This window comes from Camelus dromedarius, chromosome 11 (assembly GCF_036321535.1).
Source record: "Camelus dromedarius isolate mCamDro1 chromosome 11, mCamDro1.pat, whole genome shotgun sequence".
Lineage (NCBI taxonomy): Eukaryota > Metazoa > Chordata > Mammalia > Artiodactyla > Camelidae > Camelus > Camelus dromedarius.
Window position 1 is genome coordinate 4,014,048 of NC_087446.1, and position 118,830 is coordinate 4,132,877.

Genomic DNA, 118,830 nt, shown 5'->3' on the forward strand with positions numbered 1-118,830 from the left:
CGTAACTGTTATTTGAAAACCAATTTCATTTCTTTTTAAACGTGGCAAAGTCACTGGTCTTAATTCAATGACTCCAGCATCTGAGGTTCGACGTGGCCGGTGGGTGTCAGGGAGAGGAAGGAAAGATAACGTGCCCTGTGCACGTGCTGAGACCACAGGGAGACACCTGGAGGGGAGAAGCTCCGGGGGGTTTGAGGTTTACTTTCAGGTTAAGGAGACGTTTCCGACGTTACCCTTTGAGCAAAACTCCCCAGTGACCAGAGCAGCCTCGTGGTCTAAGCAGTGTTTGGAGCTCAGTTCCCTGGATTTGCTCTGAAGCCCTCCAACACCCTCAGCCCAGTAAATGCTCCCCAGTCTCTCCGAGTGCTACCTGGGGGCCCCCAGGATGGAGTCCGGGTCCCAGCCAGGTGTGTAAAGCCATCTGGACCTGTAAAATCCAGACGCAGAAGAAGTGAGGAGTTGGGGATGTCTGTGCTCAGTGGGAGGGGGCAGAGAGGAGGGAGGGGAGATAGCCAGCTGGAAAGAGGCTAGGCCTAGGCGAGCCAGAGGCCTACGTGCTGGGGGTGGCCAGGAATGTGCCTGGAAGGGGACAGGCTGCTGTCCGGTGGTCTGGGAGGTCCTGAGAGAAGATGCAGGACCCGCTGACATGTGGTGAGGAGCCTGCAGCAGGGATGGGTGCCGTAGACTGGAGATGGCACCAGCTGGAATACACTCGGTTGGGAGCCACCTGAGGTTGGATCTACTCCAAGAAATACATATGTTGTCGGCTCAGAAGAGCAAGGGGGATGTGCGCTCAGAACCTACAGATAGGGAGGGAAGGCCCCCAAACCCACTAGGAAATGGGCAGGAGGGATGGCCTGGGGCTGGGGGCGGGTTCAACAGGAGGGTCTCTCTGGCCTGCCTGCGCTCAGGTTCACACCCTCTCTGCTCCAGCGAAAGACCATGGAGCTCCTCTGGTGTGCAAGGTCCACTGCCAAGGACCAGAGGGAACTGGGCCTAGACCCTTGCGCTCTGCGGGAGCCCTCTGGATGGTGGGCAAAACAGGTGTGCCAGCCAACAGGTACAGGTGAGGAAGTGAATGTGGCAAGACAGGCGTGCAGGGTTCTGAGGTGGGCCGTGGAGGGGTGGCCAGCACCACACCAGGGGAGGTGACATTAATGCTGGGCTCTGGAGGATCAATTAAGATTCATCACAAAATCATCTCCAATGACTTGGGGTCCACTCGGATCCCTCTCTCATCTCCATGCCAATGGCCTTCATCATCATCACAGTCTAGTGTTGAGAGCCACAGAACAGTTCCCTGCAGGGAGCGTCCCAGCCAAGCCAGGACTCCCTCCCGTGGGGCCCAGAAGAAGGCTTGCCAAAATCTCTTCCTTTCCTGGTCAATTGTCCGCCTCGTGGCTGTGTACCCTGGGCAGTTGCACAGGGTCCGGCGCTCAGAAGGGGCCCAGGCTTGACTGAATGCTCTGCTGTTGCCGCCTCGAAGTTCTTTATCATTTCTGAACACGGGGCTTGCTTTTCATTTTGTACCGAGCCCTGTAAGTATGCAGCTTGTTCTGGCCCAGCCCTAACCCCTTTGCTCCAGCAAAGACCCCCAGAAATAAACTTCAGAGTTTCTTGGACACTTGACATAATTTGACTTAGTATTTTCTGCGCTAACCACTCGTAGGCATTATTATCGCCCCTGGGAGTAAAGTTTCTGGCCACAAAGAATGTCCTTGTAAGACGTTCTTTTTATTAAGAGAGGCAATATTGTCAATGAAGATTCAAACACAGGCACCATTTGAATTAGAGAGTGATTATTCCCATTAAGAAGAGTTTCTCATTTTTAGAAAATGATTCCCCATGGAATTCCTTTAAATAGCCAGCTTTCTTAATGCATTTTTAATGTGTTTCAACATATTAAAAATTATTTACACACAGTCTTCACAGGTCTGTTCATTTAACCAGCGCACCCTGGGCTCCCGATCTGTGCCGGCTGGAAGCATCCCAGAAGGACTGCAGCTGGTGGGGCGGGAAGGTGGTCCCCCCCGGTGGCGCTCTGCCTGGTGAGGGGTCGCCCGCCCTGCAGGGAGCAAGGGGACAGTGGACAGCGAGGATGCCACCCCAGGGAAGGAGCAACTGCCCAGGGAGCCCAGGACGCTTGCTAGCCAGGCAGAAGCGGCCACAGTGGGAATTCCAGGGACAGAGAGGCTTGTCAACGAGGTTTGAAAGTGGGCGGGGACTCTGGGAAGACCCCGGCATCGTGTTGGGGGAGGGGAGCGTGGGGGCGAGGCTTGGTTGGCAGCAGAACAAGGGTCTTTGTGCTCATCTGAGGAGTGAGGCGTGGGCAGTGGGGAGAGGGTAGTGTCACCCTCAGAGCCGTGTTCTAGGAAGGTAACTTCCCTTAGGAAGGCAGATCAGAGCCTCACAATCGGGTGAGAGGTGGGAAGCAGTGGGACCCGGGCGAGGCTGAGGCCTGGGGTCGGGGTGGGAGGATTCACGAGTCATCACCTCCACCCTGAGGTCCCAGAGAGGGGACGGAGGCCTGGAGCTAGGGAGAGCCGGAGGGAGGGGTGCATCTCTGCAGGCACGCTGGTCATCCGGGCCAGGAGGGGACACACGGGTCCAGGAGAGAAGGCCTGGCCTGGTACAGGGTCACTCTCATCTCAGAGTTCATTCTGCTAGAAGTTTCTCATGTTGGGGCGGGAGAAGCTACGAGAAGAAAAGGAAAGACTGAAAAGTTCAATGTGGCACCAGGTAAGCCTGGCTGCAGGAGGGGGAGGCAGGCGGGCTGCGGGGGGTGGGGCAGTGGGGCCCATGTGAGGGCACAGAGGCCACTCAGACCCGGAGAGCAGGAGCAGAGCCCCGGAGGGAGACAGGGTTGCGGTGACCGATGCTCTTCTGGAAGAGGAGGAATGAGGTGGGGGAGGGGCCAGGGCTGGCACAGACCCCCGCCCGCAGTCACAGCCAGCAAGAAGCTAGTGGTGGGGACAAAGAGGAGAGCTTAAAGGACGAGGCTCTGGCGGGGCAGGGCTGCTCCACGTTCCTTCGCAGGTGCACGTCTGATGGCCCCTCTGTGACCCTCCTGTGTCCCTGTCAGCCCATCTGGCTGCAGGAATTTCTTCTCTCGGCCCTGCTGACCCTCCTTTTCTGAGGCAGCATCGCCACCCAGCTCGTCATCACCCTGTGAGGTGGCATCACCATCCTCTTACTGCAGGCCAGAGAGCCGGGTCCCTTGTCTGTGGTCACGTCGGGCAAGCGGGTCTGGAGGCCGAGCCTGCCCGATTCAAGGCCAGGACCCTTCCCACCACTCAGCACTTCCGCCAGCACCAGTGGAACCTGCCACCTGCTAAAGGAACGCTGTCACGGTAGACCGCCATCACCCACCAGCGGACCGGTACCACCCACCAATGAAGCGTTCATGGAACCCTGTCACAGTGGAACTAGCACGAAGAGGGAAGGAGGCTGTTTTGGACTGGTTGGCCTTGGAGCTCCTGTAGGACTTTCAAACAGACATGAAGTTGGCAGCGGGATGCCTGGTGACTGGGAGGATGTTGGCACGTGGCTGACAACAGAAGCCGTGGTTAGACGTAGGCTCCCAAGGAGAGTTTCAGGGTCAGGAGAGAAAGGGGTCCAGGTCCAGGGGAGCTCCATGGTTTAGGAGCCTGAGAAAGAGCAAGGAGTGTGTCAGGGAGGGCGTGGTTCCCTGGGGTCCCAAGCTGCTGAGAGCCCAGGCCTGGAGGCTGGCCAGCCGAAGGGGCCCAGCCTGGAGACTCCATTAGAGGAAGTCAGGGGTCGGGGGGGGGGGGAGGAGGCGAAAGGCCAGGTACTGATGGAGGTGAATGGAGCGAACGAAAGTACAATGGACCCGAGAGAACTGTCTGGCTAATGACTTTTGCAAAACCCACCGGCAAGGGCAGACCAGGTTGGGCCTGACGTGTGCACGTGCTGATCTTTAACCTGACCGCGCTCACTGTGAGTCACCAGGTCTGTTAGAGCCCCGATTCGGGGGGTCAAAAACCCAAATCATCCTCCCCAGACCTCCTTTATTGTGATCTGCCCACAGGGGAGGCCCTGATCAAGGAGCAAAGCGCCTGGAGGGGCCGCCCCCACCAGTGGGGAGGGCGCACACGGAACACACGGGGAGAGGGCACAGCTCACGTGGGAGAGCGCATGCTTAGCATTGCACGAGGGCCTCGGTTCAATCCCCGGTACCTCCTCCAAATAGAAACAAATAAATAAACCTAATTACCTCCCCCTCATAAAAAACAAACAAACCAAACGTAACACCGAACCCCAACAAGGCCACTTGCCCCCAGATTCGGGAAGGCTGTGTTTGAATCTAGGCTGCTATTTCCCAACTATTTGACTTTGCGTCAGTCTCTTGCCCTCTGGGCCTCAGTTTTCCCATCTACAGTCCCGCCCAGCCTGCCTCTCGGATGGCTCTGAGGACGTGATGTCTGGAGGCGCGCAGAGGAAGTGCCTCGGATACGGCGCTGTGTTTGTCCAGTTGCATTGCCCTCTGGGGGGTGCACCGGGCTCCCGCAGCGTGGGTGTCTTGCCCTTGCGGGGGGTGGATGAGACGCCTAGGTCTGCCAGAACAAATGACCGCATGCTGCGGGGTGGGAGGGGGCCTTAAAGCGACAGAAATGTATCCTCTTGCAGATCTGGCGGCTAAAAGCCCCAAACCAAAGTGTCAGCAGGGCCCCGCTTCCCCCGAAGTCTCTAGAGAGAAGTCCTCCGGCGCCTCTTCCGGCTTCTGATGGCTGTTGCAGCCTTGGTGCTCCTTGGCTTGTGGCTGCATCCCTCTGGTCTCTGCCTCCATTGTCACATAGCCACTCTGTGTGTGTCTGTGTCCGAATTTCTTCTCCAAAGGACACCAGTCAATGGATGATGGCCCAGCCTCATCCAGGATGACCTCATCTTAACACGATTCCCTCTGCAGAGACGCAATTTCCAAATAAGGTCACAGTCACAGGTTTCTGGGTGGACATGAATTTCAGAGGGACACTAGTCAGCCCAGTACAGGGGTTAAGCCCCCCAGGCAGGGAACTGGGTTTCTCCTTCTACAGGGCTGGCACATAGGAGGCTTGGAAACAAGACTTGCTGATGACTGACCCACAGAGGGTCCAGAGGGTAGAGCGCGGCGGACGGGGTAAGTTCCATCAAATCTCAGGGTCGGGGCAGAAGGGAGAGGTGTCAAGGGAAAAAGGATCCAATGGGCCCAGTCAAAATCAGGTCTTGGGGGGAGAAATTGTGTCCCCAGTGTCACAGAGAACCTTGTTGAGGACCCCAAGCCAGGAAGAACTGTTCAGCGGGTCAGGACGGGTGTACACTTTATTTCCCGCAGGCGATGCTGTCCCCTCCGGCCAGAGTTCTGTGTGGCCAGAGCCTTTTGCAGACCATATGGGGTGGGACCCCCAGATGCCATGGGACAAGCAGAGCCATCGCTTCACCTAGGTGGGCAGGACCACACCTGGCCACGGCCAGCTCATCATCAGAGACACAGAAGGCCTGGAGCATCAATCACCTCCTTGGTCCTGGGAACAGCCTGGTGGGTGACATTTCTTCTCTTTTCTTTTTCATTCAAAAGTAGTTACTGTGTGTCCACACTAGGTCAGCGCAGCATGTCCCTTGACTGCTCCCAAACTCCATTTCCCTGTCATTAGCCAGGCAGTGAGAGAAATAAGGGGTTGAGGAGGGGGCAGCCAGTGGTTAGGGGTGAGCAGGTGGGTTTGGGGGAGCAGCTTGGGTTGGGAAAGTGAGGCAGGTGTGGCCGTGGCCAAGGGGAGGGGTGATGTACTTCCCTGGTGGTGGCCAAGACCCCCCCCCCCCGACTTTACAGTTCGGAGCATAGTGGAGTGTTTCTGAAGTCACCCAGCAGGGAGGGTGCAGGAATAGGAAGGGAGCACCCAAGCTCGGGGTCAGCCCCTTTTGTCCCCAGCCACGTCCCACGGTAGGAAGTACGTGTGGCCTTGAGTTGGCAGAAGTTGGACATGGTTCCACCCTGCACCTCTTACCTGCAGGGACCTTGGCCAATGCCTTCTCCTCTTGAACCTCAGTCTTCTCACCTGGAGGGAGGGTCGTAGGCCCCTCCAGCTCTGCCCCACGAAGGCCTCCCCACAACAGGCCGGCCTGTGCACTGGCCCACCTGGACAGAGCGTGGGGCCTGGCTGCTTCCTCCGTGAGAAGAAACCAAATGAGAAAGGACAGCAAAGGCCAGATGCAAACGTTTGTTCCCAAGGGAAACGGGTGTCCCTGGCAAACTGGAGCGTTTTCTTCTGCTTTCAAACTGCACCAGGTCAAGGAGACCCAGGATGAGCCGCCAAGCGAGTTTCTGGTGTGACAAGCATCTGTGGCCAATGAGGAAAACAGCATCTAAATATCGCCCGAGATCAAGGCCACTCACTGGAGGGCTGGGAGCGGCAGTCGGTGTGCACCTGCTGAGAACCGTGCTTCCAAGCAGCCTCCGACTCGCTGATGGCTTTGCACCGTGACTGGAGAGGGACGAGGTGTGGTGCAAATGTTTGGTGTCCTTTGCGGAAATTTGCAGGACATGGACAGAACTGACTTTCCTTCTATGGGCCAAGCAGAAGAAACACTGGGTTGGGAGCCTGACCGAAGAGGCTCCTGCCCCAGTTCCCACAGCATCCTGGGCTGGTGGGAGACTCGGCACCCCCGGTGACACCCCACCAGGAGTGGGTAAGCCAAGTCCTTACAAATGCAGTGAACACAGATGCCTGGCCCACTGCTGCCCTAAGCTGGCCTGACTCTGGCTCACCGCTCGCCTTCCCCCCTTACTGGGCGTCAGGAAGTGACTTCAGTGTCTACCCCAGACCCGTGGCAGCTGTGGGGTTGAGCAGCCCATCCCTCCCCCAGAAGGAGACGGAGCTAATGTTGTGATGGGTCCCCCTTCTGTAGCCGAGCCGCCACCCGTTGGTGCTGGAAGGTTAAGCGGCTCGCCAGGCTCACCCCCTCATCAGGGAAGGCTGGTGTGTGGGCCCAGGTCCATGTGAGTCCAGGGGTCTGGGGCCCGGGGGTCAGACCCCGGCCCCAGCTGCACCGTCAGCTCACTTTAAGGAAGTGCTGTCATCGCAGGGTCTCAGTGCACTTGGGGGGTGGGAGTGGCAGGAAAAAAATGACCATTCCAGACTCCCCACTGCACAGAAGCAGCGAGAGCTTCCCGCGAAAATGAAGCCCCAGCTGCCTCTGGACGTCCTGGTTCCCAAAGCCGGTTTCCTTTCAGCCCTGGCTGTAGTCTGCGGGTGGGAGGGGCGGAGTTCTCATCTCCCTTCCAAGGCGGGGGCGGTCAGGGCACAGGGAACCAGTCAGCTAACCGCGTCCAGAGGTCATCCAGCTCCTCCAGTCCCGAGCCTGGGCCCGTGGTTGGGGCCGCGTGGCCCCCGGGGACCTCCCTGCACCGGGTCCTTACCCTCTGCACAGCTGAGCTTCTGAAGGCAGCGATTTCTCTGCAACCCCGGGCTGCCGTCCTGACTCCACCACATGTAAACAAATCTAGCAGCATCACTACAATGTGGGGGAGAAAGGAGAAGCCAGACATCCCTGGCAGAGGGTCGGTGCGCGCCGCCGCCTTCAAGCACCTGGTGAGACGTAGCGTCCACCCCTTTGCACTTAAAGTCTTTGAATGCGGGGCCCTGCCGCCTGCGTCTCCCACGTGTAGCACCAGGGTTCCCAGCGCGAGTCCGCTGAGGTGCCTCCCCGGGTGCGGTTCTCAGTCCCTCAGGTCACCCTGTCACCTTCTGTGACAGGCAGTCTGAACCACCAGATGCTTTGGCTGTACCCGCCTGAAACATGAAGAGAGCGGGGTTTCCTGTGTGACGTGGCGGCTCTGGGACATCTGCTTTGGTGAGAATTCAGGTCTTAAGGTCTAGAGGCCATGACGTCCAGTCGCAGTTAGCGGGGACTTGGCCGCTCTCCGGGCTGGGCTTCACGTCTGATCCACAGTCCGCTTCCCACCTCATCCATTTAGAATCAGACTTTGGGGAAAATCACACTTAACTCGCGTCTTGGTGGGGTTTTTTTTCTTCTTGTAAAATAGAAATAATCCTTCCCCTCTCTGCTCACGGGACCTTTTGTGAATGAAAGGAGAAGGGCGTTGAAGTATTTCTTAAAGCCCAAAAGTGCCGCCGAGGGTGGGGCTTCACCAGACTCGCTGGCCTTGGTCCAGGCGTCCCTGCCCTGTCCATCGGCCCATCGGCCCATCGGTCGTGGTTGAGAAGACCCGGAAGAGCTGGCTCCACTTTGCACCCTCTGGCCGGGATCCGTGTGCGGCCCTCCCACCCCAGCTTCCTCCAGGACTTCCTCATGACATGCCTGTGCCCGGTGGCCTGGCGACACGTCACGCCCTTTATAAACTCGTCCGCACTGGCGGTTTAACTTGGATATGTGTAAATGGCCTGACTTCTACATCATGGTCCCTCTCTCTCTGGATGTATGTTGTCACACATCCAATACCATACAGAGAACGTCAAGCAGAGGAAAAGACTTTAAATCACTTAAGAACTACCAAATTCTCACTTCTTTCAATGAACTAAATTTCCTCCCTCTGTGCTAAATGTAGGTCAGACTGTATCTGCTCCTGTTCATCCTGAGCAAAGGGAAACAAACCCTGCGGTAGGCTTCTCTTGCTAAAATTCCATCTTGTACTTTGGGGCTACTCCCCAGATTCTGAGCTCAAATCTCAGAGTCTGGCTCTGTTGGGTGTAGCTGCCCACGAGGCAGGAACCAAGCATCAGAAGACCCCTCCCCCGGAAAAAGGCCTGCCCCGTCCCCGGCCTGTCTCGGAGAGGAGGTGGCTGGAAGGGAGTAGCCCCAGCTGCACACGCTCTGCCTGTTGGCCCTGGGCGAGGGGTTCACGCTTTGTGAGCTTCGGGGTGACGGCTGTCCCTGCCTGGCCCACTCGGTGCCACCATCGGGATATGCATGTAAACCCCTTGGTGTGGCGCCCGCACTCGACAGGAGCTCGGTAAAAGGGGTTCCCAGCGTGACACTCGGATTCCGTGGTAACCCCTGAATTCCCACTCTGGGTGTGTGCTGGTTTCCCAGGACTGCCTTGAGCAAATTTGGGAGAAGACTCTTCTCCCAAATGAGATCATATTCACAGGTTCCAGGAGTCACGATGGTTGTACATTTTTGAAGGGCCACCATTCTACCCACTACAGGTACTATGTCCATGTCTCCTCCTATTGGCTGTGTGGTATTAGGTGGCCACCAAAATGGGGGACACAGTCCCCAAGAGCCTTGAGTCTCTAACGCTATAATTTTGAGTCATCCTAGCCCGGCCTCTGGATCCCTGGGATCATTGGCCAATGGCTGTTCCTCTATGCGTCTGTTTCCCCATTTTTTAAATTAAGAAACTTGATGGGGTTGACTGGATGATTCTCAGTTAGAATTTGAGGGTAAGAGTCACTTGGGACACTTTCAAAGTCTAAATGGCTAGGCCCTGCCAGTCAGCTATTCACTGGTTAATTTGATTAATTCTGTGCTGCCCATGGTCATATCACTGAAGGTAGAGCTTTGGGGGAAATGGAGGAGTTTGATGGAAAGAGAAATTGAAATCTCTGGAACGTGGAGACGCTAAAGATGTGAGAACAGTTTAGAGCTGTGGTTTCTCACGTCGCAGGTGTGGGGCATGAAATCAACTTAGTGGTTGAGGATAACATGAAGAACAGAATAGACACGATTAAGCTGCATAGCTGTCTTTCCAATGAAACTCTGACTCCGTTGCATGTATGTACATACATGACTGTGGGTCCTGGATTTCTCTGTGCAGTTTGTTTCTTACTGTGGGTCAAGGTCAAAACAGCATGGAAGCCACTGCTCTGGGGGAACCCTTAAACAGAGGTGGTGGGGTCACAGAACCAGCCTTCTAACCCCTGAAGTCCCTGTTGCCTTGTGGAGACCCACAGCCTCTCTGGCTGTGGCTGGCGTTGCTGACACCCAGCTCCTAAGGGGGCAGTACATGCTCGTGGGGACAGCTGGGAAGGTGAGTAGGACCAGTGCAAGTTGACCAGTTAGGAGTCACTGCCTGGAAACTGTGTTGAGAAGGATTTGCAGACCAAGCTCAGGCTCAGCCAGGAAGAGAGCTGGGATTGATTACTCATGTCTGCCTCAGGAGCAGGGCCAGTGTGGCAGCATATGTTGCTGTCTCAAAGTTGCTCTGTCTGGGGTAAAAAAAGTGGGGTTGGGGCTAAAATCATCCTCCTGCCAATGACTTGAGACATAATCAAAGTTCTCTAAACCATCCTTTCTTTATAAAGTGAGAGAATGGGCAAGATGCGGTCTCCTCTGACTTTGAGAGTTTAATTGGATTAAGAGGGCAGGGTCTGTCTCCATTCAATATTGCCTGGAGTCAGGGTGGTGTGTGTGTTTGTGTGTGTGCGCTCTGGATGGGGGAATGGAGAGGAATCCATGCCCCTCGGGACACGTGGGTAGTTTCCTTTGGCTTGAAAGCGAGAAGGTCTATCCGAGTAGGGGGCTGGGGGACAGGCACAGGTGAGAGAAGGCTGGTGACTCAGCTGCCTCCTCCCTGCCTCTCCTAATAGGGCCCTGCACAGTCAACCCTGGACCGAAGGCAACTGCTTAGTTCACACCCCAAAACCAATTGACAGATCGCCCCAGGAGACCCACGGGGCACAGAAAGTCTGGATGGGGTGTGGGACACAGCTGGATCTGGGGCCTGAAGCCACTTGCTTCTGCAGACTTCGGCTCAGGGCTCCAGGTGACCGAGTGACACAGTTCAGGTCAGTCACCCTTAGTCACCCTGACGAGGGAAAATGAACTGTTTATACCATATCTGCCTCACGTCCTTCTCGCATATGTGTCTACCCCTCAGACTCTATTTATAAGCACCGGGTGCCAGTGCCCCTTGGTGCTGCAAATGTGCCCACACGTAGGACTCCTCCACCCCCTCGTGACCCAGGTGGTCCGTGTGCAGGGCCCTGGGCTGAGTTCCGTGGGACACATGTGGGCAGGATGCCGTGCTTGGCCTCAGGGAGCCCTCTGTGGTGACACAGAGAGACAGACAGACCTGCACCTGGATGCCCGTGGCACAAGGCAGGAAAGGAAACCCAGCTGCGTGGGGCCCACAGGAGGGAAGAGGGGAATTCACGACTCTGGGCAGCTTAGTTCAACAAGCGTGGAAAGTGGGGCCAAGGCTGCTGGGGAGAGCCCGGGGCGCGGCCAGGCAGCAGCACACAGCCCTGGAACCGGACCTGGCGCCGGGGGCTGGAGGGAGGGTGCGGAGGCTGCGTGGAACATCGGGGGTGGGGGGATGTTAGGAGGATTTCCTCGGTCATTTTTTCGAGCTAGAAGAGCGGGCAGGAGCTGGAGCCAGGCTGTCGGGTTTGCAGCCTGGTCCCATGAGCTACTGAGCACTCCTGGCGGAGTCAGCTGACGTCTCTGTGTCTCAGTTTCCTCATCCAAAACTGGGGTGGATTTGCTGGCTAAGGCCGCCATAACAAAATGCCGCAGACAGGGGGCCTAAACCACAGACAGTTATTTTCTCACAGTTCTGGAGGCTGGACGTCCAAGATCAAGGTGCCATCAGCACGGATTTCTGGTGAGGCCGCGCTTCCTGGCTGTGGACAGCCCGCTTCTCAATGTGTCTCACGTGGCCTCTCCCCGTGAGCGTGTGGAGCTGGAGCTGGAGCTGGAGATGATAGGTAGATGGGTGGATGGATGGATGGACAGGTGCAAAGGGGTCTCTGGTGTCTCTCCCTCTTCTCGTCAGGGCTCCAGTCCTACTGGATCAGGGTCCCACCCCTGTGACCTCATTTCACCTTAATTCTTATAGACCCCATCTCCAAATACCATCACATTGGGGGTTAGGGTTTCAACACATGATTTTTGGGGGGACAAAAACATTTAGTTCATGACACAGGGGTCACGGTGGTCCGTTGCTCACAGAATTACTGCCGCAATTAAATGCATCGCTTCAGCAAAATACTTTTCTCAACACAGGGACACAGAAGCACTCAACAAATAGCCATCATTACTACTATTGTTACTATTATTATAAAAAACTCCACATCACAGAAACCAACATGAAGTGAGCCATTGACAGCGGCAGCCTTGCAGCAGGTGGGTTGCGGATGGCGGGGCACTTGCAGGGGGCAGCTTGGAGGATGACTGGCTCCTTGCGAGGTGCAGAGGGGCCTACAAGCTGGGCTGTGTCAGAAAACAAGGACACACAGTGATAAATGAAGGAGAGACAGGAGCCAAGACCACGTCCCCTTGGGGGTTACCTTCAGCCATGTGGTTTTGGCCAAATCTCTTGGTCTTTCTGAACCCCCATTTCATACCCCACAACAGAATTATCGAGAGCTAATGTAAAACGTTTAAATTGTTTTTAAAAAAGAGCTAATGTAGTGAAAGAGCTCTGTAGATGGTAAAACATCAGGTAATAAAAAACAGCTTCTTAATCAAATGCAGAAATATATATTTTTTAATCAGGTGTAAACAAGGTATTAGGTAAGGAGGTAGGGGAATATATCAAAATAGGACATTTGCACAGACAGAATTGGAGGTTGGACGAATGAAAGCAGGATGTTCTCAAGGGAAGGGCCAGCAGGTGTCCACCTGGCTGCACCTGAGAACCAGCACAAACCCCAGGGCCCGGGGCAGCCCCCAGGGACTCGCTCTAACTGATCCGGTGGCGGACCGAGCATCCTGCCCACTCCCTCCCGCCACATCCTGGACTCCGCCACCTCCTGCCCCAGACAAGTGTCCTCCTCTCTTCCTAGACCAGGTGGCCGTCTGTCTGGGCTCCTTGCTTCCACTCCGCCCTCCACAGCCCGTGCTCCTCCCACAGCCTGGGCATGGCACCCCCCGCTCCGCCTTCCCTCACTTCTAGAACCAAATCTGAGGTCTTCCTCCAGGGCCTGCCCGGCCTGGTGCTCCTGGGGTCCAAGGTATCTCAGGGTTTTGTTTGTTTGTTATGCATTTTCAGGAGGTCTGACATATCAGCAGTTGTCCTGCGGGGGTACCCTTGGACATGCAACTGCTTTGAAATTCTTCTCTGGGCCCTGTCAGGCAAATATTATGAACTTCCAAATTCACATATTTTTCCACATACTTACATATCTCCTTCCTCCCTGATTTACAGGCCTGAAACCATCTTCTAATTCCCCAATAAATTAGTAATTATCGCAATTAACACTAGTCTGTGGCACTTGTCCTTGTTATAATAATGATCCTCGTTTCATCGTTATAAATGTTATTAATAACCCATAACTCCTTTAACTACTGTTCTTGCTAGTCACTGCCACGTGGCTGTTGAAACATTTTTACTCATGTCCTCACCAGAGGGTGACAAGCCTGGGACTAGAAGCCTGTCCTCCAGCCTCCCAGCGAACAGTGTCACCCACAGGCCACAGCCAGCCATCTGGCCAGTGTCTGTGAGCCCAACAGAGCTGCCTCGTGGGCAGTAGGACACCAGGCTGGGACCTCGGCTAGTTTCAGTTAGAAACAATTGCTTATGGGCTGTGCTTCCCTAGATAAGTCATTAGAGAAGTTAGCCTCAGTTTTCTCATCTATATAATGGGGCTGGTAACACCTACCTCAAAGGGTCTTTGTGAAGGATTAAAATGATTAAAATGAGATAACATGGAAAGCCTTTAACATAATGCTGGGCATTCAACACGCACTCACTCGATAAGCACATTATTATTATGATAACTTTAATTGCCTGTTGTGGTACCTGACACGTGGTGGGCGCCAACAAGCGCTCTTGCATTTGGAATCTGCACACTCAGATGCTGCAGGGAGGCTTGCTGGGTCACCCAGGAAGAAAGGCGCTGTTCTGTTCTGCTGCTTTGGCATAAAATGGGTAGAGAATAAAAGATTTTTTTTGGAAGTCTTTGAAAGCTTTCAATAAACTATAGGAAAACTATGTGCTGAATATATGAATGAATAATCGAACTCACTTTCTATGCCTACAAACACCAGCCACTGAAGGAAGAGGGAGCTGGATTTGCGGACAATGGGACATCGAGGTGAAGAAGGTATTTCCCCTCATCACGGCCAGATGGAGGTTGTTAAACCCAACCCGCTGGGGAGTAAGGGAAGTAGCATCTAACGAAGCCAGGCCAGGGGTGACACTATTGAGAAGAATCAGGTCCAGCCTCAACCCTCCAGCGGAAGGAGATCTAGGACTGATCGTGCTGGCTCCGAGGAGGCGGAATTCACAAATGAGGCCAGCTTTGGCCGAGTAAGTAAACGGAGTGTTCTAGCGTCCTGGGGCGGCGGTAACGCAGCTCCACGGTGCGCGGCTGTGAACAGCAGAAGTGCGTTCTCTCAAGGTTCTGGGGGCCAGAAGTTCGGAATCAAGGTGTTGGCAGGGCCGCGCTTGCCCTGAAGGCTCTAGGAAGGACCCTGCCCCAGGCCTCTCTCTTGGTCTCTGAGTTGCTGGCAGTCCTGGGTGCTCCGCGTCCGTGGTCCCGTGGCGTTCTCCTCCGTGTGTGTCTGTCTCTGTGTGCCTCCTCTTCTTATAAGGACACCAGTCATACTGGACTAAGGGGCCACCCCAGCCCACGGGGACCTCATCTTAACTCGATGAGATCTGCAAAGACCCTATGTCCACGTAAGGTCACCTTCTGAAGTTCTGGGAAGAATGTGAATTTGGGGGGCACGTGTCCAACCCCATCGGGAGGGAAACTGAAGGAGGGGCTGATGACAAGCCTTACCTCCCCCTGCCTGCCCCTGTACGGGACCCTGGCCCACAAAGTGTCCCCCAGACAAGCCTTGGGGAGGGCAGGACCTTAACACCCCAGCCCCCCAACCCCCCCTCCCTCGCTCACACAGTTCTGCTCAGAAACCGAGGCTGCCCTGGACGCCCTCACTCCCCCCACCTCGCCTGTCAACCTGAGCCACTTACACCCTTGTGCCCCATGGGGCCCCTGCTTTGCCCCATCCTGGACAATGGTCCCAGCCTCCCGGGTCGGGGGCCGAAACCCCTCCATCCAGTGGTAGCCGAGTGACTGCCAATGACCGGCAGGTCCTTGCCCCAAACCTTCAAGGCCCATCTTCTTGGCCTCTGATGCCACAGCCTCTTCCAGGTGGCTGCCTCGCGGGGGTGCCATCTGCACTCTGGGGACCCAGCTGAACCCAGCACTAGCGGTCCTGGGGGCCAGGTTCCCCCCACCCCACTGCACCCCCGGCCCTGGCCTATCCCAGCACCCACTGCGCAGCTCACTTAGCAGCGTTGCCAAGAGGGAGGCGCTCCATTCACTGGCTTTATGCTCCCACTGGTGTGTCTGCCAAGTGGATAATCCCCACTTTAGAGGTGGAGAGATGGAGACGCAGAGCAAATAGCTTATTTCATTTCATCACTTGGCCAATGGATGACAGCCAGGCTTCAAAACCCCCTGACATCAGCCAGCTGGGCTGCCTAGCTCCTTTTCCCACTGAGAACAGACGCACAGGACCCCAGAGGGACATCATGGAGCCCCATCACCAGCCCCCAAGGAGGCCAAAGTCCGGGGCAGAGGTGGGGCAGCACAGCAGGGACAGCGGAGAGTCACTGAGGTCTTCTCTTGCTGCTCAGAGCAAACCTGCAGCTGCCTGTCCCGGATCCAGCCAGACGCCCTCCCCTCAGCTGCAGCCGCTGCAGACCTGTCTCTCAGAGCGCGATCCCTGTCCACGTGGCTCGCGGGCCAGACACTCAGGGGTATTTTGAAGGCCCCGCCTGGCCTAGCAGTCCCACCTGGGTGGCCTCAGCTCTAACTCCCCTCCAGCTCCTCAACCCACCTGCCTCTCCACCCAGGGCAGCATCCTAACCCATCGCCCTGCCCCAGATCCCTCCGCATCTGGATTCTGCAGACACGGTCATGGCAGTTTAAGTGTCAATGGCCCCCCGTCACCTGCCGACCATCCCAACTGCTTTGGGAAGCGTCTGGCCTCTGCCTCTGTCCCTGGCATGTCTCCAGTCCTCTCCAGAGGGGACAGAAGCTGCCCTGCCCTGCCCCTCCCATGCACTCTGTAGCTCCTGTGAGCACCTGTGACGCTCCAGTCCCAGGAGAAGGCATGGCCTTGTGGGTTCGGAATTGGCCAGAGGGAATGACCCTGGAGGCCTTGTGGGTTCGGAATCGGCCAGAGGGAATGACCCTGGAGGCAGCCCTGACCAGTGGTGGGCAGGGAGCTGGGGGAGAAGTGCCCCAGCTCCCTCCCCTTGAGTACAGCAGCTGGGAGCCCTGTCGCCCAGTGCAGTAACCTGCTGCTTAAGTCACCTCGCTTGGACTCCCTCCCCACACCCCGCAGGCACTTCCTGGGGTCACACCCTGGGATCATCTCCCAGCTAAACTCCTTCACTTGAATCCTAGCTCAGGGCCAGCTTCTGGCTTAAATCCAAGCTAGGCCACCTCCCCTCTCCTCTCCCAGCACACCTGTGACCACACCCACCTGTGCACTCAGGCACCCACAGGGCCCCGTGCCCCGCAATACCCTGCCCCACAGCTGCAAGTTGAAAGCAGTGGAGCTCTCCAGGATCTCAGTCCTCACTGACACCCCCCATCTAGGTGATTTGCAAGTAACCTAACAGCCTTGAGCCTCAGTTTCCCAAGGCAGCTAGCCCCAGGTGCTGTAGGGATCAGTGAGATGATGGAGTATGAAGGCCACCAGCGGGGAACGGGGCTCCCTCCTCAGTGCGCCCTGCCCCCTTTATACCTCCTGCCGGCATCGGTCCTGATCCCTGTCAGGAGGTGGTGGGCTGAGACTTGCTGTCCCTGTAAGACTGGGACCCCTCGAAGGTACCAGTGTCCCACAGCCTCTAGCATGACACCTGACATGTGGAGCAAAAGAGCTTTCTCCCACTCTGTTCCCCAGTAACTACTCCCCTGGACACACTTCGGCCTTGTCCACGGAGAGAGGAACCGGGCTCGGGCTTAGACGAGTGAAAACTTCCATCCACTATTGCTCTGCAGGAAGGTTCCAGGGTCAGAGGCGCCGCTGGGTCAGAAGTCTGGAAGTAAAAACTTCACCAAACCTGAGAGGGAAAGCCAGAGCACTGATTCCACTCCCGGGCTCGCTGGGACTTCCAGGCGCAAAGGGGAGCGAGGACAAGGGCCTATCCCTGGCGTGTGCCCTTCCTCCTCGTAAGCGGCACCCTGCCTCGTGTGCTGCGTGCAGCACACTGACTCCTCCTGCACGGAGAGCTGAGCAGCTGACTTAGAGTCTCTGATGCTGTGGGTGTGAAGGTACTAATGAGGATGGGGCTTAGTAATAGAAGCTTTAGGACAAACACACCCTCAGGTGGGGCCGAGGCTCAGCTCCCGGTGGGGGCTGGATTCACCTTGGGTTGGTCTTTATCGAGGTTACCAGGTGAAAAGGGTGTCATCAGGGAGGGCCCTCATCCCACGTGACTGCGTGTCCTTACGCAGGGGAGATGTGGAGACAGGCGTGCAGGGAGAAGGCCTGTGAAGACGGAGGAATTGGGGTGGCGTGTCTACAAGTCAGTGAGCACCCAAGATCGCCAGCAAACCCCCAGAAGCCGGGGGAGAGTCCTGGAACAGTCTCTCCCAGAGCTCTCAGAAGGAACCAGCCCTACCATTTCCTTTCTTTTTTTTAAACAGCACTTTTAGGGGAAAAAAAATTATAAACATTTGTGCTCAGGGCAGAGGCCCTGGATGCTGCGTGGCAAGTGGGTTCTGCCTGGTGCCAGGAGGAGGGGTGGACGACCCTCCCTCTGGTGCATTAGGGAGGGTCCAAGGTGTGGGGACAGGGCTGTGATGGACGCAGGTCCTGAGCTCCTCTGTGCCTCAGTTTCCTCACTCGTTGCGAGATGATCATCATTCCTGCTCTCCCAGGCCTGAGGAGCCGCCGTGTAGACGGACTCAGCGGTGGGGCTGACAAGGGAAATCAGCGAGCTTCAGGCGTGCCTTCTGTGTGCGCGGTCCCGCAGGCGTGGTGCTAAGTCCCAAATGACCTGCGTTTCCTCCCTGGCAGGTTGATGCTCACACTTTCTTGGCAGCAACCCCCCCTCGACCTGACGGGACAGTTCGCTGCTCTCATCCCACTTCTGGTGGGGATTCATGCGCCTGGCCATGGAAATACCGAGGTGTCTGACCCCGCTGGAGATGTCAAGGGTGTTTGGTACACGTGTCACATGACTTTACTAGAACCCGAGATTCTGGTCTCTGCGGATCAGAAGACACCTGGCCCCGTGCCGGGCGCTCACCAGACTCCGTGTTCGCTTCTTAGGAGGGGACGCGGGAGCGAGGGTAACGTGCAGCGCTGCGGGGCCGTGGGAGCCCGTGCCTGGTCCCGGGAACAGAGGGCTGGAGCCGTGTGTGGGGTGTGGGTTTCCTGGGGCCGCCGTCACAAAGCACCACAGACTGGGGACGAGTTGCTTAAAACTACGGAAATGTTTTCCTCTTTTCACAGCCTGGAGGCCAGCGGCCCCACATCAAGGTGTCGGCAGGCTGCTCCCTCTGGGAGCGCATCTTTTCCGGGCCTCCTCCCAGTTTCTGGTGGTTCTGACATCCTTGGTGTCCCTTACAGCATCTGAAGTCCCCCTCTGTCATCACACGGCATTCTGTGTGTGCACGTGTGTGTGTGTGTGTGTGTGTGTGTGTATGTCCTCTCCCCTTCTTGTAAGGACACCAGTCATATTGGGTTTAGGGCCCGCCCTGACCCAGTGCGATTCTGTCCTCACTAATTACATGAAGTGCACGTGATGGGGGCCTGAGAGAGGAGAGAATGACTCCAGGAATGATGAATGGGCTGCTGCCCTCTGGGGCCAGGGAGCTCAGATTCAGGCATGCTGACAGAGTTGCCCATCCAAGGAGATGTGTGGGGGCAGCGGGGCTACGGGCCTGAGCCTGCCAGTGGCTGGCAGGTGTGTCCCAGGTATGCCATGCAGCCTCTGAGCTGGAGGGCAAGTGACTGGATGGGACCTAGCCACCCATTTTGCAGGAAGCAGAGTGACAGTCTGTGATGTTGGCCCTACTTGACCCTGGTGGAAGCCAAGTCTTCTGCACCAGCGTCCCAGGCTCTAGACGGCGCCATTCCCGACCTCCAGCCACTACTCTAGACTGAGGGGCACTGTGCCAGGTAAGACAAGGTGGGGTACTGGGAGGACAGCAGGCTCTGGAGTCGTGAAGCCTCGAGGGTGAGTTCTGTCTCCATCCCACAGCTGGCTCACCATGCAACTCACCATCCAGGCTGGGATGCATCTGAGAGTCAAACAGGGAACTATTAAATGTCACTCAGGGTGACAGGCATAAACGGGACGGTACCAGGCTCCGTCCCATGTGTGGATACACCACCTGCAGCCTGTGAAATTTTCTGAACCTCTTTGAGCCTCAGTGCTCTTATCTGTAAGATGGGGGTAATTTCAGGGGATCAAATGAAATAAAGGATGCCTTCTAGAGAGGATGGGAGGAAGGCTCTCAAATGGTGCCCCCAACAGTAACACTAATGGAAAGTCCAATTCCAGAGCAACAAGACTGAGGGAAAAGGAAGGAGAGCAAAACCAAGCGATGGATCACCCAGCTGTCTGCCACGCCCCATGGAAGGTGGCCGTTTGCTGGGGTATGTGGGATGTTTTATAGGCCGTCCAGTGGGCCCACTGGGCCCCAGAACATTCCAATCAATGGAGAACGGAGCCATGTTGATTTGCTGGCTCCTTCCTGAATCCTGTTTCTAGTTGGTCCAAGTTCATTTGATGAAGTAACTCACTCTCCCGGACTTCTGCGTTGTGTTACTCAACCCCTTGGTCAGCCACTGGGGAGGCTGGATCTGTGCTTGAGGTGCAAAGCTTCACTCAGAAGCCAGAAGAGGCAGGAGCACCTGGGACCCCCATGGGCCCAGAGGGTTGGACGTGCTCCTGGAGCCACCGCAGCCCCTGCCCTCCCTCCCCCCACCTCATGGCAGGCATGTGAAGGAGGCTGTGCTCTAGGCTGGCCCTCACTTCCAGGCCAGTTAAGCCGGGGGGGCCTGCAACTGGGCCTCTCCACTGAGCAAGTAGCCAAGGTCAGAGGAGCTGAGTGGCTCCAAGGGTAACCATGGTTGGCTGGATAATTTCCATTTTACATCCGAAGAAACAGAAGCTAGGAGGTGTTGAATAACTTTCCTAAGATTTGAGGCTGTTAAAGGGTGGATCCAAGTGTCAAACCCAGATATCCAAGCTCCAGTCCAGGCCCCCTGTCCACTTAACCACAGTGCAAGTAAAGAGAAATGTGGACGCTGGAATTAATTGCAGACACTGCTCTTTTCTGTGGCCATTATTAATAGCCTACCTTTTGGATAGTGGGTTGTTTCCCACTTTTAGCATTCATTCATTCATCCATCCCTTCACTCACTCATTCATTGCTAAGTACCTACTTGGCTCCAGGCACCCCATGCCTTCCTTCAACATCCATCTACTGTGCTCTGCCCACTAGCCAGACTCAGAGTCAGCTCAGGCTCCAACAGGGAAGCAAGCAAGTCCCTGTATTATGGGACAGAATGCCCCCCGTGCTAAGTAAGCTCTTCATGGTGAGTCTCCAGAGGGAGGAGTAAAGAATTGATGTGTAGACTGCTGGTGGGAATGTAAATTGGTGTGGCCACTATGGAAACCAGTATTCAGGTTCCTTAAACTGAGGTGAGAAGCCCCATAAAAAAACCCAGCAGTACCCCAAGGCAGGGCCACTGCTCTCCAGCCAGCACCATCCGGTTCCCTGGCCCAATGGCTTTATCTCACTTTTTGCCTCTGAAACGGCTAACTTCTAGGAAAATGGAGCTCACTCCCGATTGGTCCATTTCCCTCACTCCTGATTGGTTATTTCTCTCCCTCCTGATTGGTCTGTTTCCCTCACTCTTGATTGGTTATTTCTCTCACTCCTGATTGGGCCATTTCTACAAAGCTTGTTCCTAATTAGTCAACTTTTGTTATACCTTATTTGCATATGATGTTGCAAAATGTAAACTGGCAGCCTATAAAAGCCTGTGTAAACCTACAGAAGCGCTCCAGAGCTTGGAATGTTAACTCATCTAAGCTTGCTGGTGTAATAAACCTGAGTTCTCCAACTCTCCCAGCGCTGCTTGGTTTCTCGCCCAGATCCAGTTTGCTGTCACAACTGAGCTGTAACACATTTTTCTGCAACATAACAACTAACAATAGAGTATATGATTCAGCAATCCCACTCCTGGGCATATATCTTGAGAAAACTCTAATTTGAAAAGATACGTGCATCCCAATGTTCATAGCAGCACTATTTACAATAACCAAGACATGGAAGCAACCCAAATGTCCATCGACAGATGACTGGATAAAGAATACATGGTATATATATATACATACATACACACAATGAAATACTACTCAGCCATAAAAAAGAATGAAATAGTGCCATTTGCAGCAACATCGATGGACCTAGAGATTATCATAGTAAGTGAAGTCGGACAGAGACAAATATCATATGGTATCACTTAGATGTGGAATCTTAAAAAATGATACAAAGGAACTTATTTATGAAACAGGAACAGACTCAGACATAGAAAACAAACTTTTAGTAACCAAAGAGGAAAGGGAGGGTAGGGATAAAATAGAAGTTTGGGATTAACAGATACAAACTACTATATAAAAAATAGGTAAACAACAAGGTCTTATTGTATAGCACAGGGAACTGTATTCAATATCTTGTGATATAATGAAAAAGAATCTGAAAGAGAATATATATATGTACGTATATATGTGTATCACTTTGCTGTACACCTGAAACTAACACAACATTGTAAATCAACTATACTTCAATTTAAAAAAAAGAATTTATGTGTAGAAATTAGAGGAAGTTCCTAGAAAATGTGGCATTTGAAGTGAATCTTGGAGGATGAAGAGGGTTTTAAAAGGTGGGTTACGGGGGAAAGGGCATTCCAGACCGAGGGCCCGGCATGGGCAAAGGGAGGGTGGTCTGCTGTGCGGGACGCATTTAGGCAGCAGCACAGGACTCCTCGTAAGTTTTTTTCCTTCACATAACCAGTTTCCTCACTGTCAGAGAGCAGCCAGCCCCTGGCCTTCCTTGCTCGCTCAGGATTTAGGTAACTTTGAAAACGACAGAGGGGCATGTAAATGATCACCACTGTAACTTAATTAAATGACAGAAACTTGCAAAAGGTACTTAAACATCTCAACAGCTGCTATCCCCCAGTCAGCATCTGCCTGATTCTGCAGGTCACAGACAACCCGAATATCCTCTCCATTGATTAAATTACATACATGGACGATGAAATTATTATGAAATTTTACTAAGAGGCCAGTGAAATTTACAGAGATTACAAACAGGAACCCTCTCACTTGCATGCTCCCTCTGGCTCTGGGAACACTGATCCCTAGGCAGTCCACTTTACCTGCAGTCCACTTTACCTGGCTGGTGTCCAGGCCAGCAAAAGCACTAGGTAGTGGGGACACCATCCTAAACTGGGGCAAGCCTAGAGTGGAAGGAGCTAGAGTCAGCCTTTCGTTTTACATTTGGTGAGCCCTGCTTCTTTCTGGCTGGTGCTAGACAGGCATTTAGGGCATGTTAGTTTTGTGAGTTTTTAACAAAGCTCACACAGTAACCAGGGATTCCTCACTGAGTGTTTCCTACAGGCAAGGTGCTGGTGCCAGGGAGGAGAGGCCTCTAGGGTTTGGGGGGGCCAAAGAGACACACACATAAAGCCACTGGTGGCAAATGCTCTGATTCGGAGGCCAGAACAACATTGGGGCCCCAACCTGAAAAAAAAATTCCAACAACTTCTGCTGCCAGTAGAAGCAAAAGGCAGCATGTTGGCATATGCTGAAAGGGGCATTGGTTGCCTGTGTACCTGGCTATTTTTTGTGCTGCAGAGGAATATGAAGTTATAATGATTGATCAGTTTAAACGTTTAACGTGTACTTTGAGTAGATTGCACCATTTCTCCCCAGCATCCCTCAAACATACTAGGATGAGACCAATACCGCACAGAGCATTCCGACGTTAATGGATGAGGATGATAACTCCACGAGCGTAATATCGACTCCAGAACATTAACCTCCTGGCTGTGGGGCTGGGAGTTTTGAAATGCGATCTCCGCAGCTGTAGTTGTAATTGTTTTATGTCACATTGACCGGGCATGTTTACGATTTTTAACAACAGCCTTAAAAAGTCCAGTGACATCTGTTGAGAGTTTAATTGTGAGTGTAAAAAAAAAAAAACCATTAAAGGAACAGTCAGGAGATCAATTTTCATACTGTTTAAACAACACGGTGGCCATCAGGCGGTGGGGGAATCTGGCGACACGACTAATTTAATCTTCCAAGTCGCAGCGTTAGTGTACAGCGGGCAGGGGGTGGGGGGTGGAAGACAATTTAAATAAAGTAGGAGAGGAAGGCGGGCGGAGGCAGGAAAGAGGGAGCAGGGGCAAAGAGGGATCGACGAAAGCCAGAGAAAAGAAATGGAAAAGTGGACATTTCCCTTCCCACCGGAAAGTATCTACAAGCCCGGCCTTAGGCTGAGCGTCCCGTTTTCCTCGGGTTTGGTTGGGCGCCGGGGCGGAGAAGAGGAGAAGCGCCCGCCCGAGCGGCCCGGGGGCGGTGGCCCAAGACGCGGGCCGGCGAGTTTGCGCCCCTTCGCGCCACCACTTTTGTTCTGCGCTCGGGGCGCCGGGCCGCGGCGGGACGGCAGTGCGCACGCGCGGGCGGGGCGGGGGCGGGGCGGGCGGCGGGCTCGGGCACCGCCCCCCGCCGCCCCGGCCCGCTCCATCCGGGCACTGCCGAATTAGCATCGTGCCGAGGCACAACTTTGCCGAGGCCCAGCGAGATCCAGGCGCGCGCGCCGGAGGAAATATAGTCCCTGCCGGCGGGCGGCGGAGGAGCGGGAGCGCGCGGGGCTGCGCGGGGCTCCCGGCGCCGGGGGGCCGTGCGCCGGGCCGCGCCGGCAGCCCGGGGACCCGGCGCAACTTGCCGGGCAGCCTGAGGAGTTGGGGCGGCCGCGGGCTCGGCGCCGCGGAGCCCGGCTGCTTTTCTTACCTCCTCACCAGACCCTCCCTCCCTTTCGGCCTTGGGGGAGGGGGCTCGTGTCCCCCCCTCCCCCGAGACCTGGTCCGCCCCCGGCCGCCCCCGTCCCCGCGGAGCCGCGCAACTTCCCGGGAGCCTGGGCCAAAGTGAGCGCAAAGTGCTGCCCAAGTTGCAGGGATGGAGCTGCAGAGCCGGCCCGAGGCGCTCTCCGTGGAACTCGCGCGCCACCAGGTAGGAGGTCGGGGGCTGGGGGCCCGGGGTTGCGGTTCCAGGCACCGGAGCCCGGTGTCCTCCTCGTCGTCGCAGGGTCTGCAGGGCTGGAGGGCCCTTCCTTGAGCCTGCCTCAGAGGTGAGGGGAGTATGTACATGCACGGACCCCCCTCTGGGCGTCCCCTCTGTCGCCTTGTCCTGCAATCCTGCACAGTTTGGGGGGTTGGAGGCCCGTGGGACCCGAGCCCGGCATCTTCTCTTTCTCGAGCGGGGCCTGCAGGGCGAGGGTACCGGGAAGGGTCCCCTTCGTGAGCCTGCCCGGGGTGCGTGTGAGAGTGTGTGCGCCGACCCCCTCCAGCCCCCACCCTCCGTGCAATCCTGCACAGTTTGCAAAAGTAGTTTTGGCGATTGTTGCTCGGGCGAGCAGCGGCGTGGCGGCCGGAGCCCGAGCGGTATTGCGGCTTGTGCGTGTGTGTGTTGGGGAGATTAGGACGCGACTTGAATATTTATGAGCTTTGCTCGACACGGACTCGCCGTGTTTACTTGGCTCTTTGTTCCTCCCCCCTCCCCCGGCACACACTCACACTCACTCGCACACGCACCCCGGCCTGCAAACTTGCACTGCTCGGGGCGCGCCGCCGGGTGGCCTCGGCCCCCGCCCCGCCCCGCGAGCTGCCCCGATGAGGCGGCAGCCACAGGTAAGCGGCCCCGCGCGGCTCTGCCCGGCCGCCGCGCGTGCGGGACGCGGCCCAGGGAACTTGGGGCGCGCGGCCGGCGGCCCGGGCTGGGGGCTGCGGCCCGTGGGGCTCCGGGCGCACTTGACCCCCGCGGCGGCCGGCCTGAGCCCGCTACCCCGTGTTTCCGCAGAACGGCGACCTCAAGAAACAGCTCCACGAGAGGCAGACGCGGATCGCCGCGCTCAGCGACAAACAAGTAAGCGAGCTGGAGCCTGTCCCCCGCCCCCGGCCCGGGGTGGGGAGGAGGGGTCGTCGGGCACTTTGGCAGCACCCTAAAAAGTGCTGGCCTTGGCGCCGCGCGCCCAGACTCCCGAAAGAGTCTCTCCAGTCCTCAAAGTTACCTTTTCTGGAAAGAAAGAGCCGGGTTCTTGGAGGCCGAGGGGGTAGAGCGCGGTTCCCGCAGTGGCCGAAAGAGAGAAGCTGCACTTAAAAGGCGGCGAGCAGCCCGGCGTCCATTTTGAGTTGGTGGACATGTTTTTGGAATGTGGAAATTTCTCCCGGCTCAGTGTCCCCCGCTTCACACGGGTATGAGGGTGGGGGGAGAGGGAGTGGTAATTCGGGCCTGGACACCAAACTACTTGGAAGCGATTTCTGGGTTCCGTTGCAAATCTTATTTAAAGAATTGTTCCTCCGGGCCCCCCTCCCCTCCACTTCTCCAGCATCACTTTTATTCTTGGAACCTGACGCCAGCTCCCGGGGAACAAAAGAAAGGCGCCCCAAGGACCCCCCAGTTTTGCCCCAACTTTGGTCTCTGGGCGTCAGGTTTAGATTGGGACACGCGAGAAGCTTCTCGCGGTGGGGGGCTCTGCTGCAGACCCCCTCCCGGCCCCTTGGCGAGGAAAAGTTGTCCATTGTGACTTAGTTGCGCTGAGCTCAGCGGTAGGGGTTTCAGCACCACGAACAGATGCCGCCGCCGGAGCGCGGCCGGCCGCGCGCCCCCGCCCCCTCCCTCCCTGCCGCTCTCGCCCCTCCCCCTCCGCCCCTCCCCCCGCGCTCCTACCCCGCACACGCACTCCCGCCCCTTCCCCGAGCCGCCCGGAGCCGAGAACTTTGAGCGGCGCAGCCAATGGCGCTCTCGGGGCTCCGAGGCTGGCGGGGGCGGGGGCGCCGGCGCCCTCCCCGCTGCCCTCTCCCCTCCCTCCGCCAGCCCCGCGGGCCCGCCCCCGCCCCGCCGCGCCCCCAGGCCATCGATCGCGCTTCCTTCGGAATGCCGGCCGCCGCCGTCAGCACCAAACTTGGACAGCGCCCGCCCCCGCCCCCGCCCCCGACCGGGCGGCCGATCTGTCCCCTTCCTCCTCCAACTCCAGGCCGCCCCGGCCTGATCAGAAGCCCCCTACCCCGAGGGAATGTCGTTGCGAGGAGAGACGTGGACGAGACTGGAGGGGATGGCGGCGAACCTGGCGAGGGAGAACTCGGAGGCCGGGTGTTCATTTCGAGTCTTTAAAGTTGAAAAGTGGTGGGAGGGGGTGTGCGAAAGAGGAGGGGGCCGGGGGTTACGGAAAGAAAGATGGCTGTTCCCGCGGGTCTGCGCCTGGTCGGGGGCGCCCGGCTGGACGGGAGGGTTGGGACGAATGCTTATTAACCCCTTTCTGGCGGTGCCGCGGCCCCCTCCCCGGCCGCGCGCGCCCGCCCGGCCCGCGCCCCCGTCCAGGAGTGGAAGCTTCCATTCCCGCCGGAGGGGGGCCCGGCGCGCGGCCCCGGCGAAGTCGGGGAGTTCGCGGGGGGAGGGGACCCAGGCCCGGCATTACCATTTTGATTGCTTTGATGCCATTTTTGGAGGGGGAGGGGTTAGAAGACCCTTCTCCGCTGAGCACAAAGATGTTTAATCACTGTGTAGAATCGAATCAGATACTTTCTTTAAAAAGGAAAAAATCCATCACCAAATCTGGTACAGTGTTATAGCTGAGGGTTACTAAGCCCTTTTTTCATCGGGTAAAACGGCAAGTTGTTGACTCTTACGCTCCTAGTAGAAGATTTAAAAGAGAGAGCGAGAAAATCCAATAATCCAGCAGCTTTTATCGCAACAATGTCTCTTTATGTGTGATTCTTCGTGGCAATAGTTTTACTATTTGGAGTGGCTTTTCGGAGCTTAGGTTTGATCATTCCTGTATTTTAGCAACTATTTCAAGGCTGTTTAAATTTTTATGGTGATAGTAAATGAGTAGCTATTTATTACCTGTCATGCCTGAATTTAGATGAGGCTGAAGAGAGAATCGTTTGAAAATCGTGCTTGAAGGTTGTGGTGCCGCTTGGGGAAGGAACTACCCTACTCCCGACTGCCTTCGCCTTTAAATTTGAACTCGGGGAAGGATGCTTGTGAACGGAATGTACGTCCATCTTTTTGTGTGTGTGAGAGTGTATGTTTAAGAAGAAAGAAAGAAAACAACAAAAACTTTTGTTCTCTGGCCTTTAAAAATATTTCTCTTTTAAATGACTGAAAATAACATCTGGTAAGCAGCCAGGGTTTGTCCTGACTGTTGGAACTAGTGTTTGCCAGTGTAAGTGTGTTGTTTTTCCTTTTCCCTTTGTGGCATTTTATATAGCAAGGGCTCATAAAAGCGGGAGGGAGGGGCTGGGGCCGTGAGGCAGCATGCTAATAAAGCAGCCCTGTCTCTTCCAGGCTCTGCGGTGAAATCTTCCAGAGGTCACCTATAAAACGAGTTGGGTAGACTTAACATTTACTTGTCTCTCTCTCGTTGGGAGAGTTTGGTGGTGATTGGCAGCTTGGCTGGGGAAAGGTCACTGAGTAAGCTCTCTGAGGTGATGGGGGCTGCCCCCAGGGTCTTGAAGAGGAGTCGTGGGCTCTGCTCTGTCGCCCCAGCACCTGCCTATGAGGAGCTGAAATGTAGGGTCAGGAATGAAGGAGCCAGTATTTCAGAGTTTGTTTTTAACTCAATGTAAAAGTAAAGGTAGTGTCCCTTTGGAGACTTGCCTGGGGAGAAACACCATCTTCACCTCTGGAGATGTGTTTTTGTGCTGCTCCCACTTGGAATATGGGATGGAAAGGTCAAGTTTCAATTAAAAGTGCACATGTGGATGATGAGCTGGGTAGTAAAATGAACGGATGACCCCATCATCCACATTTGTTAGAAATACAATAGCAGTGAGTAATATCTTTTGCTGCCCTGCCATCAATCTCCCATATGTGCCCTTGGCACTGGAATTTTTTTAGTTACTTCTAGAAACATGGACAAGTGCTTAAAGACGCTTATCAAGGACTCTAGAAGTAGATAGGCTGTTTGTTGGTCAGACGCAGAAAGACACAAACTGTGTAACTGGCCGGAGTTTCTCCCACTGTTGGTGGCCTAGGGGATAAACTGGAAACCAGCTTCTATAGGACCTTGCTATGCAAAAACAGAGTTTATATTTTTTCCTTTAAAAAAAAAAAGGGAGATACGGGGCAGTTGGTCAGAGCTGCATTGTGGCCCAGCCCACTGTGGCCAGGCTGCATTCCCAGGTGTGACCGCACCTCACCACTGGGTTGTGATCTCAGTGGAGGATGGACCCCCTTGTCTTAAACAAGATATGATGTGTGAAGACTCCATTAGTTGCTCCAGTGGTTTTACGCCATGAATTTGCAGCACATGCAGAGAGGCAGTAACATTTTTATCTAAATTGTCAAGCAACAAGCACTTCCATGTAAATAACAGACCCATCATAAATACTGAAAGGTTTTTGCCTCCCTCTTTGGATTTCTCACGACAACATTTAGATGCCATGTGAAGCGGGCATCTTCAGACCTGAACTTCAGGCGAGTTCAGCTTCACCACAGAGTGAGAAGAGCCTTCTGTGAGAGCTGCAGGCCACGCTGGTGTGTGGAAGACACACACACACACACACACACACACACACACGCCCTAGAGTGAACTTGGGGCCTTGCGTGCTGCTCAATCTGTTGATTTGATGGACTCTGGATTCCGAAGGGCTGTCCTCAAGTGCAGCAATAAAAATATGTCATCTTGAAAGGTATTATGAATGTGACAGTCACCCAGGCGCTGAATCATGTCTTCACTGTGATTCACTAGCTACGTTGGCCACCAGAGGGATTCCACGGTGGAAGTATCCACCAAACAAAACCGCAGGGTGGATTTATCCTGGAAGCTCCCCAGTTGTCTCGGTCCTTCGGTTGAGAGGGTGTTCCATTTTCCAAGTTCTCCCCCCAAGCCTGCTCTCAATCAGGAGGGGAAATTTTAATCTTCCTGACCTGAAGTTCAAGTTCTCACTCTTAAAGCACCAGCATTACACGTGAAAGAGAAAGCAAGTGCTGCTTCTCAAAGCTCCATGGCTCATGTTCTGGAAAAGAGCTTGGGGTTGAGACAGCAGAGGCACAGTCCTGGCTGTGCCCGCTGTCACCTGCTCGGCCTTGACCCCTCACTCCCCGTCGTCCAGCCAGAGTCTCCCAGACCCACACTTTTACCTGAGCCGTGTTCCTGGGGCCCCTCTTCCCCTCCCTCTGTCTGCACCTCAGGTCCCTCCTACCATCGTCTCTTAGCTGAAAGATTACAGTAGCCTCCTCCCTGCAGCCACTTTAAAAAACAGCTTTATTGCAATATAATTCATATATCACATAATTCACCCATGTAAAGTGTACAGTTTAATATTTTTTGTATGTGCACCAATATTTGCAAGTGTCACCACCATCAATTTTAGAATATTTTCATCATCTCAGAAACCCTTTGGGTCTCATCCCCTACTCTCCCCAGGCCCTAAGCCACCACTAATCTACTTTCTGTCTCCATAAATCTACTTTCTGTCTCTGTAGAGTTACCATTCTGAACTTTCTCATGACTGGAATCATGTCATATGTGGTCTTGTATAACAGGCTTCTTCCACTTAGCGTAACGTTTCAAGGTTCCTCCAAGTTGTAGTGCAGGTCGGTACTTGATTGCTCATGTCTGAATGACCCTCCGCGGTGTGGGTGGACCACATTTGGTATCCCTTCACCAGCTGATGGACCCTTGGGTTGTTTCCACCGTTTGGCTCTTGTGAACAGTGAACTGCATCTCCTCTTGCCCCCTCTGGTACATTCCCCACCAGAGTAAGAGTCTGAACACTTGAATGAGGTCACGGCGCTCCCTTGCTTGAGACCTTCTGGTGGTTTTCCACCGCTCTCTGCAGGGGTGGCGCTGCCCCCGAAGTGCGCTCCTCGGCTGCTCTCCAGCAGGCCCTCCGGTGCCGCGAACATGCTCCTGCCCTGGAGACTGCTGACCACCAGCTGGCCTCACCTTTTCGTAGAAGTCCGCTGTCTCTGCTGGACTGCGCTCCTTGAAGGGCAGGGCCGCGCTGCTCTGCTCCCTTCCCCCGCCAGGTTCTGAGAGCCCTGCCCTGTCTGGGCTGAATGCATCCTTGCTGAGCAGCAGGTGACTGCAGCATGGTGAGTGTGCGGGTTAGCCGTGCTGTGCAGGATGGTCCTAGACGAGTCCCTGGTGTCGTCCTTTGCCACAGGCTTACAGTGAACAGATTTTTAAAATTATACATGTGAATTGAGCGGACACAGAGCTCCATTTCAAAAGCAGCTCCCTGTTCTTGGAATCCTCACAGGAGAGTGAGGTATAGATGGCCACATGTCAAGGAGATTCCAGGAAAGTTGTGTGACAGCTATGCTGTGTGGGCCCCTGGAGGTGGCAGACAGCTTCCTGGGGGAGACAGGACAGGGGTCCTCTAGGAGCCAGAGCAAGGAAGGGCCAGGTTTGTGCAGAGGGCTCAGAAACGGCCTGGGGCTTCTGGGGCTCTGGAGCTGAGGGCAGATGAGAAGGGAGGAGAGTGAGGGAGGCCTGAGCTCGCTGGCTGCTCGGCCTGGCCATGTGAGCTCCTCGATGCCCGTCACCTGCTGGGGGGGCTCTTGCAGGGATGAGGGCACCATGCATGACGTGGGAGAGGGGGCTGCTGGACCCAGGGCTCCGGGTGGCCGATACCTAACAGACCGGTGAGGGCAGGGGCTGTGTGTGACCCCCCACTCCTGCCTTCCCCAGAGCTTCTTGGGGCTGAGGAATTAGTGGGGGACACTTCTGGAAGCCCCAAAAGATGACTCAGTGGGCAACTTTGCTCCGTTGATTTAAAAAAAGTGTATGTGTACATATACACATATTTACATTTGTCATTTACATTTTTATAATTGATTTTATTTCAACTGTTTATGAACTGTATAATAACAAACGGTAAGTGCCCTTGACCCTTGAACCACGTGGGAGTTAGGGGAGGTGACCCTCCGTGCAGACGCCGTGTAACTCGTAGCTGGACCTCCATCCACGTAAGGCAGGTCCTCCGAATCCGCGGGTCTGGCCAGCCGCGGATCACGAGCTGCTCTTGTACTGACTACGGAAAACCTCTGTGTGGAAATGGGCCCGCGTGGAAGTGGACCTGTGCAGTTCAAACCCACGTTGTTCGAGGGTCAGTTGTGTATTGATGTATGCTGATAAATATGCATGAAGTCTACGCACTGTATATAAAGTCAGTTGATACCTTGTCCAGGATTATATTACTAAAATGAGAGGAAGGATTTGTTGAAGTAAGAAAAAGAATTACCATCCTCCTGCTAAAATGAAATCTTCCTGAGGAAGGCGGTGATTAATATTCTTCCTATTATTCCTGTAACACTGAGGAGATAAGGGAGAATTCCACCTGTAACAAAGTTTTTATTGTAAAAGCAGCGCATGCTTGTTGGAGAAAAAATTCCTAGCACAGCCGTGAAAGTCATGAAGCGTGAGCCCCTCTCACTGCTCATCCTGGCACGTGGTTCTGAGGTGTGTTCACAGGGTGTGTCCTGTGCACACGAGCATTTATAACATGGATAAGCATGCTTGGTGGATACACTAATAAGCATGCTTTTCCTAAACTGGACATTGTATTCTTGGAAGCAACTCAGTTTAATTCCACAAACATTTAATGAGCTCCTGCCTGGTGTGGGGCTGTGGAGGTGAAGGTGGCTGATGTGCTGCTCTTGGTAATAGCGACATCTCGTTTATAAGGCTTTACACTTACAAAATGGTTTCACTTGGTCTCTGCCTGCAGAAAGTTCCACATGTAGTTGGGGAGGGAGTTGTATCCACAGTTACCTAATCCAGTGAGGTGTCTGCGTGCGATGTTTCACTGGCAGGCTCACTTGGCAGGAGACGGGGTGATGTGCTGTGACGAGGTGCCTGGGGTCCTTCTGAGGAGTGACCTTTGCACCTGGAGAGAAGCAGAGAGACAGATCGCACACGCGACACGCTGGCTGTCTGCAGCACCGATGCCCTGTGTTGCAGCACGTCTCTGATGGGTGTCTTTTTATTTCATTGTCAGGGTAATCTCATGACTTGGGTCAGGCTGGGCAGGTGAATCTTCCCTGTGGGAAGAGAAAGGTCAGGGAAAGGCAGTTTCCCAAGGTCAGACAGCTCGGGACCACCGGGAGGGTGCTCTCGCCTCTAGCCCAGAGAGCAGGGGCCCTGAAGTCTTATCCCGGCTCGCTGCCTCCCACCAAGTAGCCTTGGGCAAGTTACTTTGCTTCCTTGAGCTCTGTTTCCTATCTGTAAAGCGGGTGCAATAGTGAAAACTACCTCATGGAGTTATAGAGGTGAAATCAGATAATAGATGAGAAAGTGCGTGTAAAGTACCAAGCAGAGCAAAGAGGCTGATTTGAAGAGGGTGTGTGCACTGCATGGTGACCCCGGGAGAGGCCCGCCCTGCACCGGGGGGGTGGGGTGGGGGGTGGGGGACGGTCTTGGAGCCTTTGCCCTGTGGCTTGTCTCCCTTTGGGTGGCGTTGCTTGTCACTCCTGGTTGTTGGGGACCGTGCTGCCTCCTCTCCTGGTCCACGGAGTTGGCTTTGATATGTTAGCCTCTTAAAACACCTGCTGTCACAACTGTACAACTGATTTCAATTAACTTTGAATTTTTTCAGTGAGACGACTCTGATAATAACTTTAGTAATCCCAGGACGCCTCATTAGAGCCGCTGGCTATGACGATTAGCCCCGTGATTTAGCAAGTTTTTCCTCCAGTGCCTTTGTCTGTTCAGGAACCGAGTCGTGGGCTCGCTGTGGTTTTTCATTCCACTTGTGGGCGGTGGTGCTGAACGTGGCCGCTGCCTGGTCCGCCCGCCGGAGCTGGAGCCCGTCTCGGGGCCTGAGCTAGTGGCGTTCCTGCCCGAGGAGCGGCGTCTCGGGAACCCCCGGTCACACACGGAGGGGCTGGAGGGAGCCCCTCTGGAGGTGTCTGTTGGCCTGTCCTCCAAGGTTCTTGCCTCAGACGCAGGAGGACTTTGGGGCACAGGCGGTTTTCTGGAGGAAGGGTGAAGCCCCTGCTGTCTTCCCCGCACTGTTGGGAATTTACGGCTTTCAAGGAGCTGGGACTCTGGGTGTGACTTTCCTTGCAGAAGAGGGCCCCTGAGAAGGCTTTTAACTCTTGTCTCCGAGAGGAACGTGAGAAAGAGGCTAAGCACAGGCTTTAAAACTGGACAGACTGGCGTGGTAAACCCGGCTCCCCGCTCCCCGGGCTGGGAGACGGGAGGAACAGGCATCAAACGTCAGACAGCAGAGCGCCGCGGGTGGGAGGCGCTCAGGAAACGGCGCCAGGAGGGTTAAGTGAGGTCCGTGGATCCCCGGGCCCTTGGTAGGTCCTCAGCAAGAGGGACCTGGGCATCACAGGTCACCGCTGTCCCCTCTACTGCCGACCAGGCCCCTTCTCATGCTCTCCGTGGACCAGCTCAGTCACTATGCACACTGCCCTTTGGGGAAGGTCTGCTCTTAGTTTCCATTTTAACTGAGAGGAGGCTGAAGCCCAGAGAGGCTGAGTGGCTTGCTGGCGGCACACAGCTGCCGATTGGAGGAGCTGCGGTCCAGTTCTGGGCCATAGTGGCTCCCAGATCTCAGCCCCTGTGCTGGCGCACGTGGGGGAGACGTGACAACACGCTGTGTCACATGTCTGCATAGTTGGGTGTGTCATCTAAGTCCAGGGCACGTGCTCCGATAGAAGGAAATGGAGTTAGCGCATCAGAACCACCAGCAAACGAGCAGCCGTTCATGATGAGTGGGAGTTCTTCGCTCAAGTAGAAGATGGCAGGATTTTGGAGGAGCCTGGGTCTGCACCCATCCTCTGCGTCTGTCACTGGGGTGGGGCCGGGGGAGGCTTGGACTGACCCCAAAGTGAATGCTCCTGCAGCCTCTGCTCCGTTGGGGCTGCCGCGGCCGGAGCTCCTCCCGGGCTTGGCCACCTCGGCTTGTCCTTTGATTATTACCACTGTAGTTGGTTTATACCTTAAGGTGGAGGCGTCTGCTCGTTTGGAGGCGGCCTCTGTTCTCCAGAGGAGCAAACGTGCTTCCTTAACTTATTTTTTTCCCTCTGGTCGTTAACTTACTGTTTGGTAGTAGTTTCCCGAGTGTGGTGAGACATAGCTTCGTTCTGGCGATGACCTCTGACCGCCACTGGTGGGCGTCCCCCATGGTCTCAGGTGGGCTGCACTTTGCTTTTGTATTTTTCCTTAATTCTTTCCTCCTTAGCACCTGTGTTGGGCTTGTTAAAGCGCAGCAGAAAGACGTCCATCTGTGAGGGCTTTTTTTCTGTTTTTGTTCAGAGGTGTGCAGCTCCCCAGCCCCCGAGTAAGATGGGAGGGCAGGTTGTCCGGGTCCTTGAGTCAGAGCGGGGCTAGTGCTGCTTCCCGGGCAGGGCTGTCCTGAGGCTCCGCGAGGATGCGTGTCGCACATGCTGGGTGGAATTCCCGGCGCAGCGCGGGGCAGCTGAGTTAGAGGGGGGCTGTTGTCAATGTAACGTTATCGCCAGTGATTCAGGAAGCAGGACGCAGGCGGCGCCCCAGGGGCACCGTTGCCGTGGAGAAGAAGACAGGCCGCGGTGGCTTTCTGTTGGGGTAGAAACCCCAGGTTGCTTTTTGTCTCCACGGACTGGTGTGTCCACAGCTAGAACGTGGACTTTGGTGGAAGTTGAGGGCACAAGTCCCCTAGACTTGGCCTGAGGGCGTAAAGCACAGGATGTGGAGGCCAGGGGTCCCTGTGGGGCGCCTGCCCAGGCCCCCTCCTCACAGCTGGAATTGCGTCCCTGAGTGGGGAGGGGTGGCCCTGGGCCCCGGGGCCCCAGTCTTCCCGACCCCCGCGCAGCTGTGCAGGATGCCTGTCGTTGTTTAAGCCATTCAGTCCCGTTCACTGTTCTCTTTTCTTTTCATCTCTTATTGAAGTGTAGTTGATTTACAGTGTTAGTTTCAGGTGTACAGCAAAGCGATTCAGTTATACACATACATACGTGTATATACACGTATTTTTTGATTCTTTTCCATTCTGTTCACTGGTGTTTTCTTTCAGGAGCTGCTTGCCCGCGGGGTGGCCCCTGTGCAAGATGTGCTGGGGTCCCGCACACCATGTCACGATGCCCTTGTGCTGACAGCAGCAGCTGGCGGCACCACCCCAGAGGTTTTCAGAATGTAGTCCGACTGTCAGAGTCATTGGCTTCCAATTCACAATGGCTGGGGAGGCAGCTCTGGCGGGACCAGTGAGTGTGTTCTGGAGCTGTCCGTTTTATGAAACTTACTGAATCAAATTGACTCGATCTCCAGGTGCAGGTAACTTTCTGAAAGATGAGTGTCTGGGGCCTGCTCACCACTGGGACCCTCTGCACATGTTTCTGCTTTGGAGTCTACACTGGGGGTGAAGGCGGGTGTGGGCGTGTATAGTCAGAGGCCATACCCTCCACCTTCACAAGCAGGAAAGCATCTGTCAGATCTGGCAAAGTCACCCTCCAAGTAGAAAAGGTGATGAAAGGTGGTAACAGGCGGGGTCACCTTTAGGGAGAATAGTGGCTGCCTTTGGGTCCCTGGAGCGGAGGCAGCAGAAAGGTACTTGAAATGGCAGATGGGGTTCTGCTGGGGCTTCCCTGGGGGGCCCCAGCAGGACATCCATGGGTGATGCTGTAATCAATTTGGGGAGAAGCTTTTTGCCCCAGGAAAGAGAACGAGGCAGGGATGGGGCAGGGGAGAGAGGAAGGGAGGGAGACGCATTTCTCTTTGATGTCACTCAGGCGGAAAGCCAATCTGCACATGTAAATGAACTTGAAAATGCAATTAAAATATATACACATTAGAGACTGTGATCCAGAATTTAATGTGAGATGCAAGTTACAAAGTGACAAGCAGCATCTCCTACAATCAGTGATACCCACTCTTCTCTGTGATTAATGCGTCTCGGCGGCGATAAATGCGTCCCAGGTGAACGCCGGGGTGTTTCTTAAGCTGCAGGGTGACAGCCCCACTTTGTGCAGAGTTTCTTTCTTTCTTTCTTCCTTCCTTCCTTCCTCCTTTCTTCCTCCTTTCTTTCTTTCTTCCTTCCTTTCCTCTCTCTCTCTCCCTCCCTCCCTCCCTTCCTTCCTTTTCTCTCTCCCTCCCTCCCTCTTTCTTTCTTTGTTTCTTTCTCTTTCTTTCCCTCTTTCCTTCTTTCCTCCCTTCCTTCCCAGGACCTCACGCCTTGCTCTCCACCACTGAGCTATTTCCCACACACCCCCCACCTTGTGCAGAGTTTTCTTTGCCTCTGTCACCAACATCCTTCTCCCAGGTGCTGCTGCCAAGGGGAAGTGTGCTCAAGAGGGTCCCTCCAAGGGCTTGTCCTGATTAACAGGAGAGGTGATAAAACAGTGTCATTGTGGCCGGGTCAGAGGGGAGCCACCTGGCTGGGGTCTTAAAGCAGGAGCTGGGGGTGGGGAGGAGGCAGGGAGTTTCGGTGCCAGGGGCTGGAAGGGAACAGGGTGGCAGAACGGGGTGGTGTCTCATGCTCTACTGCGTTTACTCCAGAGTCTGCTCACCAGTGGGTCTGGGAGAGAGCGCTCGGATGGGTGAGGGTGGCAGCCACCGCTCGGTGTCAAGTTGTGACATTCACTGCACACCTACCATGCGCTCACTCTGTGCTGGGCACCACACAGACAGCAGTGGATGGAATAGGCCCTTGAGACGCACTCACAGTCTCGGGGGAGCAGTAATAAGAGAGAAGCATCGTAAGTGGATTACGGAGCAGGTGGGAAGGGGATGGGTGCTCTGGCAGAGAGGAGAGCCAGGTAGCAGGATGGAGGTGGGGGCAGGTGGGTATTTTAAATGTGGTCAAGAGGGGCCTCTGCATTGGAGCCCAGGCCCGTAGAAGAAGCTGGGGGAGTGAAGCCTGTGGCTCTCTGCAGGGAGAGTGTCCTAGACAGATGGAACAGCCCGTGCAAAGGCCCTGAGGCGGGATGTACCTAGCCTGTCCAGTGGCGGCCAGTGTGACCGAGAGAGTGAGTGGTAGGAGAGTGTGAGGGAGGAGATCAGAGAGTTGATGGAACGGGGTGGGGACTGACCTCTCCAGCATGACTGACCCCTGCCTTTAAATCGCCATCTGGCCGTGATGTAGAAGCAGACCTTTCATGGGGCAGAATTTTGACTAGAAGCTGGAAGGTACCAGAAGGCCCATTTCAGCTCCAGTCTGGAGGAATTCCCTTCCAGAGGGATCTGCCCAGGGATAGAATTGGTCATTCTGAGACCTTCAACGGCCGAATCAGCACCTGCTCAGCAGAGGGGAAGCAGGAGCTGGATGGGAGACCAGGCCTGTGGTCCCTGTGCTGAGTGAGGTCTGTGGCTCATCCAGGATCCCACCCTTGCCCAGGTACCACCTGAGATGGTCCATTGCAGGACTGCAGGCTCTAACGCTGGGGGCTGGCGAGTGGTCCTGCCGTGTGGTCCTGCCAAGGCCAGGCCTGCTGGAGAGATGGTGCCTTGTGGGCAGTGTGGGGGCCAGGGAGGCCCAGCACCACCCGTTATCACGAGGCAGGGCCCCCAAGCAGCCTGCTTGTTTGATTTTTTTCAAGAGAAGCCAGAAACCCACGCTTACGTGGAATCTGCAGTTTGGACGTGGGCCGTGCATTAAGGCCTTTTCTAAACGCTGCTGGTCAAAGGACACTCCCGCAGGCCAGACCCAGATCTCCCCCTCTGGGGGCCCTCTGAGTCCCCTCCCCAAGCCCCGGACCCCTGGCTCCTCCTTCGTCATCCAGGCCTGGCTGAGGTGGGCATTTGTCCTGACTCCCTGACGGGATCCAGTGTCCCTGCAGCCGGCTCCATCACGCTGGGTTGCGATCTGGTAATCTCCCGCCTCCTTCACCCCCGTGTCCCCCATTCACCCTCCCGCATGGCGAGTCAGAGCCTGACTGAGCGCTCAGGCTGGATAACCTTCCGGTTCTGCAGTGACGGGAGTCTGATCATGAGCCCTGCGGCCTGGGATTCCACCACCCTAGAGACCCCAGCTCCGGGGGGAGCAGCCAGTGGTGCGGCTGGAGGGCCGCTGAGGTTCTTCAAAAGCCTTTGTCTCTTGTTTAGATAAGTAAGTGGAGCTCAAATATGTTTCTGTAAATAAAACAGCCCCCCCTCACCGCCCCGGCCGAAGGCGGTGGCTCGTTGGAAGTTAGTTTATTAATGAGTTCTGCTGAGTGGGCTTGAATGGGGCCCGAGCTCTCATATTGCAGATCTAATTATAAACACGAGGGCCGGTACCAAATAAGCAGCCTTTAAAGGGAGAAGCGCCTGGCAGCGTGGGTTAAAGTGTCCTTTGATGAACTTCTTTGGCGCTTGTGTCTTAGCGGCACATTTTATGACATCCTGGTGCAGCTGGACTCGGGCACAGTAATTTATCCCCCCTCCCCACCTCTGTTTGGTGACTGGAGGGAGGAATGTACTGACCCACTTTTCCAAGGCTGTGTTTGCTTCTCTTCGGCTTTGTTTCGTTGATGGAAAAGGCAAAGGGGGTGCCGGGAGCAGGGCACCTTGCTGGCCGGCAGGAGGGACGGCGCCCCCTGGCCTGGAAGGTAGGCGGCTGACCGGTTCGGAGGCTGCCTCGTGGATGTGCAGTCTCCCCCCAGCGCACTCTGGATTTGAGTATTTTTATCTGGACTTCGTTCCTGTAATGACACTCTTTTGGATATGGCGGAAGTGGGGACATTTGCAAATCTTTCCTCCTGATCAGCGAGCCTGTAAGCGGGGGATGGGAAGGGTTCTGGATGAAGTGGACATCGGGGAGGGTGGCACAGGGGCAGAAACAGGGCCAGGGGACCTTCTGGCCTGGCTTGGCTGCTCCTGAGCCCAGGGACCTGGGCCGGTTACTTCCCTTCCCTGAGTCTGAGCTTTCTGTCTGCTGTGTGAGCTTCCTGTAGCTGCTGTAACAAAGCGCCACAAACTGGGCAGCTTAAAGCAACAGAAGTTTACTCTCTCGGGATCTGGAGGCTAGAAGTCTGGAATCAAGGTGCTGGCAGGGCCACGCCCCCTCCAGAGTCCAGGGGAGGATCCCTCCTGCCTCCTCCAGCCTCTGGGGGCTCCAGGCGCTCCTTGGGCTGTGGCTGCATGACCGCAGTCTCTGGCTCTGTCTTCGCTGGACTGTCTTTCCTCTAAGTCCATGTCTTCTCTCCTTATAAGGACCCCAGTTGTTAGATTTAGCCCCCCCCCAATCCAGTATAATCTCAACTAATCCTGTCTGCAGAGACCCAATTTCCAAATAAGGACCCACTCTGAGGTTTTGGGCAGACGTGAATTTTGTTGTCCACCCTGCTATACCTGCCAGGCGAAGCTAGTCCTGTCTGCCTCAGGTTACAGTTGAGGGATGCAAGGTGGGGGGTTCTGCTCCACGCTGTCCCCGCCAGCGGCGCCGTCCCTCCCCTCCCTGCAGCCCGGAGCTGAGATGGGGAAATCACTGACGTTGTGCTGCGTTGTGGGAGGCTGGCTGTGTCTTCTGCCCACGTTACCCGCTGCGGGTGGGAGGGTGCAGCCAGCGCTCCCCGTGGCAGGTGAGAACACGCCTTTACTTCTTCCAACAGTTCTGTGAGTCCTACTCCTATCCCCATTTTCCAGGGGAGGAAACTGAGACGCGGAGGCTACAGTGCCTCATCCAAGGCCTCGGCTCTGGGGCTGAAGTGAATCCTGGGTGTCTGGTTCCCAGCCGCTGCTCCGGCTGTGGGGCGTGCTGGCTGCCACTGAGGCAGAACTCCCCGCTCACCCGGCAGCAGGTCCCCGCCAGCCCCAGCCCTGGGGTGCTGCAGGTGTATGTGGCATTTGAGGTTCACCCGTACCTGATGTGGTGTGGCCCTCGGTGTCTCAGGGACAGACAGGCGGGTGTCCCTGTTGGACCGAGTGTGAGGGTACCACGTCCCCACTGCATCTCCTGACGGGTAAGCTTTGATCTTCTGAGTCAGTTTCTGCATCTGTGAAATGGGGTGACACTTTCCTGTGTATCTCGGAGGGTAATTGTGAGGATGAGATGAAAAAACACAAGGGGAAGGGGAGGAGGAGGGCTCAGTGGTAGAGCGTGTGCTTAGCATGCACGACATCCTGGGTTCAGTCCTTGGTACCTCCATTAAAAATAGTAAATAAATAAACCTGATTACCCTCCCGCCACAAAAAACACAATGGTAAGTCCAGCCTGCAGGCCCTGAGGGTCATGTGGCAACAGGCGGGGATGTCATCCTGCCATGTTGTGTAGCTTGTGTAGCTGGTTGCCCAGCAAGTCTCCTGCCCAAGTGGCTCCTTTGCACACATACTTCCCGTCCCCACCCCGACCCCAGGTCCTAGAGTCCAGACGAGGCACGGATGAGTTGCAATGAGAGTGGCCTCTGAGGTGGCACAGGGGGCCACATCCTGCCTCTGCCTCTGCGAGCTTGGCAGGTCAGCGGCCGGAGATTAGATGCCAGTTCTTTGCCCGGTGGCCTGTGGGCAGAGCTGGCCTTGGAGTTTCCCCACCAGGCACGTGGTTCTGGGCAGCACCAGGCCGGCAGCCCTCGGAACCTCCTCCGTCATCAGGGGCACCTGTGAGCTCAGCTTTACTGCAGGGTCTCAATTCCTTCTTCTTTTTAAAAAAATTTTTATTTTAATTGTGAAATTCACGCGTGCACAGCTCACCCTCCTACCGCTTCTAGGTGGGCGGTTCAGGGCTCCAGCTATTCCCGCGGCCCTGCGCCGCCACCACCATCCTCCCGAGCACCTGCTCCGTCCCGGCAGTCAGGGCAGCGCTGTCCTTCCCTGGGATGTGGCTGCGGGTGGCTCTGTCCAAACACTTGCAGAATCTCCCCTGGAGGGGGTGTTAGCCGCACTTCTTGAGACCACAGAGGGCGTGGAGGGGCGGGAGTTACACCAAGCTGAATTTTGGTTTAACCTCAGAGACTTCCTAAGAATCAGGGTGTGCACAGAGAGAGCTGGCTGCCCCAGGAGGTCACGACTTACCGATGCTTGAACGGCTGGGAGCAGGGGGTGCCAGGCGCGTTTGCACACAGGGTTGGACCAGGCCAGGTGGGACGCCCTCCGCCTGGGAGGTGGCCTCTCTGACTCGGCCGGACAGCCCCTTCTCCACCCCGGCCGCAGCTTCCTTTTCTAGGTTGCTCAGTGGATGTGCTTACTAAGTGTGCTTTGGAAGGGACCAGGAAAGTGAAGTCCAGGGTTCTCAGCAGTCCTTTCCCCCTCCAAACCCAGCTGACCCCCTCAGCCAGCACGGAAAAACCAGTGGGAACTCTGTCCCATGTCCCCAGGTGAGTCCTCTTGCTGTGTGCATGGATGGAGGCCGGCAGAGCCAACAGTCTAGCTGGAGGAGGGGGCCGCATGCAGCCACAGAGCCGCCAGCTGGGACCCCACCTCCGGGAAGACCCCTCCTTCTCTGTGTCCCTGTGCTGAGTGGACGTGGCCAGGGCCAGGGCGAGGAACGCCCCTGCTGACTTTAACACAGCCTTCCTCCGACATGCAGGAACGAGTAGTAAGCCACTTTTCTTCATTAAACTTCTTGCGTTAGTATTTCTTAAACTTTTGGTGTCTGGGCTCTAGCAGAGGACAGTGACATAAGAAGTAGTGGACAAAGATTTACAGTTGCTGTGGTTTCTCTGAAGACTTGGGAGGAGGGCTGCGAGCATTCTGTGTGTTTGCACACAGGTTAATGCAGTGCTGTTCTCCTGAAGTCTGCTCCTGGTGGGACCAGGTACATCAGGGGTTCATGGTGTTCTGCAAAGAGTTATCTTCAGGCTCTCCTTCCTAAATAAATCTGACAAAATGCTGGGCAAGTTCTCCAAGAATTCCCTCTTTATCATTCCCACTGGGTTGAAATCTTTCTATCTTAGGAGCTTACTATCTCCAAACAAGTCCATCCAGGCCTGGACAACTCTGATCTTCAGAGTGGTCCCCCTTGTTTTGAGGTCCGTTACTTCCCATACTTCCATTCTTCCATCTGCCCTTTGGTGGGGGCCTTTTTGATCAGTGAACCACTAGGTGATGGAGTGTGTGTGTGTGTGTGTCTGTGTGTCTGTGTGTGTGTTGTTAGGGGCTCCGTAGATTTAAGAACTGTAAGCCTTGGTACCTGCTGTGAGTGCATGACTTGTTACATGGAGAGCAGGTTCACAGCAGCCTGGGAACAGGGAGTGATGACCAGAGATGGCACCGTCAGTGCCTCAGGGGATCAAAGCACCGGGAGAGCTCTTGCTCCAAATCCTGAGCCTCAACAACTCTGTGCAGTTTCAACTCTCAGATCCCATCTCTGCCCTTGTTAGTCTTGTGACCTCGAGCAAATTATTGACTGTCCTTAAGCTTCCCTCTACTCACCTGTGAAGCAGAGGTGACAGGGGCACCTGCCTTGCAGAGCTGGAAGGATGGGGCAGAACGATGGATGATAGAGCTCCGCACAGAGCCTGGTGTGCGGAGAGGGCCCTGGAGAAGCAAGCTCTCATCGTGTGTCTCGAGGCCAGACTGGTACCCTCCGATGCTGAACGTCCGAAGCATCCAACTCTCTGGGGGTCCTGCTGGCCTTGGCTCTCATCTCTGCTCCCAGCTCCCACTGTCGTCTTGCCAATCTCACCTCCTAACTGTTCCACTCACTTTTCCCGCCTCTGCTGCTCTGGTTCACCTCCCAGCAGCCTCCTGACTGCTCTCTGCCTCCAGTCTGTCTTCCACACCGTCACCAAGGGTGTCCTTCCCTCACATTACTTCTCTGTGCTTGAAAACGATCGCCCCCCCCCCTCCCTCCCCATTGCCCACAGCAAGAGCTTCATACCTTCCTGAGCCCCTTGCCCCAGCGAGTTGAGTCAGACAGGAGCTGCTGTGCTGAGCTGGGTCCCAGCGCACAGCCTGCCCTCTGCCCCCGACTACAGGACCTCTGGCAGGTGGGAGACACCTGGGGCTCCAGGGAACACAGTCTGTAAGTCAGTGACCTGAGGGAGAAGTGTCAGAAAGTCTTTGCTGTCGAGAGCCAGGGCCTTTCATTCTCTGGTTTCAGATCACTTCCTCAGCCTCATCTTCTGACATGGAACCACTGACCGTTTCCCAGATAGACTGGTGCCTGTGGGTCACGGGCCTTGCCTAGGATGGCGCTCCTGCCTGGACTGCCCTTTTCCCTTGAGCAAGATCCTGCCCATCCCCCAAAGCCCAGATCGGCTCCTTACCCTCAAGAAAGGCACCTGTGGACTCGCCTGGACTGGATCATGGTGGTGGTAATGACGGTCCCGGTGGTGGTGGCGGCAGTGATGGGGGATGGGGATAGCGGCTGTGACAGTGATGACAGTGATGCTAGTGGTGATGATGGTGATGACGTCGGTGATGATGGTGGCAGCTTCCATTTATTGACCACTTCCCGCAGTCGGTCGAAGTGGTTTCCAGTTTAACTTACCTATCATCACAGCACGTCCTGGTGAGGAAGGTTTATCCCTGCTGTGCAGTGGAGGAAGCAGACACGTGTCAGAGGCTGGTCCGTCTTGGCTTCACTGCTTTGTGGTGCTCAGACTCCTCAGTCGAACGTCCGTGTCTGATGTGGGCACACAGCAGCTCCACTGTATGTAATGGATGACAGGTGTGCCTGAGAGCCTGGAAATGTGATGGAAATGTCACTGCTGTTACGTTCTGTCCTAAAGACAAAATATTTGTATCAAGAAGAAGCAAAAAGCTTTACAAGTTCTCAAGTCACTGAGGTTGATACACCCAAGCAACAAAGTCCCTTGTGTCCCTCCCTGGAGCCCCTGACATAATTAATGACAAGATGATGTGAAGTACGAAATGCTGCTGACATTACTTTTAAAGACTGTGGGACTCAGTGTGTTCCGATGCAAGTGTATCTTTTTTTGCAGTTATTTGTGTGACATTTGATGCCACTTGGTAGATCTGAACAATCCCAGGTCCACTCCTTGGAGTCGTCTGTTCCTCGTCTGTCTGAGCCTGCCGTTCTGTTCGCTGCCGGCAGATGACCGTGAAATTCTGGAAGGAAATCCCAGGCATGGAAAACGGTGTATGATTCTTCTTGAAAATTGAAACTTTAAAATGAAAAATAACAACAAGATATGTAATCCTACCACCTTAAAAATGTAGTTGGTGAATTGTGGAGCCGGACTGAACACAGATAAGCATACATGTCAAGTACTTTCACTGACACAATTGCTCCTTAACATGTATGTTTAACTCTCTGGTGATCCTCTCCTCTCAACTAGTGTTTTCAGCCTTTGCAAAGTCTCAGGCCCTGATTGGATCTTTGCTCAGGGTCCCCCAGAGCCTGCCCCGTGACTGTCTGCATCTGAGTCTGCCTGGAGCTCCATCTGCCAGCAGGTACCTGGTGCCACCCCACACTTGTGGAACCAGGAGCCCCACCGCTGGGCCCAAGAGGGTGTGTGACATGCTCCCCACAAGATTCTGGGGCCCCTGAAGTGTGAGAACCAGGGCTCTGGGTGAGGATAGTCCTTTCCCTGGCCACCTGACAAAACAGAAAGGTACGGACAGCATGCTTCTTCAGCCCTTGCTGGGTCTTTTCCTCTTGTGATGATGGTGACGGTGATCACTGTGGTGATGGAGATGATGGTGACGGTGACGGTGACGGTGATCATTGTGGTGATGGAGATGATGGTGATGGTGACGGTGATCACTGTGGTGATGGAGATGATGGTGATGGTGACGGTGATCACTGTGGTGATGGAGATGATGGTGATGGTGATGGTGATCATTGTGGTGATGGAGATGATGGTGACGGTGATCACTGTGGTGATGGAGATGATGGTGACGGTGACGGTGATCATTGTGGTGATGGAGATGATGGTGATGGTGACGGTGATCATTGTGGTGATGGAGATGATGGTGATGGTGACGGTGATCATTGTGGTGATGGAGATGATGGTGATGGTGACGGTGATCATTGTGGTGATGGAGATGATGGTGATGGTGACGGTGATCATTGTGGTGATGGTGACGGTGATCATTGTGGTGATGGAGATGATGGTGATGGTGATCACTGTGGTGATGGAGATGATGGTGAAGGTGATCATTGTGGTGATGGTAGTGATGATGATGGGGATGTTTATTGTGGTACTGGTGATGGTGATGTGGTGATGGTGACGGTGGTAGTGATTTTGTGATGATGGTGGTGGTGGTGGTGATTGTCATACCTTGCTAACCTCAGGGAAACACTGAGGAGATTAAGGCCTGAAAGGAGAGGCCCGGCCCTAAGTTCTCAGATGGCTCATCTCACACACTTGGGTAAGGCGTGGAAACTTCCCGAACCTCATTTGCCCTGCCTGCAGAATGGAACTAGTAATATCTTTATCAGCTGTAAGGCCTGTGCAAATACTAGTGGTTTTATTATTAAAACTCAAAGGACTTCACTCAATTTTAATCATGTGATGTCTTTATGTAAAGGAAGAAGGGTAACTTGTCTGTGATGTTAGGCTGTTTTCTCTCCTGTTTTATGTATTTAGACATTTCTGTTCGTCTGCATCGCTCTTTCTAGGTTGAATTTTAAAACATATTTCTTTTAACACTTAAAAGCAAAACAAACACAGAAATCATCTCACTGTCCTCATTACCTGCCCTCTGGCCTGGGTGCCAGGTGCCATGTCCTGGCTCCTCCAGGGTGGTTGTGGTGGCCTGGGGGTGGCCCTTCCTCACAGCCTTTGCTCTGCCTTCCACGCAGGGACCTTGCTGCTCCCAGTCCCTGCAGCCTTTGCCGAGTCGGCGAGTCTCCCCGGAGCCAGGTGGCCGGGACGGCTGGGCCGCCCCAAGAGCCACAGCCGAGGTGAGGGGTGAAGGGAGCCCAGCCCTCCTCTCCCGCTTCAGGCTGTTAAACTTTGCCTTCACTCCATCTGAATCAGATCTCGTTTCGTCTTCTGGAGCTTCGTGTCACAATCCCGCTGGCTTTGATCTCAGCCTTCCAGTTGAGACATCTTCCCTTGCTGGCTGCTCGGTCCCAGCCCCAGGTGCCTCCTTCTTGCCACGGAGCCTGCTGCTCCTGTAATATGTACTTACCCCTAATGAGCTGCTTAAAAAATAAGCATTGGTTTCTAGATAAAAATCACAATTAATTTTAAATGCCCTCTGTAAACCTTGTTACAAATAATTGCCAGAAACACACAAAGTCTGAAATTAATTGAAATTGACAGCCTCATTTGATGCGGGATGTGCTTCTCAGTTTTTAGTTATGTATGTGAGCCGCGTGGGTATCGCTCGGGCAGAAGCAGTGGCTACGAGATGCCAGGCGGGCCGATTTGCTGGAGGACTCTGTGCAGGAGTGGGAGGAACACGGGTTTGGAGTGGCCCAGACCCGGCTGACAGTCCTGCCTCCTCTTATGGTGGTTGGATGACTTCCAAGCCTCAGGATTCTCATCTGTGGAATGGGTTGAGTAATAGCAGCCTCACGGGATCGCTGGTGATGTTGGTGAGAATGTGCTGCCCACAGTCAGGGCTTGTTCTCAACTATCCCTCCTCTCTATTCTCCCTGCTGCAAACCAGCCTTTGCAGAGGCTCCATGCTTTCATCCCTTCCCTCCCTCACTCATTTCTGCCATCAAATAAACAAGCAGAGAGGGTGGGAACACCGGACATTCCCTCTCGTCTGGGCAGAAGTGCTGGGGCTGGGAGTGGGGAGATGACTTGGCCAGGCCAGGCCAGGCCAGGTGACCCAGCTAAGGACCTCTTTCCACCACCCCACCCACCCCTGCATCTCGAGGCTGGCGTTTGCTGAGGCAAAGGCTGAGGGCCGTGGCTGAGGAGCTCTGTGATCCCCTGACCTCCTGGCATAACGTGAGCCCCTCTCTCAGCAGTGGGGTGGATGTATTGGGGTGAGGAAATTCTTCTGCAGGATTGCTATAGTAACTGGATGCATTTATATTAAGTTGCATTCATGGTCAACCCTTTGTCAATTTCCATTCCAGAATTCTCGGAATCACTCCGGTGTGTCCTTGAGCAGAGCACCCTGTGGCCTTCACATTTCCTCACTGGTCCCTGTGTAGCTATTGTTTAGGGCCGCAGCGGAGCCAGGGCCACCCTCCCCCTCCCCCTCTCCTGAAGGAGCACAGGTTCAGGGCCAGACCCACCCGGGACTGTCTCTGAGGTCCTGCTCTTTACTGATCACAAACTCCAGGCTGGTCATTAGCATCCTCAGGACCTCGGTGTCCTCATCTGCAAACACAGAGAGTGGCATTTACCTGATGGTTAGGCTGTCTGTTCAGTGTGGGGAGGGGGGTCTGTTTCCTGAGGGGCGATGCTGGGAACACAGGCCAGCAGCACCGAGTCCCCACCCTTGACCAGCTCACAGCCGGGTCTGCCACAGATCAGAGTACCCCAACTTGATGAGTGGAAGTGGGGATATCAGGTCTGAGAGGGTCCTGAGAAGGAGCCACCAGTCCAGCCGAGGCCACAGGAGACTGCATCCCAGAGAGGGTGGAGGTGACACAGGAGGAGTGCGTAACAGCTTGCAGGCTGCTTTATGACAGTGTCTCGTCTTCTCCTGCCCTCCCTCCTTCCCTCCCTTCTTTCCTCTACTTCCACTTCCCTCCTTCCCTTCCAGTGCCCCCCAGGTATCTCTTCCCCTCTGTCTCCCTCTCTCTTTGGAAGCTCTGGACAGTACAGGCTGGTTCCTCATCAGATTCCTTCTATGCCTTTGGTCCCAGAGACAAATAAACGGTACCCCCTCCCAACACCCCCACCCCCATGTCTCTTCAGACAGTGGCTACAGGGAGGAGGGAACAAAGCTTGGGAGTTATTTATTTCTCGCTTTGCAGAAATGTTTATTTGAAAGCAGCATGGCAAGGTGGAATGGTTTGATTTGATTAGCAAGTCTAAATGTATTAGCAAGACAGAAACGATATTACAATTAGTGGTAATTAGCTGTGCTCATGACTCTGGGTGGCAGTGCCGGGTGACAGATGTCGCTTCCTGGTCCCGGGTTAGCCTGGGAGGGCACTTCTACCCTGGTGAAGGGGCTCGGCTCCCTGGGGGGCCTGGGACCCGGGCCCAGTTGTCAGCAAGTCTGAGTAACAGCTAATTAGTCACATCGCAGAGACATGTTCCAGACCTGCTTGTGTTGTGCAGAGTGACTTCGAGATGTTTAGGGGGCTGTGGGCCTGACGTTTGGGGAGCCTGAACCCCTCCCAGTCTGCCCAGTTTTGGCACCACTGATGGGTCTCCATCACAGCACGGCTCGTTCAAACCTTCCGTTCACTCAGGTTTACCTGTGCCCTCTTGCCCCGGGACCTGGGCCTGTGCAGCATCTCAGGCCCGGCCAGGGCTGCAGCAAGGACCTGTACGGTGCCTGCTGGGAATTCTGTAAGGTGCTGGCATATGGGACTGCGTGACTGCATGTTTACAAGTTAATTGACCTCAGTGTGTGTTGTCAGTGACTTTCAGCAAGAACAGAGGATGGGATGGAAATGCCCGAGACTCCGCAGTCTTCCTGTGGGGGCGCCAGACAAGCAGACATCCTGCAGAAAAAAGCCAGTTGCTTCTTAGGGGATGGAGAAAATGTTTTGGAACCAGATACAGGTGGTGGTTGCCCAACTTCGTGAATGTACTAAATGCCACTTTAAAATGGTTCTTTTTATGTTATGTGAATTTCACCTCAATTTAAAAAAAGAAAAAGGCCAAGTGCTAAGAGGTATTTTGGAAGCCCAAACACGTAAACTCGGGGCATCTCAGAGGCTTTAGTGAGATAAAGTTTCTGAAAACTCAGTGCTGTAAACAGAGCTGATCATGGATACCAAGTCTGCCTCTGAGGTGGGAAGGAGCCGGAGGGGTGAGCCTCTTGGTGGTGAAGACCCAGGCACAGAGGTGCGGTGCATCTTTTGGGGGAGAGTGAGGGAGAGGTGGAGAGAAAAGTGGGCAGAGGTGAGACCATGTTTCCTTTCTGTTTCTGGCTACCCTCCAGGGACTGCAGGAAGGAGCATTAAGGGCCATCTTTGTGGCTGGGAGGAGGCTTCCCCGATGCCCCCAGGCTGCCTGGGCACATTAGAGACCACAGCAGCCTCTGGAGTGTGGCCACCCTTTCCCTCGCATCACGGGTGGACTTGGCGCCAGAAGCAGCATCTGCCAGGGCTGCTCAGAGGAGTAGCCCCCAGACAGCAGCTCATTCCCATTTCCCACGGCCCCCAGACTGTCAGGAGTGCCCTCTGGGCTCCAGATCTGTGCTGCGCCCAGACCAGGCACTGCATGTGCAGCAGAGTAAGACAGGTGTGCTCTGCCCACCACGGGCTGTTGGTCCAGAGCTGCCCGAGGCCACGTCCTGGGAGTGCTGAGGGGAGCTGGAAAGGGATACAGCTTGAGGAAACGCTTTCTGAACTCAAAGTGCAACTTCAGTTTAAGAGATTATTATTGGAGTGGAGCAGCAAAAAAAAAAAAGTTTAGCTGCGAACTGGGAAAATCAGCTGCCTTGTGAGGCAAGTTGCCTAGGATGGAGGGGTGGGCTGCCTCATTGTGGGACTCCGGGCAGAGTCCACACAGAGCACTAGCCTACAGAGTCCCCCAAAGGACACGTGTTTGGTCCCTTGGAATGAAACCATGATCCAAAGCTTTCCTACGGGAACTAGAGGTTTGGACAAGCCTTCTTAGAAAAGGAAAAGCTTGGTTGATCAACATGTGAGAAGATGCTCAGCCCTGCAGGAGACAAGGAAATGGCCGTGAAAACCACAGTGAGATTCCATTTCCTCCTTGTCGGGTTAACACTGATGGGAGGTGCTGACGCTGCCCGGGGCTGGTGAGTGCGCGAGCCACCTGAACTCTGGGCAGTGCTGTGGGCCAGAAATTGGAGAATTTTGAAAACAGTTTGGAGTCACCTAGTAAAGCTGAAGATACACATTTCCCGGAGGGAGGGTACAGCTCAGTGGTAGAGCACGTGCCTAGCATGCACGAGGTAACGGGTTCAATTTCTGGTACCTCCATTAAATAAATAAAAATCTAATCCTTCCCCCCGAAAAAAACAAAAACAAAACAAAACAAAACAAAATTAATGAGATACACATTTCCCCTGACCAGAAACCCCACTTCTAGGTGTATATCTTAGAGAAATTCTTACACAGGTGTACTTGGAGACCTGCTCTTCTCTAGCAGCCAAAACAAACGAAAGTGGTGAGAGCTGAGATGTCTCTGAGGGGAGTTGGATAAACAGGGGCATGCCTGGCCTGTCTGGCAGAGAAAAGGGACAAGCCAGGCCATGTGCAGTGACAACAGTGAACTTAGGAACATGTACTTGAGTCCAAAAAGGAAGGTGCAGAACAAGGCTTCGGTATGAGTCCCTTTATATAAAGTTCAAAACATGCAAAATAAAACAATATATGTTTTTATAAATGTATTTGGTAAACTATAAAGAAAAGTCAGAGAATGATAAATACGAAATAGCTGTTACCTGTATGTGGGAGGGAATAGGGAGGGCAGGCAAGGGTATTTCAAAGCTGGTGTTCATTTATTCTTTTTCTTTTCTTTTTTTGAGTAAAACCAGATTTATTCAGAGAGATGCACACTCCATAGACAGAATGCAGGCTGCTTCAGAAGGCCAGAAAAGGGCCACAACATGTGTGGGTTGGGTGCTCAGTAGACACACACTCCATAGACAGAATGGGGTCAGAAGGGCCATTTATTCTTTTTCCTTAAGCTGGGCACTTCGTACACAGGTGGTATTGTTACTCTTTAAATGTGACACATTTTATCATTTCTAGTATCTTTTCAGGACTTAATAACAACACACCTACATTTTAAAAGTGAACCTGTGGTATAGGGCTTCCTGCCTCAAACCCACAGTGAGGTTATGTGCTTTAGACAGGCAGACAGGGGCCAAGGGCTCTGTCCTTCGCCATCAAACCTCCAGGGACAGGGCACATCCTAGAGGTGCACTGTCATAGAGGGAAAAAGTTGTGTAACTTTTAGAAGACAGCATGGTCAAAAGTGTATGAAGCCAGCTGTGCATATTGTGAACCTTAAGTCATAAGGTGGTTTTTCCCCCTCTAAAGTAGCATAAAAGCCACATTTTAAAAGTTTTGTTTTTAACCAAAATGAATTCCGGAAATGAAGCAAAACCGATTAGCGCCCCCTCCTGGGCAAGGTGAGAAGGAGCCTTGGAGACCCCAGTGGGAGGACGGCCGTGCCGCGCTGGTTCAGCACCACGGACAGCGCCCGCGCGGCTGCTTCCCCCGCGTTGGCGCAGGTGCATCTCGCCGCGTAGGAGCTTTGCTGAAGCATGACGGCTCTGGAGCCTGAAGACCTGGGTGGGAATCCTGCCTCTAGCACTTATTAGATATGTGGCCTTGGGCATATCTCTTAGGGCCCTGGAGCCTCAGTTCTCTCCTGTCTTCCTTGTAGGGGGAGATAAGCAGAGAAGCTGCTGCCGTAGTACCCAGCCTGAGGTCTGGGAATGGTCATCCTGGTTAGATAACCGTCTGTGCTCCCGGAGGGGAGGGGGCGCCTTTCCACAACATAGGTGGGTCTGGAACGTGTCTCTGAAGTGTCTAGTTGACAGGGTCGTCAAGGGGACTGGGGTGAGTAGGTCAGGGTGGGAGAAGCCAGATTCGTCCTGCTGGTGGGAGTCAAGTGACATCTGGGGGACACTGTGAGTGGTGACTAGGGTCACCAGGCTCTTCACACACTTCCTAGACTGGTGGCACGGGGCGGGGGTACAGGATCTCCACTGCGGCTCTGCAAGGCACCTGCCCAGCTGCCCCCTGTACTTCCTGCCCTGGACTACCCACAGGGTAGCAGGGGAGGAGCGAGGCCAGACAGGTGCCAGCATTGCCTCCCAGTGGTGGGGCAGGTGGAGGGCACAGAGGTGTCTCAGCCAGGTGCTTGGACCCTTGACCCCCAGTCTCTAGAGAGAGTGGCTTAATGCACGAGGTGGTGGTGGCAGCAGCTTCTGGAAAGTTCTCTGCTCTTTTCTCAGTGAAGTCAGAAGCAAGGGCCTCAGCCATATATGCAGCTGGGGATCAGGTAGAGGAGGCTGGAGGACAGAGGTGATGGTGGGGCGGATCATCTGGCCAGGAGAGCCTGCGAGGCCCTGGCTCCGTGCTGGAGGAGGGCAAAGACTGACAGGAAGAGCTTTAAGGATTCTCACAGCTTTAAATCCTGGGGTATTTGCTTCAGTCACAACAACACCCATTTGTTAATTCACATTTTTTAAAATTTATTTGTTCAATGATAGGCTACTGAGTGGTGTTTTATGATCTAAACTCTCAGTAACAAGGCAAACATACTATTAATTGAAACAAATTGGTTGGCATCTGTATCTCCATATACCACCCTGGTCTTATTAAGTCTAAATCATATTCACACTGGGCGGCTCTGATTTGAACTGTAAGCCCAGCATGGGTGGAAGGATTCCTGCTGTTTGAAGAGCTATCTTTCTTTCTCCTTGATTTGCAGCCTGATTTGACATACACAGTAGTCAGAGCTGGTGAGGTGGTGACAGGAGCTGGAAGTGACCAGCTGTGGGCGCAGTGCATTTGTCTAGCGTTCAGACTCAGTGTAAACCCAAGGATGTGGGGATCGGTGCTGTGGAGCACAAGCACATTCTGGTGTGCAGCTTGTGTCCATGAGAATGCAAGCGTGGGTCACATCAGAGCATGTCTGTGAAGCCTGTCTCCACACACACACACGTGTTTACACCATTGCACACCAATACTTCAGAGCCAAGAATGGAACTATGTTTCACTCCTGTCTGTCGTCATAACTGCTGTGACCCCCAGTCCAAAGGTCATGGTGCTTTTGGGCCAGGAGGGGTAAAGTTAGCCCAGGGATTCTGAGACACAACCTCCCCGGCCAAGCCATAGACTTGGATTATTCATCAGTGTCCAAAGTATTGTTCCTGATAATTGTCTTTGTTGTTCTTTGCTGCCTCTTCTGACTTATTCCTGCTAATATTTTAAGAACTGACTTGGCACCTCCTCCAAGAAGTCGTCCTGACTTCACAGTGCTGGGCTAGGTCTTCCTCAGCTGGTTGCACAGCCTTGGGAGTCGGGGCCACATAGTGTTTCCCGTGGTGCCGCATCCAACTCTGGTGGTGCCTTGTCAAAGCTGGGAACACAGTGGCTGCATTTCAGAATAGTTACTGTTCCCCTCCCCTCGCCAAGCACTGGAGGATTTTTCTTCAGGTTCTCTGTGAGACCCTGGTGGGATTCTGGAGGTTAAACCCACAAACATGCCCCCCTCTACCTTTAGACTGGTCCCAGGAGTTTGTAACTCTCAAGCTAGTCTACACTCAGCCTCCAGCAATTTGTTGAAGTTACCGTTTAAGTGTTCCTGCCAGTACCCAGTTGGCTAGCCTCTGCTCATGGTAAGCTGTGATTCTCTGTAGCCGCCTGTCTGTCCAGGCAGCCTCCTGTCTCTGTCCCCTGCCTCCCCTCCTTTGACCTGGCAGGTGCCAGGCCTGTGGTAGGGCCTCAGTTGTCTGGCAGCAAAGACACCATCCCTGCTGAGTAAGGAGCTCCCTGCACACAGCTCTGTTGTTCACTGCTTTGGGGCGGGAAGGGGCTGGGGTCATATTAGCCCCAGGGGTCAGCTCTGCCAGGGCCAGGCACATAGGGGTTGCTCCTTCGGTGTCTGTTGACTGACTGAGTGAGGGCTTGTAAGTGCCAGGTCTGTACCTGGCTCTGCCCAGAGAACCCCTGAGCTGACCCACGCAGAGGTGTTTTGGGCTCAGCCATGTGGGCCGTAAGAGCACCTCCGTCCACTCTGGAAGTCAGTTCAGCCAGGACTTGGGTTCCAGACTTCTTTGGCTTGGCAAGGTTCCCCCCACCCTTAACAAAATGTTGAAATGCACAATAGGCCAAAATACTCAAATCCATAACTCATTATACATTTTCCCAAAGTCAAAAAAAAAAAGAAAGAGTTCTCCTTAATCACCTTTCATATTTTCATTAACAACATCAAAGCGATTAGGTCTGGAAAAACCAATCTGAATCAGAGTCATCCCGGAAGAAGTTGATGAAGAATGCAAAGGCATTTGAATTTCAAAGCCAAGCCTTTATCCCTCATTAATGTTTTCTGCTGTGAGGGCTCCCCCAAGACCCTGCCTCGAGTCCATCAGGGACCTCGCCCGTGAATGGGAATAATGTGGCATCAGTGCCCATAGTCGAGCATTGGCTGCCGACAGCGTGGGTCGCCCCATCGTGAGCCCCCGTGACCCTCCTCCTCACCTCGCCCCCTCTCCGCCTGAACCCCCAAGCCAGGTTCTTTTCTGTTTGTCAGCAGCTGCGAGGCACCTGTCTTGTGTCCTAACCGGGTAGGGTGCGAGGTGTGTAAGACAACTTTTTAGGGAGCTCTCAGCCCAGTGGGGAGACAGACCCAACCCCCATGTGGGAAAGGTCAGCACAGACTCAAGTCATGGCACGCGGTGACCCAGAGGACAGAGTCAGGATGGGGAGATCCCTGAGACAGAGGCAGGGGTGGGTCTGTGCTCTCCAGGGGGCAGGACAGCAGAGGGGAGTGGGCTGCACGAAGGCCAGGCCCCATCTCGGCTGCCTGGAGGCACTGGACATCCTAGAGTCAAGCCAAGCTGTGTTGGGGCCCTCAGGTGTCTGCACGACACACAGTGGATGTGCCCAGAGTGGAAATGGAAAGCCCCTTTCCACTTCCTGACTCCAGAGGGTCTGCTGTGCGTGCGGGTACCTTGAGGGCACTGCCTCCACCACCAGCCCTCACTGGCCCCTGAAAGAGGATGCAATACTAAAACCAGCTGCAGTGCGTGGAGAGGGACATTTCCCAGGGACTTGAGAGGTCCTCGCATTGAACAGGCTTTGTGGGCACGGGGTGGGGGTGATGAGTGAGGAGACGTGCCGCGAAGTGCCCCAGGGTGTATTAGAGACACCCCCCTGCGTGCAGGGAGAGGAACACCAGAAGTAGAGGTGGGGCCCAGATGCAGGTGTCCTGAGTTCCAGGCTGGGCTCTGGGACGCCCGCCGACGCATCCTTCCCCACAGCCGGGCTGAGGACGGGCTGCATCAGAGCGGCCGGGGCAGCTCGAGCACACAGGTGCCCAGCCCCACCTTTGCCCGCTGAGCCCCAGCTGTAGGAACGGCGGGAGAATCAGCCCTGGAAACTGCTGCTCTGACCCTTGTCATAGCAGCTCTGTGAAGCCAGGAGTGGCTCTGGCCTCAGGAAGTGTCCGTGTCCTTCAGAGGGACCAGTGACGGGTATCCCGGAGCTGAGCATCTTGTGGCGCCAGAAACAAGTTCACGATGGGGACATGTCAGAGGGACACAGGAGCCAGCTCAGAGGGTGCCCGCGGCTGCGGCTGGAGCAGTTTGAGCAACAAAATACAGTGCTGGGTTGTAACTCAAAGTGTCAAGTAGGGGTCAGTTAGTCCATACGGCATCAGTAAGTGGTTAAATAAATGAGGGAGAAGAGACAAGTCCACGTGGAAGGACTCCTGCCCTGCCCCTTCAGAGTGTGAGCTGGGTGACCAGTCTGCAAACTCCGCAGCGCAGACGCCGGACGCACAACCCCCCGCCAGTGATCAAGGTCAGCGACCAGTGATCAGGCAGGCTGACAGCCCGTGCCCTGGTGTGACGGGGCAGAAAGGTCACTTCTCTCTGCTCTTCCTCCCCAAACCCATAACCCCAGTCTAACTGTGAGAAAAACAGACAGAGCCCAAACCAGGGGCATCCTACAGCCACCGCCTGGTCAGGCCTCCGCAGGGGCCGTGGGAAGTGGTTTCTAGAATCCCCTCCCCCTGCCCTGTGCCTTCCTGTGTTGCTTGGTTCCACTGAAGACACAGCCCTGCCCTCCATGACAGGTGGGTGGTAGGCACGTGGAAGTGGGGCCTTGGGAAATTGGATTCCTGGGTGGGGCTCTGCCTCCCATGGGGAGGGAGTGATGTGTGTGGGGCTGGGGGTGGGAGGGTCCTTGGTGCTCTGCTTGTGTCCACGCTGCTGGGATGGGTCCATCCCCGCCATTGCCTGGCATCTGGTCTGGCTGCTGCCTGACCTCCCAGCCAGTGGGCAGCATGGCCTCGGCTCCCATGGGACCGTGTCTGAGCTGAGCAGGGCGTTGGGGCAGAGGGGCTGCCTCGAAAGTCTGGCTGAGGCCCTGCTGCTCCAGGGCCCAGAGCCCAGGGGTGTGGGGTGAGGAGGGAGGGGTGGGGATGGCTAGGTTCTGCTAGAGAAGGTGATGAGCTCCGATGAGGGCGTTTGGGAGCTGAGGAGTGTCAAGGGAGACCCAGATGGAAGTGGCTGGAGTGGTGGGAGTGGGGGACGTGGTGGGGGATGCACTGTCAGGGCGGTCGTGTGGGGCCACGGATCCCAAAAGACCAGCATCTGGGGGATGAGGCTGGGGGACAGGAGGCTGGAGGTGTCCAGCAAAGCCCATCTCCAGGCTGGCGATTCAGGCTGCTGGAGTCCAAGGCTGAGACTCAGAGTAGCTGTTGCGTCCACATCACATGAGGTGGCCTAGCCGGGAGACCCACCAGCCTCACGGGAGAGAGAGGACAGGAATGAGCCCTGTGACAAATCCTTTCCCAACTGCCTCATCTCCAGTGGACGGACAGGAAGCTAAGATCAGAGAGGTAAAGGTGCTTGCCAGGACTCACACAGCAGAAAGCAGCAAAAGCAGGTTTGGGCCACAGGCTCTGCCCTGAGAACCATCCAGAGGCAGCTTCAGGCTCAGTGTTTGATGAGTCTCGGGGGGCCCAGTGGTAGGGCTCCTTTGGGCCACGGGTGACTCAGGCCGAAACCTGGGGATGGAAGAAGCTTTTACCCCCCCACCCCTCATGTAAATGTATAAATGGAAGAGACCCGCTTCTTGTCTAAAGTCACATCAGAACATTCGCTGCAGGCAAGAACTTTCCTCCAAAGGTCTCGCCCTAGGAGGTATCGCCCTCTAAAATGTAGTTATTCATCACTGTAGCTGAAATCAGCATAATCGGTTCGTTTACATGCCGGGCACAGTGCGTGAGGTTCTCTCCTGTGGAGTTGGGGGCATCGTCTGTCTGCTAGAGGGCGGAGGTGTTGGGGTCGGGCCTGAGCCCCCAGGGGAGGGGCCAGAGGTGCTGGAGTTGGGCTGAGGGCGGGGTGAGCAGTTAATGGACTATATGGGGTCTCTTGGGGTTGGGGCTCGCCGACCCCCTGAGCCGTGGAAAATCCGCTTGTGACCTTCCGCCTGGCCGTCCGCATCCTTGGTTCTGCATTCATGGACTCAACGAGCCTTGGTTATGAAGCTACTGCTGTGGTACGTGTTTATTGAAAAAACTCAACGTATCAGTTCAAGCCCGTGTTGTTCAAGGGTGTACGATTTATTACAAGGAATCGGCTCATGCCCTTCCGGGTCTGGGAGATCCTAAGATCGACAGCCAGCCAGCTGGAGCCCCCAGAGGGCTGGTGGTGCAAGTTCCAGTCCAAACGCTGACAGGCTCCAGATCCGAGAAGGGCCCCTGGCAATTCGAGTCCAAAGACAGGATAAGGCTGATGTCCAGCTCAGACAGTCGGCAGGAGGGCCTGCGTCTGACTCAGCCTCCAGTTCTGTCCATACCCTCAGTGGCTTGGGTGAGGCCCACCCACGTCGGGGAGGGTGATCTGCTTTGTTCAGTGTACGGATTCACCTGTAAATCCCAACCAGAAACACCCTCCCAGACACGCCCAGGATCGTGTCCGACCAGATGTCTGCACCCCCACAGCCCAGTCATGATGACCCACGAGATTAACTGTCACACAGCTCGTGGGGAGACCAGACCTTCGAAAGAGCCAGCGGCTCTGGGGGCGCAGGGCACACTCCCTGCTACGGTGCCTGGAAGCGTGGAGGAGCCGGAAGTGATTTCCAGCAGGCAGAGGGGAGGTGGGGGAGGATGCGGACAGCGGGTAGTCTTGGCCCTGGGGGACAGGAGGTTCGGCTGTGTCGGCACGATGCTATCCAAACTGCATTGGGCCAGACGGAGATTTCCTTAGTATTTGAGATAGTGAGGAAAAAGAAAGATGTCTTGATGTTACCTCTCAAAGCCAGCATTTGACGCTGAACTTAGGTAGCCGTGGACGGAAGTGAGGGGTGGGGTCTGCAGGTCCAGGACACCTGGAAATGATCGGCAGCAATACATTCAGGAAGTGGGACCCTTGGCTCGTGGAGGACTCGGCCTCCAAGGAGTTCTTGGACGGTTGTTGGTTCCAGGCGGATGTTTACGTAGCGTTTACAACGTGCCAGGCCTTGTGCTGGATGCTGGATGCACCACGATAAGTAAGCGCCCTTGGAAGTGGGTCTCAGGGAGAAGGTGGCACGTGTAGGGAAGCCTGTGCCTGCGCGCCCGGAAAGGGCGCTGTCTGAAGTGCAAAGGGGCCGTGCCTGTGCCCCACTCAGAACCCAGGGCTCCCGTGACTCTGGGGAGCTGGCCTGGCTCACCCCCGGCCCTCGCCTTCGCTCCGTTCACACCCCATCCCTGCATCTCCCTGAACACTCTGGCCTTCTTCCCGCCTCTCCTGGAGTGTCTTCTCTGCTGTTCACCCGCCCACCGTCGGCTTGTTTTTCAGTCCTCCCCTAGTCGTAAAGGCTTCCCTTCCCTTGGGCTCATCGCTGCACCAGCCCCCTGTCCTGCAGAGCCCTGGGCCCTCCCCTGCGTGTCCCTGACATCTGCCTGCCCGCCCCACGCCCCGGCTTCCTCTGGGTCAGAGCGGCTGCAGCAGGCGTTACAGATGCCTGCTGACTGAGAGGGCGCTTCCGGGGGGCTTAGGTGCCTCCTTCATCTGGACCACAGTTAGCAGGGGGCACAGCAGGAGCGAAGGCGTGGAGGCACCAAGGGGCCCAGAGATTGTGGGAGGTTCCGAAGCTGAAGCCCCAGGCATCAAGTAGGCGTGTGAGAGAGAAGACGGATCAGGCCAAAGGGCCATCATTTTGTAGCAGGCTGTGATTACCCAGACAGGCCCTCCGGAGGGCTTTCCAGCGCTCTGTCCGGAAAGGGGAGCAGACAGTCAGTGATCACCATACCTTCAGGGAGCTTCTAACAAGGAAGAGACCAAGACAGACAGAAAACAGGGTTGAAGAGGAGGAGGAGGCCATGCAGGGAGCCGGAAAACCTTCCCGAAGCCTTCAGTCAAAGTCCTCCGAGTGTTGCTGAAGGCCGGTTCATGTGCCAGTGCACCATGAGGCCAAACAAACTGAAACATCGGAGTTTGGAGCAGAGAAATGTTTACTTCCGGGCCGAGCATGGGGTGGCTCCTGCCCGAGACAACCCCGAACTCTCCAAAGGGTTTCAGCAAAGCGTATTTAAGGGCAGGTGAGGGGTGGGGGTGTTGCAGGGGGCGTGATTAACTCGTGCACAGTTCTCTGATTGGCTGATGTGGAGTAACAGGGCGGTCAACACTACCAACCCCTGGGTGCCAGCAGGTCTGGGGGCCACGTGCCCTTGATCAGCAAGTGTTAATTTCTTCCCTTTGGTGGTGGTTTTCAGTACCTGAAAAACTCAGGAAGTAAACATGAGACAGTATTATGTGGCTACTTCAGGTGTTTCAGAGAGGAGCCACAGCAGAGGACTGGGGGGGGGGGCTCTGTCCTAGGAAGACCTCACAGGGTCCTGCTCGGTTACATGAGAAATCAGGCAATCTGCGGCACCCGTGAGGTCGGGACAGGTGCTGGAAAGAGGAATAGCCACAGACCTGCAAGGACCATTGGAAATAAAGTGCGTGGCAGTGGGATTCAGCAGTCAGCAGGAGAGCTGGGGGATCTCTCAAAAAGTAGAATAAAATGATAAATGGATGGGCATGGATAGAGACGTGGAGAAGATTGGAGGGTCTGTCTGGTGGGAGGAGTTCCAGGTAAAACAAGGGAAGGGACAGAACAAGATGAAAGAAATAAGAATGCTCTCTGTAATCAGAGGGCACAAGTTTCCAGAAGGAAGATGCCCGAAGGTCCACCTTGCAGAGCATCACTGTGAAGTCTAGAGCACGTGGTTTGAGTTTCGGATTCAAACTTGGGGAGCAGGAGAGCACAGTCACTTGCAAAGGAACCACGAAGGCGGGAGCTGTCCCAGCCATGGGCCCGGAAGCCGGAAGCCAGCAGAACCACGCACTCAAAATGCCGCGAGGTAATACTGTCCAACCTAGGGCTCTGCTTGAAGACATGCAGGGCTTCGGAGATGTGCGTTCACATGCAGCCCTCTGGGTGAGGTGCTTTGCCGAAATAAGGGAGTCAAACCCAGAAGAGTGGGGCATCTAAGCGCAGGAGGAGCCCAGTCACCTTGAGAGAAACCCAGTTAGGCTGGACCAGCAGATGGAAGCTTCTAGAAAACAAAGGAACTGGCACCCGGTGATTTATACAGAAAAGGGGTTTCTAATTCCATCAGGCAACCTAGGAAAACATGGCAAGAGGACCATAGAAAGCCAAGCCAGGGAAAACTCGGGGCAGAAGAAAGCAAGTTGTGAGAGAGGGAGAGTTGACTATCGGTTCTGTACGTGCATTAATTAAATACAAACAAAAGTTAATTTAGAAACTCCCCCGGAAGCTGCGTGGAGGATGAGCGGCAGAAAAGAGCCAGGGCCTCATGTACCAGCCCTGCCACACAGGCTGGGTTCTCGTCCCTCTCCCAGGGCACCTGCTTTTTTGCCTTCATAAGGTTTTTCGTGCAAATAATCAAGGTGGGAAACTTTTTAAAGGAAGTTAGTACTTGATGCAGTTGTATGCTCGACCCATGAAAGGGCTTCCTGGTCGAGCTTGAAGCCTGGGGAGTGGAATCTGTGGTCCCTCAGCAGAAGGGCAGGGGCAGGCCGGGCAGTGGCCATGGGTCCACAGGATGCATCCTTGGTGGGGCACGGGGTTGCAGGGAGCCCGGGGAGTGAGCAGGGCCGGAAGGACGCGGGGGAGGGCGGGAGGGCAGGGCCACCAGGTACAGCAAACTAGCGGAAGGAGTACATGAGGTGATGCTTTTAAGTGATTCAGGCATCTGGGATGCTGCCCTCAGGAGAGCCCTTTCTCCCTTCCCAGATCCGGGGAGACCAGGTAAAGGAGGTCAGAGGATCAGGAGGGACCACCACCCCTTAATTCTTCCCAAGTTTCCTGTTTCCAAAGAGGGCCAAGTGGATTCAAAAATAGGAACCACTGTCCTGAGAGGGGCCCAGCAGTGGCCCCGGGGACAAGCTCCCCGCGGACCACGTGCTCCCCGAGCAGCTTGCGGAGGGTCCCCCAGGGCTCTACCCCCTGCTCGCCTGGGCAGCGGCTGCCTGGTGGAGAGAGCCCAGCGATTTTGAGGCCCATAATGATAAATCCCAGTATTTCTGCCATTAAACAGCAGCGTCATGAGGGCTGAATTGCCACCTGCAATGAGTAAATTAAATATTGACGATTTCATTGACTGTTAGATTTAATTTGGAGCCATCTTGCTGGGGCCGTAATGGGGCTGGAGATGACTTACTATTTAATCCTGGCTGTCATCCCCATTACGAGTTGAGTGATGAGGAAAAGACGCACTCGAGATGGTGAGCTGGTCCTGACTCTCAGGCCCCAGGTCAGGCCTCCACCCCGTCAATTTGGCGCCATCTGGACTGCCCTCCGCCTGTCCCTCCTGCCCAGCTCCTCCCCAGGCAGAAATACGGAATCGTGTCCTCCTCCTGGGTAAGGAGGATTCAGTTCACTTTGTTTCCCATGAGGATCCTGGATCCCTGGCCTTTGGGGCCGGCCTATTGGGACTTTGCTTTGGAACACACACGGAGCATCCGCTCCATCATCTCCTGTATCATCCCACTTAATAGTCACAACCTCCCCGTGAGCACAGGTCAAGGTTACCCAGATGAGGAAACTGATGCCCAGAGAGGTTCCGGGACCTTGCTGAGGTCACACAGCCAAGGAGTGGTGACCAGGATTCTGCACCAGTCCATCTAAGCCCAGAGCTGGGGATCCTGACCAGGCACTGTGCCGCCACCCCCTGCCCACACAGGCCTGACCCAGCCGGATCACTGGCCGGTGGTCCATCCTGTGGTCGCTCTGGGCTTAGCTTGACCGTGGCTGCCAGGCTGGAACTCCATCCTGCCCGCCCTGTGGCACCGCTGTCCCCGTTTGCTCACACCTCATACCTCCTTGCTTTGGCTTTCCCTTCTCTTGTCTCTGGAGGGCGGACCCTGCACCATGTGTCAAGATCTGCCTCTTTTTCAAAGCCCAGCTGAAGTGGGCTGTCCAGTGCTCATCCTCCAGGGAGCCGGCCCTGCTGCCATCTGGACAGCCGGGTAGAACAGCTCTGGGCACGCGCTTGGGTGTCAGGAAGCCCAGGTCTAGCCAGGTCGGCTGCATCTTGCTGTGAGGCCTCAGGCAGATCACTTCACTTCTCTGAGTCTATTTCAAAAGATGTTCAAAAGTATGGGCAAGAGTCCTTAGCCCTCAGTGTTGTCTGGGAGGTGAGCTGAAAAAGACTAGTGGTCATGGCAGCAGCTGCGACTCACCAAGCCTTCAGGGTAGACAGTGGGGGGAGTAGGGTCCAGGGAGTTATGTGCCCTCCCCAGGCCCTCACAGGTACTGAGGACAGAGCTGGGACTCAAACCTGGGCTAGTGGGGTTGCTCAGCCCAGGCCCTGAGCCCCACCACCTCGTGGTCCAGGTGGCTCTCGTCTGGCCAAAAGGCCACTATCCTCCTCTGCACTATCCTTCTCTTTCCAGCTTCACTGGTGCTGTGTAGATGTTTGCATTCAAAAGCGCCCCTCACATCCCACCCAGCACGTGGCAGCCTGGGTTCTGGATTCAGTGGGTTTCGTGGTAGCTGCACAGTGGGGAGCTGTCCCTCTGGCTGTCCCATCTAGGGCCCCTGGTCCAGCCAAGCCTCTTAGTCCTGACTGGAGTGGACGGTGAGGCCCAGCTGTGAGCTTTATCCTTGTCTGGCCTCCTAGTGTCCTCTGAAGTCTCAAACAGCCCCAGAAAGAAATGCACCGTCCACACGCGTACACGTGGTCAGACACTGGACACATCCTTCATCGTCGCTTAGCTGGAGGGTCGCCAGACTTTCTGGAAAGTGCCAGACAGGGCATCTTCTTAGCTTGATGGGCCGCAGGGCCCCTGTCATAACGACTCAGCTCTGCCGCTGTAGGGCAGCGTGGACAACACAGAGGGAACCCGTGCGGCCGTGTTCCAATACAACTTTACTTGTGGACACTGATGTGTGAATTTCATGTAATTTCCGCATGACGCAAAGTATTAACCTTTATTTGATTCTCCTCCACAGACCATTTAAAAAATCCTGGTTGGGGGCGTTACAAAAATGGGCAATGGGCCTGATTTGACCTGTGGGCCATAGAAGCCTGGTGGCCTCCCAAGGATCTGGGACCCCCTTGTTAAAGACAGAGGAGCAGAATGAGGTTCCAGGTTCCCGTCTCCCAGGTGTGTCCTGCAGGTGCGCTGTGGGAGGGCTTGAATCTGACGGGGTAAACTCGATGAACTTGATGCGGGGAGGGATGTTACTTCTGGTGAAGTGATGGTTTCTCAGTTCACCTGTAGACCTGAGTGGCCCCAGAGAGGCCACACGGAGGAGCAGGTGAGACGGGATGGAAGGTGGGGAAGTCGGGCAGGACCGAACACACAAATACATCCCAGGTGGCTCAGGTTGTCTGGGTTGGCGTGATGGGCCCCGGTCACAGAAGCTCGGCTGGGGGAGGGGGTCAGCTTCATTCACTGCAGCTGTTTTTAGTGTCTTCCCAGGATGAGAGAAAAGAATTGGTAAGATCCCTGCATGTGCGGGGCTCAGGGTTAAGGGAGAGGAGCTGCTCGCACACAGGAGGGGCCCCGAAAGTCACCGGCACCTCTGAGGTGAGGGTGTTCAGGCCCAGGGGAGGGAGGGGCTGATGCGCCCTGGCGGCTGTGGATTATTTCGGGGGCGGGGAAGCGCTGAAAGAGCGCGGGGTGCTTATGGAATTACTTTCTGAGGGGCTTTGAAAAGAGAAAGGAACTATACTGGCCGGTGCATTCGGACAAGGAGACCTCGACGTCACGGGTTTAAACAGCCTTGTCGGCTGTGTGGCTCCCCACATCGTCCTGCATAAACGTGGGCCCTTTCAGGGTCAAGACCTCGATGGCTCACACCCCCCTGGGGTGGGGTCCTCAGCTGGGAGGCTCCTTAAGAAGAGCCTAGTTGGAGGGGCTGAAGCTGGAGGACCCGGCCTGACTGCCGGGAGGACCGATGGGGAGGGGAGGTGCTGTGGGGAGCCCCAGCTGACCGGGGAAGGGGCATCTTCAGTCCAAATCAAATACAGCAAAGTCTTAGCGTAACCCTTGCAGCCAAACCCGCACACTTGGAAGCTGCGGTCTCAGGAGGAGGGCAGGTGCTCCCCTGGGGAGTCTCCGTTGTAGCAGGAAGCCCAGGCTCCACTCCCCTCCACGACGCACTGGAAGAGGAAACGTTCAGAGGTGTTGGCTGTGTTAAAAGATCCTCTGGGGCTGGGATTATGTTGTGAGCGGAGAGACTAATTAATAAATTAGAGCAGGAAAGATAAAATGAAAGGGAACACGGGAAAATGCAAAGCGATCACATCACGAAAGCCCAGTGGCGCCTGCGACGCGTCGGGTCTGCATAAGACTTGGGGGCGATGGGGAGGGGCCCACGGGCACTTCAGAGGTGGAGCCGCTGCACATTACAGTGTCCAGTTTGATGTTTCAAATTGGTGGGACTTCTGCTTAGAACAAAACAAACTGGAGAACCACAGCCTGACTAGCAAGTGCCACCTGTCCCAGGGTACAGATATCCCTAGAGGTGGTCCTTGGTGTCCCCATGGAGGTGGCTGTGGGGGCAGTCTTCTCTGGCTCCAGTGTGCACTAGCTCAGGGCCGGAGCCAGGCCTGGAACGGGGGCTCCTGGCAGCCAACCCACCCACCCCCACCCTCCTTGGGCGGCTGGAGAAAAACCCTAGGGTCTCCAGAATGGTGAGGAGCTGGGTCAGGAGATCGAGTACCCGCTATTCAGCTCTTCTGAGGGCTGACAAGGTGGGCCCTGAGAGTTTGCAGTGTCTCCAAGACTCCAAGCCCACCGCCTCGTGGAATGGATAAACGGGTGACGCAGGCTGAGGGAGAGGAAAGAGCGATCCGGGCGGAAGGCACGGCTCCTGTGATTGCGGAGCGGGTTACAGCGTCTTCCCCGTTCGCTGCCGGGACCGGGAGAGCGCCGGTCCCACCTGGCCGCCAGCCCTCTGTGGAGCCCCAAGATTCAGGTGTGTCCCAGCTGTCACCCCCGTGTGCTTGCCCACAGCTGCCTGCCAAGGGCGAGGTAAGCAGGGCCCCTTACAACCCCCCATCCTGCCACCAGTATTTGGGGGGAGCCTGGTCAGGTGGCAGAAGACAAGGGGCTGCCAGGAACCCCATCACTGCCTGTCCCCCCCACTCCAGCCCTCCTGGATGTGCTTTGCCCTGAACCCAGTGCAGGAGACCTGAGCAGAGCAGAGACCGGGGGCCGGGGCCATGGGCCAGGCTGCCGGCCGCTGGCCTGGGAACCGGCCCACAGGCGCTCACGGAGCAGGACACTCGTAAGCTCTGGGCTCCCACTCGGGGCTGGAAGGGGCGCAGATCCAGGCGTGTGTCTGCACGGGAAGCACCGGACCTCATGTCATTGGCCGGACAAAGTTGCCCCATTTCACAGGGGAGGGGGTGCAGGGGAGCCTGGGCAGACCCCGGCTCACCCGCCACTTCCTCCTGGCTCCCGTGAGCACCAGGCCTTCCTGGGGAGGTGGGGCCTCCTGAGATGCAGGAGCAACGCGAAGTGAGCTACCCGTGAACCGAGCTTGATCGGAACCTGCTCCCACAGCTCCTCACGCTCGCGGAGGGCTTTCCCCTCCTCATGTCACTGAGGCGTCGTCACCAGCAACTTACAGGGAGTTAAGGCAGAGGTGGGGGGAGGTCAAAGCACCTTGTGGTTGCGCCCGTCAGCCCTCCGTGCAGATAGCTGTGTGACCCCAGGAGGCAGACATCTCTCCAGCTGACAGAGGAGGAAACCGAGGCTCAGAGAGGCGGACGTGCGACAGGGCGGAGCGAGTGAGCACCGGGGAAGCACTCTGCTGACCCCAAACCCGACGCTTCCTTTCCCGGCGTCCTTCTTTCCACATCCGTGACTTTATTTCTACAGCGAATACTGTCCCCTGAGCCCCTCATTCATTCAGTCGCTCTCAGGAGCCCTGCCTGTTTCCTCCTCCGCTGCCCTGAGGACACTCTCCCCACGTGGTCATCCCACTTACAAGCCTGGTGTCCTCACCCCCATCCATCGACGGGGGTCCAGGGTCAGCAGCCTGGCCCAGCGTCGGGTCCGCTCGCTGGTTGGCAGGCGGGGTTTGGAGCGCACACCATCCGGGGGCCTGGCTCCGTGTCACCAGCCCCCGGGGCCAGGTTTCAGAGGAGTGTCTGTCTCTTCCCTGGGTCCGGCTGGGAGAGAGGAATGAACACTCGGGCACAAATGCGGGTCCTGAGTCTGGCCTCCCAGGGCCCCGCTCCTCCTTGCCACACCTTTGCCTGCGCCGTGCTGCCTTGTTTCGTGGCCTGGCTCACTGTCCTCTCCTCTGGGTGGGTGACCTACTCCCTCTGCCCCCACAAACAGGGCAGGAGGTCTGTCCCCACAACTGGGAGCCCCTGGAGGACAGGCTGCCTCAGATTCATGCCTTGAATAAAATACAGAATGAAGAGAGGGAGGAGGGAATCGACAGAGGAGTGAATGCAGCTCCAAAGGCTGGGCAGGGCCTCCCCACCCCACGTTGCTCCGGTGTGGCCCCCACTGCCCTCACCTTGGTCAGTCACCACCGGCGGGACCAAAGGCCCGCCCGCAGCCGGGTGCCCGGCACACAGTAGGTGCGCAGTGCGGGCCTTTGAGGCATGGGCTGTGAGAGTCGAGGCTGAGCCCTCCGAGTCCCTGTTTGTGTGGATGACGGAGTTGACTGACCATTTTGCACCCCGCATCTACCACAAGGTCAGAGAATCGGGGCGTCCGCAGCTTCCGTGGGGTCTGTAGTCCTCTGTTCTTTCTGCCCCCACCTCCTGTGCCCATTGCTGTTCTGACCGAGATGAAATGAAACCAGACCTGCAGGAGAAGAGGAGGAGAGAGGCTGTGGGTGCAGGACCTGAGGCACAAAGGGGCAGGCTGCCCTGACCTACCCGGGCAGACGGCCCCCCAAAAGCCAGCTCCATGGCCAACTGGGGTTACCACCACGCCTGGCCCCCAGGAGCCCAGCACTGCCCAGTTTGCAGGGAGGCCTGGCACCTGGGGACACTGGGAGGCGGCCTGGCGGTGCCCTGGCGCACTCCTCCCCACAGTCTCTGGGATTCCCCCCGTGTGGATCATGGGCTCAAAGCTGAGTGACCTTGGGCAGGTCACTGAGCCTCCTGGCCCTTTGTGTCCTCCTGGGTGGAAAGGAAAAGTAATTGTGAGCACCCCGGCGGTTCCTGAAGGAGTAAATACAATCATGACTGCGTGGCACGTGGCAGGGCCTCAGTAAGGGCCAGAATTACCATTATTCTCTAATCTCTCTACTCATTCAATGAATATTTATTGAGCCTTTAAAAGTTGGAACAAGCTGGAATGTTTAGAAGTTGACATACTAACACAAAATTAAATTCCATGAATGACAGTAAGCTGGCCGGTCCCCAGGTCAGGTGGACACCTCCCCCTGTGTGTGTCTCGTCTGCTCCTGTGCACAGTGGACCACGAGTCCACCTCACTGGAGGATGCAGGCGAGGATGTGGGCCCTGGTTTGTCCAGCCCACCCCCAGCCTGGGTGGGAGGGGGAGGTCCCAGTTGGGGGAGGAGGGAGGCCCATGACCCCTGAGGGCAGGGAGCCCCCGTGCGTCTGCCGCTGCCTCTGCCCAGCAGGGCGGTTCGGGGAGCAGGTGTCCCAGGCCCTGCGTGCCTTTTTGGCTGTTGGTGTCTGTTCGCTCCCTGGCCTCCTGATTCTCCTTCCTGAGTGCTGCTGCTTCATTGTTTTTACTCTCAGCACTTTGGGGGACCCCAGGGCGTCCACAGTCTGCGCCAGGGACAGGTGCGGGTGCATTCGGAGGGGCCGAGGGCTGGGGTCGTGGCCGAGAGTGACCCTTCTTTTCCCCCCTCAGTGAAGGCTGATGAGACGGGCTCCCTCTGAGCTGTGCCCCACTTTGTCCCGGCCCCCGGGTGCGTGCAGGAACAAGGCCGGGCGGGGATGGCATGAGGGGCCCACTCATCTGTGCAACTTGAACAGAAAGTCCCCCTCCCTCAAGAGCCCAGCCCAGCAGCCCAGGCCCGTCCGCGCCGTCCGTCTTCCAGCACCCCGACTGACCCGGGCCGCATCTCGGCCTCCTGCTCCGGCCCCCAGGGGTGGGGCCTGCTCCTCCCTCTGGTTGTCCCTCATAACTTGAGACCCCAAATCTGAAGTTAAAATGTTCCTGCATCCTGTGGGCCCCACTGCTCAGCGCGGCCTCATTTATTCCAGCTTATTAACACGAGGATGCGGTGCTGGACCACGGCTGCCTCTGGAGCCGCTCGCAGCGGGCGGGCGGAAGATCAGCAATGCTAATGCTGATAATTAGAACTCAAGGCGGAATTTAAGGGCCGGGTTTCATGTTGGGAATAATCGAGTGGACTGGAGGGGTTGAAGCAGGCCTGCCTGGAGCCCGGCCGCAGATCAGGCCCTCTTGCCACGGGGAGGTGTGGGTCATTTCCTCGCCATCTAACCGCACGGTGCCTGGGGGAGGTCGGCGGTGTTTCAGGCATCTCTGTGGTTTCCCCTGACTGTTCCCTTTTACAGGTGGGGACACGAGGCTCAGAGCGGCAGAGGCTTGTCCACGCGCTCTACCCCCAGGTAGTGAGTTTCCTGAGGGCGGGGGCGTCACCCGTTTCGTATGTGTGTCCCCACCACCTAACTCTGGGCTCTGCCTGGGATTTTTCACGACTCCTGTCACCCTCCTGCTTAAAACCCCCCTCCAGAGCTCCCTGGCCTCCATGCCTTGTCCCCATGTCGCACGTCCCCCTGGCCTCCATGCCTCCTCTTGCGCTGCCTCGTCCACCTTGCATCTCCGGGCTGTTCCTCCGCTGCCAGTGCTGCCGGCACACGTGTGCCCGCTAGGAGCCGGAGTGCGGTCTGGGGAAGTCCTCTATCCCTCTCAGCCCCTAACCCACCACCCCTTCTCTGCAGTTTCGGGTGCTCATCAGAGGGATGAGAACAGAAGTCTGTAACAGGACAGTGAAGTCCTGTCTATGATCGTGAGGCCAGTGTGTGTTTTATCTCCATAAACGGCCCATGTCGATTCCAGCGCTGTCTCAGCACCACCCAGAAACCACACCTGTTCCTGACCCACTCCCGGGTCCCCGGTCCCCTCCTGGAGACGGCGCCTTGCCCCTCAGGCCCTGGTTGACGTGCCTAGGACTCGATTCCAGTCCGCACGCAGCGCGGGGGCTGTGAGGCCGCCAGGAGGTGGCGGGGGGTGGGTGGTGACCCTCGTCTCCCCCGGGGGCCGTGGGGCTGCACTCCAGCCCGCGCCCCTCCAGCAGCCCCCGCCCCCGTTTTCCTTTCTTCCCGTGGGGGCTGGAGCTGCAGCTCTTGCCATTTTCTTAAATACGTAATTTTTTCTCCTTGAGATGTAATTTACACCCATTGAAATTCACAGGTCTTTACTGTTTGATGAGTTTTGACAGTTGTACACACCAAGTGCCTTGCCCCCCCATGAAGACAGCATTCTCATCCCCCCAGGAGGGAGGGGCCCTTGTGCCCTGTCCCATCACTCCTCCCACCTTCCTCGCTTCCACGAGCTTCGTGTCAGCGGGGCCGTTCAGTAAGTGGCCTTCCTGGCCCCCTGCGTTCGCTCGAGGCTCCTCCCTGCTGCTGGTGGGCCCGCCTCGCCCTCTGCTCTGTTCGTCACGTGGCCCGGATGTGTCACCATGGCTGTCCACTCTCCAGCTGACAGACGCTTGGGTTTTCCCACTTTGGGGCGATAATGAATAAGGCTACTTTGGACATTCGTGGGCATGCCGTTTTGAGGACGCATTTTCATTCCTCTATGTCAGTACCTAGGAGAGAAGTTGCCAGGTCCTAGCGCACAGGCTGTGTTTAATTTGTAGGAAACACCAAACTCTTTTTCGAAGTGTCGTGTCGTCTCCCCTACCCCCGCGGTTCATGAGGCCCCGGCTCCCACCTGGCCAGGGGGTTCGGAGAAGGCTTCCGTGATGGAAAGAGGGGCCGACCTGAGCCCAGGCGTGACACGGTCACAGGGCGGCGGTGGTGGGACCCCTCCCTGCCATGAGGGACCCGGGAGGAGGAGCTGGCTTGAGAGGAAGGGGAGGCGTCCGGGGTCGGGGGGATGTCCTGTGCGGGCCTGGAGCTCAGAGGAGAGGGGTTTGGGAGTGAGGGCATTTACAGTGAGATGGGGGCTGCAGGCCAGGGGCCGGCATTTCTGCCAGGTCAAGGGGAGAGCGTGAGCTCACAAAGGCCTCTGCCAGGAGCCGCCGTGAACCGGTCTGGCTGCTAGTGGCTTCCTTGGTCCCTGCCTCCACCACCCAGCAACGCCCCTTCCCCTGTCCGACAGTGCTGGGAGGAGCCCTCTGGGGCCACCTGGAGGCGGGGGTATTGGAGCAGGACCCCGTGCGTTGCCATGGCCCCCGCACTCATTGCGGGAGAGAAGGCAGCAGTGCCGCCTGGTCAGGACCCTCCTGGGAGGTGATTTTGGCTACATTTAGCCTGTGAGGATTTGTCCCTCCCCACCCCGCCCCAGGACATTCAGCTCAAAGTCTAAAGCTTGTTTTCAGCACTTTATTCATTTCCATCAGAAATACTGTTCCTTCTAAGACTACCCCAGCAGAGAGGACAGAGCGTTGAGTGTCCCCCTGGGGGACACCGTCTGCACGCAGAGCACAGCTCAGCAGGTCACCGGGCCCAGCTCGCAGGCTCTGCTCAAGGCCTGGGGTTCCTGGAGGAGGGCAGAGACGGGGCAGCTGAACACCTTACCTTCCTAATCTCCCTGATTCTTCACCACCCTAGGAAGATGACATCCGCATCCCTATTTTAGAGATGACGAAACGGAGGCTCGGGGAGGGTGGGTAGCCTAATCAAAGGCACGGCTGCCTGAAGCCACATTGTCCTACCTCTGTGCAGCTTTTTCGGGGACTCCTAAGCTCCAGGTGTGTGCCACACACTCCTCTTTTAACCGTCACAGCCAATCTGCATGCATGTTAATTGTCCCTGTTTTACAGATGAGGAAAACTGAGGCTCAGGGAGTGTGATGACTGTGCAGGGTCTTACAGCCCATCGGGGGCAGGGCCAGGATTTGACTCCAGGACTCTGGGCTGCTTTCCTGCAGTTCCTGGCTGGCGTCCCAGGGAGCACATTGCGGGGCGGACGTGATGGTGCAGGTGACAGTGGACAGACCTCCACGACTCCTTGGGACCACCACGGGCACGTGTGGGCATTTGGCTGGAGTGGCATTTTGAAGGCTCTGCTTTTTTCCTTGACTCAGAATAGGTACTTATATTGTGTGCAGGTGTGTGTTTAACCAGGTGTCAAGATTTCAAAGGCCCCAGGGGTTTCCCCATGGGCGAAGCAGGCGCTGCCTTCACCCCCAAAGCAGAGAGCCGCAAGTATGGGGCTCCCACTCTGTGCCCTCCCCTTTACTCACGAGGTGAGGGTGACACCCTGGGCTGTCATCAGTGTGAACCAGCCCAGTGGTGATCTTCCGGGGCCCCAGGGTCAGGGGACAACCCCCGGTTCCTGAGCAAGGATCCCTGGCAGGACAGCGTCTTTCTCCCTGCTGGAGACTCAGTCCCAGGGAAGGATTCTGATTGGCTCCACTGGGTCATATGCCGGCCCACTAAACCAGTAATAGGTCCCAGATAATCCAGTGCTGTGATTGGCCAGGTTGGGTCATGTGCTCCAGTCTGAAGCTGGGGGAGGGTCTTGGTGCCCCGCCCACCACCCAGCCAGTGAGTCCCCTGGGGGCCAGGCAGCCAGCCAGTGCTTCCTTCAGCAGCGCTGGGCTTGGGGAGCATCACTGCTTTACTGAGTGAGGTCCAGGGAAGGCTGGTGGCCCAGCACAGAAACCAGGAAGGGTGTTCCAGGCAGGGGGCAGTGTGCGCATGTCCGTGTGCGTGCACTGGTACCTGTGTGCGTGCAAAGGTGTGGAAGTGTGAAGAGATTCTCCCCCACCGTCTTCTGGCCCAATTTCATACTCTCATCACTGTACTAACTACGGACTGGCCTGGGGGTGGTATTTACAGACCACCATCCCTGGGGACTTGCCTGGCCAAGGTGAATCAGAGGAAAGGTCCCGAAAAGTCTGCCCAACTGCTCACCTGGGAGTGAAGGAAGGAGCCGTTCAGGAAAGCTCATTGTGCCTTGGCGTCTGCCTGGCACAGGTGTGCTTGGGGGTGGCTTTGGCCCCCTCGTGTTGCTTACAGGGTTGCAGGGGACATCCATGCTCTGGAGAATGTCCTTTAGGCCAGGCTGTGTTAGGCCATGCCTGGGGGGAACTTGGCAGTAGTAGGGCCTCTGGCCCCAGTTAAGCTCGCTGAGAGGAAGGACAGCCACACAGAGTCTCCCATCATGTGGCCCCATGTCTGTGGCCACCTGGCTGATCTACCCCGGCCTCCCCCAAGCAGAGGGTCAACCTCTGGACATGGGGAGGCCAGAGGTGGGTTCTGGTGGGAGTCAGCCAGCGTCCACACAGCACCTGGTCCGGCCAGCCTTGCCCGTGTCCCCTTGCCTTTGCTCCACACAGATCTCAGCAAGACCAGGAAGCGGCCCAGAGGCGAGCCCTCGGTCCTCGCTCCGCCTAAGGTGGGTCTGGCCCCCGGCAGTCTGCTGGGGAAAGACGGAGGATCAGGCGGGGGCTTTCTCCCCCGCAGACTGGGGGTGCCGGCTGGTGCCTGCCACACAGGGCACTCTGCCACCCCCACCACACTCCCTGCCCTCGGCCTGGGTTGTCTCACTGCCAGGTTCTGAAGGTATTGTCTAGTGGCCTGTCTGCCGCCTCCCCTAGGTGCTGGTGGCCCCATCATAGACATGGGGAAACTGAGTCAGGAGGTGAGAGTGCCGGTCGGAGTCACTCCTGGAGGCACCGCCGGGGTTGTTTCACCAGGTCCTCCCACCTCCCCCTCCCCGAGCTCAGTGTGGTTCCCACCGCCCAGAGCCACATGCAGAAGAGTGACCCCTGGGATCCACCATCAGCATCATTTCCCAGTTCCCAAAGTGCTGCCACCAAGTGTTGTGGTCCCCTGTGTGTCTGAGCTGCGTGCCGAGCCCCCCAGCGTCCCTGAGCCCTCTGTGAGTCGTCCCTTCCTCCCTGTGGCCTGGTCTCATCCTGCAGGACCAGGTGGAGGAGGGGAGAGAAGGAAGGGTGGGGGCAGGGTGGTGGAAGGACTGTCCACTTGAAACCTGAGGGCCACAGTCCCCCTCAGAGTCCCCTCCCACGCATGTCTCACCAGCCACTCGCCTGGGGCAGGTCACTTCATCTCCTTGCACTTCCCTCATCTGCATGTTGGGACCCTGAACTCATCCCTTAGAACTGTGGAAGCCACCTCGACGCAGAGGTGCCTTGTGTACGTCAAACACCCCCACGCCCCTTCCCTGATGGTGGGACCTCCATCCACCAGGTCCCTGCTGGTTGGGAAGTGTCAGATCCTGGCTGACATCCTGGACCTGCGCTGGCTTGGACTGGCTTGGAGCCTGTCACCCACAGACAGGGTGGCACCCTCACCTTGCTTACTTCTGTCCACACGGGGCCTGGCACAGGATAGCTGGTCAGTAAACATGCTGAGTCTAATTAGTGCCAACGGATTAAGTAGTGGGGATTTAATCCTGTTTCCCTATCAGTTGCCGGGTCGGTAAATCAAACCAGGAGCTGGTTGCCAAGGGCAGGACCTTGCTCCCCCAGCTAGACCGTCCTTTGTGGGGCTCTCAGGAGCCTCCAGGGTTCCTGGAGTGTTCCGTATCTTGGTCTGGGTGGTGGTTACTTGGGTGTAGATGTTTGTCGAAAACCCCCCAGTTGCCTCCAGGGGTTGGGGCGAGCCCCTCCCCACTACTGCCCACGTGAGGCTCACTGCAGGGGGCCTCTCCCAAAAGGGGAGAGGGACCGGGCTGTGGCGGGCACCCCATGGAGCCATGCAGATGTGGGTCCCCTAAATTAGATTCTGGGGCATTGGAGGTGGCAGGATGATGAGGCTGGGGCCAGTGGGAGTGTGCGTCAGCCGATCACATGTGGAAATCAGATTTCCTGAATGACTGTTTTATGGAGGTCCGGGGTCGGTGGGGGAGAGCCCGTTTAACACGCCTGCAGGTTGCATTTCACCCTCGCGGGGATCTGTTTTGACGATGCGTGCCCCTGCGTCCGAGGGCCCAGGGAGCAGCTCCGGGGCCTCCTGCTGAGGGGCAGACACAACGGCTCCCGAGTCGCAGATAGCGGGGAGCACGAGGCGAGTGGGACAGGCAGTCTGTGGGGACCAGGGGACCAGGAAGGGTGGGCACCACCACTCCACGCCTTCCTCTCGCCCCAGGCCCCGGGGAGAGGGAGCGGTCCCCGTGGTGCCTCCTCCCCTGCAGCCCTGGAGACCAGCCCATGCCCTTCGGTACCAGATTTTACTACATCATTCCAGAGGTCAGGCAGGAAGGGAAACTAGCCCCAGGGTCTTTCCAGCATCCAAGTGAGGCTGCAGCCCCAGCTCCTGGGTCCTCTGTGTGTCACACCGCCTCACCCATCCTGCCTCACAGCTGAGAGGCTGGTCTCCTCCCTAAGAGGCCCCTTCAGTGGGGATGGGGGCAGCGTCCAGCCAGGGGCTCCCATCCAGGAGCCCCCCACCCACCCCTGTGACCTTGGACATGCCTACAGCCAGAGCTGGGCAGAAAGGCGGTACCTCCCCCTCGGAGAACTGGCGCCCGCAGGGCCCGGTGGAGGGGACTGGCAGGGAGTTGTGACTGGCCCCCCCAAGGCCAGTTCTCCTTCAGATGCTGCGTTTGTTTCCCAGGTGAGTTGATGGGCCGCGGTCTTGCGGACACCCCGCCCCAGAGCTGGCGCAGCTTCCGAGGCCGCCATCTGGAGGGAAGCTCCCAGCATGCCCCACCCCCACGGCCCCCCACCCCACACCTGTGGTTGCCAGGGACTCATGGCTGGTTTTTTTCACTCTCAAGATCACAGCCCCCGATTCTCAGTCCACGATGCCATTTGGAGTGTGTATCTCCTACTAAATAGCATAAAATTACACCCTTTCAAGTTAATTAAACCGCTTTGCCACACTGGGGGTTGCCAAAAGGGTGTTTTAAATGTCAGCACGGAGTAGCCACTTGTGTTTTCTGGGGCTTTCTGATTAAGAATGGCCTCCTCTGTAAAGACCACTGCGTTGGTTAACTGGCCCCGGGCAGCCCGCCTCGGCCGGCCCTGCTCGGCCAGGGTCACCGGGACCCAGCCTGGCTGGAGCCCCCTGTGCTGGCAGCTGTGCCCCCACCCGCCCCAGGTGCTCAGTAAACAGGTTTGCTTTGGGGCGGGGAGTAGGCAGCGTCCCTAGAATCGGAGCTTCAGAAAATGACTCCCCGTGAGGGGCTTGAAGAAGCGGGTTTTGGAGGAGGGTGCTTGTTTTCAAGGCTCGGTGTTGTGGTCTCCTGAGAGGCCCCGGGGTGTAGCTCCCCTCTCCCAGGAGCTGCTGAGCACTGGGGACCACGCCCCAGACCTGGGGAGAGGGCAGGATGCCCAGGGCAGGGGCCAGTGGGTGTGGGTGCCTGTGGACAAGAGCCTGACGACCACGGCTGGTCCTGGGAGGGGAGATCTAAACGGGTCTGCGCAGCGCTGTGGGCCACTCGGACCCCCTACCTCTCCAGCCAAGAGCCTGCGTGGACTCCCCGACGCCTCTTTTCCATCATGAGAGCATTCCAGTTGATCTGTCCCAGGGGACAGCCGAGCTGTTCCCAGTCTTCCCCGTCGCAGACACTGTTGTGAGCCTGCTCCCGTCTGGTCCCTGCGCACATGGGCACGGGTGGCCCCAGGTGTGCCCAGAAGGGGACCCTCAGGCCTGGGCATGCTTGTCCCTCCTTCATCAGGAGACCTCATTGCCCTCCTGCCAGTGCCATCCCCCTCGAGTCCTTCCCTCCGCCTCCCTTGTCACCACCGTGGGTCCCTGATAGGCATCTGTGAACTGAGGACCCACTGAATGAATCACACCCGTGGCTCTGGGCCGGGTGCCTCCTGCCCGCCCCTCTGGTCCTGGGAACAGAGAAGGTGGTTCTTGATCCCCTGCTCCGGAGGTGAGGACAGGGGATGAAATTCGAGTGCGGGTTGGTCGGCCCCCACCGGTACCGCGTGCTCCGGGTGTGTGCTGGGTCTCAGCTGTAGGTACGACCTGGGCCAGGAGGAGGGGGCTTCCAAGACACGGGGCAGCAAAGGGAGTTTTGCCTTTCCCTGGGTTTTCACATGAACCCCAAAGGCCCCTGACAGTCCCCTGTGGACAAGCTCGGGGCTAGTGGAGGCAGGGAGCAGGCGCGGGGGCCCCGAGCTGGGGCTGGCAGAGCCCGCCGGGAGCACACGGAACTATCCCTGTCTCCTCCACAGTGATAAAGGCGGCGGTCAGGTTTCATCTGTGAATAATAAACCGGTTTCACACGACGGTAAGAGTGGTGCTTGTGTGATATTAACATTTATTGGCACTTACGGATGTTGGAGCTGCAGGCTTACCTCTGCCCCACGTCACAGGGATGCAGGGAGGCAGGGAGGACTGCAGCTCGAGAAGCTGTGCCGCCGCTCAGCCGGCCCGCGGCCTGGAAGCGGGCTCCTCCTGGGCTGTCCTGTGTGGCTCTCAGAGGCCTGGGGCTGCTGCCCCACTCCCCACCCAGCCAGGCGGAGGCAGGAGCCTCGTGGGGTGCAGAAAGCAGGAGCCCCGCTCTGGTCAGCTCAGCACATGCTTTCTCGGTCATCGGAGGGGCTGGAGAAGGGGACACTGCGGTCCTTGAAGCCCCGCTCAGCACGCAGACCTGGCAGTGAGCACCCTGGGCCCCTGTGGGATATCAGCCTCCCAGACGAAGTTAATAGTGGTTTGTGCCCCAATACAGGGCACTTGGGATACAGGGCACTTCCTCCTCCTGCAGGGGAGCCAGGCTCCCAGGAACTCCTGCTCCGTGTCCACAGTGCTGACTGGGGCCCAGCTGCCCAGGTCAGATGAGGAGGAACATTCGTCTCTGTGTAGTGTAGCCGCATTCCTCGGGGACCGCTGCTCCGGGGATGTAGTCTGAGCTCCTTAGGAGTCAGGCCATGACCTGGCCTCGGCTCCCCTGCTGATCACGCCAGGGGCACCGGCTCCTGGGAGGCGCTCGCTTGCCCTCCTGTCCCCTGAGCTCCAAGTCCTGAATGCTCTCCTCTGGCTCAGAATCTCAGCCCAGGACTCACCTTGCACCACAAGGATGTTTGTGGGCAGCTGAGCAGGGGGTGATGCCAAGCAGGGGCTGGGGATGAACTCACCTGGAATGAAACTAGGGGGCAGATTGGTAAGGATGTTTGGGGACTGAGGGTGTACGGGCCCCAGGAACCCCCCGATGTTTGGGGTTCCCGTGGTGGCCAAGGGCTCAGGCTCCGGTGAGATTGGGCCCTACCATAGACTGGCTGCTTGGCTGTGGTGTGACATCCAGCCCCTGGCCTCGGCGTCCCTCGGTGGGGAGGTAGACATGGCAGAGTGTTCCAGTAAATGCAAGGGGATCCCAGCACCTGATGGCTTCCTTTAGCAAAACTCAACTTCTGCTTTTTCTTCCCCGGTGGGCGATGAAGAGACACAGAGGCCTGGCCGAGGGCCTCCCAGGCCAGGCGTGGTGTGAAACCCTGTTGTTTCAACTCAGCAACAGGCTGCTGCAGTCCAGGCGCCGTGTCCCCGGCCGCTCAGGGCGCAGACCTTTCCCCTGGGCCAGTTTGGGGCCGTGCTTTCAGAAGCCTCTCAGGCGGTTGGGGGCTGAAAGTGGCCCACTGGGTGGGCTGCTTTTTCCACTGTTCAGTGAGGGTTTTCCCTGGAAGGAACCAGGAACCATATCCTGGGATGGGCGCTGAGGGTACGGAGGACCTGCCCACTCCTCGGCAAAGGGCAAAGGCTCTGGGTCTGCAGGGGGGCCTGGGGGTGCCCCTCTCCAGCCTTAGGGCTTCAGCAGACAAAGACCAGCCCCCTGGCTGCCCTGGATGGGGGGCGAACCTCTCAAGAGCCTTGTCCCCCTTATTCAATGAGGTCTGGATTGGAAACACATGGCATCCTCTAACGAGGACCGCTGGACGTCTCTGTGATGACGGGGTGTGCAGTACGTAGGAGTAACAGTCTCCCCCTTGTCTGGAAGGACCGGCTGGGGATTGGAGGCTATAACTGGAACCTGGTGGTGTGCAGGTGGCCTGGGGGGACACGGCAGTTTGGGTGACCTCGTACGAAAGGCACGGGGGGCATGATAGTCCCCACCTCCTCCCCTGGAGAAACCAGGCAGTGGCCTCGTGTTTGGGGGCAGTGGGAGGTTGGTGTAGCCGTGTGCGGCAGGTCCTGGTGACACGGCTCCGCGGGGGATGTCCTGGCATTTCAGGTGTGTGCTTACGCGGCGGGAGGGGGACAGGGCATGCTGTGGGTGTCTCTTACTGTGGGAGGGCTTCCCCGTGTGTTTTTCTACAGTTTTATCTGCAGATCTGTGTCGATACCAACACTGGTATTCAGGCGAGAAGAAACCCAGCCCTCCTGAGTCCCACAGCGGTGGCCCGGGGCAGGGGCTGAGAGGCTGCGTGGGTGGTGGGGGGATGCACTGTGACCCCCCCACCGCCTCCACTCCTGCAGGGAGGACAGAGAGTCTGGAGGACTGAGCTCCCTGACCCGCGCGTGTGCGGGGCCGTGGCGTGTGGGAGACTCGGCCACCGTGAGCTGGTCGCGTGGTTCTTGTCTCTGCTTGGCCTCCGGTTCTGGTGCTGCCGGCGGTGCCTGCCGGTCCCCCTGCTGTCGGAGCCCTTGGAGTCAGCTTAGCAGGCCCGAGGCTGTGCCGCCGGTCCAGCCCCGCGCATCCCGCCAGGGCCCCAGGGTGTACCTTCCTCCCAGGCACACCCTTAGCGCCCTCCTGTCCCAACCCATTTCCGGGCACAGCCGGGGCCGCCCGCTCCCCCTACCCAGCGCTCACGGAGTGGGACGCACACCGGGCGCAGCGCTGACTCCGTGGCACCCATCTCTTTGACCCTCTTCTGCCTGGTGCAGCAGGAACTCCCCGTGTCGTGGAAGAGGAGATTGGGTGCAGAGAGCTAAGGGGCCACACGCAGCTGGTGTCAGAGCCAGCTTATGAGCCCAGCTCCCCACCGCGAGTACAGTCAGCACGACGCCTGTCTCCTCGGTGCCTCCCACCTGCCTCGGCCGTGACTGAGCTTCTCCCCGGCGTCGCAGGCCGCCCCAGGGACTCCACCGATGCAGGAAAAATGTGAAGTTATCTTTGACTTTTATGGCCCTTTTTTCCCCCTATTAAAATGCTTAGAGCTGTAAGCGTAGTCATAAGGAGCTCATTTATCTTGACAAAAGTGCAGCTATAAACTCTCCGGTGCTTGTGAAATAGTCTCTGAGATGATTGTTTCTGCCGCTACCGATAAATTCCTCCTCGGAGCAGAAAGGTCAGCCCCTGCCAGATAAAATGTCTCTTCAGCTTGTTAATTAAAGGTTTATAGGGACATGGAAGAACGCGCTCCGTGGTCGGCCTTCGAGCAAGAGAAGCAAATAGATGGCGATTGGAGGGTGCCCGGAAGCCCTGGAGCACAGACGGGAGGTGGACGGCCGTGGACGGGGCTGTGGTGACCTGGGGGGAAGCCTACCACTCCCAGAAGCGGTGCGGCCGAGGGTCCGCTCAGCAGCCTGCTTGTAGCAAGCTCCTCCCCAAAGCCTGGGACTTTGGGCTGTGACCCAGGGAGTCGTCAGGTCGTCTGTGCTCCTCCTGCTGCCCCGGCACAGAGGGCACCCCAGACACTGGAGATGCTCCTTAAAGAGCTGCCGGGCACCTCGAGGCCCAGGCAGCGGTGTGAATGCGGCCATTGGGCGGGAGTCGGGAGGTGAATGCTTTGTTCTGTGAACATCCCACAGGTGTTCAGCATTTTCCCCGTGGCAGCTCGTGTCTTTTTCTTAGTAACTGAGTATTTGAGAATGCAGTCAAACTGAAGCTCCCCCTGTCTTTCCCCCGACCCACCCCACCCTCGAGGGCTCTGCCTCTCCAGCAGCCTTGGCCCATCCCTCCCTCTTGTGGTCCCCCCTCCCCCTCCCTGACTGTGAATTTCTAAGGCCCACGGACGGAAGTCACCGGTGTCCTAAGGCGGGAGAGACTGCTCAGTGCCAGTCTGGAAAGAAGGCTTAGAACCACAGACACTGGTGCCTGTGAGACCCATGGACACAGAGCAGAAGAGGTACCCAGAGAAGAATCCATATGGAAACACACAGGGCACATGCCCCAAAGTGGATGCCGGAGAACCAAACGGCTGGTGCAGTAATGCGCCCAGACACGGACACACAGCCGCCCTCACGCCTCTCCTCGCAGACTCGAAGGTGCACACAAGCTGGGAAAGCGCAGGCGCACACGCCCCTCATCCGAAGTGCTTGTTTGGAGATCTTCGCTGGCAGGGAGTCCCCAGGGAAAGCAGCTTCGTGCCTGCTCTCTGGCTCCTGTAGGTGTTGGACCTGGATTTGCCTTAGTGGTTCGTGGGCCCATCACCCACACGGGAATCCCTGCTCCTAAGGGTCCACGTGGCTCCACCCACTGATGGAGTGATGGCGCACCTGCGGGCCTTTCATTGCCGAACCTGCTGGAGGGACAGCCCAGCTTCTTTTTGGCCCGTGGCCCCCACGTTGGCAGAATCACCTGGAAGCTCGTTAATCAAATAGTGCTTCCCCCAAGCCTGCCTCCCACCTGCGCAAGTCTAGGCCGGGTCCAGGGATCTGACCGCAGGCAGGCTGCGCGGCTGATGCTGATGTGACAGCAGGTCCGGCAAGGGGGAGGGCACCGCCTTCCCTCCCTTTACGGAAGCCGGGGCAGGATCTTTGAGAATGTGGGCACAGGGCGGTGCTGGAGGGGGACAGGGAATGGCACAGTGGATGGAGACGCTTTCTCATAAAGTGACTGCGTCGCTTTTTTTTTTTTAATTGAAGTATAGTCAGTTTACAATGTTGTGTCAATTTCTGTTGTACAGCATGGTGTTTCAGTCATATATATATATATATATACATATACATATATTCGTTTTCATATTCTTTTCCATCGTAGGTCACTACAGGATATTGAATATATTTCCCTGTGCTTTACAGCATAAACTTGTTTATTTTATATATAGTAGTTAGTATCTGTAAATCTCGAACTCCCAGTTTATCACTTCCCACTCCCTTTCTCCCCCTGGTAACCGTAAATTTGTTTTCTAGGTCTGTGAGTCTGTTTCTGCTTTGTAAATAAGTTCATTTGTGTCTTTTTTTTTTTAGATTCCACTTATAAGTGATATTGTATGATATTTTTCTTTCTTTTTCTGGCTTACTTCACTTAGAATAACTATCTCCAGGTCCATCCACGCTGCTGCAGATGACATTATTTTATTCTTTTTTATGGCTGAGTAGTATTCCATTGTAAATATACCACAACTTCTTTATCCCGCATCTGTTTTTAATGCCCTCTGTCTTGCATGTAAAGCTCTGTTCCACCACGTGTCCACAGTGAATTTCTAGGTAAATATGGATAATTTGGCTCCATGCAGAGGCAGGCAGCTGGCTGGAAGGACGTGAACCTCAGAGTTTTGCCTACTTGGGCCAGGTGGCACGTTCCAGAGGAGGGAGGAACCATCTTATCATTATTGGGACAAGCAGTTCTGGGACTTGTGGGGCCTGAGACCCTCTGCTGTGTCATTTGGGGAAGGATGACACTCATTCCAGGGGCAGAGAGCCATAAGGGGGGAAAGAGGAAGGGAGTTTATCTTTAGCAGCTTTGTTGGAGTAACATATACAATATACATATTTAGAGTGTGCTATATGTTTGGCAGATACACACCTGTGAAACCATCACCAGAATCAAGATAGTAAACACACCCTTCACCCTCAGAAGTTTCTCCTTTGTAACACCTTCCTCCTCCTCTCCCCATCTCCATATACCCTCTGATCTGTTTTCTGTCCCTTTAGATTAATTTGCGTTTTCTGGAATTTCATATGAATGGCCTCATACAATAATACATCCTCCCTTCTTGTCTGGGTCCTTTCACTCAGCAAAATTATGTTGAGATTCATCTATGTTTACGTGTATCAATTGCTTGTTTCCTTTTTCATGGCTGAGTAATATTCCATCGGATGGATATACCACAGTTTGTTCATCTGCAGAGCCACTATTGTATGTTTCAGCTGTTTCCGTTTTGGGTTATCACAGGAGAGCTGCTGTGAATTTTCACAGACAAGCCTCTGTCTGGACACGTGCTGTCGTTTCTCGTGGGTAATGCCTAGAAGTGGAGTGTTTTAGTCAGGACTGCTGCAACAAAAATATGATCTACTTGGTGGCTTTAACAATAAACATTTCTGTCTCACCGTTCTGGAGAAGCCCAAGATGAAGGTGTTGGCTGGTTTGGTTTGTGGTGCGGACCCTCTTCCTGGTTTGCAGATGGATGCTTTCTCGGTCTGTTCTAGCTGCTGTAACAAAACACAGTAGCTCACTGTAATCGGCGGTTCATTGCTCACCGTTCTAGAGGCCGGGCTTTGGAGATGAGGGTGCCAGCACTGTCAGGTGAGGGCTCCCTTTCTGGCTGCAGACTTTTCATTGTATTCTTTCCTGGGGGAAGGGCTAGGAATCTCTGGAACCTCTTTTGGGGCACTAATCCCATTCATTTCATCAGGATTCCACCCTCAGAGCTTAAGCACCCCCCAAAGACCCTGCCTTGTAACTCCATCAAGTGACTTTTAAGGGGACACACTCAGATCATGGCAGACTCCTTCTTGCTGTGTCTTCACATGGCAGGAGGCGGGGGAAGCAAGCCCTCTCAAGTATCTCCTTATAAGGGTGCTAACCCCATCCGTGTGGCCTAGTCACCCCAAAGCCTCATCTCCAAATACCATCACCCTGGGGATTAGTTTCCTCATAATTTTAGGAGGACACTGACATCCAGTCCACAGCAGTACAAGCATGTGTAACTTTTTACAAAACTGCCGAACTGAGTTCCAGTGTGATTGCACCACTTTATGTTCCCAAGAGTGATGGGGGCCCTGCTCCACATCCTTACCAGCTCTGGACTTGTCCGCGTTTTCATTGTAGCCATCTGAATGGGTGCGTGGTGGTCTTTTACTGTGGTTTAGTTCATATTTCCCTAATCACAAATGGTGTTTAGTATCTTTTCATTTGCTTATTTGCCATCAGCATATCTTCTTTAGTGAAGTATCTGTTCAAACTATTTTTAAATTGGGTCGTTAGTTTTCCAGTTATTGAGTTTTGAGAGTTCTCCTGTGTGTTCTGGATACAAGGCTTCCATCAGAGAGGTGATTTGCACGTGTTTTTTTTCCCCAGTCTGTGGCTTGTTCTTTCATTCTCTTAACACTGTCTTTCCAACTTCAGTAGTTTTTAATTTTTTTGAAGTTCAGCTTATTAATTTGTTCCTAGATGGATTATGCTTTTGGTGTGGTATCGAAGACTCTTGCCTAACCCACAGCCCCAAAGGTTTTCTCCTATGTTTTCTTCTGGAAGTTTTATAGTTTTAGACTTTACATTTAGGTCTCTGATCCACCTGTTTTTTTTTTTTTTTAATGTGTGCACGGTATGGATTGAAGTTATGTTTTCGTTTGTTTTTACGGGTATCCACTTGTTCCAACTCCATTTGTGAAACAATTGTCCTTTTTCCACTTAATTAGTGGACTTTGCAGTCTTTGCTGAAAATCAGTTGACCATATGTGTGAGTCTGTTTCTGGACTCTACGCAGTTTCGTTGATCTGTTTGTGTAACTTAACACCTATACCACAGTCTTGAATATGATAGCTTTATACCAGGTCTTGAAGTCAGGAAGTGTAAGTCCTTTACTTTGTTTGATGTTGTTTTTGTTTGTTTCAAGTTGTTTTGGCTGTTGTGGGTCCTTTGCATTTCCACATGCATTTGAAAAGGATCTTGTCAATTTCTACCTTTTTTGGGGGGGATAGGTTTTAATGGAGGTTGCATTGAAGCTATAGATCAGTTTGGGGAGAACTGACATCTTAACAATACTGAGCCTCTGATCCATGGTTATGATATGTCTCTCTCTTTAGGTAGGTCTTTTAAAAATTTCTCTCATTAAAATTTCAATAAGAAATTCCTTATTTCTTGATTCTACTGCAAATGGCTAGTAAACATTTTTTAATTTCTAAATGTTGGTGCTAGTATGTAGAATTACAGTTGCTTTTTCTTTGTTGATCTTGTATCCTGCAACCTCACTAAACTCATTTATTAGTTCTAACAGCTTTCTTTTTTGGTAGAGTCCATAAGAGTTTCTACATAGATGCTACTGCCATCTGCAAAGGCAGGTTTATTTCTTTCTAATGTGAAGGCCTTTTATTTCTTTTTCTTGGCTTATTGCAGCGGCTAGGACTTCTAGCCCAGTGGCGGCGAGGAGTGGAGAGAGAGGACACCCTGCCTCAGTCCTGACCTCAGCGGAGAAGCGTTCTCTCTCATCATTAAGTCTGATGGTAGCTGCTCACATTTTGTAGATGCCTTTTACTGGGTTATCTTTCATTCCTAGTTTGCTGAAATTTTTTTCATGCCTTGGATTTTGCTCGGTGCTTTCTCTGCAGCTGTTGAGAGAACCGTACCATTTTTTTTCCGACTGATTTTCCCACGGTGAAGCAGCCTTGCATTCCTGGGATAAGTTCAACTTGTTCAGGATGTATTATTCATTTTTTTATTATTGTTGGGATTGATTTGCTAACACTTTGTTAAGAATTTCGGCTTCTAAGTTCAAGAGAGAACCTCTCTGGTCACTGGCCACTGGTGGCTTGGCTGGCTCCGAGTGAGAGTGCCTCTCTCCATCAGGCAGGCTTGTGGGTACCACGGTGGCTGCGTGGAACTGCTCCTTCATCAGCTGTAGGTAGTGGCGATTCCCAGAAAAGGGACCTGAGGTAGACAGGCACCCCGAAACACACCCTCTGCATCTGTGTGGGCCTGGAGTCCCGGGGAGGTGTCGCCGCCCGTCTCCCCACCCTAAATGCCCGCCCTGCTGCTGGTGTGGCCGTCCGGTCATGCACGGAGAGAGCCCTGACTGGGAGGCTGAGGTCTGCGTCTGCGTCAGAGTGAGCCCTGGTCGTCGCCCCTCCTGAGTAGCCTGGTGGGGACTTGTATCGGGGGCCCCAAATAGTCCTGCCTCCTGAAATTCCCACTCACTGATCCCTGTTTTCAGACCCTTGCAGAAATTCTCTGTGATGTGGCAACGGCATCAATCACAGAGATGTGCACTGCAAGTGCTGATTATTAATCAAAAAAGGATGGGAAAAAACCAAATTTTTTTAAGAGGAGGGGATTGGTTGAGGAAATACCATGACATCTGCTGAATGAAAGACGATAAAGGAGTGATTTATGAAGAGTGTAGCCACATCGGGAAATCTTACATGTGTTTAAGTAAAAAATGGAAAAACCGGTTACAGAATTCTCTGTGCGGCTATATAGGAAACGTACGTACAAGGCAGCTAACGTGGGACAAAGGGTGATTGTTCTCTGGGATGCTGTTCTTTCTCTGGTTTCCAGAAGTTCCTGCATGATATATGTTACTTTTGTGACTGAACAACTTGTAATTCAGAGAGAGGGCAGAGCTCACTGTTTCCAGGCTGGGCAGGGTCATGTCAGCACTGCCCTCCTCTGTCTTCCAGGCTTTGGGAACCATCACTGCAGTGCCTGTCATGGGTCCTCAGGTCAGCTCCTTGCAGAGGTTGGCCGGGCAAGGAGCGGCAGTGCTACCTCAGGTAAGCCACCCGCGGGCGGGCCCCGGGGTGTCTGTCTGTCTGTCCGTACGCGGCCCCTCAGCACTGAGGTTTTAGGTGGGCACTGAGCTGGGCATGACCTACGTGAGAGTCCCCCCACTCCTGACTCTTTTGCCCATCCTTCAGAGGAGACATTTGCACCACACACGGTTTCCACACCGGGAAGAGCTGTGGAGTCGATTTAGTGGATTACGACCGGAATTCTTTTTAATGACATAAGCCAGGCTGGACTAGAACAGAAGAGAAAATACCAAGAGACACCATTAGCATTGTTTCGTGAGCAGTTTGTTCCTGGACTGGGTCACGTGTCATGAAGGCTTCTGAGTGTGGGTCACAAGCGGGTGCCCTCTGGGAGACGGCACAGACGCTGGGCTGGGGCCCCCTGACTGGGCTCCGCACTTCGGACAAGTCGCCTGGCCTGTTAACCTTCCTGGCCAAGTCTGCCTGTCTGCCAAGGCGGGGGGTGCTGGTGCCTCCTGGGGGCCGTGAGGACAGAATTGGGCGGCACAAAGCCTTTACTGCGGCGCCCGGCCCGGAGCAGAAGCCCGAGGGTTACCCCCGGTGCTCAGCTCTGTGGGGCACCTGCCGCGGAGCGGCCGGGGGCTGCCGGCTGCACAGGTGACCACGGCTCCTGCCTGTCCTGGGGCCACAGGGCTGGGCAGAGGCCCCCAACTCGTGGACAGGGGAGGGGCTGCCCTGGCCCTCTTGTCCTCACAGCAGCCTCACTCGCTGAGGGCCTGCCTGGGTTGAACTTGACAGCTCCTGCCCCTAAGAGGCTGATTCCAGGAGGGGGACAGATGAGGAATCAGACAAACTGAGTCAGAAGGCTGAGTCAGAAGGATTCCCAGGAGCTCTGAGAGCGCTGCAGAGGCCCATCGCCTACTTGGGGGTCAGGGAGGCCTTCCTGGAGGAGGTGGTGCTTGAAGCAGGCCTCTGAGGGTGGACAGTCTTGGCAGTCCAAGGTGGAGGCAGGCCCTAGGGAACGGGCACCCGGTGAGAACTGCAGGCAGATGGCAGTGGGAGGCTGGAACCGCGGGCCTCGCAGCACTGGAAGGGGAGGTGGGAGCAGGCACAGAGGTGGAGACGGGGGCCTTTGGGGGCCTCGCATGTTGAGTCATGGAGTTGAGCTTTGCTTGTCAGTGACTTGCTGGCAATGGGGAGCTATGGAAGGTGTTTGGGCAAGGGACAGTCAGGACTGGGCCTCCGGGGAGAGGCTTCTGACCAAGGTCAGTGCTGTGTCCCTAGGAGCTCTCGCTCTCATGTGCCCCCTCAGCTGTGAAAGTCCAAGGCCCACCCCTCCCTTCACGCCAGCGTGCGCACTGCAAACACACGCGCACACACACGTGCACACTCACGCGCGCACATGCGCACACGCACGCACACACGTGTGCACAGCTAAACACAAAATACGCAGGCATGAGCCATCTTCACGCAGTCGCTCAGCTCGGCCTCTGCACCTTTCCTGAGCCTTCCTCTCCCCTTGCTGCTCTGGGACTTTGATCTCATGTGTTGCCCTTGCGTCTTCCTCCCAACACACGTCTGGACCTGCCATTGACTCGGTGGCCTCCAGGTGGGTCAGCTCAGGCCAAAAGGTGCCCACCAGCTTGGCTGCTGGCCACTGCTGTTGCCAGAAGCCATGTGGGGAGCAGGAGAGGCAGCCTTCATGGGGCCCGACCCCAGACCCAGAGAAAGGAAGTCGCATGGAGGGCGGGGAGGACCCCTGGAGGCTCCTTTGGGAGGAGGACTGGGCCTGGGGCCAGGTAGCACCAGCAAAAGGTCATGAGCTCTGGGGTCTCTCACATGTGTTTCTCTGGGTTGAAGGCCCACATGTTTGAACCAAATCTTGAGCCTCTGGCTAAGCTTATGTTCAGAGTCTGGCCCCGGTGGCCTGGGGCCAGCTGACCCACATTGAGAGTCCGGATGATGTACTGTTGGCTGGCCAGTGTGAACCAGAGCACGTGGGCAAACCTTGAATGATGGGGAGGGGCTGACAGAGTGCAGGCTGGCTCCCTGGGATGTGAGCCGGGATCACAGCTGGGGTCCTCGCTGACCACCACTCACCCCACCTGCCCCACCCTGGTCCAGAGCAGAGCAGTCCCCGAGCTGGTGACTGTCTGCAGCCACGGCCTGGCGAGGACCAGAGGGATTCTTTCTGTTTTCCACGTTCGGTATCAATGTCTGTGTCCAGCTCCGAGCCTGGTGTCTGGGGATCAGAGACCCTGACCACTTGTGCCAAGGTCAGAGCGGGACAGGCTTGTCCGACCCCAGGCTGGCCATCCCCAGGGCAGGCATGAGGCCTTCACCCCGGCCTCCGCGTGTCCTCTGGTGGTGGGGATGTTGATTCTGTGCTTAGAAGGCAGGCCTGCTGTGCTGAGGGCCCGCTGTGGTGGAGGAGGAAAGGCCACCGGAATAAAGACCAGCCCTGCAGGGAACTTACAGACAAGGTGCCCGCCTGACTGAGGGGACCTCCTGAGGTCACAGAGCCCTGTGGAAACCACCCTAGACCTCTCCCTCCACTCAGGTTACTGGAGACCAGAGCCCCCAGGCCGGTCGGTGCCAGTCCGGGACCCGGGCAACCTTGGTGGCACCATGGCCTCACAACTGCCGTCCCCTCTCCTCAAACATGCGGGTGTCTGAGCCAGGTGGTGTCCAAGCCTGTGCTCTGGATTCTTCCTGAGTCCTGGCTCTGCTCGGGGCTGCATGCCATCACCCTGTTTGTGCATCTATCTGACCACGCAACTGTCCCTCCCTCTCCAGGTTAGGCCAAAGACTCTGATTCCAGACAGCCTCCCTGTCACCCCAGGCCGGGACCGGCCCCCCAAGCAGCCCCCAACATTCCAGAAGGCCACCGTGGTCAGCATCAAGAACCCCAGCCCAGCCCTCCCCACTGCCAACAACACCGTGAGCCATGTGCCAACGCCCAGCAGCCAGCCCCAGGCCCTGGCCGAGGCCGCCGCCATCACCTCCCCGCTGAGCAGCGCCGGTGTGGCCTACGCCATCATCTCCACCGCCCCCAGCAATGCCGCCGCCATGGCCCCCAGCACCGCCGTGTCCGTGGTCAGCGACAGCATCAAAGTCCAGCCCCTCCTCATCAGTGCCGACAACAAGGTGAGGGGCGCCCACACCCACGGGAGGCGCTGGCCCAGGAAGGACCAGCAGAATGAGGCCCCGGGCAGAACGAACGACCAGGTGGCAGAACCATCAGGCGGTCAAATGAATGAGTGGGGTGTGAACAGACGAGCAAATAAATGGAGTGTGAATGAGCAACTAGTGAAAGGACCAGCACGTGAATGAATGAACGGAGGGGACGGTGAACGACTGAATGAGTGAGCAGGGGAGTGAACTGGTGTGGGAGTGGCGGGGGTACAAGCGAATGAGTGTGGGATGGACAGAATGTGCAGCTGAATGAATTAATGCCCATGGAAGAAGAATGATTGGTTGGTGAATGAATTATTCGTTGGGATGGTGAATTAACTAATTAATAACGTGTGAGGCCAAGCGGATGCCCGGACGAGGCCCCAGTACTGAAGCCTGGTCCCCGATGATGGAGGGAGGTCAGCCAAGACTTCTTTGGACCCCCGGTGCCTGAGTGGAAAATCAGTGATTTCTTGCCGAGATTTAGAGCTGAGACCCTCTTCCTGCTTTCCTCCGAGCGCCTTGGTGGCTGTGTGAGGCTTCTGGTGCCGCGCGGGCTATGCCGTCTCCTCTCTTCGATCTCTCTTTCTCTGTTCTCAGTTCAGGGTCCACCAGGCTGTCCCACTCTTGCTCACGGCCAGTGTCCCTTCCACCTGCTAGCCTGAGCGTCAGCTGCTTTCACACAGCTGCATGTATTGCGCTCAGTGTATTTCTGGGAGTATGCTTTTGTGCTCCCACTCGTGGGCAGCATCCCTAGGGATTCTCCACGCTGAAGGAGTTACTGCCGGCCAGGGTCAGATGGTGAGGTCCCGGGAGGAACAGAGGACCAGTCAGCAGCACCGGGTCCGGAGCGGGTGCTTAGCAGACGTCTGCTGAATGAGTGTGCCTGCTTCACTGCGCCCTCACTAGCATTCAGTGTGGTCGTTTTAAAAGGTTTTTTGCATATTCAGTCCATGCAAACAGATGCTGGTTGTTGAAAGTTGAATTGGTTAGTATTGAGCTCGAAGGTTTCCCAGCACTTTTCAAGAATCCTGTCTCCTGTGTGACTCATTTTAGGATATTCTTCCCCCTTTTTTTCTGTTGGGGATCTTAATGTTTTTTTTCTGTAAATATAAAAAGGGAACATTTTTTTCCACCCAGAGAATTCTGGGGTTTCAAAATTATGATTCAAAGAAGAACAAAGTACTTCCCCTTCAGCCGGCAGAGAAATGGGGTGCATTTCCTGTGACCGCTGAGGAGTTTCACATTCACAAGTCGCTACATGTTCTTAGGGTGAAAAAACAAGCTACTCCTGGTTGAAGCCAGACCCAGGGCTGCTCCTGGTGAATTCTTTTGCCTAGGTCCATGAAAAAGTTAGCAATCCTTTCCCAATTCATTGCCCCCAAAATAAATAATCGATTCACACAAGGGGGAGATTCCGGCCCAGGGAGCGGCCAGGCAGCAGAAGTCAATCTTTGACTTCTCAGCTGCAGACGTTTCAGTCCAACCAAACGCTGCGTGGGCGCCGCGAGGACTGCCGGGGAGGGCTGCTCTCCGCCGTGCTGAGTGGGCCTGACTCCCCTCGCCCTTCTCCATGCCCCCAGGATCGCCAGAGCCCCTCAGAGTGAGCACCCCCTGGACTAGAGGCGGGGTGCAGGCCTCCTCCTGCCTCTGGGATCCCACCACCATCCTAGCTCCCACACCCTTCTGGGGGCAGACACACCCAGCCCCGCCCGCCCTGGGCCCTCCAGCCCCGTCCCCCTCACCCTCCGCCTCGTCTTCCAGGTCATCATCATTCAGCCTCAAGTGCAGACGCAGCCCGAGAGCACGGCGGAGTCGCGGCCGCCCACGGAGGCGCCATCTCAGGGAGCTCAGGCCACCAAAAAGAAGAAGGAGGACCGGCCCCCGAGCCAGGACAACCCCGAGGTGGGAGGCTGTGGGCTGGGGGCCGCCGTAGGACATGGCTGCGCCGTAGGGGGTGGGGACGGGCCTCACTCTGGGATCGAGCGACAAGCCCGGGGCACAGCCGCCCGGGGCCCTGGGTGCTCCGGGCGGGGACTGGCCCAGAGAGTGGCGGTCTCAGCCGTCTCGCGTCAGCCTTTTGCTCGCTGAGCGGCCGTGGGGGGCGGCGGTCAGCACAGATTCTAGACCAGACTGCCTGGGTTTTGCATCCTCGAGCTGCCTGTTGCCAGCGGTGAGACTGGGGGGCGGGGCGGCGGACGGGGTCCATTTCCTCATCTATGAGGTGGAGGGGTAGGTCTGTCTGCCTTCCTGGCCGCGTTGTTGGGAGGTCTCCCTGAGTCAGCGTCTGCGGGGAGAGGGCCCAGCACTGCTGTTACCACCATCCCTGTCCTCAGGACCCTCCGTCCGTGGGACAGTGCTGTGGTCCCAAAGCAGCCCTGCTCCTCTCTCTGCCCACCCGTGCCCCCCTTCTGAAGGTAGCACAGCAGGACCCCGAATGCCTTAAAAGTAAGCTGTTTGTTGAACTTTTGTTCACAGCAAGTGACCCCCTCGTGTTCCTGCGTTTATGCTCAGCCACCCTGGGCCAAAATCAAACCCCTCTGGGCCTTTTTCCATCTGATTGCCCCTGCCTAGCCCCCTTTTCTCTCCCTACCAAACCCTTGTTTATCTTGCAAGATTCCCTTCAGGAATCATCTCCTCCAGGCAGCCTTCCCTGACCACCCACCCCCAGCAGGCAGAAGAGGTCCCTCTGGGCTCCTCCAGCTCCTTAGAATTCTATCAAAGTGCTGCTGTCCAGAAAAATCATTCATCCATTCATCCATCCAGCATGCCTTTGCTCCATGCCAGACTCTGTGCTGAGGATGGGGACACGGAGATGGGGCTGATGTGGTCAGTCCTGGCCCTAGGGAAACTCACACCTACTGGCACACACAGGCATGGCCACTAGAACTTTGAATTTGGGTTAAAAAAAAAGTCAGGTATCATCAGAGAATTACAAATTCTGAGCTGTGGGAGATCCAGGCAGAGAGAGCGAGCTGTGTTTCTATCTGGAAGGACCGTGCAAGGCTTTACAGAGGAGAGGCATGATCACAGGGACCAGAGGAACAGTTAGGGTGTCCAGCAGAAGGACAAGAGACAGGGTGATGGCAGGTCTGGTGAAGGGTACCACCCGGGCGTCGCATGGAAGTGAAAAAGGACTCAGCACACCCCAGAAAGTCAGCTGGCCTGTTTGGTCTGTTTGGATCTCGGGTAGCATGTGTGTGTGTGAGAATTTCTAGACATGGGGTTAAAGAGTGACGTCGGAGCCTGACCCTGGAAGACCTGCATGTCGGCTGCCAAGATGGAACTTAATTCCTTGGGTAATGACTTGGTTACTAACGTCCTTTGATAGGTCCTAAAAGCCCGCTGGGAATTTGTAGAGTCACCCACTCACTGAGGCTGGAATGGAACCCGTCTCCTCTGTGGCCCCAGGCCCAATTTTGTCTCAAGAGAGACCGTTGGTTCCATTCAGTGGCAACGTATGAGCACCTACTGTGTGCATGGTGGGGCCTGGGGCCAGCTCGCTGCTCAAGTGCCCACGAGCACCCTGCCGTCCTCCCACGGGGCTTGCCTCACCCTTAACATTCGGGAAGGGTTTCTGGGTGGATTCTCTTTGTTCTTTCGAAGTGTATCTTAGTCAATTATTGTGCATTTATACAATTAGTATAATTGCATCTAACTACATAATTAGCGTAAATACGTGTAATGACTTAAATAGAACTTGCAATTACAACATGTCCTGCTGTAAAAGGCCTTCTCAAAGTTGCTTTTAGAAGAGGGCCGGGAGCAGTCGGGCGGCACGGACGCGACTTCTCGTGGCAGCCTTTGGACCCGTTCGTGAAGAATCTGTGTCAAAGCACTTGAGGCCAGAGCAGCAGCTGCCCCAGGAAGTTCCCCAGATGAGCCAGTCGGAAGCCCAGGGGTCACGGGCTGGGGCTTCGATTTTGGGTAAAGAGATGTTAGCTAGTGTTTGTAGGGCTGGGTTGTAACGGTGGCTTCTGGGGCAGTGGCTGGCGAGGTCCTGGTGCCCACACACCCCGCACACACACAGCATCTTCTGAGCTCACGGCCGCCTGTGAGATAAGCAGGGAGCTGGGCTCAGCCACATGATGGGACAGGGCCCGCGCAAGACATCGGAGGGACACGGGGCAGGAAGCGCGCTTCTCTGCCGAGCGAGCCTTCCGCGCTCACTGTGCGTTCTCCCCTCTCCCGCGGCCTCGCGGCAGCTCTGCAAGGTGGGCGCGGCAGGAAGGCCAGCGTTCAGCTCACAGACGAGTGGACGGGCTCAGAGAGGCCAGCTGTGTACCTGGTCGCCGGGCTGAGCACTAAGTCCAGACACGTCCCAGGCTCCTGGCCCGGGCCCTGGCAGCTCCCTTCTGTCCCAAATCCCCCGCCTTCTTTAGGACAGAGCCTGGCCTCTTCTGTGCTGTTCATTGTCCTGGCCTTGGGCAGCATCTGACCAAGGTGATTACCCTCACAGGTTAACCTGTGCCCCGCAGAGGGACGGCCGGCACAGGAGTTCAGCCCTGTTCAAGCCCTGACACCACCCTTGCCCCAGCCTCCTCTCGGGGCGAGACCCATGCACCCAGATGCTCCTTCCCTGCACGCCATCCCTGCTGCCCCAGCCCCACCCTGACTGTCCCTGGGCTCCCAGCCCCGACACGGGTTCCTCCCTGTCTACTCCCCCTGCAGCTAGAAGGATCTTTCTAAAATTCAGAAATAACCAAGTCCCCTCCACTTCTTGTTTAAAAAAATTTTTCCAGCTTTATTGAGATATAATTGGCATATAACACTATGTAAATTTAAGATGTACAGCATAATGATTAGATACATGTGTATGTTGCAAAATGCCACAGTAATTGTAGTTAAGCAGCCATCACTTCATGTGGTTATTTTTTGTGTGATGAGCACTTTTTAAATTTACAATACAGAATTGTTAACTCTAGTCACAATGCTGCACAGTACTTGTTTATCGTATAACTGGAAATTTGTATCTTTTGACCACCTTCACCCATTTCCCCCACACCCCACCCCCTGCCACTGGCAACCACCAATCTGTTCTCTGTTGCTATGAGTTCATTCTTTTTTAGATTCCATACATAAGTGAGATCATAGGGTATTTATCTTTCTCTGACTTATTTCACTTAGCATAATGCCCTCAAGTTTCATCCATATCGTCAAAAATGGCACGATTTCCTCGACTTTTTTTTTATTGGTCACCCCTCCCTTCCTGAAATCCATCAAAGCAGCCCTCCCCCGCCCCCGGGGTGGCACTTGGACTGGACCTCCCTGCTGAGGACCCACGGCAACGACAGATAAGTGCACGGAGAGACAGCGGTAAGATGCAGCTGAGCATCACCGTGTCCTAGAAACGCAAGCAGTGAGAAGGGCCCATGCCCCAGGCCGTGGCCTCCAGCTTCAGAATCTGACAAAGGTGACCAGGAGAGAGGGCAGCTCCTGAGGGGCAGTGGGTCCTGAAAGCTCCAGCAGGAGAGGAGCAGGGAGGCCAGCCTGTGCCTGGGGCCACACCTGGGCGGGGAGAGGCCCCTGCGCTTGCAAACTTGCTGTAGGGGAGGGCAAGCCGTAGGGAGAGAGAAGGAAACCTAAAATAAACAGAGAAGAAGAAGTGGTGCTCAGTTTGCGTCTGCAGGCAGAGTCCTAAGACACGTGACACAATGTGACGCTAAGAAGGACACTCAGTAAAACCAGCCCTGGGGACAGATTTCCTCAGGACGAAGCTAACTTTGTGGGATGCTCATAACAACGGCTTTGAAATGCGTATGTTTCAGGTACTCCAGGAAGTTAAAAATAAAGGAATAACATGCACTTGAAATAAATAAGGAATAATGAAGCAAAAAAAAAAAAACCGTGAAAATAAAACATTCATCAGATGGATACAGAAATTATTTGAAAATCTGGTAATAAAAACCACCATGATTGGCTGAAAAAAAAAAACTTATTGCGTTGAACCAAGATAATTAGTCCTTTAAAATATGCTACCAGAGAGAGAGCACAGAGATGCAAAGAAATAAAACATTATATATGTACATGTGTACATATAGATGTGTGTGTGTACACACGATGCAGTCGCCTGAGCTGTGTGGGTGAGGCCTTGCCGAGGGCCAAGGGGCTGCAGGCTGCAGAAGGAGTCAGTTACACATACTGCCTGAGGATTACAAGTCCGTGTTCAGAAAGTGCAAAGGGCAGGCAGCGTCTGTGAGCCGCAGTTAGGGTAGACGGGGCCGGGTCAGGCGAAAGCTGGGGCCACGTGAGGGAATGCGGAGAGAGAACACACAGAAGGGGGGAGTGTCTGGTGCTGGCACGTGTCAGAAAGCACGAGCAAAAACGTCCCTCCTGAAGATGTTCACAGCTGTGACCTGTGAGGCACTCAGGAGCAGGGAAGGGGCCACAGGCCCTCCTGGACCTTGTTGGGGGACAAGGCAGCTGGTAAAACAGAATCCCACAGAGGCACCGTACGTGAAGAATGGAGTCAATACAGACTCACTGTAAGGAATCATACGAGAAAGAGAGGCAATTCTTACCACACATAAAGAACCCTCACTACCCGCAAAAATCCAGTATGTTACTACGAATTGAAAGAAAGAAATCAATCAAATAATCACCGCTAAGAAGGCGCCACGACGCTGAAACCCAGGGACTAAGGAAGAAACACAGTGAGATTTTCCCACAACCCCCCACAACGTGAACGTGGCTGTAACGCATTAGGACGTGTGCTCCTGCTGCCTCACGTGGGCGTGGACTGAAGTTAACGTCTGCGGAGGAGGGGCTGGAGGGAAGGCTGCGTGCAGAACCAGGAGTCCACCGGTACCGGCCCAGCCCAGCCTTCCCAGACCAGGCCAGTGAAGCGGGCGCCGGCCCTGGCAGATTCCCAGAAGCCCTGCCACTGCCCTGTCCAGCACAGGCCCCTAGACGTGACACTGAAACCAGGCGCCACCAAACTGCAGCCTGTGCTGGCATCTGTTGGCTGAAGCTTGCTGGACCCCAGAATCCTTGTCTCAGCAGCTCTGCAGCCACCTCAATCATTTTTTTTTTAACTTTTATTATTTTTTTTATTTTGGGGAGGGGAGGAGGTAGTTAAGTATTTATTTGTCTGTTTTATTTTTAGAGGAGGTACTGGGGATGGAACCCAGGACCCTGAGCGTGTTAGGCACGTGCTCCACCGCTGAGCTGGGCCCTCCTGCTCAACCACCTTTGTTAATCCCATGTCAACGTGCGCGCACGTCTCTGACTGATTTTATTGGCCCCACTTTTCATGCTGTGGTGATGCCTCCCTGTGTTTTTAAATGTATTTCAAGAAAAGTTTACTGAAATAAAAGAAGACTTTCATTTCCATACAAAGGACCCACCAGGTCCCAGGGAAAGCTGGTGCCTGTACCCGGGGGAATGGTCATCACTGGGTCACAGCCCAGTCAAGTCACTCACTTTTAATGGAAACGAAAGGGTCCTGTAGGCATCCAGACAAAAATAATCAAGTCATTTTAGAGGAAGAACAACTGGGCTGGCATCTTACTTTTCCACGGCAACATCTGCCCCAGAACCCAGGAGGGCAGCGTGGACAAGACCGGGAAGAAAGGCGAGAGAGCTGGGACTTAAGTCCAGCCAGACTGTCCTTCACGTTAAAAGGCGACAGACTTAAGAATTTTAAATCCGCCGAGAACTCAGGAAATGCTGTTCCCATGAGCCATTCACAAAAACACTGCTAGGAACTCAACCCTGGTCAACCACGAGACGATTGGGGTACGTTCGGCACCGACGCTGGGTGCACATCGTGTATATTTAACTACAGAGTAAAACTGGAACAGGATAAGGGTTTTGGGACAGAATGTAAATATTACACTTGTAAGATTACAGTAAATACCAACGTATAAGATTCATCTACATGAACGGAGAGGGAAGCATGGGGAGAAGGTGGCAGGGGTGAGCTCTCAGATTGTCACTTCTGTAGAGCTGGGACTTTCAGTGACTCAAAGAGTATCATTTAAAGCTGACAAGTTGAGAACTATTTTTAACAGCATTGAAGTAAAAATTGGAAAGGAGTAGACAGTCGTTATTTGAGATGATGTAGAAACCCAAGAGAATTGATGGAGAAAGTATTGCAGACACTTGAGAACCCGGCGTTGCCGCGGGTGTGATGTTAACGTGCAAACATCAGTAGTCTACAGAAACACGTAGCAGCCTGCTGGATGCTTTCTAGACGGCCCCGTTTGTGATCGCTGCAGAAGGATGGAATGCCTCGAAATGAACGTAAAAATATTCAACGCCCGTTTGAGGAGATGTTTGCAACTCCTGAAGACAGACAGAACAGAGGCACCCCGTGGTTTTGGACACGAAGATGTAATGTTATTAAGCTGTCATTATTCTTTAAGTTAACTTATCATTTTAACATCAGCCCAGTAAATAGACCAACTGATTCTCTCATTCTCAGAATGGCCTAAGATGGTTTCTAAATTTCACAGGAAGAAATAAGCAAGAAGAGGAAGCTCTGAACAAGAAAAGCAGGGAATGGACTCTGATCCTATCATATTACTGTAAAGCCTTGATACTAAAAGTGAGGCCATAGCTCACGAATATATAGGCAGATTTAAGGAACAGAATAGGAAGCAAAAAAAACCAGACCCAAGTGTGTATGTGGTGTGTGGGTGTATATATGATATTTTAGTGCACGATTAAGGTAGCTCCTTAAGTCAGTATGAAAAATAGATGGGATTTTCAGTAAGTGGTACTGGAACAAATGCGTAGCTGTATGGAATAACGTGGCTCCATAGGCGCCATGAAGACCAGGATGAATTCCAAAGGGATCAAAAATTAAAGGAGTGAAACCATAGATACTAAAATAAAAACATAAGCAACTTGCTTTCTAAACTTGGTCTCTAGCTAAGATGGAAAAATCCAAACACTGCAAAACAAAATACTGATAAATTTTACTACAATTTTTTAAAATGTCTTCATGACCAAAAAAAAAAAAAAAAAAAAACAAAAATACAAAACACCAAAACCCCCCAATTCCTTAAGTGTGATCAGTGCACAGTGACTTCCTGACAAAGAGGACAGTGGGGACGGCGGGGTTGGTGGGGAGTGTGACTCCATAGCACAGACGCCTGACGCCACACCTCAGCCAGGTGATGGGGGCCAACGTCACAGCGATCGGCCACGGTCAAGGCATGGGCCCCGATGGGATGAGATGGAAAGGTCGCTTCACCTCTGTGGGCTTCCCCCCAAAACCCAGCATCCCCGTCTAAGCCCAAGAAAAACATTAGACAGGTCCCAATCAAGGGGCGTGCTGCACGAGTCCTGGTCAGCACTCCTCACGGACGGCCAAGGTCATCAAAAACAAGGGAAGTCTGAGAAACTGTCACAGCCCCGAGGACCTAAGGAGACAGGACGACTGATGGATGGGGGGTCCTGGGTGGGGTCCCGGGATGGAGAAGGGGCATTAGGTGCACACTAAGGAACCGCAAAACAGAAAAGCTGTGTTAACCCTTCTCCGATTCCTTCCCTCAGAAAATCGCCTTCATGGTAGCACTGGGCCTGGTTACGACGGAGCACTTGGAGGGTGAGGACCGGGGCCACGGGGCTGGGACCGGCCGGCGCGGGGGCGGGGGGCTCGGGCGCGGGGCTGTCTGCCGAGCTGGCGTCAGACAGGAGCGGCGGGGCTGGGACTCCCGGTCAGATGGCAGCACCTGAGTGTGACCCACCCTCTGCGAGGGGACGGTGGCGCCAGGGTTTGCAGGGGCCGCGGGCGGGGTTCCCCGGGGCAGGAAGAGTCCAGTGACGGCTGCACCTGTGCGTCCTCAGAAATCCAGAGCAAGCGCCAGGAGCGCAAGAGGAGGAGCACGGCCAACCCCGCCTACAGCGGCCTCCTGGAGACGGAGGTGAGGGCCCGGCGCTGCGCGGGGCGGGGGGCGGGGGGGGGCTCCCTCGCCTGCCCCTCCTGGGATCGCCGTTCACGGCGTGACGGTAAATAATTCTTTCTGTACCTCCTGAGTTCAGCATCAGGTAAGAGCCAGATGCGGGAGACCAGCATGTCGGTGTGTTCCTCCCACGGGCTGCCCTGGGGCGCGTGGCCTGGAGGCAGGGGGCAGCCAGCTCCCTGATTCTCCCCAACACCCCCCATGATCAGGCACGAGGTCTGGTCACAGGCAGACCCTGCTGCCCCTGGGCCTCCCGGGACCACTCAGGCCTGACGGTGGAGCCCGGCCAGCTCAGCCCATGCTCCTGACGTGGAGAGGCCGAGGCTGCAAGGCTCAGAGAGAGGGGACTGAGCGAGGCCGGTTCCTTCTCCCGCGCGGGAGGAGCGGGGTGGGAGGAGGGAGAGGAGCGGCCGTAACTCCAGCTGAATTCCCTCCGCGCGGAAACCTGAGAGACGGCGCCTGGCGTGCCCAGCTTTCTCTCCCAACCCTCTGTGGCTGGCCCTGTGCCCGGGTCCCCTTCACACGGTGGCACCCCGGCTCCAACACGGCTTCCTCACGGTGGGCAGCGTGCGCGCTCCCCAGATAGCCGAAACTGGGGAAATAGGGCACTGAAGTAGGCGCCAAGGAACTCTCGCCCAATCCAAATCCCATCCAGACCGCCCCCCAAGGTCAACTGCAGCCCTACGGGGGAGGGGGGGCGCGATGAGAATAACCAACTCCAGCCCGTGCTGTGCTGTCAGGACTTAAGGACGCCTTCCAGGGAGCACCTCGGCCCCTCCCATCCTCACATTCCCAGGGAGGAACTGAATCCGGAACGAAATCTGGCAAATTCAAGTCCAAAATTCTAGGCTAAACTCCAGATGTCACCTCCCAGAAGCTAGCTCGGCGTCGTCTGCCAGCGACCTTTCCCAGATGCTCTGGGGTTTCCTAGGAAAAAGGCCCTAGAACCTTCCCCCAGGATGGAAGCCGTTTCCTGAAGGCCGCAGAGCAGGGCAGCCCTCTGGAGCAGAGCCGCGTCTGCAGAGGCCAGCGCTGGCACGTTCCGGGGCGTCTGCAGAGGCCAGTGCTGGCTCTGGGGCCTAAGGAGGGGCAGGAGAACGCCCGCTCGCCTCCCCCGGGGTCTTGGTCAGTCTGGGCCCGTTGTCCCAAATCTGTGGCTCACAAACTGGGGCTCAGTGGGAGGGAGGGAGGGCGTCCACGGAGCAGGAAGGGCTCAGCCCTGCGACGGCCCTGTGCCTGCGTCGCCCGGCTTCCTCGCCCGCACCCGTCCCCACCGGTGCTCGCCTCCTGCTCCTGCTCGGGGAGCACACCTTTATAGCCATTCACCTCCTCCCCCATTTTCTGAGCAAGCGTGTCCTGAGACAGTGCCCCCAGCACTGGGCACCGTTGGTACGAGTGTCCCTAAGCTGTTCCCCCACCTCCCCAAGGAGACGGCGTGTTCTCTGTACAGTAAGGGCCCTGTTCCCTTTGCTGTGCTCACTGACGGAGCCATCCCCGCTCTGGGGCAGAGCCGTGACCTCCGAAGTCTGTGGCCATGGCCACAGGTGACCTGATTAGCAATCAGAGCCAACACAAAGCCCTGTGACCTTGAGCCCTGGACACAGATGTCACCCCCAGAGCAGCCCTTCTGTGAGTCTCTCCCTTGGTCCTGAGCACGGACCTACCACGTGAGAGAATGTTTACAGTCTGTCATCCAAGTCTAGAACCATCTTCTTGCCACAGCCAAAGCCATCTCGAACCACCAAGGTCTGAACCCATGGCCTGTGGTTGCCAAAGCCCAGGACGAAAGCCACCTTCTGGAATGTACCAGAAACTTCCATCTACACATGATGCTTTGGGCGCCAAGGCCACTCTGTTGCCAGGGTTCCTGGACCCCATGCCAAGAAGTGGGGCCAGTCTGTAACACCCCTCATTTCCCCACCTGACCCGAGAACCGACTGAGAAAGGAGATGCCGGGGGCGGCCGGATGTCAGCTTTGCTACTGGTTTGCCCCGGTCAGAGATTCCTAACCGTCCTTCCTGAGTGAGGCAGGCGCAGCCCCGGGATGGGCTCCGCAGCCACCTGTGGGACAGAGCCTCTGCTGGCTTTTGTCCCGGCCGACCCGCCCCTCCCCTCCCCTGCACCCCTGTACCTGTCCCTGTTCTGCCCCTGGCTGGGCGTGGCCGGCTGGAGCCCAGAGCCCGGCGTGGGGAGCCTGTCTGGGGCGGGGTCACGGCAGCCAAGGAGGGCTCCCCACGATCTGGTGGTTTGGTTTTGTTTTCTGTCCCCTGCAGAGGAAGCGGCTGGCGTCCAACTATCTCAACATGCCCCTGTTCCTCACAGCGAGAGGTAAGGCAGGCGGGGCAGGCTTCTCCTGCTGTGGGCCTGGGCCGGGGCCACCTCCCCCCGCGGCAGCGGGCCTGACCGCCCGGCCTGCCTCGTCCACGGCGGCGACCACTTACTTGCTCCTGGCGGGCGGCGCATTCCAGGCACAGGCCCCTGTGCTGCGACCTCCCTGAGCAGGCGTGTGGGCCGGGGCCGCGCACAAGGCCCAGAACCCGGGGCTCCGGGCTGCCCTCTGTCCCACCCCTGAGTGTGGTCTTGAGCAGAGAACCAGGCCATGTGGTGCCAAAGAAACAAGGAGTCCTAAGGGCAGAAGATGACTGCCTGCTTCCTGGGACTCTTCGTGGCTTTCAACACATCACATTACCGCACTGGGCCCTGGTTTACTGATCTGTAGAAAATGGGCCCCTAACAGTAACTGCCTCTCCGAGCTGGGACAGTGACACGAGCGGTGAGCATGACAGCGCTTTGTAAACGGTCGAGTGCTGTGAATGCACAGGAGCCATTCTTCCCACTGGATGGTATGATTTCCAGAAACTGAAAAGAAAACTACTTTTTAGTTTTTTTTTTAAATTTTTAAAAATTAAAAAAAATTTGGGGGGTAGGTTATTAGGTTTACTTACTTATTTTTAGAGGAGGTGCTGGGTTTAGAGGAAGTGCTGGGGATTGAACCCAGGACTCTGTGTATGCTGAGCACGTGCTCTACCACGTGAGCCATACCCTCCTCCTGGAAAACTGTGTTTTGTGATCATTAAAACATGTGGTTTGGCATCACTTACTAGAATGGAAGTGAGTGACGGCCCAAAACGAGTTGACAGTAAGTCACTCTGAGGGATCCCTGGAGTGATGTCCCCCCACTGGACAGGACAGCTTGCTGCTGCCGTGTTCTTCAGGGAGCTCGGGGCCACAGTGCACCTCTCCCTTGTCGGGTCCTGGCCAAGGCCAGGGCAGAGACCTTTACTCCCATGAGCCCTGGGTGAGAACCCAGGCGTCCCCAGGGGGCCTGTGATACTCCCATCATGCCCTGGGTGAGAACCCCTTTCACGCTGGACTGCGGACTCCAGTCCTGATCAGTGCTCCTCCCGTGCCCACTAACGTGCTCTCCGCCCTTCTTCCCTGTGCTAGCCAATGAGGACCCCTGCTGGAAGGTACGTGTCCCCTGGTCTCCACAGCTGGGTGGGGTGGGGCACGCCTTCCATACGGTCCAGGTTAGGGTCACTCCTGCTGCCCTGGAGTGGAGCTGAGGGCCTCAGGTTCTGTCCTCGGTGCCGAGAGCTTTGTACAACACCAGTCCACTTTCCAGCCTGCCTGGCGGTCGGCATCACCACAGGGCCCAGCCCACAGGTTCAAGCAGGGGCCCTCCCTGCACAGTACTGAGGACTCAGGGACCCTGAATGGAAGCAGCTGATGCTGGGCGCCAGCGGGCTCTGTCTGGCCTCGCTGTGTGACCCCGGGCAGAGCTGGCCCTCTCTGGTCCTCATTCTCCACCTGGTGAGGGACTGGGCTTGGGTCTCAGGGTCCCACCCCACACACCCAGATTTTGCGATCATGCGAGAGCCCAGCCCCCCATGCACGCACCGTGACCCAGCTTCCCAGGGTTGGCTGGTCCTGACCTCATTTGTGGGCATGGCTTCAGAGTTTATTCACTGTTTCAGTTTTTTTTTTTTTTGCGAAGTTGCAGATCTAATTCTAAGAGAAATTCCCAGGCCCTCCATGCCTGTGAAGGTCAAGCCACCAAAGAGCAACAGGTGCTGAAACTCCCATTAGGCTGAGCTGCTGGCAGTAATAACCCTGCAGTATCACAGGTCGGGGCTGCTGGGGCAGCATTTGTCCACAGCCATCCTGACGCAGCCAGCCCGGCCACGGGGACAGGGGATGCCTGGAGCCCGAGTCCTGCTCTGCAGAGCCCACAGTCCTAGAAGGGCCCTGGCTTTGAGGCAGGAGACCCGGATGCTGCTCCTCCTCCTGGTTTCCAGGCCTGTCCCCACACTGTCATCACCGCCCCCCGCCCAGGTTTATACCTTTATTCCTTTATTCCTCTCTCCCAGGGCTGCTGAGTAAAACACTGGTGGAGGAGAGGGTTCCCAGCAGGTCGGGGTGGCAGCTGCCTGGGCACCCGCCCTCCCCCCCCCCCCCCCGACCCCAGCCCGGCTGACCCGCCTCCGCCCTCCCCTCTCTTGCAGAACGAGATTGCCCATGATGAGCGCTGTGCTGCCTGCGGGCGAGGGGCCGACCTGCAGCCCTGCGGCGCCTGCCCGGGGGCCTACCACCTCAGCTGCCTGGACCCGCCCCTCAAGTCAGCGCCCAAGGGCGTGTGGGTGTGTCCCAAGTGTCAGCAGAAGGTACGGGAAGCTGTCGCCCTCACCCTGTCCCTGTACCGCAGGGCCCTCACCCGGCACAGCATCTGAGGCAGCTCAGGCCGTCTGCACTTCTTGGGTTGCCTCAACCGTGAGCAGAGACGGGGAGGGCCGAGGAGGAGGGAGAAGAGGGGCTGGGGAAGAACAGGCCTTCCCACAGCCCACGTTTGGGACTGGATGATCCACTGTGGGGGGCTGTCCTGTGCACTGCAGTCTGCTCAGCAGTGTCCCTGGCCTCCATCTGCTGGATGCCAATAGCATCCCCCATCATGGCCATCTCAGACATCGCCGGGGAGGACCACTGGTGCAGAGTGAGCACAGGTTCCCTCTGCAGCTGTCTGACTTTCAGTGACACCAGATTCCCCTGGGTAGAACCAGCCTAGCAACACAAACTGCAAAAATAGTGCCAGTTGACACATTTGATCTCATGGATAACAACCCACAGAAGAAAAGCTATCAAATTAGCAAAAAGCAGTAACACTCCCTTCTGGTGATGATGCAGAGAAGCAGGCACTCTCAAGCACTGCCTTAAAAATTGTACACTTTTTAAACCTAGAGTCTTGCTTTGGGGAATGGAGTCTAGGCCATATAGGCAAAGTTCTGTGCACAGAGAAGCCCCTCGGCCTTTCTTTATTAAAGGGAAAAGCTGGAAACAGACCAGCTTCCCCACAAGGAGTTGGTGAAATAAGTTCTAGCTCTTTACTCAGTGAGATATTATGTGATCACTGGATGATTTTTTACAAGGATTTTGCGGTTCTTTTGGAGTTGTTCACTATGTGGAATTATATTTTTAAAAAATTAAAATCAAAAACAGGTTTTATAACTGCTGTGTAGTTCAACAGCTATCTGAGAAAAAACTATGCAGAATAAAAAACCTGGGAGAAAATATTTCCAAGTGTTAATATTGTGTGTGGCTGGGTGAGGGGAAGTGTCAGTGTTTTGTTTGTTTAATGCTTTTTAAAAAGTGTGCTTTTCTACAGAATGAATTATTAATTGTAAAAGTCATTGGGGAATCACGTTTATTTCAAAAAATACTAACGCTTGTGAGTTCCCATCATCCTGGGTTTTGTAGAGACCGAGGGAGATGGTGGGTGCGGTTGGCTGTGTGCCCCTGTGGGGCTGCTCCCTGGGAGGCCACCAGCCCTGTATTGTGACTGCTTCAACCGGGGTGAGGGTGGGGTCCCAACTCTTTGAGGGGATGCAGTCCCCAGTTTGTCCCTGGCTTGCCCAGGACTGCTCTGAGGTCCCTGGGACATGGGAAGAAGACACGTGATCATTCATTCATTCGTTCATTCAAGAAGAATTTACACCTGCTCCCCACCGGGCACTACTTGGGGACCTGGCGATAAGCAGGTTCCTGCCTCTGGGAGCTGTTCCTATTGAGAGGCCTCTGTGAGACAGACCAGGAGGCAGGTGCAGCCCCAACCCCAGATCACACCAGAACCTACCGCCCGGAGAGCTCGTGCCTCCCCGAGGGCGAGCCAGGGTGGGGTGGGCCCCAGGCTGTCCACTTGTTCAGCTCCCCATCTGCCCTCCAGGCCTTAAAGAAAGACGAAGGTGTGCCCTGGACCGGGATGCTGGCCATCGTGCACTCCTACGTGACCCACAAGACAGGTAAGACAGCCTCGGGAAGTGGGAGGGGGCACTGACTCCCTTCTGTCCCACCTGCCCCCAGGCCTTTCGGCTCACCCGGGGCCCATGGGAGGCTGTTCTGAGCCAAGGCTCTGAAAAGAGGGACCCTGGGACTAGTCCTGTGTGCAGGGCGGTTGCTGCGGGAATTCCAGTCCCTGTTCATCTGGCAAGAGCCGCTGGCCCCTGCAGGAGGCCGTAGCCAGAATGGTCTATAGGCAGGGGCCTAGGATTCTCTCTGCTTCTCCTGCTCAACCACAGCCCAGCCCCTGCTTACCTGCCGCTCCTGGGGGGGCCTGGCCTTCTCTTCCCCAGTGAAGGAAGAGGAGAAGCAAAAGCTGCTGCAGAGAGGCAGTGAGCTGCAGAGTGAGCACCAGCAGCTGGAGGAGCGGGACCGGCGCCTGGCCTCAGCGGTGAAGGTGTGTGGTGTGGGTGGTGGGGGATCTGCCTTCATGAACCACAAGACCTAGATCCAAAGCTTCACTGTCCGGTTACTGAGGCCCCAGGAGAAGAGAGACTCGCCAGCATCACTCAGCCAGTCAGCAGGTGCAGAAGGCAGCTCTGTGACTCGTTCCACAAATAGTTATCAAGCAGCTGAGCATCTGGCTCTGCTCCTTCTCAGCTCTGGAACCTCAGCAAGACCCTGACTGCTTCTGAACCTCAGCTTCTTGTATAAAGTGAACATGATGATTTCTCCTCTGCAGAGTGGTGATCAACAAGATGAGGGTGGTGGTGGTGATGGTGGTGATTTTGGTGATGATGATGATAATGATGGTGACGGTGGATGTGATCGTGATGGTGGTGATGATACTGATGGTGACGATGATACTGATGGTGGTGATGACATTGATGATGGTGATGACATTGATGATGGTGATGACATTGATGATGGTGATGATATTGATGATGGTGGTGATGATGGTGATGATGGTGGTGATGGTGGTGGTGATAAAGGTGTTGTGCATGATGATGGTGATGGTGACGATGGTTGTGATGAGGATGATGATGGTGGTGATGATGACGATGGTGGTGATGTTGATGGTGGTGGTGGTGGTGATATTGCCAACAGCAGTGTCAGGTCCTGGTAAAACCCTTTAAATGCAGTATCTCATTTAATCCTCTCAATAACCCCATGAAGAAGCTCTATGATTATTCCTCTCTTAGTGGTTTGGACATGGTCTCAGGGAGTGTCAGTTACCTGTCCAAGCAGCAAATGAGTGAAGCTCTCACTTGAGGCATCAGCCCTTACCGCTTTCCTGTGCCGCCATGATCTATACAAAAGCTAGCAAAAGCCACGAACACAGCAGGCAGGAGACAGAGCGGGAAGCCGGCCAGGGATCGGAAGGTCTTCCACAGCTGCTGCCGCTGAGCCCAAACAGGCTGTGAGCTTCCTCCAGCAGGAGGAGAGAGAGATGGGGTCTGCTCGGCAGTGTCACAAGCACGAGGGAGAACTTTCCCACATTCCCACACACGCACACCATCTCCAGCTCTCGACTGTAAAACAAGTGTCTCCTGTGGGTCTGGCTGCTGTTTAATTCCACTTTCGCTGCTGCCTGGTGTACATGAGGCCCTCTTCATGGTTTCTTGAAGGCCTCTGCAATAGAAGGGAGGGGCTTTGGGAGATGGGGCTGAGGGGTGGCTGTCGCAGGACACCTGCCTAGCTGAATTCTGAGACCCTACTCTCTGACTCCTTGCCCCCGACAGAAATGCCTGGAGCTGAAGACGAGCCTGCTGGCCCGGCAGAGGGGCACCCAGTCGTCCTTGGACCGCCTGCGGGCCCTCCTGAGACTGATACAGGGCGAGCAGATGCTCCAGGTCACCATGACAACCACCAGCCCCGCCCCGCTGCTGGCTGGGCCCTGGACCAAGCCCTCAGCAGCCGCCATGCACTCTGCCCTCCAGCACCCCCAGGGGCACAACTGACCCCAAGGGACCCATCTTCACACCCACGGAAAGTCACTGGGACCTTGCTCACAAGACCTGAGGGTTCTGTCAGCCTTAATTCATAAACACTATGAATTGCAGACAAAAATAAAACCAGACAGAGACAGAGGAGTGAAGGGAGAAGGAGCTGGGTGAGAAGCCTAGAGCCTGGACGGGTGGGGATGGAGTCCGACTCCCGTCACATTCAGACGGGACGCCCGGGAGCCAGGTGGGGGCACACAGTTAGCTCCTGGCTGTTGGGGAGCTGCCAAGGCCTCCGGCTTCTGGGCACAGGTGTCTCCTCGGCCTCGTGCCACCCCCACGGGGGAGAGAGGGCTGAGGCCCCGGAGGGGCCAGGAGGACTGTGCAGCCCAGGCCCCAGGAGGAAGGCCCAGGGGTCCTGTGGGTGGGGAGCTGGGGCACAACGTAGCTGAGCAGTAGAGGTAGCTGGGGCGAGAGTGGGTAGCAGATCTAGGTAGACGCCGCCGCCCTCCCTCACGGGGCCCGCTGGGCGCGAGCCAGGCCCGGCCCCCGCCTCCCAGACGCCGGCCCGGCCCCATTGTCAGTGTTGCGGTTCAGACCCGCAGCTGTTAAGCGTGAAGGAGGCGCCTGGGGGATGCCAGGCTCCGCCGCCGCGTCTTGAGAGCCCTGGCTGCCCGCCTCCTTCCTCTGCTGACTCTGGGACCTGTTCGCTCTCGCTGTCTTTTTCTCATGGAGTTTTGGGGCAAGAGGGAGCTGCAGCCGTGCCGTGGAGGCGTTTGGTGGGCTTTCTATTTTTGGTTGAATCGTTCAACTTCCGACCGAAGCCTTTTGTCTTCTCCCTTCGAAGAGCCGATAAAGTCTCCCACTCCTCTTGTCTTGCCAGTACAGACACTATGCCAAAAAGAAACTTTACATTTTTGTATGGCGTTTTTATTGTGAGATAGTTAATGTGAAGGGGACACTTGCTAACTTCTTTTTCTGCTCCCAGTGGTCTCTGCTGCCAGGGGCCAATGGGAAACCCCTCGGGGGTGGGGTGCTGCCAAACTGGACGGATCCAGAGGGGTTTGAAGAAGTGGGGTGAGGGTTGGGGAGAAGGGAGGGGTGGCCTTGGGAGACCGGAGAGGCCCTCTTCCTGCCGTCCCCCCCGAGAGCCAAGGGTGCCTGCCGGCTTACAAGCTGCAGGCTCGTCACGCCCTCAGCTTCTCCAGTCCCCAGGGACTTAGCACAACAGGATGAGCATCCGGGAGCCACAGGGCTCCCACCCCCAGCATATCACATGGTGCCACATTGCGCTGAACACACGTGTGCGTGTGCATACGTGGCCCCCGACACGCACGCACACACGCTGCCAGGTGCAGAGCAAGGAGGCTGGCCGGAATCCCACAGACTGCCATGGTCCCTCCTGTCATCTTCACGACTCCGGGAGAAACTGTGCTGTACGATACAGATCTATTTTAATACACTCAACACTGGGTTGAACAAGATTTTTATATTCTTTTATTGATGAACAAAGTGAACTGTGAGACACACGTCTTATATATTGGTTACTCGAGATGCCAATTATGCATTACCGCGTGGCTTGCGATGTAAATGTCTTCAGGTTCCTTTTCTGTTGGTTTGTTTTTCTTCTTGGATGGAGTGAATTAAATTTTTTAAAAACGTACTGGGAGGATATGAAAGGTTGGACCCGGGAGAGGTAGCTGCCGATGTGTCTTGAGACTTAGTTTTTTGGACCGAGGAGGACCGTCCGATGGATAGTGAGGATAGAGAAAAAGTGTTTGTCTTAAATATGCTGATGTAGTTTCCCTTCTGTACGATGCATTAAACTCGATGGATGATTTCAAAGTCCTGCGGTTTGTTTCCTTGCCTTCGTCGGAAAAACCTCTGGGAGCACACGGGGCAGGGAGGTGGAAATTGGAGAGGCTGAAAATCAGAGTCCTGCCCTCGCCCCACCCTGACAGAGGGAGGGAGGTGGGGGGGGGCTCTCAGGCGCCCTCCATGCACTGGTCCCCCTAGGAGGTGGCATGTGCACCTCTTAGGACCAGGATTGATGGTCACAAGTAACAGAAACTCAGGCCAGGTGCCATGTCCACACTGCTCCCTCCCTCGCTCCCTCTCAGCATCAACATCCTCGCTTTCTCTGCCTCCCAAGCAGCCTGGCAGCGAGGTTAGCCAAAACTACCCCGGGGCTTAGTCAGACTGGGAAGCCAGCCTCCCTGCACTCCTGCTCCAGACGTACAGAGGCCTCTGGTCGGCCCAGCTGGGCGAGGCGCCCACCGCTGGACAGTCAGCTGTGGCCAGGGAATGGGACAGACTATAAAGCGGAGCCCCGCCACAGGGGTCTGCCACAGCACTGTCCTGTCCCCGCCTGGCCCAGGGTCACAGAGATGGACCCCTCCAGTTTCTCTTCTGCCTAATCGCTGAGTGCCGGGGGCCCACCTCTCTCTCCTGAATTCTTGCTGGCCTGGTCCAGCCTCTGGGCTTTCTGTCTCTGTGCTGGTGGCTCCTCAGCCTCCATCTCCAGCCCGCACCTCTGCCAGGGACCCCCCCGCTGTGTATATCCGGCTGCCCGTGCCCAGCCCCGCTGATGTTGGCAGGTATCTCAGATGGCTTGGTCTCCCGCAGCCCCTCCTGCACCTTCCCCATCGCGGGGGGAGTCAACCTTCCTGATACGCAGGCCAGCACCTCCGCAGTCACCCTTCACTCCTCCCGCATGGTCGTCGGCAATCTGTCAGCTGCATCCTCGGACCATTCACAGGATGTGCCCGTATCTCACCACCCATACCAACATCACCTTGATCTCAGCCATGATCTCACCTGGATTACTGCCACCACCGCCTTAGCACAGTCAGCCCCATTCATGTGGGCAGTGTGATAGCACCTCCGTTAAAAGCCTGCTGTCACTCCTTGCTTAGCAAAAGCTGAAGTCCTCAAGGCCATAGGCACTGCACATCTGGCCCCTTCAGCTTCCCTTCCTGCTCTTCTCCACTTTCATGGCTGTGTCCCAGCCACGTGGCCTCCTTGTGCTTCCTGGAACCCATGAGGCCTGCTCCTGCCACAGGGCCTTTGCACAGGCTGTGCCTGCATTTGCATGTTCTTCTCCAGCTGTCTCCCCTGCTGGCTCCCCCACTTGCTTGGGAACTTGACCACAGTTCCCTCAGTGCAGCTGTCTCAGGCACTCTCAGAAAGACAGCATTTCCTCTCCTTCCTTGCTCCATTCGATTCCTTTAGGTTTTCATAACTTACTATGAGTCACCTTTTTATGGTTTTGTCCACTTCACAAAGGCAGGGAATCTGGGGGCTGGAAGTCTGAGATCAGGGTGTCAGCAGGGCTGGGTCCTTCTGAGGCTGTGGGGGAGAATCTGTTTCCGGCTTCTCTCCAGCATCCGTAAACCTCGGGCACACTGTGGCTCGAAGATGGCTGTCTCCACACTGTGTTTCCTCATCATTTTCCCTCCATGCGTGTTTTCCGTTTCCTGGCCTGGAGACTCACCACCCCGTCTCCGCCTCCACCTTGCATGGCCTTCTCCCCGTGTGCGTGTCTGTGTCCAAATTTCCCTTTTTCATGAGAACACAGATGTATTGCACTGGATCCATCCCAGGGGGCTCATTTAGACTCAGTCACCCTATTTCCAAATCAGGTCATGCTCGCAAATACTAGGGGAACACAATTCAGCCCGTCATGGACACCTTTCCATAGGTCACCTGAAATCTGCTTCCCTGTGGCTTCTGCCCCCCGGGACCACCCAGGGCTGCCCCGTCTGCCTCATCTGGCCCCCACAGCCCACAGACTGCAGAGCTGGTTCCCTGAAGACCTGCTGTGTACCCACCCAGCCTGGCTCCTGCCTCAGACCTGAAACACAGGGACCTAAAGGGACACATCCAGGTCACACAGCCAGCCAGTGACTTCATCCCAGGCTGTGGCCCCGTGCCTGTGTTTCTGGCCACTCTATCTCTGCCCATTGGACAATGATCACGTCGTGGGGCACGTGCGGATGGCTGGAGGCCACGCCGCCAGGCTGCATGCATGCACACTCCTAACCTGGCGACCTTGCCAGCCTGGGGCTGCAGGGGGCCACCTGGGCCTGGGTGGCCCCATGACAGCGGTGTGAGGGGCAGATGAGGGAGCAGAGGCGAGCTAAGCACTACTAACCACACGCTGCCCCCCCCCCCAGCCCAGACTGCGAGTCCCATGGTGCACTGCGGTGTTCCCTAGACTCTGCTTTGCCCCCAGTCCACCGCTCAAGCTCCCCCACGGCTCCCCGAGAACAGTGCCTACCGTTTCCGGTAATGCTGCTGGGTGGTTTAGCGCTAACCTCGGTGTCCTTCCCTCCTCTGAGCAGCATTCCTGAGCGTGGCTTGGGGTGCATCCCGGGAGAAGTCTGAGAGCTGGCTGCAATCTGAGCGCGCGAGACCATTTGGCAGGCCAAAAAATCCGCACCATCCTCACCTGTCCTGCCTTAGGCAGCTGCCGCTCACCCCGCCCCCAGCCCCACCTGCTTAGTCCCCCGGACAGGACCCCTGGGAGGACCCCGCATCGGGCGGGGCACACAGAGCTGGGTGCTGGCCGCGGCCGCTGCCGCTTCCTCTGGTCAACTTCCGCAGGGCGAGCCCCCAGCATCTACCCTCAGGGATCCCTGGTTTCCAAACAGAACCCAAGGACGCCAACCCACCTGCAGGGCAATGCCACTCTGAACATGTCCCATCTTGTCCTCAGGTGGCAGAGGCCTCGTTCCAGCAGCAGCAGGCAGGTCCCTGCGGGGTAAGAAACCCAGGCCAGGGAAGGCTGGCTCCAGGAGGACATGCGCAGCTGCGCGTCTACCCCCAGCCCCTCCCACATCCGGGTTAAGGCAGGAGGCGGCGCTGTTCCCACGGCCTCCACGGGTGGGGCTCTGGAGGCAGAGGCGCTGCCCCGAAGCGGAGGGACGGCCCGGCCGGACCCGGCCACCTCTGGAAGGGTGGCGCTGATGCCAGAGAGGCTCACATCAGCCCCACAGAGTCACTGCATGCGTCTCTTCCAAATCCACGTTCAGTGACTTCATGCTTATAGCTTAAAATCGGCCACGGTGGGATCATTCACACCACAGAAACTGGCAGATGCCACAAATCAGGGCTCTGCATTCCTAGAGAGCCAGTGGTTAAATGTTTACAAGCTGACTGCTCCATGTGTGTGCATGTGTGTGCAAATGACATCGAATTCAAGAAGGGTGGTTCCAAAGTAAACGTGTCCAGCACTAGCGAAAAGTTGCTTGGTGTGAAAGCACAACCTTAGATTCCTTACCGAATTTCCAGACAGAAGATAATTCTCTGGCTCTAGCAGTTGGCCAAAAATGTATGGCTCTAAACCGCAACAATTTCACAAGGAGGCTTCTGTGTGGTAATTAACACCTTTTCCTGCACTGATGTAAATGAATCTGGCCAAATACTACAAAACCGTAGTTGGACCAGCCTTTCTGGGGGATCAAGAAAAATTATCCAAACCTTGGGTGTAAGGCATGCCTTTAACGTCACTCAAGGGGAGTCATTCTCAAACTCAAGTGAGAATCAGAGCCACCAGAGGGGCTGGTTCAAGCTCAGATTGCTAGACCCACCCCAGCTATGTTGTTCTGTTAGCAGAAGGGCCACACGCCCCAAACCATGTAGTGAGAGAGCTCCCAGGAATTCAGCTGGCACCATCGGGAAAGAAACATCCGGCACTCAAGGTCCATGTGAACCAGGGCTACTTGGGAGCCATTTCTTTCATTGTTTTTAAACTTTTATAATTATTTAACACCCCAATTCCCTCTGTATGACTCCCTACCAACTTCAGCTTACCTGCCACTTACAGGGGTGTTAACCTGCATGTCCAGTGACTGTGGATCAGCTCTGTCCAGGCAACCCAGCAAACGTCACCAGCCAAAAGGCTGCAACCACATTTTCAGCAAAGGGGTCTGAATCCCAGCCTTGGGAGGGGAGTTTTCCTTCCAGGTGTCCCTTGGGTACTGTCCTGCAGTCCTAGGGTGGTCAGGTGATAAGAGATCGCTTTATACTTTCAAAGCTATTCCCCTCTGAGTGATTGTTTATATGAAACAGTCTAAAACTCTTCCTTTTCGAATTATTGTGTGGTTTCTCTTTTCTGATTGAACCCTGATTGACACACCTTATATCCTGAAACCATGTTAAATCACCTATTAGTTATAGTAGCTGCTGAGAGGATCCCTCGTGGCTTTCTACATAAACAGTTACATGATCTGCAAATTAGACATAGTTTTACTTCACTTTTTTCAACATTGAAGCCTATTATTTTTCTTGCCGTATTGTGATAGCCAGGACTTCCAGTATAATTTGAAAGGAAGTGGTGAGGCTAAGCATCCTTGTCTTGTTTCTGATTTTAGGGAGGAATTTTCAATAGTTTGACCATTAAATATGTTATTTTGTAGATAGAGGAAATTCTCTTCTATTCTCAGTTTGCTTAGATTTTTTAAAAAATCATGAATGGTCGCTAAATTTTGCCAAGAGTTTATACTATATCTATTTAAAAAACAAGTGGATTTTCTCCTTTGTTCTGTAAATACAATGAGTTCTATTAATTTTCAAATGTCTAACCAACCTTGAATTCTTGGGATAAACTCTACATGGTCATGATGTATCTGTTTTATATTGCTTTACTTGATTTGCTAATATTAAGTATTTTTGAACATATCTTTGTGAGGGATATTGACCAATAGATTTTTTTCTTTGCAATGTCTGTCAAATTACGGTGTTAAACAAGTTGAAAATTATTCTGCTTCTGAAAGAGCATCTTTATATTTGCTAGAATTCACTAGGGAAACCATCTGGGCCAGGAGTTTAATTGTGGGAAGATTTTTTGAAATTTCAGTGTATTAAATATGTAAGATTATTCAGATATATTTAATTTTGTGTCATTTTCAGTTAAGTTGAATTATTCAAGGAATATGTTATCTCATCTATATTGAATTTTTGACATAAAACTGCCCATAATATTTTTTATTATCATTTTACCTTCTGTAGACCCTAAAGTGATTCTTGCTTTCTCATTCTTAATTTGTGATTTCTTAATATATCCGGCTTATGAATTTTATTTACCTATTCAAAGAACTAACCTTTGGCTTTGTTCACTTTCTGTATTGTTGTCTGGTTTTGTTATTATTTCATTCTTTATCATTTCTTTCCTTCTACTGATTTGGGTTTATTTTGATACATATATCAAATTGGCCCAGTAGGGTGAGAACCCCATGCCTGGACAATCAGCTGTGGCCAGCTGGGGTCAAATATATATACAGGCAGACCTCGTTTTATTGTGCTTCCCTTTATTGCATTTCTCAGATATTGCGTTTCTTACAAATTGAAGGTTTGTGGCAATCCTTCATTGAGCAGGTCTATCAGCATCATTTTTCCAACATTTGCTCACTTCATGTCTCTGGGTCACATCTGGTAATTTTCACAGTATTTCAAACTTTTTCAATATTATTATTTTTTATGGTGATCTGTCATCAGTGATCTTTGATGTTACCAATACCACTCCCTGAAGGCTCAGATGATGGTTAATACTTTTTAGCAACAAAGTATGTCTTTAATTTTATTTATTTTGTGGGGGAGGTAATTAGGTTTACTTATTTATTTTTTTAGAGGAGGCCCTGGGGATTGAACCCAGGACCTCATGCATGCTAAGCATACACTCTACCACTTGAGCTATACTCTCCCCCAACAAAGTATTTTTTAATTAAGGTATGTGCCTTGTTTCATTAGCCATAATGCTATTACACACAATACACTACAGTGTAGTGTAAATGTAACTTTTATATGCACTGGGAAACCAAAAATTTCATATGACTTGCTTTATTGTGGTATTCACTTTATTGCAGTGGTCTGGAACTGAGGCTGCAATCTCTCTGAGGTGTGCCTGTATATACAGTTTCTTAAGGTAGAACATTAGTCATTGATTTCAGGCTGTTCTTTTTAATTTTATTTATTTTATAAGCATTTAGACTTCCCTCCAGGTACTGCTTTGACTGTTTTCCCAAATGTTGATATTTTGCACTAGTGTTCAGTTCAAATTATTTTCTCTCTTCTGCTATGATTTCTTCTTTGACACCTGGATTCTTTAGAAATGTCACTCCTTTTTCTTTCTTTACAAATTTTTTCACATATTTGAGTTTTTCCTAGATGTGATTTTTTTTGTGACCAATTTGATTCCATTGTAGTCTTCACATGATTTCAATTCTTTTAAATTTACTAGGACTTGTTTTATGTCCCAGAATCTGGTCTATATTGGTGATTGTATCGTGTACACTTTACAAGAATGTGTATTCTTCTGTTGTTGGGTGTGGCACCCAAATGTCAATTAGGTCAAGGTGGTGGTAGCGTTGTTCAGATTATCTATGACTTTTACCAACTTTTTGTCTAGTTGATCTTTCGGTTGCCAAGATACAGTGCTATAATCTCCAACTACAATTATAGAAATTCCTTAAATCTGTTGTGGGTTTTTTACTTCATGTATTGAAAGTTCTGTTATTAGGCACATTAGTATTTAAGATACGTATGTCTTCTGAATAAACTAACCATTTTATCATTAAAAAGAGGCCGTCTATGTCTAGTAATATTCTTTGTCTTAAAAGTCTAGTTTATCTATTATTAATATAAACACCCCAGACTTCTGATGCTCACTATGTGTGTGTATATTTTTGCATCCCTTTACCTTCGACCTATCTTTATACTTAAAGTGTGTGTAGCTATGTCTTGCTTTTATATCCATTTTGACAATATCTGCCTCTTAACTGTAGCATTTAGCACATGAACATTGAAGATAATTATCGATGGAGTTTAATTTAGGTTTACCATTTTATTATTTTTTGCCGCCTCTGGTTTTTTTCCTCCTGTTAATCGTTTCTTGCCTTATTTAAATTTTCTGAATATTTGTTTAGAAGTCACTTTTACTTTATTTTCAAAGCTCTGTCTTTTTGCATTGTTTTTAGTAGCTGCTCTAGGGATTACAGTGTACATCCCTACCTTTCCAGTTCACTTAGGACGAATATTATGCCACTTAACACAGAAGGTAGAAACCTTGAAACAAGCCCCCTTCTGCTGTACTTAGTGCTGCAACTGTCGTATGCATTGCACCTGCATATATTATAAATCCTATCAGACAATATTATACATTTTTTCCTCACACAATCCTGTTTATTTCTTTTAAATTAAGAGGGGAAAGTACTGGTCTATATAGTCCAGATAGCTATCGTTTCCAATAGTCTCCATTACTTCCTAATTATCCAAGTTTCAATCTGTTGTCATTTCCACTACCTTGAAGAAATTCCTTTGGCATTTTTTTTTTTTTTTTTTTTTGTAATCCAGATCTGCCAGTGGAAAAAAATTCCTTGGTTTTCTTTTACAAAAAGTTTTTTTAATCTTCATTCTTGAGGAGTATTTTTGGTTGACATAGAATTCTGGAATTTTCCCTCCTCCCTCGGCCTTTTACTGTTCCTTTATTGTATTGAAACAAGATTATGTTCTACTGTCTTTTGGCCATCATAGCTTCTGCTGCTAAGTTGGCTGACTTCCATCTTTGGTCTTCTGTGTGCAACGTTTCCTTGTTCTCTGGATGCTTTAAGTTTTTCTCTTTCTCTTTTGTTTTCAAAAGCCTATATAGTGTGTTTAGGTGTATTTTTCTTTGATTTGCATCCATCTTGGGGTTTGTTGAGATTATTGAATCTGACAATTTATGTCTTTCATCAAATTGGGGATATTTTTGGCTATTAATTTTCAAAAATTTTTTGTACCCTATTTTCTCTCTTCTCTGCCTCTGGAGCTCCAAATATGGGTGAGACATTCTGATATTGTCTCACAAGTCTCTAAGGCTCTGTTCATATTTTCCCAATCCTTTTACTCTTTGTTCTTCAGATTAGGTAATTTCCATCAGTGTAGATTCAAGGTCACCAACTCTTTACTATCATCTCCATTCTTCTACTAACCACAACCAGTGGGTTTCTTTTTTGTCTTTTCTTTAAGAAAAATTCAGGTATTGTTTTTGCTCTTATAGAATTTCCATGTTTTTTTAAATAATTAATTAATTTTCTATGGAGGTACTGGGGATAGAACCCAGGACCTCGTGCATGAAGCACTGAGCTATTACCTTCCCCCTCAATAATTTCCCTGCGTTTTTAATAGCTATATTTTAATTTTTTACTGAGATTTCCTATCTTTGCATTTACTTTAAGCACATTTTCCTTTATATATTTGAAGATGTGTATAATAGCTACTGTAACATCCTTGATTGCTGTTTCCAACACCCACATCACTTTAAGGTTGGTCTCCACTGATTGTTTTAGAGTGAGTTGCATTTTCTTGTTTCTTCGTATGATTAATAATTTTTAATTGTATCCTGGATGTTGTGAATATTATGTTGTAGAGACCTTGGCTTCTGTTATATTCCTCTGAAGAGTGCTGGGTTTTGTTTGCTTTAGCAGGCATTGAACTTGGATGGACTCAAACTGCAAACTCTGTACATTGGTAGCTCAAACTTCAGTTCAGTTCTTTTATCATTAGCTGGTGTCTGTCCTGCACAAGTGTGGCTCAGGGATCAGGCAGAAGTTTGAGCAGTTTATGCACAAAATGCAGGATCTCCCTGTCTGGCTCTCTCCTGTCTGGAATTCTCTACCCACCTTCTAGGGACTGTGGTTGTCCCAAACTCTGTCCTCTGTTTTTCAAGCCAAAAAGACCGTGATTTTCTATTGGAGATATAGCCATTCTAACGGAATTGCCAGCTTTGGGATGGCTCTGGTTAAAAGCCACATAATGGAAGATCATCCCACATCATTCACTTTGCCAAGTGTGGATGTCCCTCTGGGATCTGTCCTGGTTCATTCTGCAGTGCCTTCAAGTCACTGTTGATTTTCTGTTTGTTTGTTTACTTGTGTTCCTTTGTATTTTGTCTACAGTTTTTAGATGCTGTCTATGGAAAAGTCAAGTCCCAACAGAGTCATTCAGCCATACTGGAGGCAGAACACTTAGCTATACTAAGAATACTTGGAAAAATTTAGATAGATAGAAGCTATTAAAGACCTTTTGTTCCTCTGCTCCATGAGGAATTTGGTATGTCTCCTATTCACTTTTTAAAAATTCTTTCTGTATATTGTTCAAAAAGGGTAATATTTTCAACTCATAAGCTGTACATAGGACTGGGGAGTATTAAACCTTTACACAAGTGACGGCACCTGTGTTGATCATTCTGAACTTTTCTCCCTCTTAGTATTGTATTCGGAGATCTATCCATGTTGAAACATACCGACCCAGTTTCTCCGTTTGAACTGAAGGACACTATGCAACCACATGGATGTAACTTTCACTCACCTGCCATTTCTTATACTGTTGGACACTCGGGCTGCTTCTAATTATCTGCTCTGCCAGCAATGCTGCAGTAACGCTCTGGACCTACCTCTTGGGTTCTTTCCCTAGACTTACAATTGCTGGATCAGCCTTAACCTTACCAGCTTGCTAAATTGCTCTCCAAAGTGACTGAACCAATTTACCGCTCATCCAGCAGCATATGAAAGTGCCCATTCCTCAAAACAGTAACAATGGCTATCTACAGGTGGTGAAAATTTGAGCAATGCTCACTGTCTTGTTTGCACTTTCTGTCATTGAATATTTTTTCCCCTC

At 54.8% G+C, this 118,830-nt stretch overlaps 1 protein-coding gene across 1 annotated transcript; it reads left to right on the forward strand.

Moving 5' to 3' along the window:
• Positions 1 to 24,029: 24,029 nt before the first annotated feature.
• PHF21B (PHD finger protein 21B) lies at positions 24,030 to 109,020 on the forward strand. The gene is made up of 13 exons (XM_031462212.2): positions 24,030 to 24,184; positions 25,031 to 25,096; positions 85,806 to 85,898; positions 88,674 to 89,024; positions 90,816 to 90,956; positions 98,553 to 98,604; positions 98,847 to 98,923; positions 101,236 to 101,290; positions 102,410 to 102,432; positions 103,468 to 103,626; positions 105,180 to 105,255; positions 105,586 to 105,689; positions 106,975 to 109,020. Exons 1-13 carry the CDS (start codon positions 24,131 to 24,133, stop codon positions 107,191 to 107,193), a joined length of 1,470 nt encoding a protein of 489 aa, XP_031318072.2. The 5' UTR covers positions 24,030 to 24,130; the 3' UTR covers positions 107,194 to 109,020.
• Positions 109,021 to 118,830: the final 9,810 nt, after the last annotated feature.

Excerpts from the sequence above, each read along its gene's own strand:
- PHF21B (XM_031462212.2), top strand. The coding sequence starts at position 24,131 with ATGGAGCTGCAGAGCCGGCCCGAGGCGCTCTCCGTGGAACTCGCGCGC. Across the intron at positions 98,924-101,235 it reads GCGGCCTCCTGGAGACGGAG|AGGAAGCGGCTGGCGTCCAA; the intron begins GTGAGGGCCCGG and ends TGTCCCCTGCAG. Across the intron at positions 103,627-105,179 it reads GTCCCAAGTGTCAGCAGAAG|GCCTTAAAGAAAGACGAAGG; the intron begins GTACGGGAAGCT and ends TCTGCCCTCCAG.